At 44.5% G+C, this 144,179-nt stretch overlaps 2 protein-coding genes across 8 annotated transcripts in view; both read left to right on the forward strand.

The window, feature by feature from the left end:
- Positions 1 to 598: 598 nt before the first annotated feature.
- On the forward strand, positions 599 to 67,110 carry CDC27 (cell division cycle 27). Of its 3 annotated transcripts, XR_013263589.1 has the most exons (20): positions 600 to 835; positions 23,772 to 23,847; positions 26,237 to 26,384; positions 27,673 to 27,798; positions 29,289 to 29,386; positions 33,692 to 33,849; positions 36,493 to 36,704; positions 37,910 to 38,021; positions 38,115 to 38,227; positions 40,011 to 40,110; positions 40,744 to 40,951; positions 50,015 to 50,187; positions 50,581 to 50,733; positions 51,071 to 51,279; positions 51,896 to 52,013; positions 56,247 to 56,375; positions 56,467 to 56,541; positions 59,005 to 59,185; positions 60,215 to 66,142; positions 66,196 to 67,110. XR_013263589.1 is itself a non-coding variant. In XM_077460172.1 (19 exons), the coding sequence occupies exons 1-19, from the start codon at positions 809 to 811 to the stop codon at positions 60,298 to 60,300; spliced, it is 2,499 nt and encodes an 832-aa protein (XP_077316298.1). In that variant the 5' UTR covers positions 599 to 808; the 3' UTR covers positions 60,301 to 67,110. The 3 variants fall into 3 exon arrangements, 2 of the variants coding, with proteins under 2 accessions (XP_077316298.1, XP_077316297.1); XM_077460172.1 differs by having other exon boundaries at positions 599 to 835; positions 50,018 to 50,187; positions 60,215 to 67,110; XM_077460171.1 differs by having other exon boundaries at positions 60,215 to 67,110.
- Positions 67,111 to 112,688: 45,578 nt separating this feature from the next.
- KANSL1 (KAT8 regulatory NSL complex subunit 1) overlaps positions 112,689 to 144,179 on the forward strand; it is a 179,831-nt gene continuing 148,340 nt past the window's right edge. Inside the window, exons 1-3 of one of the 5 annotated variants that reach the window (XM_077460173.1) lie at positions 112,689 to 112,744; positions 118,633 to 118,704; positions 125,842 to 125,958. The gene's annotated coding sequence lies outside the window, so the exon portion shown is untranslated. The other 4 variants (XM_077460174.1, XM_077460175.1, XM_077460178.1 and 1 more) reach the window with 4 other exon arrangements.

Here is a 144,179-nt window from a genome sequence, read left to right on the forward strand (position 1 = left end):
ATGGGGTTGATTTACTAAAACTGGAGAGTGCAAAATCTGGTGCAACTTCTGCATATAAACCAATCAGGTTCAATGTTTTTTTTTTCGTCACTCTCAAGTTTTAGTAAAACGACCCCATAGGCATTGTGTGAGGAAGCAGTAAAGCACAACAATATATTTATATTTATTTATATATATATATATATATATATATATATATATATATGTGTATGTATGTATGTATGTATGTATGTATGTATGTATATATATATATATATATATATATATATATATATATATATATACATACATACATACATATATACATAAATATATATATATATATATAAAATCACATACCATACATAAAATTTTTTTTTTTTTTTTTTTGCAATAATGATTTTTTTTTCATAAAGGTTATTGCTATTTTTTGCCTGTGGAGTGTATGTATGTTCTTCCCTGCAGTTCTATTTCAATGCTTTGCTCAGTGTGGCCGCTAGGTGGAGCTGCACCTGCCTCCTCTTGCACCTGGGTATGGAACCTGTTTTACTTCCGGACGCAGCGCGGCGCACTTCGGCTCTTTCCGCCCCCCGCTCGGCTCTTTCCGGACACTGCACACATCTTCGGCCACCTCCGGCCCGCGCTCGTCTTCCCCCACCCCCCTCCTCTCCGACAGCTCTTCGGCTTCGTCCGGCAAAACTCGGCTATCTCCGGCGGCCTCCCCGGTAACGGTCGTTGTGAGTTTAAATGAGCCGGAGCCGCCCGTGTGACGTCCTGAGAGCAGCCGATAGGCAGAGAGGTCCCCGGAGCGGACGAGGGAGGCCGGAGGATGACGGTACTGCAGGAACCCGTCCAGGTAACCGACTGGCCCTGCACAGCCGCATAATACAGAGCCAGGCTTCAGGCCTAGTCCTAGGGGGCAGGTGACAGGGGGGAAGGGGCATACAAGACAAGCAGGGGGCCCAGGGGATGAAGAAGCTCATGGGAGAAAAAGGGGCCCTATAAAGAAGAGGTTGTATGGAATGAAGGGGGTCCCTATAGGAAGAAAGGGGCCTTATGGAATCAAGGGGTTGTAGGGGGCCCTATAAGACGAAAGACACTATGGGATGAAGGGACCCTAGAGAAAGAAGGGGTTGTATGGGATGTAGGGGCCCCATAGGATGAAGGACCCTATGGAATGAAGGGGGCTCTATGGGAAGAAAGGGGCCCTATGGGAGGAAGGGGTTGTAGGGACCCTATAAAGAAGGGCTATAGGATGAAGGACCCTATGGAATGAAGGGTCTATAGGAAGAAAAGGGGCCCCTATAGGGAGAAAACCCCTATGGAATGAAGGGGGCCCTGGGGGGGCTTTAAGGAAGACCCTATGGAACGAAGGGGTTGTAGGGACCCTATAAAGAAGCACACTATGGAATAAAGGGGTTGTATGACATGTAGGGGGCCCTATAGGATGAAGGACCCTATGGAATGAAGGGTCTATAGGGAGAAAAGGGGCCATATGGGTTGAAGGGGCCCTATAAGGACCATATGGAATGTAGGGGGGCCTATTGGATGAAGAGGTTGTAGGGAGGGCCCTATGGAATGAAGGAGGCTCTATAGGAAGAAAGGGGCCCAATGGGATGAAGGGGTTGTAGGGGACCCTATAAAGAAGGACCCTATGGAATGAAGGGGTTGTATGGGATGAAGGGTCCTAAGTAAGAAAGGGTCCCTTGAGGATGAAGGGAGCCCTAAAAGAAGAACAGGGCTCTGTGGGGTGTAGGGGGTCCTTTAAGGAAGCCCTTATGAAATGAAGGGGATTCTATAAGAAAGGGGCCCTATGAGATTAAGGGGGCCCTATAATAAGGACCCTGTGGGACGAAGGGTTTGTAGGGGGCCCTATAGGAAGAATGGAATGAAAGGGGGCCCTCATGGGATGCAGGGGTTCCTATAGGAAGAAGGAGCCCCTGTGGGATGAAGAGGTTTATGGAAGGAAGAAGTTGTATGGAATGAAGGGGCCCTATGGGAGGAGGAGGAGGCGGCCCATAGTACATGCGCTATATTATTGGGGGAAGCCATTAATCGGCCCTTCCCTGGCATATTAATACTCTGCACAGGTCGTTGTTCTTCATCCTCCGCTCCACCATTGGGGTGACATTCCTGGGGAGTATCCCCCCCCCCCTGCTCCCCAATAGCCTGCTGCACACACACCACGTTCCTTTCCTGGTTGGTGGTCACCCCTGATCTCCTTTCTATAGGTGATCTGGCCTACAGCTCACCAACCCAATGGCCAGCATGCAGGCTGGAAGTTTTGCAGTGTGGGGGGGGGGGAATTACAGGATACCCCGAAATGATGGAGAGGGTTTCCTCCGTGCAAAACAAACTCGGCCCGACTGATCACAACTGTGACACGCCGCTGGTTCACGTCTGTAAGTCTTCCCCTACAATACATGAGATGTTTTCTTCCCCATTCTTCAGCGGTCCAAGGTCCTCTGATGGCATCTGCTGGGGGATCAGGTAAGTAAAGGGTGCTTTTACTCTCTCCTTGACCTAAATGAGTGGTTAACCCTTGTGGTGCTGGAACAACCCCACTGCCAGGAGGAATTTTCAGATTTCCTGGAGTTGGGCTTTAAAGTGTAAGTTCACTTTTTCGGGAAAATAAAAAAAGTGAACACTGTACACCCTCAACCCCTGGACTGCTGCACGGCTACACAGGGAACTGACAGCCCATCACCCACAAAGGTAGGTACAACAGGGACTGGGGGGGGGGGGGGGGGTGTACAGTATTCACTTTTTTATTTATTTTTTTTATTTTTTTCAGAAAAGGTGAACTTGCACTTTAAAGCCCAACTGCAGAAAATCTGAAAATTCCTCCTGGCAATGGGGCCGTTTCCAGAACTGCAACAGTTAACTGCTCATTTAGGTGTAGGGGAGAGTAAAAGTTGTTTTACTTACCTCTGCTCCCCAGCACACCAGCAGTGGACTGTCCCCTGGTGTCATCGCTTCCAGTGTAGAGCTATGGTTTCTGCATTGGTCTTGATGATGTCAGAAGACCTTAGACTGCTGGAGCATGGGGGAGAAGGACCAGTCTAGCAGGATGGAGGAGCAAGTAAGCAAATCTTTCTTTTTTAGGCCTCATTCACACCATGGTGCAGAGAAGTCCGTCTCTGATTCTCTGTGTCCTGTTCACACCGCACTTCAGATTTTTTTTTCTGTGCCGGAATCTGCAACATGAATGCAGTTTTCTGCACAGAAAAAAAGAACTCGGATGGAATAAACATTGGTGTGAATAAGGCATGTAACTGACACGCATGAAACATCAACGTGCATGTAAACTGATGTCTCTGCAAGTGATATGTGCGTGTCTTTCCTGTCAGTTTTCATGCACATATGGTGTGAACGAGCCTTTAGTGCTTCCTAGACATAAACAAGCAGTTAACCGTCGCAGTGCAGGCACAATTTTATTGTCGCATTATGACAGACTTACCCTTTGAAACGGAGCCCCTCTGCTGTCATTGGTGCCGGGCTTCCACCTTCACCCGGGCTTCCAGGTTCTTTGTGTGAATGGTCGGGCCATGATGACATCATTCCCGCGCTGGAGCCATGGTCACGGCACTCTGCATGCTACAGAATTCAGTGTGGTCCTGAATGCAGAGTGTCACTGAGCATGCGCAGTTGATGTCATTGGCTATTGCTGATGCAAAAATCCCCTAAACTATGCATGTTTAGGAGATATTCATTGGCAAGCTACAGGAAATCTTGATTGCCCACACAAAGGGAGTTATTTACTAAAGGCAAATCCACTTTGCACTGCAAGTGCACTTGGAAGTAACGTCGCTGTAAATCTGAGGGGGACATGCAAGGAAAATTTTAACAAAAAAACAGCATTTTAGCTTGCACATGATTGGATGATAAAATCAGAGATTCCACTCATTTCAGATCTGCCCCTTAGATTTAGAGCGACTGCACTTCCAAGTGCACTTGTAGTGCAAAGTGTATTTGCCTTTCGAAAATAACCCCCACAATTAACTACTACTTTAAAGTGGGGTTCCCCCTAAAAGAAAAATGCTGCAGCTGTTGACTTTTAATAATCGGACACTTGCCTGTCCCAGGGTCCAGCAATGCAGTGGAACGAAGCCCCCCCCCCCTCGTTCCCTGCTCTGCTCATGGCGCTGTCATTCTTACTGTGGGCACCCGGCTGTGGTCTCACAGCCGGGCACCCACTGCGCGAACGGCGCAGGACGCCGTGATACGCCACACAGTCATCTGGGACATGTGACAGGTCCCAGATGACTGTGCGGCGCGAGGGGAAGTGATGTCACCAGCCCGAACAATGAAGAAGGCAGACTACGAGGGACCCCCTAGCAACAGGCATTTAGAGGTGAGTAAAATTTTTATTTATTTTTTCCAATTTTTTTATTTTTTTAAGAATTTTAAAATATTTTTTGGTGGCAACACCGCTTTAACCACTACAATACAGGGCACTTTCGCCCCCTTCCTTCCCAGCCCAATTTTCAGCTTTCATCGCTCTAGCGCTTTCAGTGACAATTGCGCGGTCGTGCTACACTGTACCCAAATGAAATTGTTATCATTTTGTTCGCACAAATAGAGCTTTATTTTGGTGTTATTTATTCACGACTCAGTTTTTCATTTTTTGCGATATAAGCGGAAATTTGGAAAAAAAGCAATATTATTATAACAATATATTATTATTATTATTATATTCTTTTTTCTATTTTAAAAGAAATCCAATAAAATCTAATTTTGTCATATTAAAAATTAATAATTTAAGCCAAAATGTATTCTGCTACATGTTTTTGGTAAAAAAAAAATTCCGTTAAGTGTATAATAATTGGTTTGTGTGATCACGTAAATATGTGTGCAGATAATCATTGGGACATGTGATTTTAGTGGGACATATGTGGGGGACATGTTTTTATTATTAGGGACATGTGTTTTTATTATTTGGGGACATGTATGTTTTGGGGACATGTGTGTTGTGGGGACTGTGTTTACACTGTGTTGTGTGTTGACACTAGACTGATGATCAGTGAGTAAAAAGCTGTAAAAAACAGCTCATACTCACTGATCATCAGCCGGCTGCAGCGTTCTGCTCTCCTCTCCTCAGCGATGACTTCCGTGTGAGGAGAGCCGATTGCCTAGCAACCGGCTGTTTGTTTACATCACATGACGGCCGTGATTGGACACGGCCGTCATGTGATCAGGAGGGCCAATCACAGAGCCCTCCTGCCGATCTGAGATGTGCCGTGTCCGGGTGACACGAGCACATCGGGATCGCGCCGCTGCGTGGGCGATCCCGCTACTTCTGAAGGACGTTCCTGAACGTCCTATCAGAAGTAGACGGCTCCCACCCGGCCGTATATATGCATTGGCTGGGTGGGAAGTGGTTAAGAGGAGAGGTCTGTTTTAAAGGGGTTGTGAACCCTCAGGGTTTTTCACCTAATTCATTCTATGCATTAAGGTGAAAATTCTCTTGTGATGCAGCTTGCCCCCCTTTTTACTTACCTGAACCATTCTTTCCAGCTACAAGGACGAGCACTCCAGCTGGTGTCTTGGGTCCTGATTGGGTAGATAGCAGCGCAGCCATTGGCTCTCACTGCTGTCAATCAAATCCAATTATCCGGGGGGGGGGGGGCGAGTCCTGCTGTCTGTGTCAATGAACGCAGCAGTAGGACACGAGAGCATGCCCCGAGGGAGAATTTCTCTCCAATGGCATACTCAAGGAGGCTGAGGGACCCCAGAAGAGGAGGATTGGACCACTCTGTGCAAAACCAACCTCATAGAGGAGGCAAGTATGACCTGTTTGTTAAAAGATATCTAAAAGTTTTTTGTTTTGTTTTTCTAAGTGGAGACTAGCAATTGGGCTGAACAAGCTTTCCTGAAGGTGTTCCACTTTAAACAACCACATTCCTGTCTTTCAGTCCCACGTCTAGGTCCATTCTCAAACCTTGGAGCTGTTCCTTCTCCAGGTTGCAGGCCTAAGAGGTAAAGAACATCTGGACTCTTCACCCCTTCCTTAGGCAGCAGGCCTGGGAGGCCACAGCAGAGGAAGGGAACTTCTACAAGGGCTGCCCGAATATTCATCTCCTTCCTCAGCCCACATTAGTGGCAATAATCTTTCTTTGTGATTGGCCAGGTTTAAATTAATATTCATGACCTATAAGATGGTATCGTCTTGCTTTGTGTACCAGAGGACACTTAAAAATCAGGCAGACATAAACAATGTCCTAGACTTATTACAGAAATGTGGTGATTTTTGTCCATTCTGGAAGGTTTGGTGGAAGATGATCATGGTGGTCATTCATGGCTCAGCTGGCAGATCACTGGTTGATCTTATTGACTTCCGTCTTATTGTATTATTCGTTTTTATTTTTATGAAATGGGACTGCAGCAGAGTTACCTTCGCTTGATATAGAGATGTATAAATGTGAATGCTGGAGCAATGTGAGTATATGGGTATTAGGAACGGATTTATGCCTTTTGGTAGACATAGATGTGAGATGGTTATTGGCCAGTCTGGATGGGCTTGGTGAAACCTGGAGATGATTGATATGTCTTGTGGCCATGTTCGAGGCATGACTCAGATTACGAATTGGTCTTGTTGGATAATTTTGGCCCATTCCTCTCCTTCCCTTCCTTTTTCTTTCTTTGGTTATTTATTGAGGTAATCTGGTTGCTCTGCTCACCCCTCATACAATGTAAAGGCTTAAATATGAATACATAAGCAATACCAGTCTATGCTTTTATGATTTTCTGTGCTTTAAGGTGGATATAGATACAAAAGAATCTTTGGCCACTCTGGAAGATTTTGGCTGGAGATGGCATTGTGTGGCTCGAAGGGCTTGTCTGACAGATCACTGAAAATAATGATTGGCCTTGTTGGATAATTCTGCCCGATTCCTATTGTTTTTTTTCTCTGGGGTTTTCAGTTGATCCTCTCACCTACAAAGGCATAAAGACTCATGCTTGGGCATTGCCAGCCTATGCGTTTGACAGAAGCAAATCTTCAGGCAATGAGGTTGTCTTCATTTGTGCACACAGTCCCGGGTCTGTAGAGCGATTGTTAGTATTTTACATAGGGTTTTTTGTTTTTTCTTGAAAATCCACTGTTTTGATACCAGTGAAGCTGTATCTGTAATGTCTGCTGGGTTAGATGGCTGTAGCCCGTCTTCAGGGCACAGATAAGTACAGTACACTTAGGATGTAACTGGACATATTTTTGATCAACTTGGTTAGATTTATTTATAAAATGTTTTTCTCTCAACATAATTCTATGTGGGGCTCCAGTGCTTGCCCTGAACACATTTGTAAGGATAACTGTAAACCTAAGTAAAGGATTGCGTTCTGGAAAATGATCACCATTAGGTAAACAATCGCATAAGAGATTGCATTCTCATGGGAGCGGAGTGTGACTGGTCAATAAATTTGTATAGAGAGATCGGATAGTTTGGAATCCTTCGAGGTCCAACAACGTTTGCCACTTGAGCCCTATGAGAACTGTTTAATAAAACTTAAAAAAAAAAAGTATATGGATGAGTTAGCGTATATGTAGGGGCAATAAGGAAATTGGATGGATGATTAGTAAAAAGCAAAGGGGTACGATTGGTTTGTAACCAGAGAAGTGGGCATATCTGGCAGTTTGACAACTGTGGCAGGTTAGATGTAAGGTTTGGTAATGGACGAGAATCACTGAGATGGCAATAAAGGCCGGTGTTGGAGGCCGGTCAGCAGGCTGGTGTTAGAGGCCGGCCGGAGGGCCGGTGTTGGAGGAGGAGAAGGAGGCCGGCAGTAGAAGCTTAGCAACAGTAGTTTGGACAGAAGGGTGAGGTTCTACATTTGAATTATGTTGGCTAGTATATGTAGGGGCAATACGGAAATTGGATAGATTAGTAAAAAGCAAAGGGGTACGATTGGTTTGTAACCATAGAAGTGGGCATATCTGGCAGTTTGACAACTGTGGCAGGGTAGATGTAAGGTTTGTTAATGGACGAGAATCACTGAGATACAAATAAAGGCCGGAGTTGGAGGCTGGCCGCCAGGCTGGTGTTGGAGGCGGAACCCGGCAGTAGAAGCTTAGCAGCAATAGTAGAGGGTGGACAGAAGGGTGCGGTTCTACAATTTAAATATGCTGGTTAGTATATGTAGGGGCAATATGGAATTTTGGATAGATTAGTAAAAAGCAAAGGGGTACGATTGGTTTGCAGCCAGATAAGTGGGCATATCTGTTGGAGGCGGAGGCCAGCCGGAGGGCCGGTGTTTGAGGTAGAGGCTGGCGGTAGAAGCTTAGCAACAGTAGAGGTTGGACAGATGGGTGAGGTTCTACAATTGAAATATGCTGGTTAGTGTAGTTAGCAGCACAGGTTGAGATGGCTGGTTAATAGTTGGAGAACTGGGTGTCCGTTTAGTATATTTTGATATTTTACATCTCTGGAGTTCTCTGCTCTTCTCAGAGATATTTGTTCTCACCCATGTGGCAGTTTAGTATATCATGTAGATCACTTCTCTCACTGAGAATAGAAGTGATCTACAAACGCTCTGAGAACCCTGAACGGCTTCTGTTTCTGTAATCTCACAAATAGCTCAGGAGATTTCAGTATCAGAATCCCAAAGTGAAATACGAAGCACTCCACATACACTGCACATATTAAGTTAATAATAAAGATATAATCCCCCTACCCAATAAACAGACACCCCATAACTGTAAAACATTCTAATTAATACATAACATATGTGCATACTTATGCGAATGGTGTATTCTGAAATGATAGTACCCTATTTGTCATGCAGATATGCACCATTCATATAAAAACAATAAATATATATATTAAATAGTTCAAAGTAATTTTAAAAAAGCATAACAATAAAAATATTAATTAATTAATATTATATAATTAATTTATATTAATATTAATTAATATTAAAAATATTAAATTAACAATTAAAATAATAATAAATAAATACATAATAATAATAAATATAAAAAATAAATAATACCGGCGTATTAACATATACACTTATGCAAACGCAGTGCGTACTGGACTCATCTGATGCTCTGAATTTTACAGCCACCTTGCGTTATCAGCGATGCATCATCTGCGCAGCTGTCAAAATTACAGCATCAGTTGTACTTCTGTAGCCCCAACACTGCCTTTATATATATGCCTATATATATGTGTATATCTGTGTGAGTGTATATCTGTGTGAGTGTATGTGTGTGTGTGTGTATGTGTGTATATATATATATATATATATATATATATATATATATATATATATATATATATATATATATATATATATATATATATATATATATTAGGGGTGCAACAGATCGTCACTGATCCGTGATTCGAATGGGTCACCCTGTTCGGATCGGCACACGCAGCGATCCGCGGTCTCGGCCTTAGGAAAGGTCGTGGCTTCGGCCTAGCTCTGGAGCGGCAGCTATCTTAGTGCACCCATCAGCCGTTTACGATTCGATCACTCTGTCAAATGATGGAGCGATCACTTGTAAACAAACGTGGGTTCCTCTCTCCCTTCTGTAAAGTGGAGGGGAGAGATCGGATAGAAGCAGCACTGTGGGTAGGGTTGCCACCTGTCCAGGATTCACCCGGACAGTTCGGGTTTGGAATCATGCGTTCGGGTTTCAGACTGCCTGAAACCCGGACACATTATTTAAACTGGACTATGGCCTCCCAGCCGGGTTGCTGCATGCAGTTGTCTAAGCTGAGAGTACCTGTTACACTCTTTAACACTGCCCAAAGCCAGCACTAACAATCCCCCCCAAACATACACAGGAGTGTCTGCCCACACTCCAATCCCTGGTGCTGAGCCCCAGAATAGGAAAGTAAGTCGGGGCCAGAAATTTGAAGTCCAGCAGCCTCAGATACATCTGGATGAGAGGTGGTGAGTGAGCTCACCATCTATCCCTGTCTGTGACTGAAGTCTCCCCCCTTCTCTCTCCTGCCTCTGAGTAAGTACACTAAGGCAAATCAGGGTTCTCAGAGCACCCCTTACATCAGATTTCCCCTTTACACCAGAGGCCACAGTGTTTCCCCTTTACATCAGAGTCTTCTCCGTACATCAGAGTTCTCAGGGTCCCTCCTTAAATCAGGGTTCCTAGAGCATCCCTTATGTTAGAGTTCTCCCTTACATCAGAGTCTGCAGAGTCCCCTATTACAGTGAAAGGGAACTCTGCGAGTTCAGATGTAAAAGGGGAACTATGTGGACTCTGATGTAAAGGGGGGGCTCTTGTTCTTAACTTCATATGATTAGAAATGTTATTTAATAGCAATATATATATATATAGTTTATACTATAAAAAAAATTGCTGTGCGCCGCAAAAGTGTTCGGGTTTGACTTGAAGAAAAGATGGCAACCCTAACTGTGGGCTGGATCTGTAGTGTCCACAGCGCTGCTCTGTAACAATTGCAGTCACAGTCATCCCTCCATACTCTGCCAATACTCTGCAATTCCCTGCCAATACCGTGCCAATAGTCTGCCATACCCTGTCAATACTCTGTCATACCCTGCCAATAGTGCTATACCGTGCCAATACCCTGCCAATACTCTACAATGCCCTGCCATGCCCTGCCAATAACGTGCCAATACTCTGCCAATACTCTGCCAATACTGTGCCAATACTCTGCCAATACCGTGACAATACTCTGCCAATACCGTGCCAATACTACGCCAATACAGTGCCAATACTCTGCCATACCCTGCCAATACTGCCATACCCTGCCAATACCCTGCCAATAACGTGCCAATACTCTGCCATACCATGCCAATAGTCTGCCATACCCTGTCAATACTCTGCCATACCCTGCCAATACTGCCATACCCTGCCAATACCCTGCCAATACTGCCATACCCTGCCAATACCCTGCCAATAACGTGCCAATAACGTGCCAATACTCTGCCAATACTCTGCCATACCGTGCCAATACTCTGCCATACCCTGTCAATACTCTGCCATACCCTGCCAATACTGCCATACCGTGCCAATACCCTGCCAATACTCTGCAATACCCTGCCAATAACATGCCAATACTCTGCCAATACCGTGTCAATACTCTGCCAATACCGTGTCAATACTCTGCCAATACCGTGTCAATACTCTGCCAATACCGTGCCAATACTCTGCCAATACCGTGCCAATACTCTGCCAATACCGTGCCAATACTCTGCCAATCCTCTGCCATACCCTGCCAATACTGCCATACCGTGCCAATACCCTGCCATACTCTGCCAATACTCTGCAATACTCTGCCATACCCAGCCAATACTTGCCAATACCCAGCCATACTCGGTAATACCCAGCCATACTCAGCGATACCCGGTCATGCTCAGCCAATTATTATTTGCTGATCCGAAAAATGATCCAATCCGTGACTCTGATCCCAGGAACGATCCGTTTCGTGAGTTTTTTGAAAATATATATACACACACAAATATAAATATATACACACACAGATATATATATATATCTGTATGTATATATACACATATAAATATATGTATATATGTGTGTGTGTGTGTGTGTGTATATATATATATATATATATATATATATATATATATATATATATATATATATATATATATATATATATATATATATATATATATATATATATATATATATATAATCTCTGTGTGTAATTGTATAGTTAATGTATTTGTAACCTGCTGTTGGTGTATTTTTCACTGCAGTTAAGAAAGTTTTTACTTTCATTTTTGGCCACGGGAGAAGGAAAAAGCTATTCTCTGGCAGAGATCTCCTGATATCTCCACCTCTGGGCTGGAGAAGCCAGAAAGGAGAACTTGAAAGAGAAGCACAGAGATAAATTGGCATCTCTGTATACTAAACATGCCGTTTCTGTTGCAGTCAATGCAGCCGTTCTGTGTTCTGAGATGAGAAGAGAAAAAATAGTTCTCCAGCACTGATCTCGGTATATTAAACCTGCAATGCTCTGAGATAAGCAGAGATCATCCTGATCTCAGCTTATCAAATTTTACTAAACGGACACCCTAATGAGGAGTTTTGGAGGATGACCGAGAAGGAAAGTTATTTTGAGCACTGCTGGGAGAGGGGTTTGACAGTGGAAATGGGAGAACCATGGTTGTGAGCAGAGGAAGACACAACAGGGATGATTGGAGATAATGCATTATTAGTGTGCTGCAAATGGCATGACTGATAACAGATGAAACTATGGACTCTATCGATCAAAACTGAAATTAGTTGGACAAAACATTAAAGTGGTTGAATACTCCGATTGGACATTTTTACCTACAGGTAAGCCTATAATAAGGCTTACCTGTAGGCAAAATCTATATCTCCTAAACCTACACAGTTTGGGAGATATTCACCCTGCATGCAGCAGCTGATGTCAGCGGCGCATTTGCGCAGTGCAGGTCCGCTGTGACAGAATGGTGGACTCCCACGTGCATGCGTGGGAGTGACATCATCGATCAATGGCACCATCTAAATCTGTACAGTGCCGCACCAATTTCCAATATTAGTTCCTGTACTGCTTTTGGCGACTTCGGGTTGCGATTTGTAGACCTCTGTGCAGGAACCCACGTGGATGTCTCTGAAATTGCCCCCGAAGTCGGACTGACATGCAGGTATGGAATTTCGATCCTGCTGTCAGTGTGAACCTGGGCTAAAGCAACCATTTTGTTCACGAGAGGTAAATAGATGGATTAATATAAAATGACATAAAAATAATTGGTTTGATCAGTGCCAGGTGTTCGGGGGTGGGGTTGTTGGGTTAGCTACGAGTGTAGGGACAAAAGCTTTTACAGATGCCTTAATTAATGGAAGGAGAATGGAATAAAAAGTACTTTTGAACCTAGACTAGAGAAGGACACGAGCAGCTGGGAAAATTGACATTTTGAACCCCTCTGATGTATTCCAAAGGTTTTATCTCCTGAACATCACTCATTGAAAACTCACTTTCGCCACCATGTACCGTACAGTATCATCTTTCTGGATATAGGTGACTATTACCAACGATGGCAAAGTGCCAATTTACCATGATGGGTCTATAAGGGTGCTGGATTTAAAGGAATCTTTTAAAATGAATGTGGAGATATCCATTTGTGTAGTTAACATGCATGAATGGTATACTGTTCTTTTCAAAGAAAACAAAAAAATAAAACATAAGAGTCCTTGCATGGATATGTTGAGAAGAAGCGGAGAGATCCAGGTGGCAAGTATGGTGCTGGCGTTACTCCAGTTAATCATTTACTGAAATGGTCAGGTTACAATACTAATACTACAATGAGATCATCGACCAATTGAAATATCCATGTTACTATATAGAGGAGCCTCCAAGAGAGCTGGGCCATACACCAGTAGAATTTTGTTTAGAAAATTTTTGTTTGATTTCTAATCATTAGTGGGGTCAGATTGATGTTGGCTTTTTGATTGCAGTGAAGAGAGCAGGACTGCCAAGTGTTTTAGGATGCATTAAGGTGAAAGAACACGAGGGTTTACAACCCCTTTAAAGTGCATCTTCACTGCATCTGAGCATCACAAACCAAAAATGTTGTTTAACCACTTGCTTACTGGCACTTATTCCCCCTTCTTGCTTAGGCCAGTTTTCAGCACTGTTGTATTTTGAATGACAATTGCCCAGGCATGCAATACTTTACCCATATAAAATTTTTATTATTTTCTTCACACAAATAGAGCTTTCTTTTACTGGTATTTAATCACTACTGGGTTTTTTTTTTTTTTTTTTGATAAGCTGTCACGGCCGGGTGTCCACAGTTTCTATGACGGCGCCACAGAGAGGAGGGGAAGAGGAGCGAGGCTCCGGGCGCCCGCATCGCTGGACCGTGGAACAGGTAAGTGTCTGTTTGTTAAAAGTCAGCAGCTACACTTTTTGTAGCTCCTGACTTTTTTAATAAACTAAAAAAATGGATGAAACTCCGCTTTAGGCCCCTTTCACACGGGACTGTCCGTATTTAGCATCCGCTTGCTCAGCAGGGATCTCTGTTGATCCCAGCTGAGCCGGCGGATGACAAGTCCGTCTCTGCACTCTGTGCAGGGATGGACCTGTCAAGAGTTCGCTCTCCCCTATTGGGGGGATCGGATGATTATGGAACGCCTGTCCGTTTTCATCCGATCCGCCAGACGGATGGAAAATGGGGTTTCCATCTGTCTGGTTTTATCGGGGCAGGGAAGAACCCTGAGGGTCCGCTGACATCCTTTACTCCATAGAGCTGTATGGAGTGACCGTTCAGATCCACCTAAAAAACTGTCAGGCGGATCTGAACGGTCTGCATGTGTGAAAGGGGCCTTCAAGCATCAATGTTTCTATGCTTTTTGTTGAAAAATTGCTTTGAAAAAACACCCCCCCTAGCTTTTTTGGCTATGCCCATCTTGAGTTAGAGTAAATGATTCATGTAGCATTTACATCTTGGGATCCATCTGCCCTTAGCTCAAGCATACAGGCAGGAGAGTGCGCTTAGCGGAGAAAACCCCTTCCTCTCCTCCACTCCCAAAGACTCCCGGGATGTATGACATCATTTGTCTAGGCAAGAAACTGAAGAACTGTGAAAAGTTTAAAACAAGTACAATATACCCTCCAATCTCTCTACTAATGGTAACAGTATAAGGATTCATAATAATCAATGTTGATTGAAGTTCCACTTTAGGAAAAAAAGGTATTATAGGGTTAAAAAAAATTACCAGGGGTGGACTTTGGGGGGTGGCAGGTCAGAGGTGTTATGCCTGGAAGGCTCCTTAAGTGTCGCTAATGGTTAGCCCAAAGAAAAGACAGAATGCACTGATGTAGTGACATTCCTGTGTGAATACATGTTCTAAAAATTCCAGTGTTTGTTATAAAAAAAAAAAACCCCACCTCCAACCCCCACAGAGCACAGCTTTTATTGTATCACCATGAACATAAGGGCTTGCTCTGAACTGGGTGAAGAATAAAGGTCAGTTTAGGTTGCAGTGCTTATCAAAGGTCTTCCTACCAAGAAAACTGCCAACAAGCTGGAATGAGACGTTCTATCAGGAAAGCAGACTATGTACTAGGGTTGTGCCAATACCGAGCACTTGCAGGAATACTTGTACTCCTGCAAATGCTCCGATGCTTGACCCAATACCAGTACACCCGGCATCCTTAGTGTAGTGGAGGGGGGGCAGGGGGCCCTCACAGATGATCGGTGCTGAGGTTACAAGCACCGATCTCCCTGTATAGCTTTTTTGACAGCCGCTTCTCCTCCTCTCCCTCCCGCGGCTGCCAGGGAGATCGGTGCTTGTAACTGCCCCCACCGATCATCTCTGAATGTCAGAGTCATGGGTCCTCCTTCGGCCCCCAAATCCCCCCTCCCCCTCTTTGTCTCGGATCTGTCAGGATGGAGAGAGGAGGAAGGAGCCAGTAAATCTGTCATTTACCGGCTTCTTCCTTTTTCCGATTGCATACTCAGTGATCACTGACTGTTCATGCGTAACTGAGCATCGTAAGCTATGTTTACGATGCTTCAATTTATGAATGGGGAGGAGCCCTGTGTCTCCTATCCATTCATCTTCTGTGCAGCTGAGGCTGCTGAGAAAGGGACTGGGGAATCTGTGTCCTCAGTCCCCTTCCCAATCTCAGAGGGGAGATGTTGGGTCTGTTTAGAAATTTTTTTATAAATATTTATTTAAAAGTAAAATTGTAAAAGAAAAGAACACCAACTCCCCCCAAAAAGGGAAAACATGGTAAAAACAAAAAAATAACAAAAAAAAATAAATGTGATATTGTAAAAAAAAAAAATTTACTTGTAATTGTAAAATAAAAAACTGACAGTCCACGCCTCATCAGTGCTACACATTAGTGCCACTGTCATGTGACATTAAAATAAGTATCGGCATTCGTACTTGTACTCTTAAGCCCCGGTGTAATGCACAGCGCACTGCTGTTCACATTACATGCGATGTCTGTGCGGGTGTGATGTAGTATGGCTGACATCGCACCGCATTTGGTGCAAACACGCACAGGACCCTTTTTTCAGTTCGGACCAGAATCGGATTGCATTTGTGTTCACACATATGTCATCCGATTCATGTCCGATCTGTCAGTTCGCAGTGCGATATGAGAGCTGAAATGGGGGTGTCGTTAACATATAATGACACTCCCCAGCAGTTCGCATATGGCAGTTGTGAACTGCCGTGCATGCCGGGTGCAATGCGGGAACCCGCAGTTGATTCGTGGGATTCTCGCATCGCAATAGTATGAACCGGCCCTAAAGTAGTATCAGTGCAACCCTACTATGCACACACCTGCTGTACAGTGTCATTGGATGACCTGTATAATAATATGGCTGCTCTCACTTCCCATATAAAGGTGTATGGTGGTATCAGGCGGGTACCACATTCCCTTCAGCCGGTGTACTGGCTCAGGAACTGAACCTAGCAAAGATGATGAACCTCTAATTATTCTTAAGTGAGCCATTTTATAACGTGCATCAATATAAGGTAGATTATATAACTAGGATTTGGTGACGTACAGCGATTTCTGAGACTTGTCACACTGCAATCCTCATCAATGCAATAATTGTAGACAATCATCTGCAGACAGCTGCACAGTGCCTTCCATGGAGGGCCAATAATGACAGCAGCTGAATGTATTCAGGCAATAATGGCCTCCCCCAATATTCCCGGCACATCTAGAAATCTGCAATCATTTCTCCCAAGCAACTTCTGCAATGTTTTTATATAGCTGAACTTCCCTTCAGTCTTGCACTGTTGTACAGTCTCCTCTCTTGTACTGAAATAGTTTTCTCTGATTTCACTGTATACTGTGAGCTTCTTACAGCAGGGGTTGACAAATTTGCTTTGATTTTAGGAGCCAGTTAAAAAAGTTAGGAGCCAGTTTATTTTTTATTTTTTTTTAGAGTGGTATGGATTGTCAGCTCCCTGGGTAAGGCCACTCATTTTCACCCCCTATCCCTAACTCACAATTGAGCACCCAGTCAATAACTCCAATGAAACGCTGTTACATCAGGGTTATTGGCTGACCAGAAAGAGTAAGGCTGGCAACAGATGGCACTGGTTGCCACTGGCAGGCACGTGGAACTGCCAGATGGCACTGGCAGGTGACACTGGTTTGGAACTGGCAGGTGGCACTGATTGGCAGGTGGCCCTGGTTTGGTAAATGGCAGGTGGCCCTGGTTTGCAGTGGTACTAGTGGTCACTGGCAGATGACACTGATTGGCGGTGGCACTGGTTGGTGTTGGCAGGTGGCACTGGTTGGTGTGGCACTAGTGCCAACTATTGGTGGTGGCACTGGCAGGTTGCACTGATTGGTAGTGGCAGGTGGCACTGATTGGCAGTGGCACTGGTTGGCAGTGGCAGGTGGCACTGAGTGGCACTGGTTGCCACTGGCAGGCACGTGGAACTGCCAGATGGCATTGGCAGGTGACACTGGTTTGGAATTGGCAGGTGACACTGGTTTGGAATTGGCAGGTGGCACTGGTTTGGAAGTGGCAGGTGGCCCTGGTTGGCGGTGGCACTAGTTGTCACTGGCAGATGGCACTGATTGGCGGTGGCACTGGTTGGTATTGGCAGGTGGCACTGGTTGGCGGTGGCACTAGTTGGCACTGATTGGTGGCACTGGTAGGCGGTGGCAGGTGGCACTGGCAGATGGCACTGGTTGGTGGCAGATGGCACTGACAGGTGGCACTGATTGACGGTGACATTCGGCACTGGCAGGTGGCACTGACTGACGGTGGCACTGGTAGGTGTCACTGGTAATGGTAGGTGGCACTGATTGGCGGTGGCACTGATTGGCGGTGGCACTGGTTGGTGGTGGCAGGTGGTATTTGGCGGTGGCACTGGTTGGCACTAGCAGGTGGCACTGATTGATGGTGGCGCTGGCAGGTAGCACTGATTGGCGGTGGCAGGTGGCACTGGTTGGCGCTGGCAGGTTTCACACGGAGCACTCTGTTACTGAAATGTAACAGAGGAGCTGTCAGAATTGAGCTTAATGTCGGAATGGGCGGAACCCGGCCGGGTGGGCAGGACTCATCAGCTATCAAACACCAGCCAACGATTGGGTTGCTTAAGAAAAGGGGCGCGGCCACATACACGTAGCGGCCCGCCCAGATCCCATTGGCTGTTGTTTGATAGCTGCTGGGTCCCGCCCACCCCGACATCAAGCTGAAATCTGACAGATCCTCCTCTCTCCATTGCTTGTCAGTTTCACACACGTAGCGAGGCGCCGCTGAGCGTGGAGGAGGACGACAGTCAGTGTTAATGCGCTGCATGTCTGGGGCATCAATAGTGAGTGGGCTGGTGGCAGCTTAGGCGCCAGGTTGTGATTTCTGGTCGCATTGGTGACCTGGCGCCTGGGGTTTGTCGAGCCCTGGCTTACAGTGTGCTTTAGAAGCTGCAGCAAGTCGGAGACTGGTTCATTTCCGGGCTGCCAGACATCCAGCATTATCTAGTTCAGTGTTTTTCAATCTTTATTTAGTCAAGGCACCCTCCAAAATTATGGACAGTCTCGAGGGACCCCATTCTAAAATGTGAAAACCGTTCTAATAGTTTTACATAATGCAGTAATAGGACGGCCAACGTTGGAGGTGACTTTTTTTTTTTTTTTTTTCTAACAAAGCAAATACGCTTTTGCAAACTGGTACTGACAGGTATTATTGTTTCTTTCTCGCTTAAATAGTCTCCCATCACTCAGACACTAATGTGACTCCAATGCCGATGGAGAGAGGTAATGGAGGGTCAAACAAATGCTCTACAGGTGACTGACATCCTTCTGATGATATCATTGGTTGTTAGGAGGTCGGCACCTAAAAGGTGGTTACGTTGCACAATGAAAACCCGTGGCTTTGTGTAACTAAAAGGCAGCCTTTATCTGCCCACCAGATTGTATACTGATTTTGGGCAATTTCTAGGCATTTGGCCAAGGCACCCCTGAAGAAACCTCACGGCGCCCTGGTTGGAAAAAGGCTCATCTAGTTCTTTCCTCCCCACCCTGGCTGTCCCTGGGTTTTTTTTTTTCTTTTAATTTCTGTTTTCAGTTGTGGTGGTTTAGAATCATGGGTGGAACTTGCCTAGTACAGTCAGTGTACAAATGCAGCCTGCCTAGGATTGCCCACTCCTCCAAACTGACACCCGCCAATTAGGGCTTTTTGATATTTGCAGAACTCTTCCCAAGAACCAGCCCACTGTTTGCATTAGTGCTGAGGACACTTGAAAGGTGTACTGAGGCAGGGTGCCCCCTGCTGACTCCTCTCACAAGTCATGATCTGCCTGCATTGCATACAGAAGTGTACAGACCCAGTGGTGATATAATTGGGTCTAAAATGAGGTAAAATGGAAAGGTTATCGCTAGATCTAAAGTTAGAGGGAGTCCACTTTAAAAAAAAAATTATATTAAAAGCCAGCAGCTATAAATACTACAGCTGCTGACTTTTAATAAATGGACACTCACCTGTCCCAGGGTCCAGCGATGTCAGCAGCCGAGGCCGATCGATCTCTCGGCTGCTGCCGCCGCTATTCTCGGTGAGGGAATCAGGAAGTGAAGCGTTGCGGCTTCACTTCCCAGTTCCCTACTGCACATGCGCGAGTGGCGCAGCGCAATGGGAATGGTCCGCGCTGTCTCTGGGACCCGTATGCGTCCCAGCAGACAGTGCACCGGGACAGGAAGAAGCATAGACTCTCGTGGGAGTCTATGCCCGGAAGTGGGTGCAAATACCTGTCTGAGACAGGTTTCTGCACCCCCTGAAAGGTGCCAACTGTGACACCGGAGGGGGGGAGGGTTCCGATGAGCGGAAGTTCCACTTTAGGGTGGAACCCCGCTTTAAATAACAAAATCCAGTTGGTATGTTGAGAGGAAAAAGAGGAACGAAGGAAGGCAGAATATAAGCAGACTTAAAGTGATTGTAAAGGCAGAAGATTTTTTTATCTTAATGCATTCTAATACTTACCTGAGGTCTATCTAAATCCAGTAATGGCCAACCTTGGCACCCCAGCTGTTTTGGAACTACATTTCCCATGATGCTCATGCACTCTGCAGTGTAGTTGAGCATCATGGGAAATGTAGTTCCAAAACATCTGGGGTGCCAAGGTTCGCCATCACTGCTCTAGATCCAGCGATGTTGGAGTATCTCGGTTGCCCGGGACTCCCCTCCTCATTGGCTAAGACAGCAGTGCGCCATTGGCTCCCTTTATTGATAGTCAGCCAATCGGGAGAGAAAGGGGGTGGGCAGTGGCTCCGTGTCTGAACACAGGGAGCTGTGGCTCCACTCGGGTCCCCCCATAGCAAGCTGCTTGATGGGGGGGCTTGACAGGATGAAGGGGCCAGGAGCGCCGAAGAGGAGGATCCCAGGCTGCTCTGTGCAAATCCACTGCACAGAGGAGATAAGTTTTGAACACAAAAGAAAAGAGACTTTACAATATCTTTAAGGCCTCATGCACGTGGAAGTTTAAAGTGAATGTAAATCCTCACATATATCCAGTGAAATGAACAGCCTCACAAACAGAGATTAAACCAATCCTACATAAGTTTTACATGTATATCTGCTGTCTTTACCTTTTTATATACGGTTTAGAAAGTGCACATCCGGTTAGATTTTCTCTTCCTGGTTGGCACTGCAGTGAAGCCTGGCTATACAGCCAAGACAACTGATTGGAGGAAAGGCGCACACACCCCCTCTCATAGGTTTGTTGAATCGTTCAGCTCTGTGCTAATCTATAGCATCCTCCCCAAAACAAAACGCAGGCTGCTTTTATCGTATGTGACGGAGAACTTGTCAGGAGTTATCAGGCTGATAAAGGAACAAAGCAGAAGACAGCTACTGGACATAGTACTTTGACGAGAGATAATAAAACACTGCAGATATGTACCCAGCTCAAATTTCATGAATCGGGTTTTACATCCACTTTAAGGCTGCTTTCACACAGGTGGGCGTTGACTGTAAAACGGCGCTTTATGGTGTTGAAACCCTCTGCGTTTTTGCAGAGGTTTTCACCCGCTAGCGGGGAGCTTTTAATCCCTGCTAGTGGCCGAAAAAGGGTTAAAACAACCCACAAAGCACCGCTGCCCATTCATTTCAATGGGCAGGGACGGTTTAGGAGCTATGTATACACCGCTCCAAAGATGCCACTTGCAGGATTTTTTATTTTTTTTTAAACGTCTTGCCAGCGCATCACTTCAGTGTGAAAGCACTCTGGCTTTCACACTGAGACTGCAGGGGAGCCGTCTTTCAGTATTTTTAGCCCAAAAGCACCTGAAAAAACGCCTCAGTGTGAAAGGGGTCTAAATGTTGAAAAGTCTGAGGCTAAACGTATTGCCATACGTCTGTCTTGATGGGATGGCAGGCGGGTGTCAGCGGACACATCTCCACTGACACCTGCCTGGCCTGCTCGGATCTGCCTGAAAAATAGACAGGCGGATCCGAGTGGGCTTATCGTGTGAAAGGGGCCTAAAGGTGACATAAGAGGATCTGGACATTTATATTAATGCAGGTTTATTGTGTCGGGAGCGATTAGAATGTTGCCTTTACTGTTTTATGACTGTAGTAATGTTAAATATGATTGGTCAATGGGGCACTGCATTGTGCATGCTCTCATTGTACGTCGCCTGGCTTGGTTGATATGGAGAAATGAGACCTTGTAGATTAGATGCTTGTATAAGAAAGAAGAAGAAAAAAAGGAATACGTAAAAGAAAAAAATTATTATTTTTTTTCTCCCTTCTGTGCACACTGATGCCAGTCGTTCCAGTAAATCTATTCTGTCTCAAAAGAAAAGGCCCCCTTTCACACAAGTTTTTCTGGTGGATCGATCAGCTGGTCCATTCACGTCCTATGGACAGGCGGATGCAAATAGAATTGTGTTCATTTCGTTTACACCTGCCAACCTCCCAGGTCCGATTCAGTTTTCTCAGGAAAAAAAAAAAGGAAGGGGATCTGTTCTCTTCCGTTTAGGCAGATTGGAACAGAGGGTAGTCTGGTGTAATTGGACAATGGAGTCCGTTTACACCCGGCCACCGATAGAGCAGAGCGGGGTCTGTCTGCATAAAACTGAGAGGACACAGAGCGATCACCCATCGGCTCTGCTTTGTCAGCTTGGGATCTGTGAGCAGATCCTCTGCTGATCAGAACAGAGTCCGTCCTGTCTGAAAGGGGCCTAATAGTACTGCCACTAGTGACCGTGATATTCATTGTCTTGTCTTGCATAGCTACACTAGCCAAAGAAACCTCAGCATCCAGCGCTTATGGGTGTGTCCAAAGCCTGTACCTTTGGTGTCTCTGGGACACACTAGTGACATAGTGCTCAGTGGTGGAACCATGGTGTACACGTTTACCAGACCAATTGCAGTAATAAATACTAATACTTGGGTTACCTTACCTGTGTGTTTGGCTGTGAGAGAGGGTGTAGGCCTCGTTCACTTGGCCTTGTGTAAGTGTGCAGATGCACAGACACCCGTACACTGGCAGTCCCATTCATGTCTATTGGGATGCAGTGGCTGTGGGCCCTTATTGGTCAGATTATGTCTTTGCATCTGACCAAAATCTGAAGTCTGTGGTTAGCTTCAATCCTGAAGTCAGCAGTCATTCCTATTCTTCAAGGGATGCCTCTGATCAATTGCTAAGTGCACTTTTGAAAAGAGAGGAAAACACCTTTCATTTCCAGGTCATCTCAAAGCCTTTCACTTTTGCTGCACAGCTTGGCTGGCATGTAGGTGTGACGAAAAATAAAGGCAACTATTGTGGGAAAGAGAGTATTCTGTATACGGAATACTATCATTAAGCGTGCCAACCATGTATAGTGTCAAAGACTAATCTAAAACTTTGATTACTACCTCCTTTCTTCAGTGTGATTGTCCTCGGTGCACTTTACCCCCAAATAACCCAAATAAATGTAATACTCGGTTGTATTTCAGAAATGGAAATCCTTTAAATTCAGGGTTCTAAATGTAATCACACTTATTGAGCGGGTGCAGAGTCAGTTCTCTCAGAGATCTTCATTTGACACCTTACCTGAGCTTCACTAATTAGACGGCTCTAGCTCGGATGTGGTGGGGGCCACGTTGGACCGCAGCAATGAGTCTTTACACACAGTTCAGTGCTTCGGCATCAGGAATTCATAAAGCAGCTGGACATTTTCAGCAACTATAAAAATGTATTTGTGATTCATTTTAGAACCCTGAATTATACCATTTTCTGGAATATGCAGTTGGGCTTTAAAGCTAAACTCAAGGTATGATCTTTCTTGCATATATTTACATTGGTCCAGCTTGGACCAATGTAGATGCGCATATTCTTTACCTGAGGAACCATTGTGGAAGCTGACAACCACTGCAGGAGTCGGCATTACTATGGTAATCGCTGCAATCTTCCAGGTCCTGTACTCAGCAATTTCCCTTCTGCATAGTGAACATTGGGGCACTCACTTGGATCTCTGCTATTCAGAAAATGCCTTGTATTTTTTTTAATGGGCATAAGCTATTCTCTGGATGAGGTGGAGATTGTGATGTTATGATCGCCCTTTTACCTGATCCAATCAGAGAAAGCCTTATTCATTATAGTAATTTTGTGGCTGGCAGCAGAGCTTGTGGTCGCTATACAGAAGGAAAGCAATTCGGGACAGGACCTAGAAGATGGCAATCACTGTAATAGCACCGACTACTACAGTGATTGTCCCTTTCCACAGCAGTCCCTCTGTTATGAGATATGCATTCTTACATGGAATGGAGCTATGCAATAAAGGAAATGGTTGTGACCGCCTGGCTTTCCTCAGAGTAACTAAACTGACTTTCTATTTCTTTTGTTTCTCCAGGCTGCTATATGGCAAGCGCTGAATCACTACGCATACCGAGATGCCGTGTTCTTGGCAGAAAGACTTTATGCAGAAGGTATGTGATTTCATCCTTTGACTTTTATACATGGAATCAAGTGAAAGAGTTATAAAGGTATTTTTTTTTTTATCTTGATGCATTCTATAAAAAGCCTTCTGTGTGCAGCAGCCCCCCTAATACTTACTTGAGGTCCCTCTCTGTCCAGCGATGTCCACGAGTGTCTCAGCCATCCGATATTCCCTCCCTGATTGGCTGAGACACAGCATCAGCATTGGCTGCCGCTGCTGTCAATCAAACTCGGCTAGCTAATTAGGAGAGAGGGGGTGGGGCTCCGTGTCTGAATGGACACAGGGAGCTGTAACACTGCTCGGGTGCCCCCATAGCAAGCTGCTTGCTGTAGGGGCTCTGAACAGTAGAGAGGGGCCAGCATCACAGAAGAGGGACCCGAGAAAAGGATTCCTGCTGCTCTGTGCAAATCCACTGAAACTGAGCAGGTAAGTATAACACGTTTGTAAGGTGTCCGTGTCTCCCCCCCAATAAAAACAACAATCACTTTAATGAATGTGTTTGTTCCTGATATGACAAGCTGAAAGTTTGCAATTCTTTATTGGGCTCTCCCATTACTGCTATCCTAAATCATTTAACCTATTTGATATCCATGCTAAGCTATGCCAAGACTATCGCGCTGCATAACTACAGTTCGCCCAGGAAGTTATGAATACATACTATAGCTTTTCGGTTTTCTATTGTTTTCACTTTGCAACAATGTTGTGTTACATAGTCCTACTGTTGACTGTTAGGCAGACCATAGATTATGTGATCTCTCAGTTGCAGAGAATAAATTTGCTCGATTCCCTCACCGAGACACTGGGAGCCATCCTGGCCAGGAGAATACAGTGTATTATTGCTAGTGGCTATTGCTGTTGATTGATAGATAACTTGGGTACAGTCAGCCTGCCTATAGATGTTTACTATCTCGGCCGGTCCCTGCTGAACCAGCCAAGATTTGAGCCATCTACGTATGGCAGACTTAAAATGGTAGGTTTCACAAACTTTGATTCTTTTAGTTATTGGTAAAGTGACCCTGACCTTAGCTAAAAAGACAGCACATTGCTGAAGTTTAGGAATCTCATGGTTCTGCTTATCACCTATGCTAGTCCTCAGATTGATCCCTTTAAATGCCCTCTAGGGCCCAGGTCCAGGATGTACATGGGGCCTCAACTTCTCGCTCTGCTTGGATTAAGCCCCACATACTTTCATTCAACTTTCAAATGACAGAGCCTCTGCTTCCCACTAAGGTTTTGGCACTGTTAGACCATGATAGATTCACTTTGAAGTGGTTCTAAAATTAAAATAGTTTTTAAACTTAGAGTATAGCCAAAGCTCGTTGTGAGGCTGAGCCGGATGCGGTTCCAAGCATGTGTGTGGATCTCAACCTAATTGTTGCGATCTTGCCCAAGCCTGGACTGGCACCCGGCTCACCTCCTCAGCGAGCCGCTGAGAGTCTGAGCCGGCCACTCCTGTCCTCTTCACAGCCCAACGTTCAAGTTAACGGGGGGGGGGGGGGCAGAGCAGACAGCAGTGACTGACAATTACTAGCTCTCTGCTCAGGGAGCCCCGAGAACCAAGCGATCAGCGGTGTTAGAGCCGGCAGGGGACAGATGCTGCATCCACCTAGGTAAGTATGATTCTGAAAAAACAAACCTATATTTCTTAATGCAGAGAATGCTTTAAAAGGTAACAAACTCCCACCTACCTATCCTCCTCCTGCTTTCTGTCCTTAAACACTTACATGACTCCTCTCACCACTCCAACGCAGTCCCGGCTGCAGCACCTCTCCTGTCTCTTCCTGGTTTGACAAGAGATACCGAGGCAGCAGGAGCCAAAGGCCTCCAGTCAAATGCCTGTGAGGGGGCGGGTTACCGGGATTATGTGTCAGACGCACATTGCCTGCATCAGGAGCATGCACGGGTGCCTCCTTATCACCGAGCTTGCTAAAGGAGCACTTGGAAGAGAAGAGCTGCCCGCGCCAGCCAGGGACCTGACTTGGATTATTTTCTCAACCCCTGAGCTTGCTTGAAAAATAAGTCAGAATTTACCACTTCCTATTGTTTTCCTGACTAATCCTTACTGGTATGTTTGGCTGAGCTGAACAAGCAAGCCTCTAATGCTTTCTTTTTCCTCCTTTTGCTAAGAGTTGTTGGGACATGGCTGCACATTTGACTGTTTTTAATGACTGTGGGAGGATTATAAGGGACTAAAAATGTTGAGTGTTACTTTATTAAAGAAAAAGGTGACTTCATGATCAGGCTTCCACTGGTCATATGACTAATGGCATTTGATGCGTGGTCTCTGCTGATGATGGAGGGTAAAGCCTTTGGATGTGGAAATTGATTATTCAGTGATTGAATAATTATTATTTATTTATTTTATTTATTTTTTGCAGTACATTCAGAAGAGGCACTGTTTCTCCTAGCTACATGTTACTACCGCTCAGGAAAAGCTTACAAGGCTTACCGGCTCCTGAAAACCCACAGCTGTGCCACCCCACAATGTAAATATCTTCTTGCGAAATGCTGCGTGGACCTTAGCAAGTAAGTAGGATTTTCTGCCAAACTGAATGCCTTGGTTCTTTTCATTTTGTTGGCCATACGCAAAGCAATGTTTTAGCCAGCTTTCATAGAACAAAAAATGGAATGGGCCCACGATAACCACTACCTGCCTTGCAATGTAGGCGTCTCTATAAAAAATAAACTGTTGGTGGTAAGTTGCCCAAAATCACACTTGGGCTTTTTCCATGCAGAAAAGTAGTAGGCTTACTATGATTCCTCTCTCCAGCACATGTTTGCCTTTCTGTCGCTCCCTGCCAGTTCGTTCAGCCATTAAGAGTAAAGAAAATGGTGATTCAGTACTTCTGCATATTGTAAACATGTGACTCGCTTTACGTGCTGGTGATTGGCCCAGTGAAGTCACATGGAAGAGTCTGCTCAACCTTCTGCAACTTGGTGTTTACATTGTGAAAAGGAGGAAGGGTGACGATGTGGTGTTGGGGGACAGGGGACCATTAAAGTGCATGGCCAAAGCAAAGGTTCACGTTAATGCATTTGACGAGCATGATTACAGTTGTTCGGAAACTCCTATGTGTGTGGTTAGAATTTGGACCTCGTGATCTGAAATGTCTAAAATATATGCTTTGCTTTAGTGTCTTGTCGCCATCTGTGATGCGCACAGGAGTCACCAACATGGAACGCTGCTCTTTGCATTCAGGGCACACTGTTTAAAAAAGTTAAATCTAAAGAATTGTTCACACTATATCTGATGAACTGAATTTTTCTGTACACATGTATAGGGTAAACGGGGCACAATGGAAAATATTTTTGTATGTGTCCTGTTCACAGAATACATGGTGCAGTGATCCGCACAAAAACACAGTACAGCATAAATTGAGTGAACAAGCCCTAAAGCTTTTACCGAAAAAAGTTGTCCCTGACTTCCGGTCCTTCCGGGAGGAGCAGTTGATGTCAGCGCACCTCCCAGGAAAGCCGATTGCTTCAAATTTTAAGCTTTTGAGCCCCCAGCTTTCCCTGGAGGCAGTCGTGACATCACACGCACCTCTGGGGAAGCATCAGACGCCAAGTACGAAGTAAGCTAATTTTTTTTTTTTTTTTGTGGACTTCATCTTTTTTTATTTCTGTCTGTTTTTGCTTAGTATATAGCGTGTTTTTATTTTTATTTTTTTTCCCCTCCTCTGTACCTGCTTAATTACTGTCACTACTTGGTATTTTTCTGTCCATCCTTATATCCTCTCCAATTCACTGGAATGTTCCTTTGAGTCTGCTTGTCTTGTTAGCCTGTTCATCTTTGTCTCCTCTCCCCTTGCAGGCTAGCAGAGGGTGAACAGATCCTGTCAGGCGGTGTGCTAAATAAACAAAAGAGCCAGGAGGAGATAGTTACAGAGTTTGGAGACTCAGCCTGCTTTACACTGTCGTTGCTCGGCCATGTATATTGGTAAGCTAAGACCATTGTATATTGTGGCTTTCTTATTCCGCTGTGATAGGAGAAACATTCCAATACCCATTTGTTGAAATTGTGAACTGGGCTCTTCCCTCTTGTCCACATTAACTTGAGGTAGTACACCATTACTGTCAATTTATAAAGCTTTTACCTTTCACTGAGGTGTTCCATGACTGTATAAAACAATGAGCTTGCATGGTGAGTGAAGTTATAGAGGTCACAAAACTTGGTGGTAAATCTGCATACCTTTTAAAGAGTGTCATGCTGGCCATTCAGGGGCCAAATGAGTTGCAGGTGCCTTAAAGCAGAGGAGCTCCACACCCCCACACCCCCCCCCCCCCCCCCACCGAAAAATTAAGTCAACAGCTTAAAATGCTGTAACTGCTGACTTTTAATATTAAGACACTTACCTGTCCAGGGATTCCGCAATGTTGGCACCCCAGACGATTTTTCAATCGGCTCTCTGTGCTGCTGCCGCCATTCCTTGTAAGGGAAACTGTCAGCCTTACGGCTTCACAGCTGGTTCCCTACTGCACATGCATGCTGTGCTTTGTAAATGGCCCACTGGGGGGGGGGGGGGGGGTGGAGAGAGAGAGAGAGAGGGCGGTCGAACTTCGCCGTGGCAAGGTCTCCCAGAAGTGGGGACGGGTACCTGACCTGTCAAAAACTGGTATTCACCCCCCCCCCCGAAAGGTGCCAAATGTGGCAGTGGAGGGGGGGGGGGGGAGCAAACAAGCAGAGCTTCCCCTTTTGGGTGGAGCTTTAAAATGATTTCTAAAAGCTTCACATTGAATGGTTAGGAGCTTACTTTTGACTTGATGTCATCCCCTCTCTCGGGTGACATCTCCCCCATACCTAGAAACGGTATTTCAGTGGCTGCAACAAAAGTTGCAACTTCAGGATAATAAGTCTTCTCTTTCTTTTTAAAAGTTATTGTAAATGATTATTTAAAAAAAAAAAGTGATGCTTACCTGCCTTGTACAATGGTTTTGCAAAGAGCTGCCCTGATCCTCCTCTTCTCGGCTCTGCCCTCTCTCAATGGTGTCACCATAGGAATCCGCTTCCTGTTGTGGCACAGCTGCAGGCTCGATCCCAAGCTGCCCTTGGCCTGGCTTGTCACAGGATTTTATTGATAGCAGCAGGAGCCAATGGCTGCCACTAGTATCGGTCTGTCCTGTGAGGAGGGAGAAAGGAGGGAGATGCTGCTCTCAGCCACAGCACTGGATTGAGAGCTGTACACAGGTTTTTTTTCCTTAATGCAGAGAATTCATTAAGGTAAAAAACTTTGACTTTAGAACCGCTTTAATTATTATAGGAGAGTTTTTTTATTCCTTGTAATGAACCCACACATTACATCTAGATCTTCCTGAATACCACAGACAGGGGAGATATCTGTCCATCCTTGGATGATTTACACAAGAATAAAGCTTGCACACATACTGAATACGTGAATACACTTTGTTTTTACTGTTCTTCCTCTCCAGCAAAACAGATCGTTTGGCCAAAGCATCAGAATGTTACCAAAAGAGCCTTAGTTTAAATCCCTTTCTGTGGTCCCCTTTTGAATCGTTATGTGAAATAGGTAAGTCTTACTTGCACATATCAACAATTAGAAGGATTGTATTGTATGTTTAAACACTTGCTTATAGGGCACTTATGCCTCATTCCTGACCAGGCCAATTTTCAGCTTTCAGCGCTCTGTTGCATTTTGAATGACCTTTCTTTTTGGTATTCGTTGATCACCTCCTGGGTTTTTTATTTTTTGCTAAACAAACAAAAAAAGACTGATTATTTTTTATAAATTTTTTTTCAAAATGTTTTCTTTTTCATATTTTGTTATAAAATTTTGCAAACCGTAAAATTTTCTCCTTTACTGATGGGCACTGATGGGTGCTGATGAGGTGGCCCTGATAGGCAGCACTGATGAGAGGCACTGATTAGCAGCACCACAGGGCATGGATTAGATTGGACAGCGGACGAGCACTAAGGGGACTGATGTCCCTCTAACAGAAGCCGGTTAACGGCTTTCTTGTTTTCTTCAGGCTGACAGCGTGAGGAAAAAAAGCTGATGACCGCCTTCTGTTTACTTCCGTGATTAGCTGTCATTAGCTAACAGCTGATCATGTGGTAAAGGGCCTGCTTTGATTGGCTCTTTACCTGATCTTTGATCAGCCGTGTCCCAAGGACTTGGCGATCACAGAGCGTGCCTTGCACGAGAACCTCAGTCCATGTACGCCCTCCCGGTATTTTAAGCCTGGTATTTTCGGTTAAACATTGACATTCTAATCTGATAGAAAATATAATTGAAATATTTTATAATGCGCATTTGCAGTTGTACATTGGGCAGGCTGCAAACAAAAGTAGCTGCCTTCTCCAGCTAAATCTACAGCTGTGTATTGAAACTGTCCTGAAAGAAGATGACATTGTCTGTCTGCAGTGGGAGGAGCCATGTAGCTCCTACTGTCTTATAGCAGAGCTATGTGACTTAAGCTCTGTACATACAAGCCAATTTGGGAGATATCGGCTGGTTCAAAAAAACTGTCGGACAAGCATGCTGAAATACCAGCAGCTTACGACTCGTGATCGGCGCGCTCAGTGGCAGAGAGCGCTGATCAGAGTGTTCTGGCAGGGGAGGGGGGTCACCCCCCCCTGGCAGGGGAGGGGGGGGTCACCCCCCCTGTCAGAACACAACAGCTCAGCAGGAGAGATTGCTGTACTAACTTCACATAGTTAGTACAGCTGCTCTGACTGGCACTGACCTTTTTTTGGGGGTTTAACCCGTGGACCAGGTTTTAGGCAGGCCATAGAAGGTTCCAATTTCTTTCCTGCTACCATGGGTTGTTGTCCCTGCCAGTAGAATTCTGATAATCGCATGTAAAATTTGGCAAGCTGGTTGTACCCATGTTAATCGATCAGCCTGCACACACATGGTTCGAATAGACTATGGCTGGCCATAGACTGAAATTTGCTCGGTCTCTGGGGAACCAGCCAAATTTCGATCAAACATGGGCTTGGTTTACTAAAACTAGAGTGCAAAATCTGATGCAGCTCTGCATAGAAAACCGATCTGCTTCCAGTTTTGTTTAGTCTTTTTTTTTTTTCAAAACTTAATTGAACAAGCTGAAGTTAGAAGCTGATTGGCTACCATGCACAGCTGCACCAGATTTTGTGCACTCTCATTTTAGTAAATCATCCCCAGTGTGTGACGGTTTTCACTCAACAGAAATCAATTGTTTGACTGCTGTATGCAAAAGAAAATTGTGCTTAATGTAAATAACTAATAAAGTTGACTTAAATAGTGACAAAAAACAGCAGCACTCACAAATATGAACACACCATATCCAAAAAATTATAAATATCAACATGTGCTGTCATGTGTATGTGATAAAATGCCTTGTCTATGATTAGGCAAACAAAAGTCCATCTTTAGAATAGATGTATAAACTTAGATAAAATGTAAAGTCCAAAACCCATTGTAGAGCCACAAAGTGAAAGTGAAAAAAATGTCCTTCCAATTTCAGTCGGTGCAAACACCCAGTGCTCCCCACAGCATGGATAGGGCAAATATATCTGCTACCAGATCGAATGACCTTCCAAGGTCTATATGCGATCAATCTCCCCTCACTTTTGGGTATTTACCGCCTCAGCTGTTAAGCCTACTTAGAGGACTCCAATGATAGAACTCCCCACAGCAATTATCCTTTAGACCCCTTTCACACCAGGGCGTTTTGCAGGCGCTATAGCGTTAGAAATAGCGCCTGCAAAACGCCCTAAAGAAGCTGCACCATTGTGTGTAGTGTGAAAGCCCCGAGGGCTTTCACACTACAGCGGTGCGCTGGCAGGATGTCAGAAAAAAGTCCTGCCAGCAGCTTCTTTGGAGCGGTGAAGGAGCGGTGTGTTTACCGCTCCTCCACCGCTGCTGCCCGTTGAAGTCAATGGGGCAGCGCTGCAATGCCGCCGGCAAAACCCTGCTATTGCGGCGTATTGCCGTCGGTTTTAACCCTTTCGCGGCTGCTAGCGGGGGGTAAAAGCGCTGCAAATCCGGCGGTAAAACGCCGCTAAAAATAGCGGCGTTTTACCGCCGCCGCTATCAGCGGTGTGGTGTGAAAGGGGTCTTGGGGAACTCCAAAACCTGATCACACGTTATACCATATGGAAGAAGAAATCAAACTCATTGCGCAACATTCATTAAAAGCACACAAGAGTTTATTTCATGGTTCTACTTGTAGCAAAGCTGTTAATATAGGCTTATTCCTAACAAACTTTCGTCCAACACCCACCGTGGGTACCACAACGTCACCGCTGCTCCATGCCTAGCCTGACGTTACGTTTCATCCAATTGATTGCTGTTGAAGGGAAAAAGCTGCAAAACTTGTGTTAAGTGGCTGTAGCCGCTGATCAGTGAATTCTAACAGTGCTGGGCCCTGCTGTGAGAAGACAATGTCCTGGCGGATCCCCCTTGATTGTATGGATAGAGGAATCTGTTAATAGAAATGGCTGCTGACAGGTAGGCAGAGCTCGGATTTCTTATCCAATGGATTATGCCACCCAAGCTGTGCAGACTAGCACCGATTTATATCTTCTCTCAAATAGTGTGTGTTTTATTAAAAAAAAAAAAAAAAAAAAAAACCTGTTATGCATATTATCTATATATTTTATACATGTAAATGTTCAAAAAAGTACAACTTTACAAATGGAATTATGTTGGGAAGTAAGGGAGGAGAAATTTCTTGGACCCCATTTACACTTCTACATCATGGTAACGCACAACATGCATTAATGTGTTGTGGTGTCATTCATTTTGAATGCACCTGTGTTAGAAAAAAAAAAGTGACAGTTTTTAGCAAATTAGGGTACGTTGGCAGCCCATTAATTTCAGCTGGCTGCCTTAAGGCAACGCACATTATTGTGCAACATAACGCATATCAAAGCACATGCATTCATTAATGCACCGCAAATAAGTAAATCGCCCCCCAGATAAATGTTACTGAAATATGTCCCTGCTGAACAATTTTCCACTATTTCTGTTTCAGTGACAACTGTAAATCAGAGATTTCATCACCTTTTGTCCTGTGGGAGGGATAAATAAAGTAACTCTTCCCATTGGGATAAAGCAGAGAAGGATTTAAAGGATAAGTTCACCTTTTGTAACATGTTGCACCCAGCTACCCAAACCCCCACCCTGCTGAATGCATATTTATTTATTTTTTTCTTTACCTTCAAAAAAAGGTAAAAGGTAAATACTCCACACTGTAACCAAGACATAAATAAAATATGTTTGGGCTTTGGAGAGCACACAGTGGTTAGCACTTTCACCAGCAGCAAAAAGGGTCGCTGGTTCAAATCCCGACCACTACACCATCTGGCTGTGATTTGCATGCTCTCACCTTGCCTGCGTGGGTTTCCTCCCATGCTCTAAAGCAGGGGTCTCAAACTGGTTGCCCTCCAGCTGTTGCAAAACTACAAGTCCCATGAGGCATTGCAAGGCTGACAGTTACAAGCATGACTCCCACAGGCAGAGGCATGATGGGACTTGTAGTTTTGCAACAGCTGGAGGGCCACCAGTTTGAGACCCCTGCTCTAAAGACATGCTGGTAGGTTAATCGGATCCTGTCTAAATTGGCCCTAGTATATGTATACTCCTTGAGGGTAGGGACTGATGTGAATGTACAATGTTATATGTAAAGTGCTGTGTAAATTGACGGCTCTATAGAAGAATGTGTGTGTGTGTGTATAATATATATATATATATAAGAGAGAGAGGTATATCTATATCTTCTCCTTTTATATTTTCAGGTGTAACTTGTAAAAGTGAAAAAAAAAAAAAAATCATTAAAAGATTGCTCTTCGACGGGTTCACTTTATCTCCTTTTATTGTGTTATGCAGGTGAAAAGCCAGACCCCGAGCAGACCTTCAAACTGACCTCCCTCCAGAACTTCAGTAGCTGCCTGAATAACTCTTGCACAGTAATGGTGAACAATCACAATGTCATATCTCACAGGCAATCTGACACAGTATTAATGGAGACTCCCCAGGACACTATAGTAAGTAGGCTAGTGGTGTGTAGTTTCTTTGCGGTTGGGAATACTGTGATCACTGACATAATGCAGTTATTAACACTGGGAATTTGCTGTTTAAGAGTTTCTCACGGTAAAATTACTACTAAATCAGTTTCAGGCAATTGGAGCCTGTCTGAATAGTGCCACCATCTTCCAGATTTAGACCTTAAAAGTGTGACTGTATCCAAAACTTTGAAAAGATTTGGCTAGAGTGGGGAGAAAATCTTCAGGGACACAACAGACAGCTATAAAAAGGCAAATTTTTATAACTGAGTAATATGTGGAGTTTTTTTTTTTGTTTTTTTTGTTTTTTTGTGCCTGTTGGAGAAACCTGCTGTTCCAGAGACAATTCCTGAAATGCATAAAAGACTGGTTCAGGCAGATTTTGTGAAAGTGTCTCGTGTTTAAAAAGTGGTACAGTGTGCTCCTAGTTCTCGTGCCTGTCTAGAACTTCTGCACACCAGACACTTTGGCCAAATCTGTCTGAGCCAGTTTTCTCTCTGTATACCAAAAGAAAGTTGGTCTTAAAGGAGAAGTACAGACAAAGCTCGTTTGGCTGTACTTCTCCTGTTGATCACAGGAGTGCAGTGCGTTCTGCACTCCTGTGACCCATTTTCAGCCGACCACCAGCTGAAGCCCACTGTTGGCTAACGTCACAGAGCTGGTCCAGGCTTGGGAAGGATCACGACCATATGGGCAGGATCCGCCCACATAACTGGACCGGCACCCAACTCAGCCTCTCAGAGGGCTGTTGAGTGCCTGAGCCAGCCACTCCTGCCCTTCCACAGCCCAGCACTCCAATAAGCAGCTCTCACAGAGCTGAACTGAGAGATTGGTGGTGTTTGACCACTCAGATTTCAGTGTTCGAGCCAGTGAGGAACAGATGCAGCATCGGACCGATGTTGCATCCATCTAGGTAAGTATGATTCCAAAAAAAAAAAGCAAATCCCATATTTCTTTTTTTTTTTTAAATTAGCTCCACTTTCATAAGATACGAACTGTAAGGATTTTATTTTGAATTTGTCGCATTTCATGCGACACAATTGATTTTGGCACATTTAGTGCAGCACAATGTAAAAGGTGGCGCATTTAGGAATTTGGTGCACGTTCTGCTGTACAAGCCAAAAGTGACGCATATGTTTCATGAATATGGCACAATACCTTAACAAGGTATTAAGGTCTGAAAAGAGGCGCAGCAGCTTTATTAAATCCACCCCCTCCCCCAATACTATCAATGGGATGGGAAATTGAGGCGATATCTACTCAAATAAATACAAAGTTTTTTACTTGGAGTCCCACTTTAACTTATTCCTAGGGGTTTCCCTCTGCTTGTTGAAGTCAAACGAATGACTAAGGACCCTTCTACCAGCTTTACAACTATAAGCAAACTCTCTATGTAAAAGTAGCATCAAAAGTAAATAAAATTGCCAACCATTATTTTTTCAAAGCCAGTTCCTTAAAGCGGGAGTCCGCCGGGACTCCGCGTTTTTTTTTTTTTTTTTTTTTTAAAGTCAGCAGCTACAAATACTGCAGCTGCTGACTTTTAAAATAGTGACACTTACCTGTCCAGCGCGCCCGCGATGTCGGCACCCGAAGCCGATCTCTAGATCGACGCTCGGGTGCTGCCGCCGCCATCTTGGGTATGTGAATCAGGAAATGGAGCCTTTCGGCTTCATTTCCCGGTTCCCTACTGCGCATGCGCAATCAGGACGGTCCCCGCTGCCTCTGGGATCTGTGTGTTTTCCAGCAGGCAGCGGGGCACTTGCGGAAAGGGGCGTAATCTACGCCCCTTTCCGCAGACAGCTATCCCGGAAGTGGGTGCAGTTACCTGGATTATCCAGGTAACTGCACCCCCCCTCCCCCCTGAAAGGTGCCAATCGTGGCGCCGGAGGGGGGGGGGGGATTCCGATGAGCGGAGGTCCATTTTAGGGTGGACCTCCGCTTTAAACCCATTTCACACCGAGGGCGTTTTGCAGGCACTATAGCGTTAGAAATACCGCCTGTAATCCACCCTCAAACTGCTGCACCATTGCCTGAGGGCTTTCACACTGGAGCGGTGCACTGGCAGGACGTCAGGAAAAGTCCTGTCAGCAGCTTCTTTGGAGTGGTGTGTTTACTGCTCCTCCACCGCTGTTCCCCATTGAAATCAGTGGGGCAGCGCTGTAATATCACTGGCAATGCGCCACTATTGCGGTGTATTGCGGGCAGTTTTAACCCTTTCTCAGCCGATAACGAGGGGTAAAAGCACCACGCTAGCGACCGAAATGTGCTGCAAATCCGACGGTAAAACCCCGCCAAAAAATAGAGGCATTTTACCGCCGACACTATGGCAGTGTGAAAGCCCTCTTGGTGAATTGAATACATTGATCCTGTGAGTTAACCAACTATTTCCCACAGACTAGAAATGCGGTTTCATCTACAGTTAATTTTCTGTAGTGTTGTCACCCTGTGCAGTGGTACACCACCTTGCCAGTCAGAGCAGGACACAGATGCTTTCGGAGCTGGGAGAAGGTATCCATGTATTTCTTCCTCCTAATGCACGTCATTTCCAGGATTTCGCCTTTGGCAAAATGGCGACCGCTGAGTGACCTTAAACACAACCTCCCTTATTTTTATATATTTTGGCAGGAATTAAATAGATTGAACCTGGAATCCTCCAACCTAAAGTACTCCTTCAACACGGACTCCTCCATGTCTTACATAGACCCAGCAGTGATCTCTCCTGATGCTTTGCCCTTGGGAACCGGCCCCTCTATATTGTCCAAACAGATTCAGAACAAACCAAAAAGCGGGCGCAGTCTATTGGGAGGTCCGGCAGCACTGAGCCCGCTCACACCCAGGTAAGATGATCTTAATTTTGTACCGCTTAGCCTAGAGCAGTAGTAGTTGTCTTTTTACTTTCCTGAATAATTAATGGAGTCTGGTGGACAGTCGTTTGACTATTTCGATTTGTTGGCCACTGCACCGAGTAGATTTTTTTTCAATAGTTCCTGATCTGCTCCTGTCTGTTTTGAGTTCTTTCACACATGGATGTTTCCATCGTTCAATATATATATATATGTATATGTGTGAAAAATCTATCAAGGAGGATGAGGGCTTTGAAGACATGTATATTTGGCAACCTGGAGAGCTTGCTGCCAGAGACCTTTATCTTCAGGATCACCCAAAACCTGGAACATCGGTTTTAGGTAGAGTAACCTTTTAAAGTGAACCTGGTGGAGCATGGGGGTGCAAATGCAGTGGGAAGGATGGATCAGGTAAGTAAATCCTTTTTTTATTTTTCCCTAGGCATGAACAAGCAATTTAAAGTGGGGTACCCCCTTAAAAAAAAAAATGAAAAGTCAGCAGCTACAAATACTGCAGCTGCTGACTTTTAATAATCAGAAACTTACCTCTCCCAGGGTCCAGCGATGCGGGGGACCGAAGCCCCCCCCCCCTTCGTTCCCCGCAGGGCGCCGTGATACGCCGTACAGTCACCTGGACACGTGACGGGTCCCAGGTGAATGTGCGGCGCGAGGGGAAGTGATATCACCAGCCCAGGCAAGGAAGAAGGCAGACTACGAGGGACCCCCTAGCAACAGGTATTTAGAGGTGAGTAAAAAAAAAATTTTTGCCTTTTTTTTTTTTTTTTTTTTTTTACGAATTTTAAGCAGCTTTTTATTTTTTTTGAGGCAACACCACTTTAACCTTTGCAGTGTGGGCACAGCCCCTATGCAAGGGATAATTTATTTGCATGGAGTTGGGCTTTAAGGAATACAGTGGTGTTGCCTTCAGCATGATGACTGGACAGTGAAGGCACAACGGCAACCTGATGAGGTCATTTTTATACTCTGCCCTACTATATACAGGTTCACAGCAGTGGAGCTTGATTGTCTGATACTGTTAGTCTTCCTTTCTGTCTGAGTTCTTCTCTTCAGGGGATTAAAGAAGGCTGATTATAAAGGCAAATTTGGGAATCTATGCCAGCTGTAAAAAAAAAAAAATATATATATACATTTGTTGGCTGACTAGTTCTTCTCTATTCCTTTTTTATATTTTCTGCTAGTTTTGGAATTTTGCCACTAGAAACACCCAGCCCAGGAGATGGGTCATATTTGCAGACATACAACTCCTCCTGTGTCCTCGATGTGCCATCCTCTGGTACCCCTGCTAAGAAGGTTTGCAATTCCTTCAAACATTTTTCTGCATTACATGTCATGTTAATTGGGTGATTCAATACTCACTGTGACCCTTTGATGTTCTCTGTCTAGTCTGTGGCCAGAATCAGCCAAGCAGGAACAAAGTCAGTGTTCTCACAGAGTGGCAACAGCCGAGACATGACCCCAGTGCTGCTACAGACTCAGGGTTCTGGACCTCAAACCAGGTATTTAGAAATTGCTCTAACTTGGCTGTTTTATTAAGAGAGAGCCTATCAATAAATAGTATAATCATGGCCTGGCATTTTTTTTTCTTCATCTCCGAATTCTAAATTCTTTTCTGATCCTTGAATATAAAGAGACATGGTCTAGCACAGTAAAGTTGTACAATTATCAGCATTTGTTTAATTGGCTTCCTGCTTTCTCTCTTTGCATTATCAAAATGGTTGTAACTAATTTAAGCTGCAATAGGTTATTTGCTTATGGTTGCTGAAAGTTGGCCATAGCAAAGCGGGTGGGGCTGCTGTGCTCGTTCTCGTCGCTGGAAAGATCGGGTTCAGGTAAGTAAAAGGGGGGCTGCTGCACTACAGATGGTTTTTGCATTAAGGTGAAAAATCTTGAGGATTTACAATCCCCTTAATGCCAAAATGAGTGAAAACACCCAGCAGGTTTTTATTACCATCGGTGTTCTTGCTAGAGAGATTCCCCCTCTGTTTGTACTGGTGTCTGTTTTTGGAATTTAAACTGATGGGAGACTACTACATTACAGTTGTCGCCGAACAGAAGGTGAGGGGAAATCTTCCAATGGGGACATCTATTTAGTGACGACTGTCTAAGAGGGGATTTACCCTTATTTTGAATGGGTTTCCTCACTTCCTTTAGGGCCCTTGCATACGGGCTGTACGATCAGGTCTGCCTGTCGGTTTTTTTTTTTTTGTTTTGTTTTTTTTAAGCAGACCTGATTGGACCCTTCAGTGTCCCCTATGGAGCTGCGGACATGTCTGCTGACACCCACCGCCATCCGATTCTGCCTGCAAAAAAACTGATTGATGGTGGTCCTATTTTCCATCAGATCGGATGGAAATGGACAGTTGGTCCATTTCCATCTGATTTCCCCATAGAGGAGAGCGGGATTGTGTCCGTGTCCACTCTTGAACAGCGACGCGGACATGGACCGGTTACCCGCCTGCGGAGCGATTTTCCCCCACTGAGCAAGCAAAACCTGCTACATGGCAGCACCTGTGTGAAAGGGGCCTATGTCTTCAGAACAGGTGTAAGGGGAAACGTGTATTTTACCTGAAATATTCAAAAGGGAGCATGCATTTTTGCAACCAGGAAAGGCAAAATATAAGCAGATCAAACTTCAGTTTTAAAGTTTCTCCAAAGCCGTGTTTTTTTAGATGGTGGTGAAGAATGAGAAGCACTGATGGATTTAATTTCTGGAAAGATTCACTTTATTTGACCTGGTGACCATTATCACAAAGACTAAAAGTGAAGAAAAATCCAAAACAGAGTTATCCCCGGAACAAAAAAAAGGAGAAATCTTTCAATGATGGTGCTTTTGGTGGCAGCTGTCTAAGGGAACATTTCCTTCTCTTTGGAGAGAATCCCTCTCACTTCTTGTTGGCTCTACGGGACTGGAAGTGAAGAGTAATCTTCCCCAGTGGAAATATGGGAAAAAGGGGCTTTAACCATTCCCTTCACTATTCATAACTGCACAAAATGTTTTGGCTTTAGCTATAATTTAAAAGTTTCCATAATGGGAATTAAAGGTGTTTAGTGTCTAATTTTGTCTTGTGTAATCTGAGTGGATTTTATTAACTCCATGTATATTACAAGGCTGTACTCAAAAGTAGTCGAGCAGTTTGCAACAATTAAAAACATAAATTTGTCATAACTACCCTTTTTTAAAAATTTTTAAAATATGACTGAAAAATTATATATAATGCAGCTTTAGTGTATATATCTGCAAGTTTACCTTATGTTTAGCTTTTTGTTTTTTTCTTTAAGTACTACGCCACAGGTACTGAGCCCGACAATAGCTGCCCCTCCTAATGCTTTACCTCGGCGTAGTTCCCGCCTCTTCACCAGCGACAGCTCTACCACCAAGGTAAGACACAAACTACACTGCTTGGCATTTAATTGATGGCCAAATATTAAAAGGGCATTTATTAGGGTATTCAAGTCTATGTTCAAACAACCTTTTTAGATATGGATGGACCCCGGTGGTGTGAATCATCCAATTCCATCTTGTGTTTCTTGTGTATAATAAAAAAAAAAAAAGTTCTTGGTTTTTTTCCTTTGGACTTCTTGAGTGACACCTTTTTATAACAGCTGAATTGAACAGAGCTGAGGATTGTGGTGCAGGGATGTCCCAGGGATATAAAAAGCATTGATTCCAACCGCTAGTGTCTGCCCAGCACTAAATTGTCAAGTTTGTTAATAACGAATGTACTTCAAATAACGAACGAATGTACTTCATGTCTCCAGAATTGCGCTTCTTGATAATAGAATATGCTAAGATGCTGTACTAAGAATACTGGATTGATATGTTTGTGCAAGCTATGATGTTATATTGCGTTTGATGTTACTGCCTACTTTTACTAATAAAAATGATATTGGAAAAAAAAAAAAAAAATTGTCAAGTTTGTTGAATGACCCTTGCAGATCAGTGATTTACAAAGATGAATTATTGTGATTCATTACATAAACTGTACTCTTGTGTATTTTGCTACTCTTTCAGGAGAACAGTAAAAAGCTGAAAATGAAATTTCCTCCCAAAATCCCAAATCGGAAAACCAAAAGCAAAACCAATAAAAGTGGTGTCACACAATCCAATCTAAATGAGAGTTTGGAAAACAGCAAGTTAGATTCATCCATTATCTCAGAGGGAAAGATGTCCAACGTGGGGCCTCAAATGCAGGCCCTGAATATACAAAAAGCAGCAGCAGGTAATGGGTCTTTCTTTCCAGTAGGTCCTGGTTTTTTTTTTTTTTTTTTTTTTTTTTTTTTTTTTTTTTCTTGGGGATGATACTTGTAAAACAGAAATCTAGAGAGCGGTTGGACAATGGACACATGCACTCAGATGGAACAGAGGTGTTCTACAGTTAAGCTGTGTGTGTACTGGACAGGATGATGAGCATATGGTGAGGTGTATAGGATGTTTTGAAATTGAGAGTACTGTAAAGTATAGAGGGACCTGATGTATCGAGAGAGGAATGGGAGGAGAGACCTTGTAGGGGTGTATCTAGATTTGGAACAGACCTGGGAAGTAGAGATGGACTTACTGTTTTAAGAATAGAAGAGAAACTTGTGAAGTTGCAGGAGTGGGAGTACAGTATATAGAATGGAAGAGAAAATATTAGCCAACAGAATCTCACCATTGTTGACTTCATTATTACAGAGAGACCTGGTAGGTTTTGTTCCGACAAGACATGCAGGGGGCAACACAAGACTAATGATATACCTGATAGACCTCCTGACTAAGACTAAACATCCTGTCATTGTTTTAAGTTTAGACGCACAAAACAAAAAGCCTTTGACTGCCTAATGCCACGTACACACGAGCGTATTGTATGGCATACTTAGTCCATCATACAATCCGACGGACAGTCCGTTATACTTTCCACTGAACGGACTTGACCACACACGGATACACAAACAGTCCGTCGAAAGCTTGCGCGGTGACGTGTACAGCACCTACGACGGGACTAGAAATAGGAAGTCCAATACACAGCAAAGCACCCTTCCGCCGTGTAAATCCTTTCTGGGCATGCGCCATTCTTAGTCCGTCGAACTAGCATACTGACGAGCGGATTGTCCGCTGAAACCAAAGTATGACGGACAGAATTTCGAAAAATCCGAAATTCTTAGTACGCCGGACTGCACGCTGAAAAAGTCCGCTGAAGCCCACACACGAGCGGACTGTCCGCTGAAATGTGTTTCGACGGACTAAGTACGCCATACAGTCCGCCCGTGTGTACGCGGCATAAGTTGGGCATTTATGTTTGCAGTCCTTTCTAGATACGGATTCTTGGGACCATTCATTCGGGCCTTGCAGGCTCTATACTCAAATCCTTCATCCCAAGTACAGCTGTCTTCTCCCCCCCCCCCCCAAGCAATGGCACCAGACAGGGCTGTCCTCTTTATTCTAAGTTTGGAGCCCCTTGTCTTGGCCATCAGGTTTGGGGGGTACCGCTGCGGCTATCACTTTTTGCCGATTGATATTTTGTTGACTCTAACCCATCCCCATATATCCTTTACCTTCCCTACATAGCACCTTGGCCTCCTTTTGGATCCTGGAAACAAAGTTTCAGCGGACAGTTTTTCAGAATTTCCGAAAAACTTTGTTCAGCAGACTGTCCGCTGAAACTGTCCGCTGAAACACACGAGCGGACTGTCCGCCGAAACACTGTTCAGCGGACAAAGTTGAGCGAACAGTCCCCGCGTGTGTACGCGGCCTTACAGAGATGGTTCATTCCACTTTCATATTGCCCCTAACTGAGTCTCCCGAAAGCTCAGTTTCTTCCTTGGGTTCCTTAAAACTTTCTCGGCCTTTTGAAATGCGTTTCTTGTCCATGCATTACTAGAACAGCTTGTTTTTGCTGAATGGCATCACCCGGATAAGCATTTTCTCCCTCCTAAGAGATTTTCAGCACTCTATCCCATGAAGGAGAAATTCACCAAGCTATGGAAAGTACCAGCAGTTGACACTGCAATTTCCAGTGTGAATAAAAGCCTAACTTGTCCTGTAGACAATGCACAAATGCTTAAGGATCCAACAGATAAGAAGTTGGAATCCCTGTTAAAATCTAATTTTACTTTCACCTTGGCAGGTGTCGTTTCTCAGCCTGCAGTCGCTGCAATAGGCATCTGTCAATCCCTAAAGGACCAATTTAGACAGGCCTTTAAAGAGGTTTCTGGGCAACAAGCCCGGGAATTGGCTGAACTACTGAAAGCATTATGCTTTGCCATAGATGCCATTAAATTGACCAGGCGCCTCGCCTTACGCTTATACTTGTACATATGCGTAGAATCCTGTGGAATCCTGTGGTTAAAAAATTGGCCAGCCAAAGCACCATGTAAAACCCTCCTAACTTGGTTCCCTTTTCATGGGAAGTGACTATTTGGAGAAAATTTGACAAATATATCCAAACAATTTCTAGTGGGAAAAGTAATTTTTTTACCAGTCAAAAGAAAGTATAAATGCCCTTCATTTAAACAAGCTCTTTCCCCTGTGCCATGGGCTTCTGCCTCTGCCGTCAGACTCTAAAGGAAAACTTCAGGGTCAGACCCAGGCTCAAAAGAAGTCCTGGGTTCAGAAACCTACAAAACAGAATCTTTAAAGCCTCATCATGAAGAGGCAACCCCCCTTACCAAGGTGGGGGGGGGGGGGAGACTTCTGCAGTTTTCTGGCAAGAGGAAACTTAGGACAGATGCGTCATCCTCCACGGTAATTCTGGGGTACAAGCTGGAATTTCGGGACTTTCCACCATCTTGTTTCCTGAGGTCAAGCGTTCCCAAAGATCCAGAGAAAAGACTATCTCTGTTTCAGGCACTAGACTGATTAATATCAAGGGGTGATCGTACAGATCCCCACAGAGCAAGGTCTACGGTTTTATTCAAATCTTTTTATGGTACCAAAAACAAATGTATGTCAAACCCATTCTAGATCTAAAAATCAAAATCTGTTCCTGAAGATCCGCTCCTTTCGCATAGACGATCAGGTCAGTAGTTTCTATCCTTCTAGGAGGAGAACTTCTGGCATCGATGGACATTCAGGGATGCATATCTGCATGTCCCTATATTTCCCACTCGCCAAAAGTTTTTGCGGTTCGAGTTGGAACAGCAGCATTTCCAGTTTGTAGCCCTGCCCTTCGGGCTAGCCACAGCACCACGGGTGTTCACAAAGGTGCTGGCCCCACCTCTAGCCATGTTAAGGGCACAGGACATAACAGTCGTAGTGCACCTAGACCAGGGATCTGCAATTAGCGTACCTCCAGCTGTTGCAAAACTACAAGTCCCATCATGCCTCTGCCTCTGAATCTCATGCTTATTGCTGTCAGAGTCTTGCTATGCCTCATGGGACTTGAAGTTCTGCAACAGCTGGAGGTCCGCTAATTGCATATCCCTGACCTAGACGATCTATTGCTAATAGACCAGTCGGTGGCTCGTTTGGAGCAAAGAGTACGCATTACAACCAGTAACCTGGAAAGTTTGGGTTGGATTCTCAACCTAGAGAAATCTTCCTTAATACCGCTAAAAAGGCTGGAGTACTTGGGTCTGATCATGGACACAGCCCAGGAAAAGGAGTTCTTGCCTCAGGCAAAGATCAAATCCTTAAGAGAGCTGGTGTGGATGGTCAGGTCAAAAGGCGATTCCTCCATACGCCTTTGCATGAGGTTACTAGGAACCATGGTGGCTTCATTCGAAGCAGTTCCCTATGCCCAGTTCCATTCCAGACTGTTGCAAAACAGTATCCTGTCAGCTTGCAACAAAACAATTCCAGCTTTAGACTTGCCAATGCAGCTGTCCCCAAGGGTGTCGCAAAGCTTCAATTGGTGGTTACTAACATGGACTATGCTGAAAGGGGGGGGGGGGGGGGATCCTTCAAACCAGTTATCTGGAAAGTGGTAATGACAGATGGCAGCCTTTCAGGCTGGGGAGCAGTACTAGAAAAGACTACTGTCCAGGGACAGTGGTCAAGAGCCGAAAGAACATTGCCCATCAATATCCTAGCAATTTGGGCAGTGCGTCTGGCTCTAAAGGCCTGGACTTTCAGGTTACGGGACTGTCCTGTCAGGATTCATTTCGACAATGCCACAGCTGTGGCCTATATCAATCACCAAGGGGGCACCAAGAGTCTCTCGGCGCAGAGAGGTGAACCATAGTCTAACTTGGGCAGAAAGGAATGTTCCGTGCCTATCGGCAGTCTTCATTCCGGGAGTAGAGAATTGGCAGGCGGACTACTCAAGTCGTCAGCAGTTATTCCCAGGGGAATGGTCTCTTCACTCCAAAATATTTTGGGCTGTTTGCCAAAGATGGAGGGCTCTGGATGTAGGTCTCCTAGCATCCAGGTTCAACAGGAAGTTGGTGAACTTTGGGGCCAGAACAAGGGATCCACTCACATGTGGAACGGATGTGTTGGTGACCCCGTGGGATCAGTCTCACTGATTTATTCATTCCCCCCCCCCCCCCCCCCATTCAGTTGCTGCCTTGACTTCTTTGCAGGATCAAGCTGGAAAGAAAAGCTGGTAATTCTGGTGGCTCCAACGTGGCCCAGGAGGTCATGGTATGCAGAAATCGTAAAGATGGCAGTGGAGAGCCCATGGTCCCTCCCACTATTGCCAGATCTGCTCTCATAGGGACCGATATTCCATCCTACCTTACGGTCTCTAAATTTTAATGGCTTGGCTATTAAAACCCACATTCTGAAGAAACTTGGGCTCTCCGGGTCAGTTATCTCTACCCTGATTAATGCAAGGAAGCAAGCTTCCAGAACTATATATTAGAGTCTGGAGGGCTCATGTTTCCTGGTGTGAATCCTAGGGTTGGCACCCTTGGAGATATATCATAGGAAGAATTCTTGCATTTCTACAATTAGGGGTAGAAATTAAATTGGCCTTAAGTACTATTAAAGGCCAGGTCTCAGCTTTATTGGTCTTATTTCAAAGACCGCTTGCTACACATTCTATAGTCTGAGGTTTTATGCAAGGGGTGATGTAGCTTAACCCGCCTGTCAAGCTTCCCTTGAACCCTTGGGACTTGAACTTAGTTTGGTCTGTGTTACAAAAACAGCCATTTGAACCGATACAACATATTCCTTTAGTCCTTTTGACAAAGAAGTTTGCATTTTTTGGTTGCTATATCATCAGCAAGGAGGGTTTCGGAATTGGCTGATCTTTCTTGTAAAGAGACATATTTGATTTGTTCATGAGGACAGAGTGGTGTTACTCCCTCGTCCAGACTTTTTGCCAAAAGTCTTTTCAGATTTTCACCTGAACCAAGATATTGTCCTGCCATCGTTTTATTCCAAAACCATGTTCCAGAGAAGAAAAGTCGCTACATGTCTTGATGTGGTGAGAGCATGAAAATCTATTTAAAGGCAACTGCTCAGATTCGTAAGACTGATGTCTTATTTATTCTGCCAGAGGGTCCTAAGAAAGGACAGGCAGCGTAGAAATCCACTGTTGCTAAGTGGATTCGACAAGTTATAATTCAAACTCGTGATTTAAGGGGTAACCAGGGCGGTTAGTGCTTCTTGGCCAGTGCATCATCAGGCCTCCATGGCTCAGATCTGTAAGGCCGCAACTTGGTCTTCAGTGCATACATTCATAAAATTGTATTAGCTGGATGTACGGAAGTATAAGGATATTGCCTTTGGGCGCAGTGTGTTGCAGACAGCAGTATAGGCCCTCAAGTCTGGGGGTACCCTCTGTGTTGTCTCCCTCTCCTCAAGTAGCATTGCTATGGGACTTTCCGTTAAGTAATTAAGGCTGTGTGTCCCATGATGTACGATAAAGAAAATAGGATTTTTATAACAGCTTACCTATAAAATCCTTTTCTTGGAGTACATTGTGGAACACGGAGGTCCCTCCCCTCTTCCTTTTTTTTTTTTTTTTTTTTTTTGGGGGGGGGGGGTCAGGGGGGGATTTAAGTATATTGCTTTGCTACAAAAACTGATGTGCTCCTGGAAGGAGGAGGGGTTATATAGGGAGTGAACTTCCTGGATTGAGTATTCCAGTGTCCATCACCTAAAGGTGGTCTCTAACCTATAATTAAAGGTAAAAAATTTTTTACCTTAATGCATTCTATGCATTAAGGTGAAAAAACATCTCACAGTGCTGGCGCTCCAAAGGAAATGTCTCCACTTTCTATGGAACAACGCCTCCCATAGGATTGTAAGCTCAGTAGTCCTAGCCTTAAAACATGGGGGGGTTTGGCCACTCTGGACATCATTAAATATTACTATGCATCCCATCTCTGAGTATGGTCCTCCTGGACATCTAGGGGGCCCCAAATAGATGGGCTGAGATTGAAATGGGGGTTACCGTCCCGGTACACCCATGTTGCATGCTATGGCCCTCCCTGCCTCAAACACATGCCTCAACTAAGATCCCTATGCTTGGCTCCAATGTTCTTTACCCTATCTATTTGGAAGAGATGCTCGGAGTGGTTCTCACTCCTCCTCCTGCCCTCCATTCTTGAATGTACTTTTTAACCTGGACATCCCTGATGGTCTTTCCTATGTACGGATGCTCCTATTCACTCAAGCGAAAATCTTTCAATTGAGACAACTTGTACATCCAGTGACACGTAGACTCCTGTCTTTTGCAGACCTTCAAGCAAAACATCAGCTTCCTACATCCCTTAGATACTCGTATACAAATTTAAACATTTTTTTTCCTCTCTAAATCCTCTTCATTATCTCTAGAGAAACCCACCAACTTTGAACTTTTATGTGCAAATGAACCACATGAACCCAAACTAATCTCATCCATATATAAAATCTTCCATGAAGCCCCCCGCTTTAACGGAGTCCACTCATAACTGTATGAAGAAATGGCCCCATATATTACAGACCTATATCTTTTAGTAGGTTGGGGGAAAAATTTGGGAGTCCTCGTCCAAAATTTCACGCTGTGTAGTGCAGAGAGAAACTGCATTTAAGATTTTGATCTTCTGGTATAGAACACCAGACATACTACAAGCCCGCAACCCTACGGCCCCTAGACAATGCTGCAGCTGTAATGAAACTATTGGCACGCGCTTCCACATCTTCTGGGAGTGTTCTTCTATTGGCCCTTTCTGGATTCACATTCAAGAGCTCTTGCAGAAGTTATTAAACACCTCCAACCCTCTAAACCCCATACGCTTTTTATTAGGCCTCCCTTTTTCAGGTATCTTTAAAGCCTCAGGAAGACTAGCATCTTTCATTCTACTGGCTGAAAAACGAGTTATACCTAGAAACTGGTTGTCCACTCCCCCCCAATGCATCTTGAATACCTTACTCCGTTCACACCACCTGTTATGTTTCTGGTGACATTTGCGTTCCCTGATCTTCTTGATGCTATTAGCTATGTTGTCCTTAAGACTTTTTGATGTTTTACTTTCCTTTATTATTTTGTATGGTATAGTAAATATGCGTTGTTGATCCAAGATGGAAAACGTTATTATCTGACTATACCATCCTCTTGTTAGGTCTCACTCACTTGCACATGTAATGCCCTTTTATTTTTATATGTTGAAATGCCTTACTCCATGTACCGCGTTGTAAGATTTCGAAAAATGTTACAAATAAACAATTAAAAAAAAAAATGGAAGAGGTTTCTGTGAGAGGTGATTAACCTAGACCAGTGATGGTGAACCTTGGCACCCCAGATGTTTTGGAACTACCCATGATGCTCATGCACTCTGCAGTGTAGTTAAGCATCACGGGTAAACGTAGTTCCAAAACATCTGGGGTATCAAGGTTCGCCATAATTGACCTAGAGTATATGAGAAATAAAAGGGAGGCCTGCAAGTAAATATAATTTAAAAAAAAAATATGACCTGGGGTACCTCTATAAGTGACCGAAGTAGAAGAACCTGAAATGGCGAGACTGGCAGGAGAGGCTTGTGAAGTATTGAGGCACCTAGGGTAAATCTAAAATGCAAGAGAAGTCTGTAATGTAGAGCAGCACCCGCGGCATATCTGGAATGGAAGAGTGGCCTATCTAAAGTAGAGAGGCTCGTGGAGTGTCCATGGGGTATATTTAAAATGGAAGAGATGCCTGTAATGTAGAGGGGGACTTAAAGTGTTTTGTAAACTATCACCTTATAAAACAACCTGTCTAGTTTAAAACAGAAATGAATGGAAAAAGGTTAACATAAAAAAAAAAAAAAAAAAAAAAATAAGATTTTAAAAGTGATCACATTCCTCCTGTTGGCTGCATAAGAGCTGGAGGGGGAGGAGAAGCAGCAGCACACTGAGTTTCCCAGTAAATGGCTGTGCAGCGGGGGCATGTCAGGACAAGTCTGATCATTGAAGGAAAGTACACTGAGCTCAAAGCATAGCTAGGGAACTGACCACAGTGTGTTCTCCTGCTTGGTGTGGTCAGTTTTTAATAGGAAAGCCGAGTGACTGGCAGGAACACCAAGGATTTCACATAAAAGAAGCAATGCAAAGAGAACAGCATACTTTCTCATACGAGTACATGGTACAGAAGCCACATATCAGGAATATGAAGTGTTGGGGTAACAAACTCTTTAAGGTATATCTAGAAGAGAGGCCTGCGAAGAGGAGCTGGACCTGGGGTATATCTAGAATGGAAGAGTGGTCCGTGAAGTAGAGAGGTACCTAGGGTCTATCTAAAATGGAAGAGTGGCTTCTAATGTAGAGAAGGACCTGAAGTATATCTAGCTTGGAAGAGAAAAGAAGCAGCCTGTGAAGTAGGGAGGGACCTGGGGTATATTTGGAATGGGGGGAAAGGCCTGTGAAGTAGAGTGGTAGCTGGGGTATTCATAATGGAGGGAGAGGCCTGTGAAGAACGAAGGGGGTGGGGGCTGGGGTATTCATAATGGAGGGAGAGGCCTGAGAAGAACGGAGGGGGTGGGGGCTGGGGTATTTCTACAAGGGAGAGAGGAGAAACCTTTGAAGTGGAAGAGTCTACAGAAGCAAAAGGAAATGGTGGGGTGGTTATGGAGGCTGCAACCAAAGGTCATATTGAAGTGTAACCTTGAAGTTCTTGAATAATTTTAGGAGCACGACTGCTGATGTAATCCAGCATATGTTATCAGCACTAGAAAGCTGAACTTGCACCTGGAACTTAGCTGCTGAAATGATTTTATTTTATTCCAGCAGGTAGGTGTACCATACAGCACACAATCTGAGCAATGGATTAGGTGTTGTGAAACTTTTAGTTGTTTGGTACACTTGGTTCATAGAAGATAATTGTAAATAATTCTGCTGAAATTAGAGTAACATGTTTTAGTTGGTGCCAAATACAGTACTTATGATGTTTGTTTTTTTCCAGAAGGTTTGATGAGCCTATTGCGGGACATGGGAAAAGGTTATTTGGCTTTGTGTTCATATAATTGTAAAGAGGCCATCAATATCCTGAGCCACCTCCCCTCTCATCACTATAACACTGGTTGGGTTCTGTGTCAGATCGGCAGAGCTTATTTTGAGATGGCAGAGTATTTACAGGTAAGGATCGACGCCTTTTTGTAACATGTATTAGGAGTGTCACATAAGATCTACATACAGCAGGCAACTTTGGATGTGAGATATATATGGAAATTATGCTAATTGCACTGTATACAATGTGTTCATTTTTGCAGCTTGATACTAGCAGTCCACTATATGTAAAATTAAAACTGCAGTTTTTATAAACTGCTTCATGGAAGAATAAGTTCACTATATTTGCACTTATAATTTTCTGCCCCCTCTCCCATCACTTTCAGCATAGGTTATACTTTTTACAACCATTCTCCTCCTAAGATCTTCACTGTACGCCTGTCTCAGACTGTGTTTGATATGATGGATCTCTTGTGTCATCCTAAATGAGTTTGCCCCTTTTTTTATTTTTTATTTTTACAGGCAGAACGCGTGTTCTCAGAGGTGCGTAGGATTGAAAGCTATCGAGTAGAAGGCATGGAGATCTACTCAACCACACTCTGGCATTTGCAGAAGGATGTAGCCCTGTCGGTGCTCTCGAAGGACCTCACCGACATGGACAAAAATTCCCCAGAGGTACAGACTTTGTAAGGGCGTGAGGGGTTGCAGTCAATCAGCAGGCAGGTTCTGTAATGGGCCAATCTTAGAGGACCCCATGGATAATTCTACTTGCTCTCTTCTGGACTTCAATGGTATATTTATTAGGACAAAAAGAAGCATATATGAGAAGTTTATGGTTGTGTTTCTCTCATCTCTCTTTGTGTTTGACTTCTGTCTAGTAGCTGTTACAAGAGTTTTTATGTAAACCTACCCTGGGGTAGGGGTTGAAGAGAATGTATTTCTATATTGAGGGGTGCTATAAGATGGGAGGATTGCAGCATAGACAGTAATTTTAGAGTTTGTGTAATTTCAGGCTTGGTGTGCTGCTGGGAACTGCTTCAGTCTGCAGAGAGAACATGACATTGCCATTAAGTTTTTCCAGCGGGCTATCCAGGTAGATCCCGGTTATGCATATGCCTTCACTCTCCTCGGCCACGAATTCGTACTAACAGAGGAGCTAGATAAAGCTCTTGCTTGTTTTCGTAATGCCATCCGCGTCAACCCTAGACACTACAATGCATGGTGAGTGACAACTTTAGAAGTCCACTTCCATTTGACTTTCTGGACCCTTTCAGTTGGCTTATGTATATGTATTTTGTGCGTTCTGTATTGTCTTCTATGAATGGTAAAATGCTAATGACAATATTTAAAATCGTGGAGAACAGTAGTGTGTGTGTGTGTGTGTGTGTGTTTGCAGGTAGAAATTTGCATTTAAATCCTTTTTGTTTTGTTTTTTTCCCAATGAGCCTGCAGAGGATTGCATCTGCGATCAGCAGATCATGGGTGCAATGTCTAGCTCCTGCAGACTCGGCATAGCTGTCTGCTCCTACCTCATGCAGGCAGACAGATATCCGAGTGCCAGAAGATTGATGGACTGTGAGATTGCTCACTAGTACCCTCGCCGCTCATTAAAAACTACAAGCCCTCAGCCCCACACGGTCATGCAAGGGGGGAGGCTGCAGATGCTGGAACATGTTGCAAGTTTCACCCTAAAAATCAGTGGAATTTTTAACATATTCCAAAGGTGAACTTATCCTATATAACTACATATATCACTGGATATTTTCACGATAGGTTAGGTTGCATTGTAACATTTGTCTATTTTGAGATTGTAATCTTTATCCCTATTCTGTCGCAGGTATGGTCTTGGAATGATATATTATAAGCAAGAGAAGTTCAGCCTGGCAGAGATGCATTTCCAGAAAGCACTAGATATCAACCCTCAAAGTTCAGTATTGTTATGTCACATAGGAGTGGTAAGTATTGTCTGCTTCCATTGTTGAAGCGCTTCTCTAAGTATACATGCCTGTTTTTGAGGGCGCTCTGGTTCAGTCACATGATCTCCTCCCAGCGTCTGCTTCAGGGGAGAGGAGCATCTAGCAACAAATGCCCCATAGTAAGCCTATGGGGGGGACATCACCTCAGACATGGCAACCATGGTCTGACCTCGTCTTTCCCCTGAAGCTGGCCACTGGGGAGATCATGTGACTGGAATGGAGTGCCCTCAGAATAGGTAATATATTCATTTTCCGTTTACAGGGTAGTTAGGCTTCGACTTCTACTTTAAACTTCTCACCTGTCCATGGGGGGAAAACCCCTAGTTTTCAGCTTGGTGCCAAAGGAGGCTGGATGCTGAATAAGTATTCATAGATTTCCTAGATTTGGCTTTAAAATACATAATGATTTAAAATCTGCAACCCTATTGTCCTTAAAAGATATGTAAAGCTTTGTGCTGTGTGTGTTGTGTGTTATATATTTTATTTATATATATATATATATATATATATATAATATATTTTATACACACACACACACCACTTCAGTACCGGGCTATAGTCATGACATCCGCAGATGGGATCTCCCATCCTGGGCGGGCGTCATATGATGTCCTTGGTTTCTTGCCGCTCCTGTGGTGATCGGGGATGAGACATGTCCATCTGAAACAGCCCATCCCAGATCCATGTAAAAAGCCAATAAGTCTCTTTACCACGTGACCTGCTGTGTCCCATCACAGCCGGTCACGTACTGCCCACGGCGCTCTTGCACACCCCTAGGGTGCACACAGAGCGGGGATGACGCTTGTCACCCTGACACAGCCCAACCCCGATCGTAGTAAAGAGCCAATAAAATTGGCTCTTTACCACGTGACCAGCTGTGTCCAATCACAGCCAGTTACAGAATGTCAACAAACTGTGGTAATGAGATGTTACTGGGTTCTCCTCACACACCGATCGTTACCGCTCACAGTGCACACCAACCACACTGATTGCTCCCCCCCCCCCCCCCCCAAATAAAGAGGACCTGTCACCAGCCATCAAAGTACCTGTCACTAGCCCATCTTGGTACCCGAGTACCTGTCACTGCCCTTCTAAGTAGCTGTCACCAGGCCATCAGAGTACCCTTCAAAAGTGTAATAGGTTGTTAGGAAATGACAGGTGTAATTTGTGCTCCCTGCATGTTGGGCCTCTGTATGTGGCTAGGCTGTGTAAAAGTCCCACACATGTGGTATCGTCATACTCAGGAGTAGCAGAATGTATTTTGGGGTGTCATTTTTTGCTATATACATGCTTTGCGTTAGAAACATCTTATGAACTGACCACTTTGTGTAAAAAAAAAAAAAAAAAAAAAAAAAATTTTTTCTGAAGACTTGTGGGGGAAAAAAATGAACCGTTCAAAAGATTCATTATGCCTCATAGAATAGACGTTGGGGTGTTTTCGTTAGGAAATTGTTAGGATATTAGGTGTAATTTATGATCTTAGAACCCCTGATGGTCCTCCCTGCATGTTGGACCTCTGTGGTCAGGCTGTATAAAAGTCTCACATGTGGTATCGCCATACTCTGGAGGAGTAGCAGAATGTATTTTGGGGTGTACTTGGAAGTATGCATATGCTGTGTGTGAGAAATAACTCTGAAAATCTTTTTCCCAAGAATTGTGGGAAAAAATTACATAAAAAAAACTCGCCATGCCTCTAAATACCTTTCAAAAGTGGCCATTATGAGGTATTTATACTTTCCTAACATTTCAGGGCCTCAAGAAATAGGCAGTCAGTGCATCAAGTGTGATCAGTTATCAATGATTTGCACCATAGCTTGTAGACTCACTAGCTTTCACAGAGACTAAATAATATCCACTAGTTTGGGTTAGGCCTCATGCACACGGACGTTTTTACAGCTGCTTTTTTGAGCGTTTTTTGCAGCTTAAAAACGCCTGTCCATATTAGTCTATGGCTTCATGCCCACCTAGGCGTTTTTGAGCTGCAAATGGCATAGGCGTTTTTAGGCTGTAAAGAAAAAAAAACCCAGGACCAGTGCGTTCCGTGGCGCGGAGCTAGAGCTGTAAAAACGCGAATCGCGGTAAAACGCGCATAAACGCGTAACATATTTTCTTTGTTTTCTGAGTGCTATAGCCAAGAGATGTTTCTTTAAAAACACGCAAAAACGGCAATGCAAAACACGGTAAAAATCGCGTTAACGCCGATTTTTCCAGGCGTCGGAGCTAGCTTTGCAGCCAGTTTTTTAAAACGTCCGTGTGCATGAGCACTTATTTTTACCAAAGAGATGTAGCAGTATATATTTTGGGCCAAATATATGAACAAAAATGACCTACTTGCAAAATTTTATCATAGAAACTAAAGTCTTTTTTTCACTTATGTCGCAAAAAATAAAAAACCCAGTGGTGATTAAATACCACCAAAAGAAAGCTCTATTTGTATGGAAAAGATAAAAAAAAAAAAATTGTTTGGGTACAGTGTTGCATGACTGCGTAATTGGCGTTCAAAGTATGAGAGCGCTGAAAGCTAAAAATTGGTCTGGGAAGGAAATGTACTGTATTGAAGTGGTTAATGGCAAACATGTCATACTTGCCTCCTCTCTGCCGTTGGTTTTGCACAGAGTGGTCCCGATCCTCCCCTTCTGGGGTCCCTCAGTGGCGCTCCTGGCTCCTCTTGAGTGCCTCATTGGAGAGCCAAGGGGCACTCGTGCGGGTGCGCTGCTGTGTCCATTGACAGACAGCAGGACTCTGCTCGCCTCCCAGCTCCCGCGTCATTGTATTTCACAGTGGAAGCCAATGGCTGCGCTGCTATCAATCTATCCATCAGGACCCGAGACAACGACTGGGGATGGTGTGCTTGTCCCCATTGCTGGAAAGAACGGGTTCAGGTAAGTAAAGAGGGGGGCTGCTGCATCACAAGAGGTTTTAGAATGCATTAAGGTGAAAAACCTTGAGGGTTTACAACCCCTTTTAATTCACAAAGTGTGTGTGTGTGTGTGTGTGTGTGTGTGTGTGTGTGTGTGTGTGTGTGTGTGTGTGTGGGTGGATATCTAGAGACCTAGCCCGAAACGTTAGTCTGTACCTGGTTTTTGATGTAATTTTTTTTCTTCGCAAATACATTTTTCTTGTGCCGCAATCCTCTCTTTTTTCACTATTGTGGTCCCTTGGAAGGACTCGATTTTACTAGCACAGCTTAAGAGCCGATTCACACAGGGGCAGCACGACTTGCAGCGTGACTGCCTCAGGCGACCTGCGCACGACTTCAGCGATGGCTTGCAAAATGACTTCTGTATAGAAGTCAATGCAAGTTGCCACAAAAGTAGTACAGGAACCTTTTTCTAAGTCAGAGCAACTTGAGTCACTCCTATTAGAACGGTTCCATTGTACACAACGGGACGTGACTTGTCAGGTGGCCAAGTCGATACAGTCAAGTGTATACAGGCACCATTTCCTAGGAAATTGGTTTGATTACTGATTAGATCTAGAGATCTCTATATATCTATTTATATCTTCTCTCTAGATCGAGAATATATATATATATATATATATATATATATATATATATATATATATATATATTTTCTCTATTATAGACACACACATATTCTAGTTGGTGCTTTTTGTTAAATTTTTTGTTCCATAAATGAAGATAAAAATAAACCACATAGCTGTAAAAATGGACCCCCTGTCCTGTGAAATGTGTATCAGCTCATCGATGGTATTAAAGTGTTTTCAAAGGCTTTGTCTTAATGCATTAAGCTAAACAACCTTCTGTGTGCATCAGCCCCCAATAATATTTACCTGGGCACCATCTCGATCCAGCGATGTTGCACGAGAGCCTTGGCTGTATGGGACTTTCCCTCCTCTGGCATTGCCTCCTGTTGCTGTCAAAGTCAGTGAGCCAAAATGGGGGGGGGGGGGGGGGCAAGTGCCTAGCTGCTTGCTGTGGGGGCACTGGGCAGGAGGAGGAAAGCTGGCGAGGGACCCGAGAAGAGGATCTGGGCTGCTCTGTGCAAAACCATTGCACAGAGCAAGTAAGTAATAACATGTTTGTTATGTTTAAGCAAAAAAAAAAACAAGACTTTAATGTCACTTTAGGCCTCCAAAACCACTCCTTCACCGTAGGAATATATATATATATACACATATACATTTTTCTATAACCTCACCAAAATGATTACAAGACAATTTCTTAACTGTGTGTTTTTAATTTAATAGGTGCAGCATGCGCTTAAAAAATCAGATAAGGCTTTGGATACTCTTAACAAAGCCATTTCCATTGACCCCAAAAACCCCCTATGCAAGTTCCATCGCGCCTCCATCTTATTTGCCAATGAGAAATATAAGGTACAGATTTGTGATCTTATTACGATCGGTAATGTCTGGTGCTTTATATTGTTGCAAATGTTTTTTTATTTTTATTTATTTTTTATTCTAGTCTGCACTGCAGGAATTGGAGGAGTTGAAACAAATTGTCCCTAAAGAATCCCTAGTGTATTTTTTGATAGGAAAGGTAAGTGAACTATGTGTACTGTAACTTTCACTTTCAGAAGTGGCGTAGGCAATTGGGAACCTTTCCGTGGCCGGGTATGGAGACGAGTGAGGGGAAGATGGCCCCCACCCATCTCCATACCATAGCAGGGCAGAAGCGACGTCATACCGTCACTTCCGCCCATACGTCTTAAAAGGCAGTTTTTTCAAATGACTCTTTTTTTTTTTTTTTTTTTTTTGTCCAAATATGAGTTCTGAGGACTTTTTGACCCCAGATCTCATATTTAAGAGGACCTGTCATGCTTTTTTTTCTATTACAAGGGATGTTTACATTCCTTGTAATAGGAATAAAAGTGACCCAAATTTTTTTGAGGGGAAATTATTATTTTTTTTAATAGTCAAGTAAAACATTTTTTAAAGCGCTTGCATATGATCAGACCATGCATGTGAGGTATCACCGCAATTGTTGGAGCAAGAGCAATAATTCTAGCCCTAGACCTCCTCTGTAACTCAAAACATGCAACCTGTAGAATTTTTTTTTTTTTTTAAGGGTAAAAGTTTGACGCCATTCCACGAGCAGGCGCAATTTTGAAGTGTGACATGTTGGGTATAAATTTACTTGGCGTAACATCTTTCACAATATAAAAAAAATTGGACTAACTTTACTGTTTTCTTATTTTGTTATTCAAAAAAGTGATCTTATAAGACCGCTGCGCAAATACAGTGTGAAAAAAAGTATTGCAGTGACCACCATTTTATTCTCTAGGGAGTTAGAAAAAAATAATCCAGAAAGTGGATTAGTCGAATCCATATAGGCCTTAGGCAGCAGTGTAAACTGCATCTCCATCCAGCTTTCATTAACTGCTAGCTTATGGATTGTACAGTAGCCCTCAAGACGCACATCAGGTATGTCGGCATGAGGGAAGTCTTTGGCCCAAGACTTGAAAGTTGGTTTGGTGAGAGGACGTTGTCTGCAGAAGAAATTGCGAGTACAAGTGAGGTATAGTTACATGGTCGCACCACCTCATCTATTGGGCATTGTTGCAGGGGGTCCTGTGCACATCTTGACATGTCCTACCAGTTGGTAATAAACGATCTGGTGACGAGGATATTTGTATTCAAGTGAGAGCTTGTCAAGTCTTCAGCTGACAAGAGCTTGGGTGAAACAAGGACTCCATATTGCAAACTGATAGACTTCCAAGTAGCAAAAACTTTGTAATCAACACTTTGAGGGAACATGGGGGTTACCATGTATGGGTGCCCCTGACTCTATTACTTGGGCCTGAAGCATAAGCTTCAGGCACTTGGAAATACAGTGGTAACTATCTCCCAGGAGTGCAATAATTCGGATAAGCTCAGGAGATGTCATGCTGCTCCTTGGACTTAACTCGTAGTGTGTGTAAACATTTTACAAAGGAGATGAATTCCTGGAATTCAGCTTTAATATACACTTCAAGAGCTTGTCATAACACTTTATGAAATGTGGACCTTGCACTTTCATTGTCAACATTAGTTGGTGTTGAGCCATCTTTTTTCAGTGCATCATGTATGATATAAAGCTGCAAACATTTTTCTGACCACTTCATTACCAATTGATATTTTTAAGTATTCTTAACTCTAAAAAGTGCCTTCTGTCAGCCTTCTCCAAATCTTAATATTCCCTATTTATTTATTTTTTTCCTGCTGTCATCTGACTTACTGTTATGCCCCCCTTCTTCTTCTTTTTTTTTTTTTTTTTTTTTTTTTTTTTTTAATACGATGAGCCCGCTCGGATCCGCCTGTCCGTTTTTTCAGGCGGATCCGAGCAGGCCATCCATTAACTCCTATGGGCAGACGGATGTCAGCAGAGATGTGCCGACTGACACCCATCTACGATCCGATCCGCTCAAGACAGACGTATGCTGTCTGTTTTCATCCAATTTCCCCATAGAGATCAACTGGGCTCAGACAGGTCCCTCCCTGCTCAGTGAGCAGAGAGGGACCTGTATTCTGCTGGCACAGCGTAGATCAAAGGAGCGATCTTCCGCTCAGTGGATCCACCCCGTGTGAAAGGGGCCTTAGACGGCGACTATGTTCTCTTTGGTCCTGCAGTCTTTTGCTTGTTCCCAAGATGGGCTAGGGACTATGGTATATGCAGTATTCCAAACAAACACGAGGGTGCCTCCTTCTAGGTGTAGCAATTTTATTAGGAATAAGAATAAGTTCAAAGTGGATCAAGGCCTGTCATAAACCTATAAAGACCTCCATAGATCACTGTGTGGCTGCAGAGCTTGGCAGGCAAGCGGCTGGGTGAAGCAGAGTTTTTGGTGGACATAGAGCTGTCGGGCTTCAAGCTAGGGTCGCCTGTCCGTATGATCAAAAGGCACTCCCTTCTTCAAAGTTCTCCATGTTTTGGTCACTTGGGTTCTACTAAGTATATGTAAGCCTACTTTGATACACAGGCATCTTCAGTTAATATCATTCCTCTTATCACTGTTCTCATCAGGTATACAAGAAACTGGGTCAGACACATCTGGCCCTAATGAACTTTTCCTGGGCCATGGATCTGGATCCCAAAGGAGCCAATAACCAGATTAAGGAGGCCATAGACAAGCGCTACTTGCCAGATGACGAGGAAGCTGTGACTCAAGAAGAACAAATCAGCGAGGGCTACCCTTATGAAACAGGTGAGAAACCTATGTGATGACCACCAAGAGCTGCAGTCTGCTGGAGATGGGCTCAGCATTTGTGTAGAGAGTGCACTGCCTCCATGTTTGTGGACACAGTGAGAGCTGTGTTTGGCTCATGCTTCTCCACCCACTACTGCTTTGTCTATTACTACATTCACAGCTGTGAGCGAGCCCAACACCGGTTTTACGTGTGGGAGCCCCAGCGAAGGTTCCTGGCGATTAGCTGTGAAAGGCAGCGCCTTTTGAAAGCATTTGGAGGCTGCTGGCTCCCACAGCTAATCACAGCTAATCACAGCCACTCACATCCAATCCATGTGCAAGTGATTGGCCCTAGACTGTGTGAGCAATTGTATGTGAGTGGCCACAATTGGCTGAAGGAGCCGGCAGCCTAACCTTGCTTTCAAAGGGACTGCCTTCTGCAGCTAATCGCTGGGAACCCCTGCTGGGGTTCTCGCCATTAATTGGTATCGGACCTGTTCGCAGGTGTAAATGTGGCCTTTAGTACAAATGATTATTTCATTGGTGTGTTTAGCTGCTTGCCTGGGATTCGGCTTTCATGAATATTTGAACTGCAAATCTCATAAACTATGAATCACTGCAACCAAGATTCACGATTTGCATGGTTTACCCTTCTATTGTTCAGTGCTCAGATATACAAAGAAAATAGTGAATCACAATTTGTCTATCAAATACCTAATTTCCTGGGAATGATTGATCAGTTATTATCCAGCTCTTATAAGCTGCCGTATAAATGTAGAATGTCGCAAGCTAAAGGATAAATATGACACAGAGCAGTCCATTATTGTATTATTTGCAACAGTTGTTATCAGTGGCCTGCAGAGGGAGCCAAGCTGAAAGCTAATTGACATTTGTGTTTTTTTATCTTGATGGCCAGGCTATTTGAAGAAAGGCATGTAGGGCTCTGATATCCTTTCTGTAAGAGCGCGCTGACAGTTTTCTCACACATCTGATGCGGTTAGCTTGAACTGAATGATTAACACACGTTTCTGTTTTGTTTCTGTCAAGTGGGGACGGATGAATCGCAAGAAAGCAGCATGACAGATGCAGATGACACACAATTGCACGCGGCTGAGAGTAGTGACGAATTTTAACTCTGTCCTTGATCCCCATCGGACATGTGGCGCTGGGGTGTCTGACTGTTATTTTACTCCACACTCCCAGCCTCTCACCCTTGCCTTCTCAGATGCCTGTCGCAGGCCGGCACTTTGTATCATCATCCTCATCATCATCATCATTGCCTCTGACATCGCTATCAGCCATTCCTCTCCCTTCCTTCTGATTTTAAAGTCCTGCAGAAAATTAAAGACTGTGCAATATGTGGGTCGCACTCGGTTGGCTTTTTTTTTTTCTTATCTTGGCCTTTTGAGGTGCCTGGGGTTGCCAAGGGGTGTGCAGTGCAAGAGTTCAACCCTGAGTGTGGCCTGGTCAGGCTGAAGAAGAAGCTGAACCAAGAGCGGATACAAGACTTTTTACTTGACCAAACTCCCACTATCTATGGATGGATACATAATTGCCACATCTTCAAATTCATTGGATCCACCCTCTGTTTTTAGATGAATTATTTTTTGCCTGGATAATATTTATTCAGTCAATTGTTCCAAAATATGAGCAAATTATAGGCAGTTTGAGCTTATCAAAGAGTCTCTTATCAGCTTCAACCCCATACAGCAAAGTCCTTCTCACATGGAACCTTAAAGAGGATCTGTCATAAAGTCCTGCAAGTAACATCATTGCCCAGGAAGTGGTTTGCTGATCAGGAGTGATAGGATTAGACTTTCTATCTAAAGCCTCCCTGCTTTGTGACAGATACCCTTTAATGTTAATTGTTTTGAATATATATATAATTACACACATCCCCCTTCCCCTGAGACCAGACCTCCTGATCTGTATGCTTTGTGCAAGGTCCATTCTTAACTAGTCAAATTCCACCTGTCCTTTGCACTATTGGAGATATTTGTATTCTGCATCAGAGACTATTCCTATTGGCCATCAACACCAGTCCTGATTGAGAAAAACTTAATGTGAATTTGCTTGGTGTGGAAAATAGGAACAGTCTCTAATTTTGGGATGCGTTGGGTATTTTGTGAGTTCTATTAAGCCAGTCCACTAAGCATCAGAAATGTATGGATATCGGGTTTTCTTTATGAATGTATCATGGCTTTGGTGCATTTAGGCCAAGCAGTTAATCTTTCCCTGTCAGGGTAAATACATTTCCTGAAGGAAGATACGTGCAATAGAAGAGCCGGTTATACTCCCTGTGTTGCTGCTTAACTTCCCTCTGTTCTTGTGCTGCATCTTCCACCAGCATCTTTAGCATTTGAAGCTTTTGAGAGTATTGCATGGCTTTGTCCCCCCATGGTGCCCTGTGGGATGGAACGCCAAAAAGAATAGAAGATGATGCAGCACTGGAACAAGGCAAGAGACACTGGAGAGGTGTGTATAATTTCATCTTCTACTGCAGATACCTTCCTTTTTGCAACTTTATTATTATTATTTTTTTGTCCTGATGTGGTTACTTTAAGTCACTGCATCTGAGCACATATTAGGCCACATTGTTTTAGCTGCAAGAAAAATGGTTTACTTTTTTGTATATGTAGATGACTGTTGACTTCATGTGTGAACAGGTCATCCATTTTAAGCTTTTAAAAGTAAGGAGCATGCATACATACGCCTACAAAGCCCCTTTAGTGCACCGCTCTGAAATTGGTTTTACTGTGCTATGGTAGACATGGCTTCCCTGACTTTGGAACAAAGTTCCACCTTCCTGCCAGCTCCTTGGCAGGTAAGCACTTCAATGGCATGTAACGGTGTCCTCCTTTTGACAGGTCAAGTTTGGGGTCACTAAAATAAAACTGGAATTCTGGTCAAATTCTAACTAAGGCTAAAACTATTTTATCTAATCCTATAAAAGAAAAGATGTCAATACTTGCCTATTCTGAAGCTGCTCTTGTCCCAGCTTCAGTGTAGAGAAGAGGCAGTGACCAAGGCTGCAGAGCCTGGGAGATGACATTGCCCATAGGCCGACTATGGGGCATCTGTCGGTTGTCCCTCCTCTACACTGCAGCTGGTCATATGACTGGACTGGGACGGCTTCAGAATAGGTAAGTATACACATCTTTTCTTTTACAGGGGTAGATACAATAGTCTTAGAATGGAGATGGGAGTAGATTAGCCTTAGCATTAGACTGGAATTGCACTTTATGGTTTTGATAAGAAAGTGAAACCTTTTTCAGAGGCTCACAGAGAAAGCCATAGCAGATGGGGTTTGGTGCCTATTCTGCAATGCATTTCCATTTAAAAAATTAAAATAACAAAGTGGCTGCTAAGTAAAACTACGTTGTTGCATGTGTGGACAGCCTCCATCTACGTTTTCCATAGAAGTACACAGCGGTGAATTTCTCACAAGGGTGAAGAATATTCAGGATGCTGAATGATGCACTTATTATCAGTTTGTTTGACACAGGGCAGGAGGATCACATTGTTACAGATGCAGCTACAGTTGTCCAGGAAAAGAGTGCACTTCTGTAAAGTCATGGAGCTTTGAAAAGTGCCATCTTCATCGTCAGCCTAGAGTTGGTATATTCGGCACCGGATGGATGTGAATCTCTTGCCAGAGAGATATCCTGGAAGCTGTTGCTAAGCTGAAAATGCTTGCACCCTGGCTTTTAGCTTTTCAGCCACTGATCTAGGTAAGCTTATTGGTAGTTCTAAGATCGGTGCATTACATTCTTGTTTTGGGTCAGGGGCTCAAAGTTTTGAAGCCAAAGGATTACAATGACAACCAGGCAGTTAGCATTTTCAGAGATCTGCTTTGGCCACCTCTATTTCTGTCATAACAGGTTCTTTTTTAAGGGAGATTTAGATGGATATGATGTACTTAGTTTTCTCACAATGCTCCACTGTAGATCAGGACAGTTCATACTCTACTAATGGACCCCCTATCTGTCATTCTGCTTCCGTTTTCTGAATGTTGAGAGCGTTTTTGATTAAATTTTTGGTTTAGTATAATATTCCTTTCCTAACAGGAGCCTTGGTAAGGGATGAGGTCTTATCATATTACAGCTCTATTTATTAGTTGGAATATCATATTCACTTACATAATAATGTTGGATTCACGTTGGCAAACGCATTCAATCCTTTGCTGGAAATTAAAGTTTGAATGTGGTTGCTATAAAACGATACAAACTGTTATTTCACACACTTTGATAAAGAACCCCCTTATCTTTGCTACTCATACATCTGCCATACGGAGACAGTTATTTTTCTATTTACTGGAAATGTGAAAGAGAAGGTGGTTTGTATAGGGCACAGTTTAATTTGTGTAGATCATTGTGGGAAGAATATTTTATAATAACCCACAGCAACCAGTCTGGCTAGAAAAAAGTGATTACTGATGTTGAGTCTATTATTACAAACAGGCCTTTGATCATACAAAGGCCTCAGTGTGCATTCTAAAACCAAAACCTCCTTTTAGTTTTGGAAAAATTAAGTTTAATAGATAAAACCTTTGAATTTTTGTATCTTTTTAAGGAGGGGTTTATCTTTACTTTCTGATCATTACTAGAGGGGAACCTGTTCAATAGGTAGGTGACACTTGAGCAGGTGTCCCCATTGGAAGAATGTACCTCTATTCCTGTTATAGTGACAGTGTAACATTTTGGAATTTCCATCCCATTGGCAGTGGGCACCAGGGACACAGACAGCAATACGAAAAAAAACACATAACTGACAGCTGCTCTTTAATCCTTACCCACTTAACATGCCTAAAGCCAAAACATTTTTTTTTTAACTAATCATCTGTCATGCTAGAAGCAGCGATGTATATAAGAGTTAGGCGCCTTCATTTAATATTGCTACTAAAGAACTATAAGGCCTCCGCCTTATATCTGGTGGTTTATTAAATTTGCTGCTTCTTCTGGACCTCTACGAAAAGGTCCCTGAGAATCCTACAGAAGGAACTAGCAGGGCCAAGGTATTGCTCCATAGGCTGCCAGTTAAGGCAACACATCTAAAGACACCAAGTCCTGCATTTCTTGCTAAGCCACACCACTTTAACCGTACAGTTGCAGCAGGAACAGAAGAATGACTTGACTCATTTGCAGTATATTTTGGCCAAGTGTAGGATCTGACAGATGGTAGTGCCAGGTCATGTATGTAGCCCAGGTGGAGGAGACAGGTAATGAAAGCCCCCAAAGTTGCTTATGAAAATGATTTCTTTCCACATGGTGGGTCAGCTTTACCAGGCTCTTTATACTCCAGAACTATATAAATCTTTTCTGCCTCTTCTTTTAAATCAAGCTTAGTGCTTAGTGCCTTCTGAATATGTTTTCATACACCTGGCAGTCAGAGAATGGAGGCTTCCTTTTGTAAGGCCTTCCCCACAGCTGTGTTTTATGAACCAATCCTTTGAAAGCAAACCTGGTGGCCATTTTAAATGTGTGCACATCTGATGTGTCACTTTGTTACTGAGGGCTTGACCTGACTTTGCGCCTAAGCGCTGCCTAGCTCCCACCCTCCTGTCTGAGTGTACCCTCTAAGGATGTCAAGGTGGTGTCATTACCCTGCCATGGGTTTAGAATCCAAGCCCTTAGGAGCTACATTTTGAAGGGGTGTATGCAGGAGCATTCTCTGAATATTGCTTCTGCTTTTAGGCAGAACATTTAGAGGAAGCCTGTCTTATAAGAAAAACAGAGACTGCCAGTGCTAAACTCTCCTTAAGCCCTGTGTTGGTGTGATTTGACAGGTCAAATCGGACCCTATTGCCGGCAATAGGAGTGCCCCAATTGGTGCAATGCCCACTTTGCGGGGCCGCACTGATTTCCAAAAGTAGTTCCTGCACTACTATGGTGACTTCGGAGGCAATTTCAATAGACATCTGGGCATGAACCCACCCAGATGTCTTTCAAGTCTCCCCCGAAGTTGGACTGAAATGTGGCTTTGAAATCGTGCTAGTTCAAATCTGTATGAAAGGGGGCTTAAATGCTGTTTGTCTTAAGTCAGTCGTAAATGGGCTGAAATTCAGCTGGTTCAGCAAAGACTGGCTGAATTTTCGATCCATGTGTGGGTAGGGATGTTGTACAGAAGTTCATCTACTGCTCGACTTCTGTAGCACCGCCTTGTTGGAAAAAAAAATTGTGTATTTTGATGGCAGGGAAGTCTCCCTGCTGTCAGAATACAATAGCTCAGTGGGGAGGATTCCCCCATTCACATTAAGTGGGTGTTCAGAAGCATCAAATCATTTTTTGAAAAAATTGATCCAGCTACGGGCTGCCTGACCACCTATCTTCAATATTTTGAGTCCCTGATTGGGGACAAAGAGTCATATAAGGACTGATTTTCTAAGCTGAATACTGCTTCTGGGTCAGTAATTCAATAAGTCAGAGTCCGCACAAGTCAGGTCTTTTCAGACTTGGGCACGCTGCAGCAGCCCCCATTTCCTTCTTATACATTGAGGGACACTGGAATCTGGAAACCATTGGGTTATACGGAAGGATTTGAACTCTGGCATTCAAAAAATAATTGTTGGCCAGTATGATCCCTCCCAGCATGCCCCAGATTTGTTAGTTTCCTAGGAAGAGCAATGTCTCTGAGATGGTGCCCTTATCCTGTAAAGAACCCTTTCTGGCCTTCTTAGAGGACAAGATGTTTTTTAGGTCTAGAACTTTCTTCCTGCCTTAGGTAGTTTCAGCTTCCACATCAATCGGGACATTTTTCTTTTTCCAGCTCCAGTTAATCAAAAATAGATTTCCCTGGTTCAGACAAGCCATCATACAAAATGATGTTATTTATGGATTAGATTCCATCTTTTTCTACAAAGGTGCACGCCACTAGATCTGTAAATGCGTTTCTTGGGCTTTTTAGCATCGGGCAACTGTTTCCCAAATTGCAGGCGGTCATCTGTTCACATGTGCTCCAGGTTTTACCATTTGGATGGTTAGGCCTCATCCAATGGTGTAAGATCCTTCAGATGGTTCTTTGAGCTGCAGGCAGTCATTGGGCCTGTTCATGTTTTGTTGCTGTTGCCCATCCCACTGTTAAACTGCTTATGGACATTCAGTCTCTGAATTACTGTGTCCCTCAATGAACACGAAGGAAAATGGTACTTGGGCACTTACTGTAAGCCCTTTCTTGGTTATAGTTATACTTCTCCACAAAACTCAGTAGTGCTGAGAGCAGGAAGGGTCATACTGTACCCAAACTTTTTTGTTTGCCAGTGTCCAGATCTTCCTGTAGGTGACAGTATAACCCAGTACTTTGTGAATTCTTATGTTCCTTTAATGAACCCCAAGAACTGATTTTCTGACAAGTACAAAGATCCCATTTATTTCTCGCATGATAATATTGCATCAAACATAAATTGTTATGACATTCAAATATTGCCAAACCCTGTCTGAAAATACTGCCTGGTTGTCATTCTGATCCAGCCAAACAATTAGCCTTCCAGTGGGATTCACCGTTTTAGCTTCCTTATCTTTCTCATAGTAGGTGTACTTTTAGGTTTAAAAAGTTTCAGACTTGCTTTAGGTCTCTGAGGTCTGATCTCGGTCCTCTAAGTTACATTACCTGTTATTAATTTCTAATCATGTTTAGGTAGCACCTAACCCTTGTGACCTTTTAAATCAGAAGGACAAACTGCCTTCATTTCTGGCATGATACATAATGGATTACAGGCCCTTGGTACCAGCTGGGCCAGCTCCGCTGTGATGGACATGTGCTAGATTGGTGCTGGTCTTTCTGCTGGGGGTGAGACTCGCTCTTATTGTGTGGTTGTGTTTTATTTTTTTATTATTTTGGGAAATGTACAGTGTTCCATTATGTGGGTCGGGAAGTTCCTGTTTAATATATTTTGTGAAAACATTTAAGGATGTAAAAAATCCAAATAAAAACTTCTTTTAAAAATGTCCTTTGGGAACTTCCTGGCTTCACACATTCAACAGATAGCAGTTCATGCTGGTAAGTGCATTGATTATATGAAACTGCTTGGAGAGGAAGGACAGGGCGTCCAATTATGCTTTTGCTGAAGACTTCTCCATCACAGAAATATCTATCACTAATAAAGCACATTTGCTGTTGGCTGAATTGAACCACTATTAACGCAACATTTCCCATCCTTTAATGGGAAACTATGATTGCGCTAACCTTTTTCTGCACCCCATCACATTTGTGGAGCTTTCATTGGTCCCCTGCACTAAAATCTCCAATGAATTTTGGAGGCCAATGCCAAAAGATGATTTGCAAATTGACTGACGGATCCCCATTGCATTGATATGGTTTAACAAATCTGCCACCCTAAAGTCATTTCAGATCCTAAAACGCTAGTGGCCTGGTTGTCTCTGATCCACTGCCTTTGATGCAACTTATGGCTAAACGTTTGTGAACATCTGGTCATCACACCTAATATTATCTTGGTGGACATCCTATTCCAAAACCATTGACGTTAAAGGAGAAGTTGGCTGTATTTCACCCGTGGATCACAGGAGTGCACTTCGTTTTGCAGTTCTGTCACCCGGTTTCAGCTGACAGGGGGCTAAAGCCCACTGTTGGCTAACGTCAGAGTTGGTCCAGGCTGGGGTAAGAACGTGACCATATGATTGGGATCCACCCAGAAGCCTGGATCAGCACCTGGCTTAGCTGCTCTGAGAGCCTGAGCAAGCCACTCGCTCCACAGCCCAGTGCTCAAGTGAGCACGGGAGGGAAGGGACAGAGCAGACAGTCACCGACACTCTGAGATCTGAGCAATCAGCAGTGTTTGATCCCTCAGTCTTAGAAGCAGTGGGGGACAGATGCAGCATCCACCTAGGTAAGGTATGATTTAAAAAAACAACAAAACTTTTAATACGAGGTTGCCCCCTCCCATTTTGCAATTCTAACATTCCTCTGCTGGGAAAACTTTGCCCGAAAAGTTGGAAAGGGACTATGGGAATTTGTGCTCATTCCACCAAAAGGGCATGGTCAGGTACCGATGTTGGATAATATCTTGGCTCACAATAGACATTCCAGTCCATCCCAAAAGTGTTAAGTAGGGTTGAGCGGACCACTCCGGTTCCTGAACATCAAACTCCTCCAAACCTTGTCTTTTCACACCCAACTTTGTCCACAGGGGCATGGTCATTCCTTTTGAGTCTAAACCATTATGGCAGCAAAGAAGAGAAGGGGTCAGCTCTATACTATATATTGGCCATGGATTTGGAATGGGATGTCCAACAAGCTCATAGTTTGTAACTGTAAAGAGTATCTTGTGATTGTAACAATTGCACTTTATATGGCTAGCTGATCCTCTAACAAAATCTTAACTTTTTTTTTTTTTTTTTTCTAATATAGGTTAGGCTATTTTCATTTAATTCCAGCAACTTGGAAAGAGTTTATTTATATTGAAAGCAAACATTAATCACAAAATGCCTGCATTGTTCTGATATTGTTTGTACAGGGACAGTCCCCAGCCGCCTCCTCCTGCTGCTCACACTAATTATATTGTTTATCTCCTTTAAATTATATTTTTCTTGGGTGCTACTGTATGTCTCCTCACCTGAGCAAAGAAAAGGGAATATAAAGCTACAGCTAGATGGAAACATTGCTGTCACAACAGAGACATGCAAAGATTGTTAGTAGCCAGGCTTTTGTCCGCCGCCCAGCACAGTCCACTATCATTGGCTCCTCATTACTTGGCTTTACACTGTGCTATAAGTTTATATAGTAAGTCAGCTCAGAGTTTGATGAGAAATCTGGAACTGACCATTGCCTGACTGATTTCATATTTGGAGTGCATAGGCAATTAAAGTAGAATTAAACCCAGTAATAATGTATTATATTGCAGCTTACCAGTCCTTCGATGTGGTGGCGTCGCATACCTGATGGAGGCTGAGCTGATGAGGACTTTCCCTACACCTCCTGTCCCGCTCCCCCTGGATTTGGTGAAAGGGCAGAGTGACATGGGTGCCTGTGGTAGGTCCTGGCCAGATGACAGCCTGGGTACTGCTGAGATGTAGGACTGGAACTTGGATGGAGCACAGGAATGTGCAGGAGTCAGAACTGTAGTCAAATGGACCAAAGTTGGCAACAACTGTGCAGAGGGGAGAGGGGGGGGGGGGGTGCAAACTCAGAAGCCAGGACAAGGTCGGTATCAGATGGCCAGAAGAGGTACAGAATCAGCATGCTGGGAACTGAGTCAGATCATAAGCCAAGGTTGCTAAGCGGAGACCAGGATGAGACAGAAGAAACAGATCTGGTCGCGGATGATTGAAGCTGATGGCCACACAGCAACTCCCCTAAATTCTGAAATGCCTTTTTTTAAGCTGCTGTTTGCTCTGGAAAACATTTTTATTTTATTTTTTTTAAAAGGGGTTGTAAAGTCAGTTTTTTTTTTTTTTTTCCTTAATGCATTAAAATAAAAAAAATCTGTGTGCAGCTCCCACTCAGCCCCTCAATACTTACCTGAGCGCCATCTCAATCCAGCCATGTTGCAGGATTGAGTCTCGGCTGCCCAGGACTCACTCCTTGGCTGAGACGGAGACGGCATTGTGGTACTATTGGCTGTCAAAGTCAGTGAGCCAGTGAGGGGGCTAGGGCCGAACTGGAACTCTGTGTCTGAATGGAGAGACAGAGCCTCGGCTTGGGTGCCCCTGTTCTGACTAGAAAGGTCCCCCCATTGGATAGTGTCTGCCCCATACTTGCGCAGTGCAATTGAAATTACATTCTGTCACACGCTCACGATGGTCGAGGGGGTGCATTTCAGAAATGGGCGGATGTTTGTGGGGCGTGTTTAGCAATGTTGATGGGCTGGTTTGGTGGACCTATTATATTGTAATATTGATGTAGCTGCCCTTAACACTGCCCCAGCTGTGTGCATTGTGTAGGCACGTCGCCCCTTAAAAAGTAGTACGAGCATCGGGAGCGTGTGACAGATTTGAGTCTTAAGTGCGCATGTGCCGTGTAGCATTCTTGATCAGCTGTTGAAGTTCGGAGACTTTTTTGGCGTCTTCTATGTGCTCCGTACTGCGCAAGCGCTGCATCTGCGTATTACAGTGTGGACACTATCCGATGGGGGACAGTATTTGACAAGACACCCCCATAGCAAGTTGCTTGCTGTGGGGGCACTTGGTGGGAGGGACCAGAAGCACCGGCGAGGGACTTGAGAACAGGAGGATTGGGGCTGCTAAGTGCAAAACCATTACACAGAGTAGGTAAATATAACTTTTTTTTTTTTTTTTCTTTAAAAATAACAGACTTTTGTATCCTCTTAAAGAGGAAGTAAATCCTGATGGGTTTTACTTCCTCTTTATTTCCCTGCAAAGGGTAAAGCATAATGGGCTACTATGCATCGCATTGTAGTCCATTATGTGTCACTTACCTGAAACTGAAGCCCGCAAAGTCATCGTTGTCCCCACTAGCAGGGAACATCCATCTTCCTTCCGGGGGGCCGCAAACTCCGGCTCTCACTCCTGCGCATGCATGCGGGAGCGGCCACTCATGGCATGACCCCTATTAGAAAGGGCACAATATTTCCATTACCTACAGGTAGTAGGTAAAAGTGGTTGTACAGGGTTTACAACCACTTTAAAGAGGACCTGCACCTTTTAAAATATATTAAGTCAGCAGCTACAAATACTGCAGCTGCTGACTTTTAATCAATGGACGCTTACCTGTTCCAGGGTCCAGCGATGTTGGCAGCAGATGACGAGCAATCGATTGTTTCTCAGCTGCCCCCGCCGCCATCCTCTGTCAGGGAATCTGGAAGTGAAGCGTTGCGGCTTCACTGCCCGGTTCCCTACTGCGCATGGGCGAGTCGCGCTGCTCATCTTCACTGGTCCCAGTTGTGTCCTGGGAACTGTGTGTTTCCCAGAACACAGGGGGGGGGGGGGGGGGGGCATCTGCGGCTAGCTATTCCCCGTAGTGGGTGCAGACACCTGGCTTATACAGGTATCTGCACCCCCCACCCCCCTGAAAAGGTGCCAAATTGTGGCACCAGAGGGGGGGAGGGTCCTGATGAGCGGAATTTCCACTTTAGGGTGGAGGTCCATTTTAAGTCGGCAGCTGCGAATCCTGTAGCTGCTGACTTTTATTAAAAGTATGCTTGTCTGTCCATGGATCAAGCCCTATCCTCACCTGTTCTAATTCTTTGCTAGCCTTCGGGTTCTGGGCCCTGGCTTCCTAACTGAGCAGCTGGCTATGCTGCTTTTGACTTCACATCTGGCTGCCAACTGTGCATGCATGAGCCGTGCACCTCTTTGTGAATTTTCCTGCAGTCTTCTGACAAATCGGGGGGGGGGGGGGCGGTAGGGGCCTGCGCGATATGAGCAGAAGTGGAAGTAGCTACCTGCCAAAACTAGGTACCTGTGCGCGTCCCCCCCCCCATGAAAATTATAGGCCAAACATAGAGGAGGGGGGTAGGAGGACATAAAGTGGAACTTTTTTTGTGCAGATTCATTCATGCTGATGCACATTAACGAACACATATGCACATACAGCCCTTATTTTGTGCTGTACTATGTGTATTCACCAATTATTGGACATGGCCACATACAGTACACAATCTTCCTGAGATGCACTGTGTGCACAAGCATATCTTTGGACACGACCACACATACGATCTTCCTGACAGGTGGCTGCATTTGTTTTCTTTTTTTATGATTTTTTTTTCCTGCGCTGCAGCACCTGAGGATAACACTCTAGGTTGATGACCTAGGGCAATTTATTTTTTTTGCAGAGATTAATCGCTGATGATGGAGATCATGACAATTAACAGTGATTTGTAGCTAGCGTTAAATGCTAGTGTCGATGGTGATTTGCTCCAGCATTGGGTTGTGCTTTGTCACAGGTGGCGCTGCTGCCGAGATTGTAGCGAAGCATATTGACTACTGGAATATTTAATAGACATTAGGATCGATTGTCGCTAGTGATTTTACTGCCAACCCAAAGTGCTGCTGAATCTCAATAGCTGAGTGACACATTGCTTTAAAAATCTCACTTGTTGAGGACCCCATATAAAATCATTATGATTTTCTTAGTCACAAATCACTGTAACAAAATGGGGATCAGGATGGGGGGGTATCTACCGCAAGATGATCAACCTGGCTCAATGCAGGTGGATGTGTCCTGTGCACACCTTAGCTACGAGGTGTGATTTGCTGCTAAATTGCATGTTTGCATTTTTTACTCGGCACCACGTTACATGGCACCGCAGCACATGTCATGTGTCTCTTTCGTTCATTGATGGACACAGCACCTTTAATCTTGACCTTAGGGTTATATCGCCTCCTTTAGGAGAGGACTAGGCAGAACAAATAACTGTAAAGCTGTACAGTACTGCCCAGGGTGCGGTCCTACTGGCTATAACCCCTCGCTCTGCTACCAGCAGCTCAGTTTTTTTTCTGCTGTCTAGAAAGACCTGGCTCCCTGTGGGGACCAATGGTCCTTGGAATTTTTTTTTTTTCTGCTGTTTTTTGATTCCTGTGATCTACAATCAATAGCCGGGCTGGGTGACAGGCTGGATAATATAGATCCTGGTAGTCTCCCCAGCCTGGCCATCGAGCATGTGCAGGCCTTGGCTACGTGCTGGGTCAGCCACAACATGCCCTGTCTGGTCCAGGGGCGGCTGGTGAGCTGTATGCTCTTGGGCACACATGACCGGGCTACTGCTGTCTGTGTCAGTGTGCCGTGGCCGTCAGCCACCCCGTACTGCTCGGGTGATGGATCTGTCTGTGGAATGCGTCCAGCAGTCCCGACAGGAGGGGTAAGTACGGTTAAACCTGTTTCGGCAGGATGGAGCAGCTTGGCATTCCTGGGGAGTTTGCCTAGGGGATCTCTCCCTCTCCCTTTCTTCTTTCCCTGTCCTTTTCCCTCCTCCCCATGCTAAGGAGCTGCTGTGTGACTGGGCATAGGGGGTGTGGTGCACATACCTAGCTGGGGGGTCTCTGGGTCCTGGCAGGGGGCTGCGCTGAGTGGTTGGTGGTCCACTCGCTTTTTAACTATTTTAGTGCGGTCTTTGGGGTGTCTGTGTGCTGCATGTGGGGACTGGCCGCCGAGGGAGCCGCGGCCATTTTGTTGTAGCTGCAGCCATGTGCTTAACTGCGGCCATTTTCTTGGTGGTTTTGGATGCTTTTGCTTAGGAGGCCGGCGGCCATTTTTTAGTAGCCTCATACCTGTTATACTCTAGCGCTGGACACTGGTTAAGCCTGGAACAGTGCAACACTGACACAGGACAACTTGTGGCAGGCAGAGGGGAGAGCGGACGGTGGCAGCACAGCGTGGTAACTGGGTCAGGGTGGCGAGTCCTGCAGGGGGCCCCTCAGTCTGTGGCAGCTAGGAGGGTGGACATTTTTTGTTACTTGCCTTAGGTCCCTAAGGGTAACGGGCTAGAGTGGGCCAGCATGGCGTCAGAAGCTTCTTCCCCAGACATCCCTTTTATAGCAACTAGTTCCCCTGCACCTGCGGTGTCTATGGACGCTCTGTTGGCAGTCCTGGAATCTTTTGCTGATAGGGTAGAGGCAGCATGTGGGTGCAATGGGGGTAATAAATTCCCCTCCCCCTGTCATCTGGGGAGAGCTCTGATTCACACTCGGGTCCCCCTGCGGCAGGCGGCCCCTGTTCTGACGTTTCAGAGGATGCGGACCAGGACGGTGAGGATGACTCCGGGTCAGTGCAGGAAAAAGCGGTAGTAGGAATACTTATCACAGCGGTGCGGGATACCTTAAAGATGGAGGATACGGCGGGGGCATCTGCAGAGGTGTCAGTCCCTTTTGGGTCCCACAAGCCGGCCCACACTGCTAAGGTGTTTCCGTATTTAACTTATTTTGATAAGGAGTGGGGAAGCTCACAGCGGCCTTTTCAGTCCCGAGATGAATGGCGGTGCGTTACCCCTTTGAGGAGTGTTTCCTGAAAAAATTGACATCTCCGGTTGTTGACCCCCCAGGTATTCAGGTTAAATAAGGTACCCACGATTCCCATGGAAGGGTCCCTGTCTTTCAAGCCCCTGCTGACAGAAGGGCCGAGGCGGTTGCCTTTTCCATGTTTACGTGGTGGGGTCAGCATTGTGGCCAGTGTTGGCCATGGCCCTGGTGTCAGACGCTTACTGAATGGGCTAAGTTGTTGCACCACGAGTTGGGGAAGGAACGGGTTTCTCCGGTCTGCATGGAACTGGCAGACCAGTTGGTGCAGGGCCTTAAGTAGGTCTGTGATGTGGCCCTGGATACGGCCCCTCTGCTTTCTAGAGCCTCAGTATCAGCAGTAGTAGTGCGTCGCCTGATTTGGCTTAAATGCTGGTCTGCGGACCAGGCATCTAAGAAAGCGCTGGCAGATTTTCCTTTCCAAGGTGAGAGGCTATTTGGAGCCTCGCTGGATGACATTATTAAGAATGTTACTGGGGGGAAATGAGTACTTTGCTCCCATAGTCCAGAAAGGGTAAGGAGCCACGCCGTAGGCAGGGGCCCTCCTTTTCCGCTCAAAAGCAGATTTTTCGCCAGCCAGAATCGGCAGGTAAGCATTCCCAATCATAGTACGAATGGTGGCGGATGTTCCTTGGTGGCTGCCGATGCAGGATTACCTTCTGTCGCAAGGTCCAATACTTCATCCTGCTTTACCGTCGCTGGTTTTCACGGCATGGCTATTGAAAGCCAGGTGCTAAGGGACCGAGGACTGTTGACTTCGGTAATTTTAACTTTGCTTTGGTTGCGGAAATCTTCTTCGCGGAAGATTTATCATCGCACGTGGAAGGCCTACATCTCCATATGTGAGGAGATGGGGTGGTGTCCGCGTACATATTCAATTTCCAGGATCCTGCTGTTTTTGCAGTGAGGAGTTGATCAGAAACTTGCATTAAAGCGGGAGTCCACCGGGACTCCGCGTTTTTTTTTTTTTTTTTTTTTTTTTTTAAAGCCAGCAGCTACAAATACTGCAGCTGCTGACTTTTAAAATAGTGACACTTACCTGTCCAGCGCGCCCGCGATGTCGGCACCCGAAGCCGATCTCTAGATCGTCTGTAAGGAGCTGCCGCCGCCATCTTGGGTATGGGAATCAGGAAATGGAGCCTTTCGGCTTCATTTCCCGGTTCCCTACTGCGCATGCGCGAATTGCGCTGCGCAATAAGGACGGTCCCCGCTGCCTCTGGGATCTGTGTGTTTCCCAGCAGGCAGCGGGGCACTTGCGGAAAGGGGCGGGCACTTGCGGGAAGGGGCGTAATCTACGCCCCTTTCTGCAGAGAGCTATCCCGGAAGTGGGTGCAGAATACCTGTACTGTACAGGTATCTGCACCCCCCTCCCCCCTGAAAGGTGCCAATTGTGGCGCCGGAGGGGGGGAGGGTTCCGAGGAGCGGAGATCCACTTTAGGGTGGACCTCCGCTTTAAGCACCATTAAGGGGCAGATATCAGCTTTGGCTGTCCTTCTCTTCTTCTTTTTTTTTTTTTTTTTTTTTTTCCCCCCCGTGACCTTTGGCGACTCATTCATCGGTGAGTATGTTTGTTCAGGGGGTTCGACATGTGGCCCCTCCGGTACGACCACTGCTGCCTCCGTGGGATTTGAATCTGGTGCTCTCTGTGCTTCAGAAACCGCCGTTTGAAAACATTAGGGAGATCCCCTTATTGACACTCTCAGAAAGTAGTCTTTCTAGTGGCTATTGCATCTGCAAGGCGGGTTTCTGAGTTGGAGGCCTTGTATTGCAAGTCTCCCGACTTGATTCTCCACAAGGATAAGGCAGTGCTGCATCCACAGCCTTCGTTTCTTCCAAAGGTTGTTTTGGCCTTTCATCTAAATGAGGACATCATGCTTCTGTCCTTATGTCCTCGGCAGTCACATCCCAAAGAGGTTGCTTTGCATTCTTTGGACGTGGTCCAGGCTCTGCGGGTATATCTGTCTGCTACAGCTCCCTTTTTGGAGGTCAGACTCCCTGTTTGTATCAGTGGCTTGTCCGAAGAAGGGCCTGGTGATTTCGTCGGAAACCATTTCTAGGTGGTTCAGACAGATCGTGGTTCAGGCTTATGCCATAAGGGGGCGGCGCCCCCCTTTGCTGTCATGGCACATTCTACCGGGGCAACTGGTGCCTCCTGGGCTTTCCCACATCAAGCGCCCGTTTTCCAGGCGTCTAAGGCGGCGACCTGGTCGTCCGTTCACACTTTCACTAAATTTTCCAAGGTTGATGTGAGCGCATCTTCGGATGCGTGCCTCGGCCACAAGGTTTTGCAGGCGGCTGTTTAAGGTTGCAACTCCTCTGAGGAGTTTTTTGTTATGGGTGGAGTTTATTTTCTTTCTGTTCCCACACCTAGTTTTTGACACTGCATGGGGACATCCCTAAGGTCAAGATTAAAAGGTGCTGTGTCAGTCAATGAACGAAAAATAGAAAATAGGATTTTTGTACTCGCAGTAAAATCCTTTTCTCTGAAGTTCATTGACACAGCACCCACCCCTCCTATTCCTGTTTGTACTGCTTTTTCAACGAACTGAGCTGCTGGTAGCAGAGTGAGGGGTTTATAGCCAGTAGGAACGCCCCCTGGCAGTACTGTACAGCTTTGTTGTTTTTAGGTGTTCTGCCTAGTCCTCTCCTAAAGGTGGCGATATAACCCTCAGGTCAAGATTAAAGGTGCTGTGTCCATCAATGAACTTCAGAGCAAAGGATTTTACGGAGAGTACAAAAATCCTATTATGCCTATGGGGTGTGAAGGACTGCCCAGTCACATGACCACAGAGTGGCAGTCATATGGTTGAGTGTGCAGGCACCTCAGCCACCCATGGATGCATTAAAGCCCACCCATTTTACCGCTGCACATATGCTTTATGCTGGCTGCAAAAGTTTAAAAAGAAACAATGGCCATGCACATGGGACACCATTATAGCAAGTGAGTTGGTGTGAGCGAGCCCTCAATCAGTGTGCCAGTTTGTACATGGGAGCGGCAGCATGCCACCTAAATTGTTATCCACCAGTACTGCATGGAGTTTGTATGTTCTTCCTGTGTTTTATATTGACTTTCTCACAATATTCCCCCTTCCTGCTCACAAAACAAAAACACAAGTACATTTTTTTTTCTTTTCTTGTAGTAATTATCAATAGGCTGCCAGTTTAGCCCAATGAAAAGACAAGCTTGACCCTTTTTCAAACCAATGCTCTCCATAAAGCATGTATATACAGTACATAGGGGCTCTACTGTACAAGGTGGTGGAGTGTCATTCACAATGTGTATTAATGCAGGGCTTGACAATTTTTTGTTTTGAATCTGGGGGACGGCTAAAAAAGTTAAGAGCCAGTTTGTGCGCATGCGTGGCAATATCCAACGTGTATCCCAATTGATGTTTTCCTGCATAGGCGCCCCAACTCATGCGTTTTGTACAGGCCTATATGTGGGGGTGGGGGGATTTTATGTGCTTGGGTGTAACTTTACTTTTTTTTTTTATCACAAAGGGGAGCCACTAGGCAGATATTCGAGCCAATAAGATGGCTGGGACTCTGCCTGCCCTCCTAGCTCCACTCACTGCTAGGGGTGATATGTGTAGCGTTATCCCCTATAGCGATTGGGATGTTCTGCACTGTGAAGCTTAGGAAGCACCTAGGAACATAGTACAGAGTATGGCATCATCCTATGGGGGACAAAACGGTAAAAAAAAAAAAGATGGTTCTTCTTTAAGAGGCTTAGAGAGTTTTATAAACGCCATGCACATTTCGCTGTAGGATTTAGATGCTGGAGTGCAATTTATTTTCGGCATCATCATACCAATCTAACAGTACTGTATATTAGCAGATCATGGAAACTGAATTAAAAAAATGCTAACTCACTCTGACTACTGACTTTTCAAGTCTGCATTGGCACAGCTCAATGCCTTCCCAAAACACACAAAGCTGAAAAACTGGCGAGAGGGAAAAAGTTTTGAATTAATCACGTTTGCCTTGAACCAGAAAACACAGCGTCAGCTATGTTTTAGTATTTACCTTTATTTTATGTGTTACTATTAGATGTGTATTTTTGTTTTCCTTGTTTTTGTTGCACACAATGAGAACCACTGTGCCCCCTTGTGGTAGACAGAGGTTGTTACATGCTCGTGTAATCTTTTATAGACTAGGGGCTAAAAATGGACCTGTCACTGTTAGTAACTTTACAAGTATGCACAAATCGATTTCTGATATGCTGCAATATGCAACTTTATAATTTTTTTTAAGCCTCTACTTTTTTTATGAAGAAAAAGCAGTGATCACTAGTTCTAGTGGCTTTGCCCAGAATTGGTGATCAGACTGCAACACTCTAGCTGTGTGGTCACAAAGTGAGAGGCTGCATCAGGGGCTGAGATGTGTAAGATATTTGTGAATAAAGACCGGAACTAGACAGGCACCATAATTTACATGAATGTGTCAACTTATATGAGCCAGCATCTTGTACAAGGATAAGGCTTGAACAAAGATGGGTCTGCCCTTCTCATTCATAAAAGGAGAAAAAAAAAAAAAAAAAAAGCTAAGCTGGCCATACTTGGATCGAAATTCAGCCCAGTCTGGTTGTTTTGATCCATGTGTAGCCATTGTGGTTTAACGCAAGCCAAGCTACCGATTTGACTTCTGTTCAACCACCCCTGTTGAAATAAAATGTGCTTGATCAGCGCTGCAGGCAATAGGCTGCAGAGCTGATCTGTGTATCCGGATGGTGGGGGAGCCCCCCTGTGGTCAGAATACAATGCAGGAAGGATTCTCACATCCACCATTGAGTGTGTTGGATGGGGGAATCGGGTCTTTTTTTTTTTTTTTTGTTTAATCACTTCCCGTCCGGCCTATAGCAAAATGATGGCCAAGCGGTGGTTCAGTGATCCTGAGTGGGCGTCCTATGATGTCCAGCAGGATAACTGCTGGCGCGCATCGCGGTGGTGCGGTATGTCAGTCTGACACACTGATACACCGAGCTTGCTAAAGAGCCTCTGATGGAGGCTCTTTACCACGTGATCAGCCCTGTCCAATCACAGCTGATCACGATGTAAATAGGAAGAGCTGTTGATCGGCTTTTCCTCACTCACTCTGACAGATGTAAGTAGAGGAGAGCTAATTGGTGGCTCTCCTGACAAGGGGTGGTGGTCTGTGCTGATTGTTTATCAGCTCAGCCCCGCATGGATGTCCGTCCAGGACCACCAGGGATGCCCACAAAGGTACCCTAAAAGGTATGCCACCCTGGACCACCAGGGAGATGGCAATCACTGATGCCTATCAGTACCACCCGTAAGTACCCATTAGTGCAGCCTCTCATTGCCCATCAGTGTCACCTATCAGTGCCCATTGTCAGTGCAGGAGAAAACGTACTTATTTCCAAAATTTTATAACCGAAACAAACTTTTTTTTTTTCAAAATTTTCTGTCTTTTTTTTTTTTTTTTAGGAAAAAATAAAAACGGCAGAGGTGATCAAATACCACCACAAGATTGCTCTATTTGTGTGAACAAAATTCTAAAAATATTGTTTTGGGTACAATGTAGCATGACCTCGCAATTGTCATTTAACCACTTAAGCCCCGGACTAATTTTCTGGCCAAAGACCAGAGCACTTTTTGCAATTCGGCACTGTGTGGTTTTAACTGACCATTGCGCAGTCGTGTGACGTGGCTCCCAAACAAAATTGACGTCCCCCCCCCCCCCCCCCCCCCACACACACACACACACACACACACACACACACACACACACACACACCTTTCTTTTAGTGCTATTTGATCACCTCTGCATTTTTTTTTTGCTCTATAATCAAAAAAAAATAGTGAAGGTTTTGAAAAAAAACGCATTATTTTTTAATTTTTGTTATAATATCCCCAAAACTATATAAAAAGGTTTTTTTTTTTTCTCCTCCGTTTAGGGCTAGGCCGATATGTATTCCTCTACATATTTTTGGTAAAAAGAAAAATCGCAATAAGCATTTATTCAAATAGATATGTGTGAGTCACCGGTGCAAAGTAATTATTAATTGTGTCAAAAAAACATAAAATACATAAAGGAGTTGCTGTGGTCAAAAGTAAATTCCTCCAGTGGGTGAAAGAAAAAAAAATATATATAGTGAAAAAATGTTGACTGCGCTGCTCCAATACCATAACATTAAATAAACCACTCTTGTTCAATTGTGAAATAAATTATATAAATAACAAAAATATTTGTGTAAAAAAGAAATATAATTTGTGCAATGGTATATAATCGTTGTCACATACTCAGTCTTCATACAAAATAGGGAATAGTTTTATGGCATTTTTATAAATTTTTTTTTTTTTTTCATTAGTAATGACGGTGATCAGCGTTTGTGACTGCAACATTATGGCGGATAAATTGGACACTTTTGGCACGATTTCAGGACCATTCACGTTTATACAGCGATCAGTACAATTAAAAATGCATAGATTACTGTGTAAATGTGACTAGCAGTGAAGCAGTTAACTAGGTGGCGCTGTAGGGGTTGTGTGTCCTAGGGAGTGATTCTAACTGTGTGTGGGGGGAGGGGGGGAGAGAGATCACTACTACTGATTACAGGCAGCCGTGATCAGTGAGTGTCACTAGGTAGAACGGGGAAATGCTTGTTTACATTAGCATTTACCTGTTCTTCCTCTCTGTGTAATGATCGCGGGTATCCCCCACGGACATCGAGTCCGCGATCACACTAAGCTCCCGGTGGGAGTGTGCCACCCGCGACCCACCTCTTAAAGGGCAACGTACAGGTATGTGATTCTGCCTGTACATGCCCTTTTGCCACAGTATATCTACGTGAGGTGGTCAGGAAGTGGTTAAACAGCGACCGCACTAAAAGCTGAAAATTGGCTTGGGCTAACACGTGCGAAGCTGTACTTTCTTCATTCACTGTGTGCTCTGCTAGTACTACGGACTCATGTCGGAGCTTATGGGGTTTCAAAAAGGGCAAATTGTTGATGCCCACTTAGTTGGTGCCTCTCTGACTGAAGTTTTCAATTTATTTGCCGTGTTGTGAGGTACAGTATCGAAGGTTGTGATAACATATACAGTTTCCTGGGAAAACATTGGCTGATAAGCAAAAGCGGTTGAAATGGTCAACTGACCGAAAGAGACAAAAAAACATTGTGCAGGATTGTGACATGGATTTTTGTATGAAGAGTGGTATCGGATTCCAAAGGTGGTTCAACACCATATTGGGTAACTTTTTTTTTTTTCTTTTTTTTTTTACCATACTTGTTTACATAATTTTATCCAACCCCCTGTATATCTGATGCTTGATCCACTTAGAATCTAAATATTAATGACTTGCTGACCGGGCCATAGCCGAATGACGGCTACAGTGCGGTCAGATAACTCTGGGAGGGCATACTATGATATCCTCCCAGAATCACGCCTCTGGGAATGTCCATGACCATCGGGTCTCCCGAATTGGGATAAAGTGCCAATGACAGTGGCCTTTTATCATGTGGTCATGCCATCCAAACAAACAGGAGCATGTATGGTTCGGCTCTTTGCCTTTCCTCACGCCGATTGGTACAGTGTGTGAGGAGAGGGGGAGAGCCAGGTGCAGCAGCGCTGTGAGCTGGATCTGAAGTTCCCCCAGTGCTGATCTGTGTACCAGCCATGGCTCATCCGTTCTCTATCCATCCCCATCCATGGCTAATTCATGCTCACCTATCCCCAGCCATGGCTCATCTGTGCCACATTAGTTCTCATCTGTGTCACAACCCTGCCACATTAGTGCTCATTAGTTCTCAGCTGTGCCACAACCATGCCACATTAGTGCTCATCTATGTCATGCCGCATCAGTACTCATCCGCGATACATCAGTGATTATCCATGCCGCATCAGTTCTCAGCTGTGCCACATCCCTGCCACAGCAGTGCTCAGCTGTGCCACAACCATGCCACATCATTGCTCATCCGTGCCACATCTGTACCACATCAGTACTCATCTGTGCCACATCTGTACCACATCAGTACTCATCTGTGCCACATCTATACCACATCAGTGCTCGTCCATGCCACTACAGTGCCTCACAAAAGTGTAATAGGTAGCCAAATTATATTTGAAATGTGTGTTCCTAGAGCGCCTGAAGGTGCTCCCTGCATGTGGCTAGGCTGTGTAAAAGTCTCACATGTGGTATCGCCATACTCGGGATGAGTAGCCGAATATATTTTGGGGGAGTAACTTTTGCTATGTACATGCTATACTCCAGGCAGGTAGTGTCATGGTTGGGATTCAAACCAGCGACCCTTTTTACTTCTAGGCTAAAGTGCTAATCAATACACCACTGTGCCACCCACATTTGGCACCATAGCTTGGAGACTAATCTAGAACTTTCACAAAGACCAAATAACTTACATTTGATTTAGGGTTTTTTTTTTTTTTTTTTTACCAAAGATATGTAGCAGTATACATTTTGGTCAAAATGTATGAAGAAAAATGACTAATTTGTAAAATGTTATAGCAAACATAAAAATGCTTTTTTTTTTTTTTTTTTTCCATTATAGCGCAAAAAATAAAAAACCCAGAGGTGATCAAATACCACCAAAAGAAAGCTCTATTTGTGTGAAACAAAGGACAAAATATTCATATGGGTACAATGTTGCACGACTGAGTAATTGTCATTCAAAATATGAGAGCACGGAAAGCTAAACATTGGTCTGGCTAGGAAGGGGGTTTAAGTGCCCAGTGGGCAAGTGGTTAAAGTGTTACTAAACTCACAACCGTAAAATCAGTCTGTATATGCAGTAAAGCATTTTTGTTATACTCACTGTGGAACCTAAGGGGTTAATCCTCTGCTATATAATGCTGATCAGAAAAGGTATTTAGCAGTTTATATTTACTAAAATAATTGCATTTCCATGTTCTGTGTACTGTGGGAGACCAGATATAGTGAATGCAGGCTCTTGGTTTAGTAACACTTGAAAATGTTACTAAACCCAGGACCCTGCATCACATTCACTATATCCAACTGGTCTCCCACAGTACACAGAACATGGAAATGCAATTATTTTAGTAAATATAATTTGCTAAATACCTTTATCATAGCAGCAGTTGTATAGCAGTCTTGTGGCTTCTATCTGTGTCTAGATAAAGCTTGTAGGAGGAGTTTTTATTCTCTTTTGACTGTCCTATGAGGCTGCATGACCCCTGCCTCTCTGTCTGGAGAGTTCTGACTGGCCCTGTGCTGCACCCTTCCAAGAAAAAAAAACCTAGCAATGCACACCAAACTGAGCATGTGCAGAGTGACTCCAAAGGCTCAGTCTTATCAGGAGATAGATAGGGGGCTCTGAAAGAAGGGGAGGATCAGAGAAGATGGGATCAAATAGCCTTTTTACACAATGAGGAGGATTAAACCACAGTGAGTTTAACGAGCATGCTTTATTGCATATACAAACTGATTTTCCTGTTGTGGGTTTAGTAACACTTTAAGTTGGGTTTACACTGAGTTATTTTTTTTTTATTATTCAATCAGTGGGCTGAATGAAAAAAAAAACGTAGATTCCTGCATCCACAAAAGCGATGCAAACACAGATATATCCCCCGCTGCGCTATTTTATTCTGACAAAAGGAAAACTCCCCTCCCTATCAGAATACACTGATCGCTGACTGATGGCTGCAGCAGCTGATCGAATGCTGTATTTCCCAGTAGGACCAAGTGGTTCTCCAGCAGGATCATTTGACTGAAGCTGGTCTAACGATCAGCTTCTGCTGAACAGAGAAGACCACACAGATTGAAATTTGGCCAGTTCCTACTAAAACTCCACCCATTTCAATCCATGTGAACCCAGCTAAAGACTCCCAACATTTTTACAGCGTTAAGAACAGTAGATCCTCCTTATATTAGAAGGTATCTAATGGTGTCTCACATCACAAATCCTAAAAATAAGGCATGTATTCCTAATTTAAGGCTATTTGAAGCCATGAAACTAATTTGGTTTTGAATTTGGATTAGAGCACAGGATGAGCCTTTAGAGTCATTTAGTCCAACCTGCATACAAATATTTTAGGTGTGTTGACCATCAGCAGTGTAGTGCAAAGGAAACCATAGCTACTGTGGGGAGGGGACCAGGAGAGAATATGACTAGGTATGTCATGGTTGGGAGGGCTAACGGTATCAACAAAATCCCTCCACTAAACTAGTGTGAAGCACAGTAGAGTTGTCCTAGAACTACTTGCATGCATCTTTCTCCAAATATATTCCATCCCTTCCCTACTACCATGAACGTCTTGCGATCTTTGGTGCAATTCTTAACCTTGGAATCCTATTCTGTGGCTCCAGGCCCGAAATGCATACCAAGGCTTCATCAGTCACCCACAAACTAGGGGCCAATTTAGACAACAGCCGATTAACTTACCAGCATACTTTTGGAATGTATACGTTTGTGGAAAAACCCAAGCAAGCACAGGGAGAACAAACAGAACTCTATGAGAATTATACCAAGTACCCCATTGCTTCTAGGTAGGACGAACCACAAGGCCTCTTTCAAAAAATCTATTGCCAACATAGCGTATAGTGCTTTAACCGCTTACCGACCAGCCGCCGTCATTATACTGTGGCAGGTTGGCTCAGTTGCGCAAATCGCTGTAGGGGGACAGCGGAAACTTTAAGAGTAATAGCAGGTGCGTGCCCGCATCACATCACCGGTGCCCACGATCGCTCCACATAGAGCGAAAACAGGATTTGTCAGTGTAGTGTCTTGAAAAAGTATTCATACCGCTTGAAATTTTCCACATTTTGTCATGTGACAACTAAAAACGTAAACCTATTTTATGTGATAGACCAACACAAAGTGGCACATAATTGTGCAGTGGAAGGAAAATTATTATTATTATTATTATTATTTTTATTTTTATTTTTTTCTTACAAATATCTGAAAACTGTGGCATGCATTTGTATTCAGCCCCTTTACTCTGATCCCCCTAACTAAAATCTAGTGGGACCAATTGCCTTCAGACGTCACCTAATTAGTAAATCGAGTCCACCTGCGTGTAATTTTTATTTATTTTTTTTAACAATCAGGAGTGCTTTATTGGAGGAATATATATAGTACAATAATGTAAGACTGACTTCAGCATGGAAATTATAATCAGAACATGTTGTCCGTATCGGCATGTCACAGTTAACACAGTGGCACAAGTTAACATCCATTATTCAGTGTGCTAGTTAGGTCGGTACAGAAGAGGGTACACTACTCAACATCAAAGCTATTAACCAGTTGTTAGATTTCATGTGTGAGGGGAGGAGAGGGGCAGGAGGGAGGGGAGGGGTTGGGGACAAAAGGGAATGGGGAGCATAAGGTGTGGAAAAAGGGGGGGGGGAGCTCAGAGCCCAGACCAGTCACTGTTCATAGCGATGTCCATAGTGACAACACCTTATGAAATTTCCAGGGGCATCCACGACTAATATATGTAAATTTGTAGAGGGGGAGAGCAGTATTAACTTTGGCCTCCCAGGTGGCTACAGCCGGGGGTTAGATGAGGTCCATTGGCATAATATTTCTTTTTTGGCGTAGAAGAGAAGAAATTAAATCAATTAAAATTTACTATGATGTGGCCTTTGATCGTCTTCATGAACACCCAGTAAAGCTAGTTTAGGTGTCATAGGGACCGACCGTTCAAGACGGACATTCAGTTGTTCAAAAATACCTGCCCAATATATGAAGAGCATGGGACACTCCCAGAACATATGGAGATGGGTGCCCAAGTGCGTCTGACAGCGAGGGCAATAAGGGTTTATATTCTAGACATACGCACTGGGGTGAAGTATACTCTATGGAGGAACTTGGTTTGTACGATTTTATCACCTGCAGAAATGACCAACTTGGGTCCCTGTTCCAGGCAGTCCTCCTTCTCCAGTGCCGGTATGTCCGCTTTCCATTGTTCCCATAGCCTGTCCATTTTTTGGGAGTCTTTGGGTAGCAGAGTGCCATATAGTGCAGAGAGAGGCTTCCTTAGGTCATCAGAGGACAAGAGGTACTCTACTGGATCCAATTGTAAAGTTGGTGGGGTAGGGAATTGGGCCCTGGCTGCATGTCGAAGTTGGATATACCGAAAGTACATCCAACCCGGGAAGGCATAGTTTCTAGTTAATTTGGGGCATGTCAGCAAAACACCCACAGGCATAATGTCTTAGTGTCTTGATACCGAATATCGCCCACAATTGAGGGTCCGGTATTGACCTAAAGTGGGGCAAATTAGAGTTACCCCAGAGAGGCTGGACCGGGGACCAGCGCTCCGTCTGGGAGAATCTACGCCTGGCCCTAATCCACACTCTAATCGTCACCTTAGTTGGAGCAGGAAGATCCTCATATGCCCCCATTCCCCTATACGCTAAGTTTTGTAAATCCTGCAGGGAGTCCAGTCTAGTTGCTTCTACGCAAACCGCCGCATTTGTGCGTTTTACCCTGAACCACCAGTACATTGTGAAAAACATCGCTGCCCAATAATAGATCTGGAAATTTGGGAGGGCCAGCCCCCCAAATTGAGTTGGCAAGTGTAGTGTGGACTTCGCCAGTCTTGGAACTGTTCCATTCCATAGAAAGGAGGTGATGCATTTGTCTATCTCCCTGAAGAAGGCTGTTGGTATCCAGATCGGACAGTTCTGGAAGAGATAGTTAAGTTTGGGCAATATAATCATTTTAAGGATACTTATTCGGCCTAGTAAATTTAACGGGAGTCCAGACCAGGACCGGCATTTCACTTTGAGGAGTCGGAGCTGTGGGATTATATTCAAGGTTTAATATTGACCAGTGTCCCTAGCCACCCTGATCCCAAGGTACTTAAATTCTGTCACCCACAACAGTGGTGTGTGGCCCGATCATCTAGCAAGAAGAGCACCGATTTCCTCCAATTGATACGGATACCTGATAGTGTTCCGAACCTATCAAACAGCTCTAAGGCAGCTGTCAGGGACGGGCCAGCATCATTCAAGTAAAACAGGGTATTATCCGCGTATAGGGATATCTTTTCCTCCAAGTTGCCAAGTTTCATCCCCTGGACCTCCTGAGACACCCTAACCAAAATCGCCAGTGGTTCCAGTGCCAATGCAAAGAGACTGGGGGATAGAGGACATCCCTGACGAGTGCCTCTGTGTAGTGAAAAGAGGTCAGATATCCAGTCGTTGGTGCGTACCCTAGCCCTTGGTGCTTTGTATAGCAATTGTATCCAACGTAGAAAATTAGGGACAAACCCAAAACACCTTAGGACTCCCCATAGATACTCCCATTCTACGGAATCAAATGCCTTTTCGGCTTCGAAGGAGGCAATTACCCGGGAACCAGTAGTATTATGATTTAGGGACAAATTTAGAAAGGGGTGCACCTGCGTGTAATTTAAACTTGTATAAATATATTAAAGGCTACAGGTAAGCCTATAAGGCTTAACTGTAGGTAAAATTAATATCTCCTAAACCTGTATTGTTTAGCAGATATTCCCTTTGCACGGGGCCATTTTTAAGGCAGGGCAAAAGGGGCAACTGCCCTGGGCCCTGTCATTGTTGAGAGGCCCAAAGCAGCTGCCTCATACTTGCCAACTATACTGGTTTATATTCCCTCATCCCTTGAGGTTTTAGTCCTGTGCTGTGTCCCAATATCTCAGTGTGAAGTGCTGCTACTAATGCTGCCCAGCTCTGCCCTATTGTTGTGTACAGATGACTCACCTGCAGACCCTGTGTTTACATCCAAATTACTGGCATTCATATGTAAAGAGTCCCCCTGAAGTCATATCCACAGTAATCTCTAGCAACCAATCAACAAACAGAAATCATTTGCTGTAACCTCTAGCAACTAATCAGTGAGCTGTAATGTGTGCTGTAACCTCTAGCAACCAGTCAGTGAGTGGTAATGATACGCTGTAACCTCTGGCAACCAATCGCAATAGCTGCCTGATCTGATCCATTAACCTGATTTTGTTTCTAGCTGCCATTTATTGTATGTCTCAGAGCAGGTGGAGAGCAAAACTTCATGGGGGGAGGGGGCCCAAGAAAATTTTTGCCCGGAGTTCAATTAATGTTAAAGATGGCCCTGCCTTTGCATGCACTCTGAATGCCCGGCTGAAAGTCCAGCAGATGCATACTAGTTCATTATGCCTTTGCCTTGCAGGTTTTTTTTTTTTGTCGTGATGGTATACAACCGCTTTAAGCAGGAACAGGGAAGCTGGTTGGAGTTGATGGACAGATGGATGGAGCCCAATATAGGACAATCTTAGACGAGAACCTGTTAGCCTGCAAAAGATTTGAGACTTGGTGCGGAGGTTCACCTTCCAGCAGGACAATGACTCTAAACATACAGCCAGAGCTACAATGGAACAGTTTAGATCAAAGCATATTCATGTGTTGGATGGCCCAGTCAAAGTCTAGACCTAAATCCAATTGATAATCTGTGGAAGACTTGAAAATTGCTGTTCACAGACGCTCTCCATCCAATCTGACAGAGCTTGAGATATTTTGCAAATAAGAATGGGCAAAAAAGTCACTCTCTAAATGTGCAAAGCTGGTAGACATCCCCAAAAAGACTTGCAGCTGTAATTGCAGTGAAAGATGGTTCTACAAAATGTTGACTCCGGGGGGCTGAATACAAATACACGCCACACTTTTCACATATTTATTTGTAAAAAAAAAAAATGTTAAATCATTTATCATTTTTCTTCCACTTCATAATTATGTGCCACTTTGTGTTGTTTTATCACACAAAATCCCAATAAAATACATTTCCTGACAGACTCCATGGCAGCCTACGTATGGGTTAACCCCGCCTCTCCTACCTCATAGGACTCCACTCCCATAAATCTTTGCTTCTGGTCAGAGACCACGTTCCTTTTTTGTCCTCCTCCTAGGACTAAGGTTTTGTGAAGTTGGATCCAGGCCGGCTGGTTTGTGCACGAATTTCAGGATGGCGGTTCTTTCTGGAGCCCAATTACCCAGCTATTAGCAGGGTGGGCACGGGCAATTTTGATGCGATGCCATGAAGAGCTTACTAACCAGCCATTGGCTGGCAAGCGGCAATTTGGCCAAACGTCCTTGCTATTAGCAGGAGGCCCCCCCATTTATGATGCCCCGAATGCACTATGAGCCCTTCAAGCTCCCAGTACCAGGTCGGATCAGGTGATGTGCGGGACTGGTAATGTATTCATATTTTATCTATGGCAGCAGTTTTTGTTTGTTTGTACCGTTTTGTCTGTGGTCTTCCTGGTTATGGCGCTGGGACGCTCCTGCGTTCCATCTCGCCGCTTCCTGCTTCGTTCTGCGCAGCTGCCGAGTCTCATTTGAAACCGAGGCTTGGTTTGCACAGGTGCGGTCGGGGCAGGATGGCGGCGGCCGCTCATGCGCGCGGGCGCTGTACGACGGCGCGGTGGGCGTGATGACGTCATCACTCGGCGGCAGATTCAAATAGCTGTCAGAGACAGCTATCTGATTGGGATGTTTTTGAGCTCTGCTGTGATCCCAGTGTCTGCTCTCTGTCTTCTCAAGGTATGTCTCCCTCATTCTCGTGATCAGCTGGGGCTACTCTACTTATCATACTCTGTAAGCACTGTATTTATTTTTTCTTCCTAGCTGTTTGAGTCTGCTGCTATGGACGTATCGCCGCCCCCCAGTGGCCAACCCTTTTGCCGCAGGTAGGAATGAATATTTTCCTTTCATTCTGCCTGTATTGCTTGGGTTAGGATTAGGATGACTTTGTTTTGCATGTTTTTTCTTTCCAGCCCTTCCAGGTCTGAACCTCAGTTATCAGCACACAAGGATTCACAACATCACCATTCCATGTCAAGTTCTAGACTTACTAGGTCACCATCCAGACACCATAAAGAAAGGTCTGAGTCTGGTCGTCATTCTCACCGCCATACCAGCCGCTCAGAGAAAAGAGCCTGCTGGGGATGTAATGCTCAGGTCCCAGAGGGTAAATCTCTCTGTGAGCTAATCACTGAATAAAACAGATTCTGATCAACCGTTTATCCCTCCTTCCGGTACGGCTCTAGCCACTGATGTTTCGGATTCAGAGGTTCCCGGTCCGTCTCGTCATAATCCCTCTTTTTCCAGTTCTTCTGACAGTGAAACTGAAAGTTTGGAACCTGGTGCCGGTTTTGACTTTTCCTTAGTTCCGCAGTTGGTCAGGGCGGTCAAGGAGACGTTGAGATGGGAAGATCCTGTAGAAGCTCCCTCTAAACAGAGGAAATATTTTAAGCATCTCAAAAAGGAGCGCCCAAACTTCCCCTTCTTGGTGAACTTGGTGAAATTATCATGGACGAGTGGAGTAAAGTTCAGAGAAAAAACTCCCTGATTTCGAAAATTTCAAAAATGTACCCATTTAAGAGCGATGAGGTGAAACATTTAGAGTCGGCCCCTCTTATTGATGCAGCCTTGATGAGGCTAGTGAGACATGTTACACTTCCTCTGGAAGATACTGTGTCCTTCAGGGATGGCCTGGAAAGAAAGATTGATACGGACTTGAAACGTATTTATATAACAGCAGGTATGGCTTGTAAACCAGCCTTAGCTCTGGCAGCGTTATCAAAAGCTATGGAGGCCTGAACGGATGAAGTTGGTGCAACCCTGGGCAGTATGTCCGAAGAATTGGTCAGGAGATCACCATTACATGAGCTGAGACTCGCTTCGGTCTTTCTGGGGGAGGCGTCCCTTGATATTATTCGCCTTGTAGCACGTGTTATGCTTTCCTCTGTTACGGCTAAACGTGCCCTATGGCTTCGTCCCTGGGTTGCTGATCCTGCCTCCAAACAGGCATGGTGCAGAATTCCCTTTGAGGGATCTTCCCTTTTTGGGAATAAATTGGATTCTGCCATTACACGCGCTACAGGTGGTAAGTCGGGGTTCTTACCCCAGGATCGCCGTCTCCTGGGTCAGAGGAGATCTCAATATAGATCAGATCCAGAACGCGCTAGAGATGCCCGTCGCTACAGGCCTGGTCGTGAATTTAGAAAAAATTGGAGGAGAAATCAGCCCTCTGGCCAGAAGACCTCAAAGTCAGCCACATCTGGGGGACGGGAGCCTTCCAAGTCTTTTTGATATAGAGCCTGTCCAGGCGGAGCGGTTTGGGGCCCGGTTACTCCTTTTCCAGCACGTCTGGGCAGCCTCAGTCAAAGACTATTGGACAATCAAAACAGTGTCAACGGGCCATTCCTGGGTGTTCAGCAGCCCACCCATACACCGATTTGTTCCGACGGTTCTGCCACTCTCAGAAGAAAAGAGACAAATTCTCCTATCTTATACAGATTCCCTGTTGGCCCAAGGAGCCGCCGTTCGGGTTCCAACCGAGGAAAGGTTCAAAGGCATTTACTCCCCCCTTTTCATGGTCCTCAAGAAGAGTGGTTCCTGGAGGCCGGTCATCGATCTAACACACCTGAACACATTTATAAAGAAAGAAAGGTTCAAGATGGAGACATTGCTAACAATACGCCAGACGATCCAACCAGGCGATTGGCTTATTTCCATAGACCTGAAAGACGCTTACTTTCATGTTCCGATCGCAAGGGAGTTTCAGAAGTATCTCCGCTTTGCAGTGGGTCAAACGCACCTTCAGTTTACATGTCTCCCATTCGGGCTTACAACATCGCCTCGAGTATTTTCCAAGCTCTTACTGGCCATTGTAGCTCTAATCCGGGTCAAAGGGATTCGTTTACACCATTACTTGGACGATCTGCTCTTACTCTCTCAAAACAGAGACCATCTTTTGGCACATCGGGACCAGGTCATTTCTACCCTCACGGAGTTCGGGTGGCTACTGAACAAGGAGAAAAATCATCTAATTCCAACCCAGTCCTTAACGTTTCTTGGAGCCCGATTCAACACAGTAAAGAGTACAATCTCCTTACCTCTAGAGAAGATTCCGGTGATTCACAACAGAATCTATCTTGCAATGTCATCTCCCCTTCTCAGGGCCTCACAGTGTATGATGATAATAGGTACCATGGTGGCCACAGCTCCAATGGTGAAGTGGGCGCAATGGAGAATGCGTCCCTTTCAGAGGGGCTTTCTCCAGCAGTGGGATCCGAACTCCGGAGATCATCTGGTTCGGATAACCCCTTCAATGAGGGAGAGTCTTCCTTGGTGGTTACAGCAGAAGAATCTTCTGAATTGCCATTCAATAGCCCCGGTCTCCTGGATAACGGTGACAACGGATGCCAGCAACAGAGGTTGGGGTGCTCTATGCTTGTCGGAAGTAGCCCAGGGCATGTGGGACTTCCCGTCCCAGAAGGTAGTCTCAAATGTGCTGGAACTTCGGGCCGCCTTCCGTGCCTTACAGGCCTTTCTCCATCTGACATCAGGATCCTCAGTCCTTCTAAGGATGGACAATACGACGGCTGTTTCCTACATCAAAAGACAAGGGGGCACCCGCAGTCTTTCCTTACTGAGGGAAGTAAAGCCAATCATGACTTGGGCCCATTCAAATCTGTTGAATCTAACGGCAGTCTATCTTCCGGTAATTCAAAATGTCCAGGCGGACTTTCTATTAAGATTTTCTCTGGACAACGAGTGGTCTCTCCACATCGAGGTGTTCAACTGGGTTCTGTCTCTGGGAGTTCTACCAGAGGTGGACCTGTTTGCCTCCCCGTGCAACTTCAAGCTGGAGAAGTATTACACGAGATGTCGTTGTCCTCAGGCATTCGGAGTGGATGCATTGACGGACCAGTGGAGGTTCCACAAGGCTTATGCCTTTCCCCCGGTTCCAGTCATTCTCCGTTTTCTGTCCAGGCTCAGGTGGGAAGAAGTCGAAGTAGTAGCAGTTGTTCCATACTGGCCCAACAGACCATGGTTCCCTCTCTTATTACAACTCAGCTACCGGGATCCAGTTCCGCTCCCTCTCAGGCCGGACCTCTTGTCACAGGGAACAATCTATCACCCTTGCCCATCTCAGCTTCATCTGATGGCTTGGTTTTTGAAAGGGAAAGGCTGGAGGCATTAGGCTGTCCTGATACAGCCATTTCTACTCTACTAAATGCCAGAAGACCAGGTACCAACAAAGTTTATCAGAGGATTTGGGCAAAATTTGCGGACTATGTGTCTACATTCAACGGCTCATGTAGAGATCCGAAGATACGAGATGTTATCAGTTTTCTTCAGAAGGGTCTAGACTTGTCACTATCTGTAAGTTCCTTGCGGGTCCAGGTCTCTGCGATCTCTGCATTTTCAGGTGTTTCCTGGGCCAAGCATCCTCTCACTAGGCAGTTTTTCAGAGGAGCAAGAAGACTCAGACCTCAGAGAAAGCCGAGGTTTCCAAAATGGGATCTTCCTTTCGTCTTGGATTTTTTCTCAGAAATGCATATGGGTCAAGCATCTATTAAAGATCTCTCTCTTAAGACTGCCTTCCTTGTGGCCATAACATCGGCCAAAAGGGTCTCTGAGATTAGTTCCCTAGGCTGCAAGGAGCCATTTCTCACCTTTTTCCCAGATCGGGCAGTCCTGATTCCTATGTTAGGTTCAAATCCGAAAGTAACAACTGTTTTTCACGAAAATCAGGAAATTGTCCTTCCAATTTTCCAGGCAGATGAAGACTCCAATATTCATCCTCTGGACGTCGGAGAAGTCTTAAAGCAATACCTAGAAGCCACAGCTCCTTTCCGGAATTCCGACCACTTATTCATCTACTTTTATGGGAAGAACAGAGGTCTACGTGCTTCTTCAAGAACTATAGCATCTTGGATTGTCCAAGCTATCCAAAGGGCATATAAGGCTAAGGGTCTGGCTCCCCCGGAAGCGGTTACTGCTCATTCTACCAGGAGCGTTTCTACATCATGGGCAGCTTCCCGTCACGTTTCCCCCGGAAGTGATCTGTAAAGCGGCCTCATGGTCGTCAATTAATACTTTTATGACACACTATTGTGTAGAGCCGGCTTCCTTGTCCTCAGTTAATTTTGGTGTGAATGTCTTATCTGTTGACGGTGCCAATTAAACCTTCTTTTCTTTATCCAGCAATTGCCCACCCGGGTGTGTATGGCTAGTCATTTCCCATATGTAGGCTGCCATGGAGTCTGTCAGGAAAACGGAAAATTTATATCAAATACTTACCGTAATTTTCCTTTCCTGATGGACTCCATGGCAGCAGGAGTTCCCTCCCATTTGCTGGAGTAGGCTAAGTTACGGAACGTGGTCTCTGACCAGAAGCAAAGATTTATGGGAGTGGAGTCCTATGAGGTAGGAGAGGCAGGGTTAACCCATACGTAGGCTGCCATGGAGTCCATCAGGAAAGGAAAATTACGGTAAGTATTTGATATAAATTTTCCGTTTTACATTTTGGTTGTAACGTGACAAAATGTGGAAAATTTTGAGGGGTGTGAATACTTTTTCAAGGTACTGTAAACAAACAGATCCCCGTTCTGACGGGAGTAGCGAGAGATTGTCTGTTCCTAGTGATCAGGAACAGCGATCTCTCTCTACTCCCAGTCAGTACAATCCCCCCACAGTTAGAAACCCCTGCCTAGGGAACACTTAACCCCTAGATCATTAGATGTTAATTTCTTCCCTACCAGTGTAATTTATACAGTAATCAGGGGCTATTTTAGCGCTGGATAAATGTCAATGGTCCCAAAAAAGTGTCCGATCTGTCTGCAGCAATGTCGCAGTCCTGCTAAAAATTGCTGATCACCACCATTACTAGTAAAATAGAAAAAAATTCATAATAAAAATGCCATAAATATATCCCCTATTTAGTAGGCATTCTAACTTTTGCGCAAACCAATCAATATACACTTTTGCGTTTTATTTTATTTTATTTTTTACCAAAAATATGTAGAAGAATACATATTGGCCTAAATGGATGAAGAAATTTGTTTTGTTTTTTTGGATATTTATTTTTATTTTAGCAAAAAGTGAAAGATTTTTTATTTATTTTTTCAAAACTGTCGGTCTTTTTTTGTTCATAGCGCAAGAAATAAAAACCGCAGAGGTGATCAATTACCACCAAAACAAAGCTCTATTTGTGGGGGGAAAAGAACATACATTTTGTTTGTGTAGAATGTTGCATGACTGCAAAATTGTCAAAGCGACGGAGTGCCGCATCGCAAAAAATGGCCTGGTCCTTAAGGAGGTAAATCCTTCTGGGGCTAAAGTGGTTAAAACTAATGCCAAACCTAACATTTAGCTTGTAATGTGAAGTTCTTTCCACTATCTCACTATGCCTTTGCCAATGGCTTTTGTTCACACCCAGAGTGTTTTGCATTCCGATACAAGAATATAGGGATGCAAAATCTGCTTGCAGCAGGTCAGGAAGAGTGTAAACTACAGATCAAATGCACCTGACAATCGGTTTGAATGATCTCAGAAGTATCTCAATCTGATGCCATCAACACAAGCTTAGAGCTCCTTGGTTTTTATACTACATCCTAAGCACTTAATCAAAGCCTCCTATTTTTCCAGTGGAGCACACTGCAAAGCACAGTGGTCACTGCTGTACATTCTGGTGATATATAGCACAGGTACATTGCTTTGCTCTGTGTACAGTGCCTTGAAAAATTATTCATACCAGTTGAAAATTTCCACATGTTGTCATGTTACAACCAAAAACGAAAATGTATTTTATTGGGATTTTATGTGATAGACCAACACACAGTGGCACATAATTGTGAAGTGGAAGGAAAATTATAAATGATTTTCTTTTTTTTTTTTTTTTTTTTTTACTGATAAGTATCTAAAAAAAAGTTTGGCATGCATTTATATTTGGCCTCTCAGAGTCAATACTTTTGTAGAACTACCTTTCGCTGCAATTAAAGATGCAAGTTTTTTTTGGGGATGTCTCTATCAGATTTGCACATCTAGAGAGTGAAATTTTTGTCCATTCTTTGCAAAATAGCTCAAGCTCTGTCAGGTTGGATGGAGAACATCTGTGAATAGCAACCTTCAAGTCTTGCCACATATTCTCAATTGGATTTAGGTCTGGACTTTGACTGGGCCATTCTAAAGCCTCATACACACGGTCTGACTTTGTACAAACTTTTCCGTGGACTTTTGTACAAAGGGCGTGGTCCACAAGTTTGTATTGCATACACACGATCTGACTTTTTGACAACAAACACGAACGTAATGACGTCACAACGTACTGACGCCGCTTCAAAAGAGGACGTTCAATGACTCCAGCGCCACCTTTGGTGAACTTCTGTATTGTAGTCTGATCTTTTGCATTGGTTCTGAGCATGCGTGTTTGTACCTTGTACAAAAGTCCGATGCTTTTGCGTACACACGGTCGGACTTTGCTCCATCGGACTTTTGTTGCCAGAAAGTTTGTCCGTTCGCACAGCCAACAAAAGTCTGATGAAAACAGAAAAAGTTTGTCCGATGGAGCGTATACACAGTCGGATGTTGCTCCAAAACAGCTAATTTGCATGTTTGTTGTCAAAAAGTCTGACCGTGTGTACGGGCCTTTACACATGAATATGCTTTGATCTAAACCATTCCATTGTAGCTCTGGCTGTATGCTTAGGGTCATTGTCCTGCTAAAAGGTGAACCTCCGCCCCAGTCTCAAGTCTCTTGCAGACTCTAACAGGTTTTCTTCTAAAGCCCCATACACACTATCAGATTTTCTGCTGATTTTTTTCCTTCAGATTTACCAAAACCATATAATATGAGGTCAAACCTTAGGAGTTTCAATTTGTATGCAATCAGGAAGGCCCTTGCACTACATGGTTTTGGTAAATCTCAAGACAAAAATCAGAAGAAAATCTGATAGTGTGTATGGGGCTTTAGATTGCCCTGTATTTGTTCCCCTCCATCTTCCCATCAACTCTGACCAGCTTCCCTGTCCCTGCTGAAGAAAAGCATCCCCAAAACGTGGTGTGTTGAGGGTGAGGTGCAGTGTTCGTTTTCCGCCACATATAGCATTTTGCCTTTAGGCCAAAAAGTTAAATTTTAGTCTTATCTGACCAGAGCACCTTCTTCCCCATGTTTGCTGTGTCCCCACATGGCTTCTTGCAAACTGCAAATGGGACTTCTTATGGCTATCTTTCAACAATGGCTTTCTTCTTGCCACCCTTCCATAAAAGTCAGATTTGTGGAGTGCACGACTAATCGTTGCCCTGCGGACAAATTCTCCCACTTGAGCTCTGGAACTCTGCAGCTCCTCCAGAGTTACCATGGGCCTCTTGGCTGCTTCTCTGATTAATGCTCTCCTTGCCTGGGCTGTCGGTTTAGGTGAACGGCCATGTCTTGGTAGGTTTGCAGTTGTGCCATACTCTTTCCATTTTCTGATGATGGCTTAAACAGTGCTCCGTGACATGTTCAAAGCTTGGGATTTTTTTTATATCCTAACCCTGCTTTAAACTTCTCTACAACTTCAACCCTGACCTGTCTGGTGTGTTCCTTGGCCTTCACGATGCTGTTTGTTCACTAAGGTTCTCTAACAAACCTCTGAGGGCTTTACAGAACAGCTGTATTTATACTGAGATTAAATTACACACATGCTGGCCAGAAAGGAAGGTATAATATAGAATGCTGGACTATTATTTTGACATTTATCCCCCTTTAGTAGCGTAGCCCTCCTAGTCAACAGAAAAGTGAGGAAAGCCGTACTGGGGTACTATCCCAAAAGCGACAGGATGATTTCAGTCCGTATTCAAGGCAAACCACTCAACATCCAACCTCTGATGCTGAAGAAGCTGACGTTGACCTTGAAGCTGAAAAACCTGTATGCAAGTCAAGAAGCAACAGCAGTGGCGTAACTAGAACCTTCAGGGCCCCAATGCAAGAAACCATGAAGGGCCCCCCTGAACCCCAGCCAGGGCCCTTTCCTCCGAGTCCGGTATGACCTTTGTGAGCCCTGTAGTTCCACCACTGGCATCAGTCGTTTTTTTTTATATATATATATATATATATATATATATATTTTTTTTTTTTTTTTTTTTTTTTAGGTGCCCCATCTGGCTGGGGAGAACAGACATCGGACTGAGCGGCAATGCATGGAGCAGGAGAGGGGTACTCTGAGGAGCCAGCTGAGGACACAGGTCATGTGGGGAATGCACAACTAAAAAGCAGCCAGTGCGATAGTCGAGCATGGAGCTCTGCTAGTCACTCTCCACCTCCAGCCACCCGTGTGCATGGTGCACTGGTACCCCTAGCTGCCTATGCTGCTGCCGGCCATATGTAGAGGCGGCTGCATGGGCCCCCTGCAGCACAGGGCCCAGTTGCGGTCGCGACTGCTGCACCCCCTATAGTTACGCCCCTGAGCAACAGTTAGAACAGGACATGGAACAACTGACTGGTTCAAAATTGAAAAAAGGAGTGTGGCAAAGAAGTATATTGTCACTCTACTTATTTGACGTATGCAGAGTTCAACATGCAAAATGCCAGAATCGACGAATCACAAGCCAGAAGTAAGATCAAAGGGAGAAATGTCAACAACCTGAGATATGCTGGCGATACTACACTAATGGCAGAAAGTGAAGAACTAAAGAGTCTCTTAATGAAGGTGAAAGAGGAGAGCGCAAAAGCAGGCCTCAAATTGAACATTAAGAAAACTAAGATCGTGACAACTGGTCCCATCACTCCTAGGAGAAGAAATAGAAACAGTGGCAGATTTTATCTTCCTAGGCTCCAAGATCATGGCAGACTATGACTGTAGCCATGAAAGTAAGAGACGCTTGCTTCTTGGGAGGAAAGCAATGGCAAACCTAGACAACATTATAAAAAGCAGAGACCTCACCCTACCGACAAAGTGCTGTATAGCCAAAGCTATGGTATTCCTAGTAGTAACCTATGGCTGCGAAAATTGGACCATAAGGAAGGCTGAACACCGAAGAATTAATGCTTTAGAACTATGGTGTTGGAGAAGACTCTTGAAAGTCCCTTGGATGACAAGAAGATCAAATCAGTCAATCTTGAAGGAAATCAACCCTGAATATTCACCTAGAAGGACAGATCCTGAAGCTGAAACTCAAATGCTTTGGCCACCTAATTCGGTCTCATTGGAAAAGACCCTGATGCTGAGAAACATTGCAGGAAAAAGAAGAGGATGACAAGAGGGATAGCTAGCATCATCGAAACAATGAACTTGAAGTTAAGCAAGCCCCCAAGGAGGCAGTGGAGGACAGAAAATGCTATGGTCCGTGAGGTCACGAACACTCAGAAATGACTGAACAACAACAAGCAGGATTACCCTCCAGTATAAGGTTTAGAGATTGCTCTTTGTTCCTCTTATTATAAGATATCGAAACAGCAGTAATTGCTCAACAAACACTATAAGTGTTGGGGTACTGTATATCTTTCCATTAAATAGCCCCCTTTCAGCCCAGGTTTGTCAGAATATGTGGTGCTACTTGAAGAGTCAAGGGCACAGGAAACAGGGGACCCAGGAAGTGACGGCTCCTTCAGGGGTACTCATATGAGGGGTCTTCAAAAAGTTTACGCACGTTTTATATTTCTATTAGAAACGGTGAGGGTGGGAGTAGTAATTGGTCGTATATGAGTGTGTCATGTGACTAGTCTGTATGGCCAGCCGGCTGACCTTGCAGTTTAGTATAAGAGTTGTCACACTGTGGTCAAGATGGCTGCGAAACATAAATTGCACCAATGAGGAACAGCATTCTGACATACGATTTTTGTGGGCAGAAGGTGTGCCCGAAGCACAAATTCATCTCTGTATGTGTGCTCAGTATAGGGATAAAGTTCTCTCTCTTTTTTTTTTGAGTGGCAGATTATGGAATACCCAGTTTACAGTCCGGATTTAGCTTCATCCAATTCCTACCTTTTTGGATGCTCAAAGAAGCTTTAAGGGGAAGGAGATTTTTATGTGATGATGATGTAAAAGCAGCAGTGTATCAGTAGCTACAAGCCCAACCAAAAACATGTTTTGCTAATAGCAGTAAAAAGTTGGTACGACGGTGGGAAAAATGCATTGCAAAGGAAGATGACTACATAGAAAAGTGTTTTTGAAATTCTTAAGGCCCCTTTCACACTGAAGGCGTTTTAGCACTAAAAATAGCCCCCTGTCAGAACACAACAGCTCATCGGTGGGGAAATAGCTGTACTAACCCTGCATTGTTAGTACAGCGGCTTACTCTACTGCAAACTAAAATAGGCTTGGGGTAGGATGACCTTTCTCCCACTTTTAAACTTATCTACTTTTCTCCAAAGAAGTATAATCAGTAGTGATTATGAGGGCTTTATGAATAAGCACTGATGATGTGAAATGCATCGAAGCTACTCCCTGATGACCTGGCATCCAATTGCCTAATTTGCCATAATGAAGTTTAGAATTCTGTGTGCTTTGATTATTCTTGGTGATTAGTAGGAATATGGGAAATTGCTGAATGGATAAAAAAAAAAGCAAAAACACTCTGTGCGACAAGTTGGAAGGTATTGAAACTATTGCATCTCCTGTAAGTGTAACCGACCCTTTAGTCCCCCCTGGTTCCAACCCTCTTCCCAGTCTTCTACAAACCTGTCCTTGATCCAGCAAGGTATTGCTTGTGCAGATTACAAGAGCAGGGAGGAGAAAGAGGAGAGGGCAAGTCTGGTGGAGGCTCCCTATCAGTGTAACACTGCATGTGGGCAAGAAGCCCCCCAGTGCTCCTGGGAGGTAGAGATGACCTTGGGTGTCCTCTCAACTCATCTCTAACCCAAACTCCGAACTCCCTTTTTTTTTTTTTTTTACACTCCAATGAGCTGTGGAAGTTAGAGATGAGTTCAGAGGATGCCCAAGGTCATCTCTACCTCCCAGGAGCACTGGGGGGGCTTCTTGCCCACACCTCTACTGCTAAGAAACATAAATTTCTCTTTTCATTTTTATATGATGGGTATATCTGGTATAAGATCTCTTAGGAGATTGAGATAGGGTCATATGACAAATTAGAGTGAGAGTACGCGGAAACCAGTCACACGAAACCCGACATATGGGCACCTGATGGCCTGGAGTTACCGGTAAGTTCGTCTGGGTGATGGGTGGCTCATCCTGGGGGGCTCTGTGGAGACAGAGTCTTGGGCTGGTACTGAATCCAGGGTGATTGAAGACAGGAGGTGCAGGCAGAGAGGCAGCTAGGGGAGGCAGAGTGTCACTCCTGGAGGCCCGATCTCGGTCTTGGGTGCTCATAAGCACGGGTAGCATACAGGGCTGGCAGCAGGAAAAATACTGGGGCTGTTTCCCCCAGCTCAGCTAGATGTACCTGTGTACAGTCTTGCAGGCTCCACTCTAATTCATCCCAAAGGTGTTCTATTGGATTAAGGTCAAGACTCTGTGCAGGACAGTCAAATTCCTCCACCCCAAATTCGCTCATCCATGTCTTTATGGACCTTGCTTTGTGGACTGGTCCAAATCATTTGGGGGAGGGGGGATTATGGTGTGGGGTTGTTTTTCAGTGGTTGGGCTTGGCCCCTTAGTTCCAGTAAAGGGAACTCTAAAGGGAGCAGCATCCCAAGACATTTTGGACAATTTCATGCTCCCAAATTTATGGGGACAGTTTGGGGATGGCCCCTTCATGTTTCAACATTACTGCAGATCAGTGCACAAAGCAAGGTCCATGGACATGGATGAGTGAGTTTGGGGTGGAGGAACTTGACTGGCCTGCACAGAGTTCTGACCTCAACCCGATAGAACAACTTTAAGATGAATTAGAGTGGAGACTTCGAGCCAGCATCCGTGCCTGACCTCACAAATGCACTTCTGGAACAATAGTAAAAAATTCCCATAGACACTCTCTTAAACCCTGTGTACAGCCTTCCCAGAAGGGTCGAAGGTTATAGCTGCAAAGGGTGGGCCGACTCAATATTGAACCCTACGGACTAAGACTGGGATGCCGTTAAAATTCATGTGCGTGTAAAGGCAGATGTCGCAAAATTTTTGACAATATAGTGTATATAGAGAATCAAAAGGTAGCCCACCAGCATAAGAAGAGCTATTTTAGAAAATATTTGGACCATGGATGGACTGTTGACAGTTTTCAGTTCAGAGAGATACACAATTTATGTGGTTATCTGGCCATCAAACCTATATGAGCTTATTGGAGATCCTGTTTTAAACACATAAGCCTTAAAATGCGCTACAATATAACAGCCTTCACTATTCTGGGTAAGCTTGCCCCAAGATTTTGGAGTGCTCCTGTAGGAGATTGTGTCTATGCACCCAAAAGAGCATTGGTGAGGGCAGGTACTGCTATTGGATGAGAAGAACTGGCTTCAAATCTCATTCCAATTCACCCCAAGCGTGTTCATGATGTCTAAGGTCAGGGCTTTTTGCAGTGTACATGACCTATTTTACACAACACAGCATGTAGAGTGCAGGTGTCTGGAATATGCGATACATAATACAGTGTATATAGTACAAGTGTCAAGACTATGTAATACATACCACAGCATGTGGAGTGTAGGTGTTCTGTCTACATAATACAAAACATGGTGTACAGAGGGCATATGTCAGAACTATGTAATAAATAACAGTGTATAGAATACAGGTGTCAGGAATATGTAATGCATAACGCATGTAGAGTGAAAGAACTTGTATTGAAATAATGCAGAGACAGTTCACAAATAAGCTGGTAGGAAGGCAGCCAGGAACACGCACAAGTCAAACAGCGTCTAGAGATCAGGCTTCAGCCAAACTGACAACGACTGTAGAGAGAGGCAGAATGTGGCCTGGCCATCTTGTGCCCAAGTAGGCAGATGTCCAAAGAAATGCAAACCCTACTCTTTCTCTCCTCATCAGGAACCTTTCACTGACGTTCGTTCTAGTGCTACCAGGCAGGGTACCTGTCCTAACTCTACCGACTTACAAAATGCGTGCCAAACCTGGTAGCCAAGGCCTTAACCTCTTTAAGCCCGGGCCTCTTTTTTAGATGTGGTGTTTACAGTAAAAAAAATGTTTTTTTTTGGCTAGAAAATTACTTAGAACCCCCAACCATTATACATTTTTTTTCTAACATCCTAGAGAATAAAATGGTGGTCATTGCAATACTTTCTGTCACCATATTTGCGTATCAGTCTTACAAGCGCACTTTAAAAAAAAAAAAAAAAAAATACACTTTTTTGAATTAAAAAATAAGACAACTGTAACGTTAGCCCAATTTTTTTAATATTGTGAAAGATAATGTTACGCCGAGTAAATTGATACCCAACATGTCATGCTTCAAAACTGCGCCTGCTCGTGGAATGGCAACAAACTTTTATGCCCTGTACACACGACCGGTTTTCCCGTCGAAAATAAACTCTGAAGGTTTTTCCGACGGAATTCCGCTGAAACTGTCTTCAGTACACACGATCACACCAAAGTCTGACCGTCAAGAACGCGGTGATGTACAATGCATACGACAGGACTAGAAAAAGGAAGTTCAATAGCTAGTAGCCAATAGCGTCCGTCTCGTACTTGCTTCAGCGCATGCGTCATTTTTGGTCCGTCCGGAACAGCATACAGACGTCAGAAATTGGTTCCGTCGTAAATATTTAGAACATGTTCTATTTCTAGGTCCGTCATAATTTTCACCGTAAAAAGTCCGATGGGGCATACACACGATCGGAATATATGAGGAAAAGCTCCCGTCTGACTTTTTCTGTCGGACATTTCACTTGTGTGTACATGGCATCACCCTTAACAATCTCCATAGCCGACATTTAAAAAATGCTACCGGTTGCATGTTTTGTGTTAGGAGGAGGTTTAGGGCTAGAATTATTGCTCTCGCTCTACTGATCACGGCGATACCTCACATGTGTGGTTTAAACACCGTTTTCATATGCGGGCGCTGCTCACATATGCGTTCGCTTCTGCATGCGAGCTCTTCAGGACAGGGTGCGTTTAAAAAAAAAAATGTTTTTCTTATTTATTGGGTGGAAGTGACGTTTTGACGTTGCTTCCTCCCTGCAGGTCATAGGGAGGGGGTGGCCATCTTCTCTTCACTCTTCTCCATGTCAACCCAGGGGACAGACTCGATCGCCTCCATCGGCGGCTCTGGTAAGGAGAGCACCAGATTGTGGCGGGAGGGGGTGGGGGGGTCCTCTCCTGCCTCCGCTAAAAGTGATCTTGCAGCGAATCTGCGACAGAGACCACTTTTATCTTGTACCAGACTGCCGGCCCAACACGGGGGGTCCTGGGGTTATGGCAGCTAGCTGCTGCCATAAGAAGGATAACTGTCCTCAAAATAGGCATGTACATCGGCGTGCGGCAATCCAGAAGTGGTTAAAAAGGCTCTGCCTGACCCAAGATGGCTGCTAGAGTCACATGGGATGGCAGCATCTAATGGTATAGCCGTTTACTGGGTCAGGGACCCAGTAAACCATAGAGGAACTCTGTTCCTCTTGACCTCCTCTCCAACTGCAGTGCTGCTGCAGAAGAGTGCCACCTGCAGTGCAGAAAGTAGACTGTACCTGCCTACATTAGTACAAGTGTTTTGTCTACATAATACAAACCCAGTGTATAGAGTGTAGGTGTCAGAACTATGTAAAAGATAGCACAGTGCATAGAGTGCAGGTGTCAGAACTATTTAATAGATAGCACAGTGTATAACATACAGGTGTCAGAACTATGCAATAGATAGAACAGTATATAGTGTACAGGTATCAGAATTATGTAGTGCAGGACTATGAAATAATGAAATACATAACACAGTATATGGAGGACAAGGCAATGTCAGGAGAGCGCAATTAGGACAATGCAGTGTAGAACAATTTAGAGGTCAGTAGTGAGGAGTTTGTAGGGCCTCTTACATTGCTGGGCAGTGGAAGAAAAAATATCCCGGTGTTGGGGAAAAATTGGCCGAGGTTTGTGACAGGTGATACCCTGGAGGTAGCGGTCCCTGAGAAAACCATGCTGTTCTCTCAGCAGGGTGAGTTTGGGTGCATTCTGCAGGAGGCAGCTAGGACCTAGGAAACATCCTGCAGGCGTCAGCCCGACACTGGGCAGTGACTGCAGAAATTCTGCAGGAGTTGTTCGGGGACTGTGGACATTTTACAGGAGTTGGCCAGAGACCGGACATTCTACAGGCGTTGGTCAGGGAATGGGGACATTCTACAGGAGTCAATCAGTGAATACAGAAATTCTAGAGGATTTGATCAGGGACTGGGGACATTCTACAGAAGTCGGTTAGGGACTGCAGACATTCCATAGGAGTTGATCAGGGACTGGGGACATTCTGCAGGAGTTGGCCAGGCACTGTAGATATTTTGCAGGAGTCGGTCAGTGGCTGCAGAAATTCTACAAGAGTTGGTCAGGGACTGCGGACATTTTACAGAAGTCGTTCAGGGACTGCGGACATTCTACAGAAGTCGTTCAGGGACTGCGGACATTCTACAGAAGTTGTTCAGGGACTGCGGACATTCTACAGAAGTCGTTCAGGGATGGCGGACATTCTACAGAAGTCGTTCAGGGATGGCGGACATTCTACAGAAGTCGGTCTGGGACGGCGGACATTCTACAGAAGTCGGTCTGGGACGGCGGACATTCTACAGAAGTCGGTCTGGGACGGCGGACATTCTACAGAAGTCGGTCTGGGACGGCGGACATTCTACAGAAGTCGGTCTGGGACGGCGGACATTCTACAGAAGTCGGTCTGGGACGGCGGACATTCTACAGAAGTTGGTCGGACATTCTACAGAAGTCGGTCTGGGACGGCGGACATTCTACAGAAGTCGGTCTGGGACTGCGGACATTCTACAGAAGTTGTTCAGGGACTGCGGACATTCTACAGAAGTTGTTCAGGGACTGCGGACATTCTACAGAAGTCGTTCAGGGATGGCGGACATTCTACAGAAGTCGGTCTGGGACGGCGGACATTCTACAGAAGTCGGTCTGGGACGGCGGACATTCTACAGAAGTCGGTCTGGGACGGCGGACATTCTACAGAAGTCCGTCTGGGACGGCGGACATTCTACAGAAGTCGGTCTGGGACGGCGGACATTCTACAGAAGTCGGTCTGGGACGGCGGACATTCTACAGAAGTCGGTCTGGGACGGCGGACATTCTACAGAAGTTGGTCGGACATTCTACAGAAGTCGGTCTGGGACGGCGGACATTCTACAGAAGTTGGTCGGACATTCTACAGAAGTCGGTCTGGGACGGCGGACATTCTACAGAAGTCGGTCTGGGACGACGGACATTCTACAGAAGTCGGTCTGGGACGGCGGACATTCTACAGAAGTCGGTCTGGGACGGCGGACATTCTACAGAAGTCGGTCTGGGACGGCGGACATTCTACAGAAGTCGGTCTGGGACGGCGGACATTCTACAGAAGTCGGTCAGGGACGGCGGACATTCTACAGGAGTCAGTAAATTCAGGGACTGAGGACATTGCACAGGAAGTGGTCAGGGGCTGTGGAGATTCTACAAGAGATGGTCGAGGACTGCACATATGTTACAAGAAATGGTTGAGGACTGCTGACATTCTACAGGAGATGGTCGGGGACTTAGGATATTCTACAAGAAATGGTCAGGGAGTGCACATATGCGACAAGAAATGGTCAGAAAGGGCTATTAAAACGACAAATTGACCATTTTCATCAGTTTCAATCCCTGTGACAGCGGCCACAAGGACAGATAGAGAGAATCTCTCCAGCGGAGACACCAACGGCAATAAAAACATGACAGGGTTCTAACCCTTCCTTACTTTATCCAAACTAAAAATAAATGTTTTGGCATTATATACAGCATATCTAAGCAAAAGAAAAAAAGTAAAAAAGTTGTAATATCCTACATCTTCCCAGTCCCTAGATGTGGTGCCTGCATTCGTTTTCTTTTCTTTTTTTTTTTGCAGGCTCCTTTCCTTTATTTTCAACGGATGATCCTGCCAGTAACATACTTCCTTCCTATGACACCAACCACGGGGCCCAATGATACCAACGATGGGGCACAATTTCTCCTAATTACACCAACCACGGGGCCCAATGATACCAACGATGGGGCAGAATTTCTCCTAATTACACCAACCACGGGGCCCAATGATACCAACGATGGGGCAGAATTTCTCCTAATTACACCAACCACGTGGCACCAATGATACCAACAATGAGGCACAATTTCTCCAAATGACACCAACCATGGGGCCCAATGATACCAACAATGGGGCACAATTTCTCCCAATGATACCAACCCAATTATGAGGCACAATTCCTCCCAATAAAACAAACCATGGGGCCCAATGATACCAACGATGAGGCACAATTCCTTCCAATAAAACAAACCATGCAATGATACCAACGATGAGGCACAATTCCTCCCAATAAAACAAACCACAGCGCCCAATGATACCAATGATGAGGCACAATTCCTCTCAACGACACTAACCACGGCGCCCAATGATACCAATGATGAGGCACAATTCCTCCTAACGACACTAACCATGGAGCCCAATGATACCAATGATGAGGCACAATTCCTCCAAAGACACCAACCACGGGACCCAATGATACCAACGATGAGGCACAATTCCCCCCAAGGACACCAACCACGGGGCCCAATGATACCAACGATGAGGCACAATTCCTCCAAAGACACCAACCACGGGACCCAATGATACCAACGATGAGGCACAATTCCCCCCAAGGACACCAACCACGGGGCCCAATGATACCAAAGATGAGGCACAATTCCCCCCCAAGGACACCAACCACAGGGCCCAATGATACCAATGATGGGGCACAATTTCTCCTAATTACACCAACCACGTGGCACCAATGATACCAACGATGAGACACAATTTCTCCAAATGACACCAACCATGGGGCCCAATGATACCAACAATGGGGCACAATTTCTCCCAATGATACCAACCCAACTATGAGGCACAATTCCTCCCAATAAAACAAACCATGGGGCCCAATGATACCAACGATGAGGCACAATTCCTTCCAATAAAACAAACCATGGGGCCCAATGATACCAACGATGAGGCACAATTCCTCCCAATAAAACAAACCACAGCGCCCAATGATACCAATGATGAGGCACAATTCCTCTCAACGACACCAACCACAGCGCCCAATGATACCAATGATGAGGCACAATTCCTCCTAACGACACTAACCATGGGGCCCATTGATACCAATGATGAGGCACAATTCCCCCCAAGGACACCAACCACGGGGCCCAATGATACCAACGATGAGGCACAATTTCTCCAAAGACACCAACCACGGGACCCAATGATACCAACGATGAGGCACAATTCCCCCCAAGGACACCAACAATGGGACACAATTCCTCCTACTGACACCAACAATGGGGCACAATATATCCCAATGACACCAACCACAGGGCCCAATGATACCAACGATGAGGCACAATTTCTCCAAAGACACCAACCACGGGACCCAATGATACCAACGATGAGGCACAATTCCCCCCAAGGACACCAACCACGGGGCCCAATGATACCAACGATGAGGCACAATTCCTCCCAACCTCACCGGCCACGGGGCCAAATGATACCAACAATGAGGCACAATTCCTCCCAATGACACCAGCCACAGGGCCCAATCATACAAATGATAAGGCACAATTTCTCTCAATGACACCAACGATGGGGCACAATTCCACCCAATGACACCAACAATGGGTCACAATTCCTCACACTGACACCAAAGATGGTGCCAGTATTTTTTCGCACTGACATTGGGACGTTTTCTACTCCCAGTCGTCACACTCCAGCCCCCCTAAAGTGTGAAGGACAGTGAACTGACCCTTTGTTTAGAAAGTTTAGAGACCTCTGCTATGAGTGATTATCTTAAAGGCATAGTTCATCTTTACCATAAAACTTCCTGTGCAGATAAGGGGCATCTGTAACTGTGCAGCTTTGACTAAAGTTGAATAATGCCCTTGCCATAGGTGTTGGCCATTTACACACCTCCAGAAGATGCTAAGGACGTTACTAGGAGACATCTAATGCCGTGTACACATGGTCAGATTTTCCGGCAGAAAAAGTCAGACAGAATCATTTCATCGGATATTCCGATCATGCGTGGGCTTCATCTGACTTTTTTTTTTTTTTTGGAAAATTCTGACGGACCTAGAAATAGAACATGTTTTAAATCTTTCCGACGGAATCAATTCCTATCGGGAAAACCGTTCATCTGTATGCTGTTCAGACGGACCAAAAACAACGCAAGGGCAACTATTGGCTACTGGCTATTGAACTTCCTTTTTCTAGTCCTGTCATACGTGTTGTACATCACCGCCTTCTAGACGGTCGGACTTTGGTGTATCGGTGGGAGAAAACACACGTGAAGGAGTTTGAATCGGAGAAAGAGCTTAGTCCTTTTGATGGGGAAGGTGTACGGTAACAGCTGGGCCTCTCTTAGCAACATCCTTAGCAACTTCAGGCCAGGAGGGGCCTCTGTAACTGTGCAGCTTTGACCAAAGTTGAAAAATGCCCTTGCTATTGGTGTAGGCCATGGGTACTCAACATGTGGCCCTCCAGCTGTTGCGGAACTATAAGTCCCATGGGGAATTGCAAGGCTAATAGTTACAAGCCTGACTCTCAAAGGCTGAGGCATGATGGGACTTGTAGTTACACAACAGCTGGAGGGCCACAAGTTGAGCACCCATGGTGTAGGCCATGTACACACCTCCTGAAGCCTGACTGGAAAACTCCTGGAAAGTTGCTAAGGATGTTGCTAAGAGAGGCCCAGCTGCTACTGTGCACCTTCCCCATCAAAGGAGCAAGCTCTTTCTCTGATTCAAACTCACTCACATACTCTTTCTCTTCTCTGATGCAGTAGCTCTGAGCTCAGCATTTGAGAACTCACTCCAGTGATGGTGATCAGTAACAGACGTCTCTTAGCAACATCCTGGAAGTTTTCCAATCAGGCTTCGTGAATTACATAAATGGCCTACACCAATAGCAAGGGCATTATTCAACTTTGGTTAGAGCTGCAGTGATATTTTTTTTTCTACAGATTCCCCTTACCTGAATGACAACTTTTTTGGGGTACATGTAAGAAATAGGTACTTCCTCCCTCAAAGAAAAAAAGAACAATCTACAACAGAGGTCTCCAAACTTTCTAAACAAAAGGCCAGTTTACAGTCCTTCAGACTTTGGGGGGGCCGGACTATGGCCAGTGGGAGTAGAAAAGGTCCTGATGTCAGTGGGGAAAAAAAAATAATACCCCATTGTTTGTTTTAGTGGGAGTAATTGTGCCCCATCATTGGTGTCAGTGGGAGGAATAGTGTGCCATCACTGGTGTCAGTGGGAGGAATTGTGCCCCATCATTGATGTCAGTGGGAGGAATAGTGTGCCATCACTGGTGTCATTGGGAGGAATAGTGTGCCATCACTGGTGTCAGTAGTGGGAGGAATTGTGCCCCATCATTGGTGTCAGTGGGAGAAATAGTTTGCCATCATTGGGAGGAAGTGTGCCCTATCATTTGTGTCAGTGGCAGGAATAGTGTGCCATCATTGGTGTCAGTGGGAGAAATAATGCCCCATCATTGGCGTCAGTGGGAGGAATTGTGCCCCATCATTGGTGTCAGGTGGGAGGAATAGTCTGCCATCATTGGTGTCAGTGGGAGGAATTGTGCCCCATCATTGGTGTCAGCCCCATCATTGGCGTCAGTGGGAGAAATAGTTCCCCATCATTGCTATCAGTGGGAGGAATAGTGTCTCATCATTGATGTCAGTGGGAGGAATTGTGCCTCATCATTGCTGTCTGTGGGGAAGAGTTGCACCTCATAATTTTTGCCAGTGGGAGGAATTGTGCCCCATCATTACTATCATTGGGAGGATTTGTACCTGGTGTCATTGGGAGGAATTGTACCCCATCGTTGGTTTTATTGGGAGAAATTGTGCCCCATCGTTGGTGTCATTGGGAGGAATAGTGTGCCATCACTGGTGTCAGTGGGAGGAATTGTGCCCCATCATTGGTGTCATTGGGAGGAATTGTGCCCCATTGTTGGTGTCATTGGGAGGAATTGTGTCCCAACGTTGGTGTCATTGGGGGGAATTGTACCCCATCATTGGTGTCATGGGGGGAATCATGCCCCATTGTTAGTATCAGTGGATGAAATAGTGCCCCAAGGGCTGGATATAAGCAAGCAAAGTGCCAACATCTGGCTCCTGGACCACAGTTTGGAGACCACTGATCTACAATAAGCTGGGGGGGGGCTTCCCTTTTCAGGTGAAGTACTGCTTCCATTCTGGATAGACTGGGGAATAATTAGGCCCTCCCTCAAGTTGTTATTACCATCTGTGTCCCCATTGGGGGGATTCACCCGCTGTTTATACCGGTAACCAATATCACCAAGGAAGTGAGTGGAAATCCAAACTTCTAGAAGAAGTGAGAGGAAATCTTCTAATGCTTCCTGACAAAGGAATTCCCCTCACTTTCCCTCTGACTTCCTGTTGGGTCTCAGGGACAGGAAGTGAGGTGAAATTTAAACAAAAACGTTAGCATTAGGGGGGTTTTACCTCTTCCCTTCTACGTATACTTTAAGTAATAGGGAACGGCACTTGTGGGTTAAGCATGGCGCTCTCTATTCCACCATTCTGATTGGTCGGGGGAGAGTTTCAGGTGCAGAATGTGAGGGACACACACAATGTAAACACAGGCTGACTTGGTGTGATTGGCCTATCCTGCTGTGTCCCCCACTCCACCTCCCTTTGGTTGGCTGAGGAAGAGAGAAACCTCAAAACGCGTTAGCCTATGTTTCAGCAAGATAGTCCTTTGTGCTGTGTGTGTTCCTACATGGACCTAAGCTGATGGTTATATGACAAGCTATGATTCAAGCTTTCGTTTGTGAGTATGATACTTACCTCCGTTCATTCATTAAAGACATTTATTGTGGATAATGCGCTAGACCTATGCGACCTGTGTTTTGTGTTTCTAATGGGGACATCTGTCTAACATGGGAGTTCCCCTCACTTTCCCTCTGACTTGTTATTACCATCTGTGTCCCCATTGGGAGGATTCACCCACTTTTCATACCGGTAACCAATGTCACCAAGAAAGTGAGTGGAAATCCAAACTTTTAGAAGAAGTGAGAGGAAATCTTCTAATGGGGACACTTGCCTGACAAGAGAGTTCCCCTCACTTTCGCTCTGACTTCCTGTTGGGACTCAGGGACAGGAAGTGAAGAGAAATTTCCACAAAAACATTAGCAGACAGAGGTTTTACCTCTTCCGTTCTTTGTATACTTTAAGTAATAATGGACGGCACTTGCGAGCCTGGCATGGCGCTCTCTATTCCACCATTCTGATTGGTCGGGGGAGTGTTTCAGGTGCAGACTGTGAGGGACACTTACAATGTAAACACAGGCCTGACTTGGTGTGCTTGGCCTGTCCTGCTGTGTGCCCCCCACCACCCCCTCTCAGGGAAGCACAGCAATGCAGGTCATGGCTGCTCCTCACACTGGTGACCCCTAAACACATAACACACTGCACCCTAGGCAAGGGGGGGTCCCCAAAAATGTCTGTGAGGTGGCACAGGTACAGAGGGAGAAGGAAGGAGTGTTAGAATGTTTATTATTATTAAACAAGTTGCACTGACATGGTGTGTGAGTGGGGCACAGTCAGCAGGGGCTCCCCTCATACCATGACATGACTAACACCCTTCCCCCTTTTTGCAACCAGGGGACACCGTAACTGGCGCTAAGCCACGCCCGCGGCGCCTTGACTGACGTCTCCTCGGCCAATCAGCGGGCGGGCTGCGCGGCGTGAGCCAATCGCGCGCCTCCCGGGGAGGGTGATGGGTGAGGCTGTCGCCAGCAGCCCTGGTTGAGCTGTGCAGGTAGGTGCAGGCTGAGGGGTGCTGAGGTTGGGTGAGGGGGGGTGCTCATGCACCAGGTGGCAGAGAGACACAGGGGAGGGGGGCACCCTGGAGCATGCAGAGGGAGGGGGAAAGCAGGGCACGGGCTGGTCCCAGGCCATGGCTGGAGGTGGAGAATGGCTGCACTCCATTCCTCCCTAGACAGAGGCAGGCCAGATACTGGAACTTTGTATCATCAGCTGGGCTGAGGGTGGGGGCACTTAGGATGCCAGGAGGGGAGGAAGGGGTTAACTTAGCAGACACCGGCTGGCTGTACTGACACCTAATGGAGGCTTTTCCTGATGGGACGGGTAGGTGGTCGCGAAGGGGCCAGGGGGGCGGGCTGATGGGAATCGTAGTTCTGGATAGAACTGTAGGGCGAAAAAGAATATAATATAAAAATAAATTCCTAGATTTAGCGATTGCGCCATCTTCTAAATCAAAATGGAGGCTCCTTCGGAGGGGGGTTAATTTTAAAAAGAGCGACCGATTCAGAATTTGGGTTTCCAGACTAAAGTTTATATATAAAGAAAAAAAAAGGTAAGTACGCTTTCTTGGAATTTAAAATGGAGGTTGGGGGTCTGGGCTAAATTTATAAAGGGGGTAAAAAAAAAAAAATGTAAAATAAAAATAAATTTCATAGATTTAGGGATTGTTCCAGCTTCTAAATCAAAATGGAGGCTCCTTGGGGGGGGGGGGGGGGTATTTTAAGAGACGACACATTCGGATGACGGGGTTCCTATGAATTTGCAGACTAAAGTTTATTTTTTAAAAAACGGTAAGTACACTGTCTTAGAATTTTAAATGGAGGGTGGGGGTTGGGGGTCAGGGCTAAAAAAAAAAATTGAAAAAATTTAATCTAAAAATAAATTCAGATTTAGCGATTGCTCCATCCTGTAAATCAAAATGGAGGCTCCTTTTAAGGGTGGGGGGGTGGGCATTTAAATTTTAAGTAGAGGCGAAAAGAGCGACACATTCAGATAACGAATTTGCAGACTAAAGTTTATATATATATATATATATTGAAAAAAGGTAAGTACGCTATCTTGGAATTCAATATAGATGGAGGGTGGGGGGTCAGGGCTAAATTTGTAAAGGGGTATATAAAAAAAAAATGGTTTGGGGATGGGATATCAGCCCAAAAATAAAAGGAAATTGGAAGCTGTTGCCCATAGCAACTAAGCAAATTTAACAAAAAGGTGCAGTATTTATTTATGGCAGGCACGCAATTCAGCCGCTTTACATCTTATGGCAATACAAACCCAATAGTACAAGGATATGTAATTAGCGGACCTTCCGCTGTTCCAGAACTACAAGTCCCATGAGGCATAGCAAGACTCTGACAGCACAAGCATGACACCCAGAGGCATGATGGGACTTGTAGTTTTGCCACAACTGGAGGTCACTAGTATATTAATATTCTCAGCAATAATATAAACTTTTTTTTAAATGGCTTGCAAAAAACAATATGTATATATAAATTTGTAGCTTTAGCGATTTGCTCCATCTTCTAAATAAAAATGGAGGCTCTTTTGTTGGGGGGTTAATTTTAAGAAGAGGCAAAAAGGGCGACAGATTAGAGATAAAGGTTTTCTACGAACTTGCAGGCTAAAGTGTGTGTGTGTGTGTGTGTGTGTGTATATATATATATATGCGCGCACGTGTGTGTGTATGTATGTGTGTGTGTGTGTGTGTATATATATATATATACACACACACACACACACACACACACACACACACACACAAACAAAAAAGGTAAGTATGCTATTTTGGAATTCAAAATAGAGGGTGGGGGTGGAAGTGAGGGCTAAATTTATAAGGGGGTATAAAAAATATTAAAAATGTTTTGGGATGGGATGTGAGCCCAAAAATAAAAGGACAAAAGGAAATTGGGAGCTGTTGCCTATAGCCACTATGTATATATGTATATATATATATATATATATATATATATATATATATATATATATATATATATATATATATATATATATATATATATATATATATATATATACATACATACATACATACATTTTTTTATTTGTAGCTTTAGCTGTAGCTCCATCTTATAAATCAAAATGGAATGTCATTCTAGGGGAGAGTTACATTTTTAGGAAAGGGCAAAAAGAGTAACAGATGTGGATGACGGGTTTTCTACAAATTCGGAAACCTAAAGTTCATAAAAAATGGTAAGTATGCCATCTTGGAATTCAAAATGGAGGGCAGGGGTTGGGGGTCAGAGCCAAATTTATAAAAAGGTTATAGAAATGGCACCCACACAAATTTTTGATCAGTCCAAATTTTGGTTGGCAAATAGAAATGTTTAAAAAAAAAAAATCAAGAAAGGAACTGAGGAACTGTTGCCCCTAGCAACTAAGCAAATAGAAAAAAAAGGAGAGATGTGCAGATTTTTAAGTATTTGTTTATATAGCACATGCAATTTATGTGCTCTACATCTTATGGTAGTAAGGTCTAAATAATATATTTATATTCTCACCAATGATTTATATATATATATATATATATATATATATATATATATATATATATATATATATATATATATATATATATATATATATATATATAGTTTGTGTCTTGCACTTGTATATATGGGGGTGGTTGCATTTGGTTTTTACAGGTGCAGACTTTGCTTCCTGCTTTAAAGAACTGCCCAGTGACGCAATTGGTCTCATAAAGCTCGCCAAGATTTTGGCCGAATCAACCAATCTTTGCCAACAGGGCAACCCACAGCTCAAATTTCAGCCAAAATGCGAGCCATCTATGGCTAGTTTTAGGAGACTAATGTCGATTTAAAAATTGCAGAGGTTGGGTGGAAAATGATTGGCTGAACAGTGATTGCAGTCAGTCATATTCAGCCACTGATCAGGGATTCAGACAGCCGTGGTGGATACAACAGTCAGCAATGGGGACTCCTCAGTACATTCTGGTTAGCATGGATTGAGGAACAGATGACAGGAATGAATGAGGGAGTCTAGATGAGAGATGATCTTGTGCATGTTCAGATCCTAGTCTGAGCCTACGTGAGTTTGCCCGCCAGGATGCTGTCACTGTACTAGACCGATCCTCTGCAATCATATGTATACACCTCTTGGAGGCGGGTAATAACCTGGCCACAGCTGATTGGTCCAGTACAGATGACAGATTCCTGGTGGGCGCACTCAATTTTTTTTACCCCAATAAGCTGCAGGCAGGGTCTTTCATGTAAACAAAGAGGCAGGCTTTACTTTGTGCTCATCAAAAAAAAATCCGATCCCCAGGTATCTTGGATTAGAGTAATACAGTGGCTGCGAGTGCATACCTCCTGCTCAAAGCGCTGGTCACCTGGAACTTTGACTTCAGGATTTTCAGGAGTCACTGACCTAGTGCAAGTGTGCAGATCAGAGAGTCCGAGCTCTTTGCTGGTGCCTTGGAAGTGTTAAAATCAATTAAAATGTAAGTTCTCCTAAAAAGGAAGTTCTGCTATGTCCTCCCCCCCCCCCCCCCACATTTTTGGTACTTTTTTTGTAGGGGGGGGGGAGCAGGTGCCTATTGTGGCAGGCGATTCCTCAGAAATCGCACCCTTTGTCTCACCCCCTCCCGCCACCTGAAACTTCCTGGGACTCCTTGCATGTCCCGGGAGGCTGTGGCACCATATACAGAGCACAGCTTGCGCATGCGCAGAGGGAAGCCCACTGTAAAGCCGCAAGGAGTCAGAGCTAGCTTCCCACAAGAAACATGTCATTGTTGGGGACCTGAGGACCCATGAAGAACTGGCCTGTGTGATGACAGTGATAGATCCTTGGACAGGTAAATGTGCTTTTATTAAAAGACCGCAGATACCGTATTTGTAGCTGCTGCCTTTTCTTAAATTTAGGTTGAACTCAGCATGACAGACAGGTATTGGCACTTGCATCCCCCATGTGTCTTTACAGGAGGCAGAGGAAGTGTAATGCCCCGTACACACGATCAGAAATTCGACCAGCAAAAGACAGATGAGAGATTTTTGTTGGAAAATGCGACCGTGTGTACGCTCCATCGGACTATTGCTGGCGGAATTCCAGCCAGCAAACGATTGAGAGCAAGTTCTCTATTTTTCGGTCGGAAAAAGTTCAGATGGAAAATTCCGATCGTCTGTAGCAATTCCGACACGCAAAATTCCTATGCATGCTCGGAAACAATTCGACGCATGCTCGGAAGCATTGAACTTAATTTTCTCAGCTCGTCGTAGTGTTGTACGTCACCGCGTTCTTGACAGTCAAACATTCAGAGAACTTTTGTGTGACCGTTTGTATGCAAGTCAAGCTTGAGCGGAATTCTGTCAGAAAAACAATCCAAGATTTTTCGGATGGAAATTCTGCTTGTGTGTACGGGGCATAAGGGGATGTTTCAGTATTAAAGGCCAGTTGTAGGTTTTCTTTAAAAAAAATAGCAACCTAGGTTACCTAGCAACCTAAATAAATAAAGGCCCCTCTTATCCGGTGCTATCCCACCAAAGATTCACCAGCTTCAAGCTGCAGCCTTTTCTGGGGTGAATGATGCACTTCAGAGTGTCGTGGAGCCGCCCCCTGGGCGGGCACCATAGGATGGTCATACTGAGAATGGTCCTGACATCACATGTCAGCAAAGCACTGTGCATCATTTAGGAACACCCAGAAGAGAATTTTGCATATCATGTGACCGTTCTGAAAATGGTAAATATATAAAAAAAATGTGGAGCGGGGGTCTGCCGGAGGCTTTTGAATATACTTTACCGCATAGGGCTAGGTAGAGTTTGCTGCAGGATTTATGCTTTTTTTCTCATTGACAAAAATAAGTGACTTTCTGTTGGAGCCAGGACCTGACGGGCACTGGTTTTACAGGACACGACGAAGGCAGAGCTGTAACACCTGTGCCATTTGTAGTAGCATGCATACGGGTGTACAAATTGCTGCATGCAGATCCCAAATTCATACTGATCTGAATACAGCAGTATTGTATGCTGTGGGCTCATGTGAACTGTTCCATTTTGGTTTGCACTAGAAAAATGATGGTCCTGCGTATGGGCCGCTGCTTAGAACTGACATGTAAATATCAACAATGTGTATCTAGGAGCTCTGCTGATTACACACTCTTGATGTTCACATCTCCCCCTGAATGCGTCATTCATGCACCAGCAGCACATGTGTGTAATGACATCAGCCTACAGTAGTACAGAATTGGCCAGGGGCCATTCTGCAAATGCGCCACAACTGCATAAATGGGTTATTCTGGGGGGGGGGGGAGATATAAACACCAGTAACATAATCAACAGTGGCAGCACCACTGGCTACATGATGTTGATACTTATTTCAACCCTGAGCAACCGTGGCAGCCAATAGGGTCCATGTATACAGTATGTAAGTAAATGTTAGAACAAATGTTACATGCGTAAAGGGCACAGCAAACTTTTTACTCAGGATACCGCTGCCAGTCCTCAGATCTTAGACAAAGTTATCTACCGATTTACCTTTACACGCACATTTAATGGCATCCCAGTCTTTGTCCGTAGGGTTCAATATTGAGTTGGCCCACCCTTTGCAGCTATAACAGCTTCAACTCTTCTGGCAAGGCTGTCCACAAGGTTTAGGTCTATGGGAAGGTTTGACCATTCTTCCAGAAGGCGCATTTGTGAGGTTGGGCACTGATGTTGAACGAGAAGGCCTGGCTCCTAAACCTCGTGCACAGCTTTTCCCAGAACAGTTGAAGATGTTATAGCTGCAAAGGGTGGGCCAAGCCTACGGACTAAGACTGGGATGCCAATGAAATTGTAATATCACAGGTCCAGTAGATGCTGCAGATTTACCTATTTTTTTATACACACAACTTTCTCCTCTTCCTTTTAGTATGATCTATCTGGATAAAGAGTCCTGGAGTCACAAGTGTAAAGATCACAATATGGAGCTGCGGAAAATCATGTAAGTACCACTTTGTAATTGTAAAATGGATGGAACCCAGCGCTCCGGTGTATGATTAAAACACATATAATGCTCCCCAGCTGCTGAAACCCTTAATCCCCCCCCTGTAGAAGAAATACATAAATGATTTAAACCCCTTATTAATACCCGACAAAATTATAAGGTCCATCCATATAGTGTAAAGTGTCCAATATCCTCAAAATAAATCTTCCCACAATCACACGTGTTTTGTGGTCCCCAAAAAACCCTGAAACTCTCATCAGGTGGCCTGTGTATGTAAATGGATTAAGATCGGCTTGATATGGTAATGACTGCAATCTACAGGTATCTCCCTCCTGTCTTCAAATCCAATCCTTCAAAAATGAAAAGTGTACGGTATTTATAAAAAGACAAAAAAAAAAAACGATATAGTGTAGTATTTAATAGAAATTAAATGTGAAATTGCAAGGAGGGAAAGACCTGAAGATTGCAATCATTAATATATCAAGCTGATCTTGATCCATTTACATACACAGGTAAAAACATCTTTTGAGGGTTGAGAATGTTTTGGGGATCTCAAAACACAGGAGGAGATTGTGGGAGGAAGATTTATTTTGAGGCTATTGGACATTTTGCACTATACGGACTTTATAATTCTGGTTAATAAGAGGTTTAAAGTAAAAAAAAAAAAGTTGGTATTTTTTTCTGCACTGCTTTCTAATGTCATAAAACTTTTTTTTTTTTTTTTTTATATATAACAGCAGGATACAATCACCTGACATTCCTATAGTGCATGTGCGGCTACTACAGCTATCTACTTTATTATTAAAGGAGAAGTATGGCAATACAAAAAAAACATACATACATACTCTCCATGCTGCAGCATTGATGTGATGCTGCAGTTGTCCCCCACCAGCTCTAAACTTGAGAACTGAGCAATTACATGACTGCTGATTGTTCAGTTTTCAGTCCTATCAGAGCAGAGAGCAGTGACTCGCTCTCTGCTCTCCCCCCTCCAGTGCTTACTGGAGAGCTGGGCTGGAGGGGGCAAAAGTGGCTGCTGAGAGGCTGAGCTAGCTGCAGATCAGGCATCTGGGTGGATCCTGGCATCATTGTCATCCACCAACAGTGGGATTTAGCTATTTCTGCAGTTTTGCAAATTTCAGGTAAGGCCTGGTTCACACGCATTTTAAAGGCTGGGTTCACATGTGAGCACGCAGCAACTCACAGCAAGATTATGGTGCGTCCTCGTTCACTGTTTCAGATCTGATTTCAGCCCGAATGTTTGGCTGAATTCTGACCTGAAATGGACCTAAAGACGCACAGGGCTTCTGTGCAAATTGCACCAGAGCCACTGCGGAGATATGTGAATCGGCTCCATAGAGAGCTAGTCACAATCTCCTGCTGTGAGAACTGGATGCGGAGAAACCCACATCCAATTTGCACTGGTGTGAACCCAGCCTTAAGTGTCTTCTCAGTTTTGCAGAAACACACTACAGTCCATTTTTAACATGGTTTCCAATGGATATAGTTCACACCTGTGCATTTTATGGAAAGGGCCAGAGACTTTTTTTTTTTCTTTTCTGGTTTTTGGTTCCATAGACTTCAATGAATCAAAAGCTTGTATTGAAAAATGCAAACTGTACCTGGAATATGCAAACTGCAACCTGTATAGGCCTAAATCAGTAAGGTTTCTGCTACCCAGAACAACGCAGCAGATCTATGTAGTTTTCTATAAAATCATTACTTACACACAGAGGTATTGATTTGGATCTACAAATCATACATACAGTATCTCACAAAAGTGAGTACACCCCTCACATTTTTGTAAATATTTTATTATATCGTTTCATGTGACAACACTGAAGAAATTACACTTTGCTACAATATAAAGTAGTGAGTGTACAGCTTGTATAACAGTGTAAATTTGATGTCCCCTCTAAATAACTCAACACACAACCATTAATGTCTAAACCACTGGAAACAAAGGTGAGTACATCTCTAAGTGAAAATGTACAAATTCGGACCAAAGTGTCAATATTTTGTGTGGCCACCATTATTTTCCAACACTGCCTTAACCCTCTTGGGCATGGAGTTCACCAGAGCTTCACAGATTGCCACTGGAGTCCTCTTCCACTCCTCCACGACGACATTACTGATCTGGTGGATGTTAGAGACCTTGCGCTCCTCTGCCTTCCGTTTGCGGATGCCCCACAGATGCTCAATAGGGTTTAGGTCTGGAGACATGCTTGGCCAGTTCATCACCTTTACCCTCAGCTTCTTTAGCAAGGCAGTGGTTGTCTTATGCCCCATACACATGGTCGGACATTCCAACTACAAAATCCGTCTGATTTTTTTTCTGCACACGGTCCCACCAAGTTGTTGGAAAATCCGATCTTTCAGAACGCGTTGACTCAGAACACGTACGACGGGACTATAAAGAGGGCAGTAGCCAATAGCTTTCGCCTCGCAATTTATTCTGAGCATGCGTGGCACTTTATCCGTCGGAATTGTATACACAGGATCTGAATTTAAACAATCGGATTTTGTTGTCGGAAAATTTTAGATCCAGCTCTCAAACTTTCTGTGTCAGAAATCCCGACAGAAAAAGTCAGATGGAGCCCACGCATGATTGGATTTTCTGACAACAAGATCCGATTGCACATTTTCTGTCGGAAAGTCCAACCGCATGTACAGGGCATTAGAGGTGTGTTTGGGGTTGTTATCATGTTGGAATACTGCCCTGCGGCCCAGTCTTCGAAGGGAAGGGGATCATGCTCTGCTTCAGTGTGTCACAGTACATGTTGGCATTCATGGTTCCCTCAATGAACTGTAACTCCCCAGTGCTGGCAGCACTCATGCAGCCCCAGACCATGACACCACCATGCTTGATTGTAGGCAAGACACACTTGTCTTTGTACTCCTCACTTGGTTGCCGCCACACACGCTTGACACCATCTGACCTGAATAAGTTTATCTTGGTCTCATCAGGCCACAGGACAAGGTTCCAGTAATCCATGTCCTTAGTTTGCTTGTCTTCAGCAAACTGTTTGCGGTCTTTCTTGTGCATCATCTTTAGAAGAGGCTTTCTTCTGGGATGACAGCCATGCAGACCAATTTGATGCATTGTGTGGCGTATGGTCTGAGCACTGACAGGCTGACCCCACCCCCACCCCTTCAACCTCTGCAGCAATGCTGGCAGCACTCGTACATCTATTTCTCAAAGACAACCTCTGGATATGACGCTAAGCACGCGCACTCAACAGAACCTGTCTTGTTAAACCGATGTATGGTCTTGGCCACCATGCTGCAGCTCAGTTTCGGGGTCTTGGCAATGTTCTTATAGCCTAGGCCAGGGATATGCAATTAGCGGACTTCCAGCTGTTGCAAAACTACAAGTCCCATCATGCTCTGCCTCTGGGTGTCATGCTTGTGGCTGTCAGAGTCTTGCTATGCCTCATGAGACTTGTAGTTCTGCAACAGCTGGAGGTCCGCTAATTGCATATCCCTGGCCTAGGCCATCTTTTATGTAGAGCAACAATTCTTTTTTTTTTTTTCAGATCCTCAGAGAGTTCTTTGCCATGAGGTGCCATGTTGAACTTCCAGTGACCAGTATGAGAGAGTGAGAGCGATAAAACCAAATTTAACATACCTGCTCCCCATTCGCACCTGAGACCTTGTAACACTAACGAGTCACTTGACACCAGGGAGGGAAAAGGGCTAATTGGGCCCAATTTGGACATTTTGACTTAGGGGTGTACTCACTTTTGTTGCCAATGGTTTAGACATTAATGGCTGTGTGTTGAGTTCTTTTGAGGGGACAGCAAATTTACACTGTTATATAAGCTGTACACTCACTACAGTACATTGTAGGAAAGTGTCATTAGTTCAGTGTTGTCACATGAAAAGATAGGATAAAATATTTACAAAAATGTCAGGGATGTATTCACTTTTGTGAGCTACTGTACATGCCATACATGGCTATTGTATTTCTTATTTCTGCTTTATTCCACAGACTAAACAAGATAAAGATCAGTCGAAGGAGGAATCACTGCAGTTGGCTATTGTATTCAGTAACCAGTACAGTGCTTGCATCTGATACAGTCACTGTTTAGCCAATAATTTGCCATTTGACTCCTTCCATTTTTAAAGACCCCGGGAGAAAACAGAATGTTCCCCATACATTTGTGCTGATCCCACACTGCATGGGTTAACAGCTTGTTTTGTCCAGGGGGGCACAGAAAGAATATGCTTACCTGATTCTCCAGAAAACAGTACTCCACCACGTCCAATGGTGCACTGTTCCTGCCGTCCTCACATCCAGAGCTGGCATGTCCATGCACGAGACCACTAGCATGCGGTTGGGCAGAGTGGCAATGACCGGTCTTGCTCTTGGAGGATGCTTTTAGAATTCATTAATTAAATGCAAAGCATTCTCTGAATGGCACCTGTGGCTAGGGGCTGACCTCCTGTGTTCACAATGCAGCAGGGCAGCCACTTAACGCATGACCCGGAAGCAAGTGGAGATCTCTGAAATAGCGGTGTCCACTTCATTGATTTCTAGCTTTCAGGAAAGCTTCGGCCAGGTCTGGAATATACATAGTTACATTAGTCCAAGCTGGATCAATGTAACTATGTATAAAATATTCATACCTGGAATTCTACTAGTTTTTAAGCAACGTTTATTGGGATCATGCCCATCTTTGCGCCTTTCAAGCTACCTGGTTTCCCATGGTGCTCCTTTGTATTTCCTAATGGGGACCCCCTCGCCTTTTTGGGCCATTGACCTGCAGCATATACAGGGTGTCTGTCTCTCTGGGTAGGCATGGGGGAAATTTACTAAAACTGGTGCACACAGAATTTGGTGAAACTCTGCATAGTAACTAATCAGCTTCCAGGTTTTATTGCCAAATTGTAAATCGCTGTAGCTGTACTTCGCTTCTTTATGACTTCACAGCAGGCACACGCCCGCCGCATGTCCCGGGGGCCGATGCGCGTGCCCGGCAGACCCGTAAACACACAGATCCTGGTTCTCTCAGGGGAGAGGAGACAGATCGTGTGTTCATACTAAGTATGAACACCAATCTCTCTCTATCTCCTCCCCTAGTCAGTCCCAGCCCCCCTACAGTTAGAACACACCTAGGGAACACAGTTAACCCCTTGATCACACCCTAGTGTTAACCCCTTCCCTGCCAGTGACATTTATACAGTAATCAATAGCTATTTTTAGCTCTGATCGCTGTATAAATGGCAGTGGGCCCAAAATAGTATCAAAGGTGTCCGATGTGTCTGCCGCAATGTCACAGTCCTGATAAAAATTGCAGATCGCCGCCATTACTAGTAAAAATAATAATAAAAATGACATAAATCTATCCCCATTTTGTAGACGCTATAACTTTTTTTGTGCAAACCAATCAATATACGCTTATTGGGATTTTTTTTCCCCAATAATATGTAGGATAGATATCGACCTAAACTGAGGGGGAAATATATATATATATATATATATATATATATATATATATTTTTTTATTTATTTATTTATATATATAATTCTTTTTTTAAATTGGGATATTTATAATAGCAAAAACTACAAAATATTGTTCTTTTTCATTTTTCAAAATTTATAGCGCAAAAAATAAAAACCGCAGAGGTGGTCAAATGCCACCAAAAGAAAGCTCTTTTTTTGGGGAAAAAAAGGACATAAATCTTGTTTCCGTACAATGTCGCATGACTGCACAATTGTCAGTTAAAACTACGCAGTGCCTTATCGCAAAAAAATGACTTGTTCAAGAAGGGGGCAACTCCTTCCGGGGCTGAAGTGGTTAATGGGATAATAATGAAGCTGCTTTGCTGGTGATACTGATTGTTATGCCAAACGTATTTTAAAAGGCGTTTGTTTTGTACGATCTGAAAATCGCAAATCAACGCTCACCAAACTTCTACGAACATGAAATTAGCAGAAGGGTCCCAAAGGGTGGCACTTGAGAAATGAACTTCCTCTTTATACTCTCGTAGCATGTCACTACGTTTGTGTTTGTCAGGTGACAATTTGCGGATAGTTAGTGTGCTAGACAAAATCCTGCACATGCACTTTTGACAAATATCAGCCAATCGGTCGTACAACACTCAAACCCCCCTGTACGAGGCCTTGGATTGTGGATGTCTGTAGATGTAGAGATTTTAGTTTTAGGGTGGACTTCCACTTTAATTGAACAAGCTGAACTAATGCCGCGTACACACGGGCGGACTGTATGGCGTACTTAGTCCGTCGAAACACATTTCAGCGGACAGTCCGCTCGTGTGTGGGCTTCAGCGGACTTTTTCAGCGTGCAGTCTGGCGTACTAAGTATTTCGGATTTTTCTAAATTCTGTCCGTCGTACTTTGGTTTCAGCTGGTGAGTAGGCTTGTTCGACGGACTAAGAATGGCGCATGCTCAGAAAGGATTTACACGGCGGAAGGTTGCATTGCTGTGTATTGGACTTCCTATTTCTAGTCCCGTCGTACGTGCTGTACACGTCATCGTGCAAGCTTTCGACGGACTGTTTGTGCATCCGTGTGTGGTCAAGTCCGTTCAGTCGAAAGTATGACGGACTGTCTGTCGGATTGTATGACAGACTAAGTACGCCATACAGTCCGCCCGTGTGTACGCGGCATAAGATTGGCTGCCTTGCAGAGCCGTACCAGATTCTGTGTGCACCAGTTTTAGTAAATCTCCCCCATTATGTCAAAAGCTTTTAAGTATGACTGCTGATCTTATTGTACCACTGGTCTTGATTGATTGTGGCTTCGTCCATAGTTCAAAAATGTAAAGCTCAATCAACTCAATTTAAAACTATTTTTTTTTTTTTTTAAGTTAAACCACATCCTGGATTGTTATATGCAATGCAATGGTCTTCCAAAACAGTTCATTCAATTTATATTCAAACAATCTTATGCTCAATACTATGAATGGTAATATGAAGGAGATTATTCAATGACATGGCCAGTTTTAGACAATCTGCATAAAAAACTCACTATATTTATGCAAAGTCTCTGTATTTTGGGTGGTAAAAGATGACAAGTAATGGAAATTTATATTCTTATTTATTAGATGTATAGAATGAAGAATTTTGTTTCTTACAGCAGAATAAAATGGGTTTCTGGTTTATTCACAGCTGGGGTTTGGCAAGAATGAATTCCTCCCTGTTTCTACATCTAATTTGTGTTATGGCTGCCATGTGTGCACTGGATTTGGCACATCATCTCATTGCCTCGGGGTCTTCTGGATCCAGGTACCCATCTTGGAAGGGGGTGGTTTGTATGTTATCTCCTGGAATGGACAGTTCTATAGTTTTTGCTTTTGTTAAAAGGTGTTATTTTTGTGCAATTTACTAAAAAAATGTTTTATTAGATAGACTAGGAATGGGATGTTTTATAAAGACAGATTGTTCTTAAAAATAAGTGCACGTCGAGCCAAAACTAGGCCTTCCTATTGGTCAGTGATGTAGCCTTTTACATTAAAGTAGAACTATAGGTAAAACTGTTGTTTTTTTTTTTTCCATTTTGGATAGAGCAACCAAGAGTTATAATCCCTGTCAGACTTTTTTCGCCATCTGTGTCCCATTGTGGAGATTTCCCTTCACTTCCTGTCCCAAAGCCACACAGGAAGTGAGAGGAAATCTTGGGGACCCCCAGGTCACCAGAACTAGTGTTGCCATTGGAAGATTTCCCTTCTATTACTTTTCTGCAGACAACCCAAAATTTGGGATTTTCTTTTACTTTCATTTTCAATAATAATGGTAAACGGGACACATTGAGAGGGGGAATCTCCCTAACGAGGGCGCACAGACAGCAATAAAAACCTGAAAGGGGTTCTAATCTCTCTTCACTCTATCTAAAACAAAATAAAAAGTTGTGCCTTTTAGTTATACTTTAAGGGCGAATACGTCATGCAATGGGTTAGATTTACTAAAACTGGAGCATACAAAATCTGGTGCAGATCTGCATAGAAACCAATCAGCTTCCAGGTTTTATTGTCAACGCTTAATTAAACTGAAGTTAGAAGCTGATTGGCTACCATGCATAGCTACACCAGATTCTGTGTGCTCCTGTTTTAGTCAATTCCCTCCATTCTTTATTTTCAAAATCTAATATTCTTTTAAAAAATCATTGCAAGGTAAATGATCAAGGAAGGCTTGGGAGATGGAAAGGGTGGACCTGCTGCTTTTTACAAGAATGTGAAGATTTGCATATAATATAACTCTGGGTCTGATGATCATTTTGACATGCAGTTTTCACGGAAAGTATTGGCGTGCCTCTGCATCTATTCATTATATGCTTAGTGTGAATGGCCCAGGCTTGTGACAGCTTTAATCAAAAAATGTTGTTTCCTTCTTCTGTCTAAAAGGAGAATGGATATATACAAGTGGTAAGGGATATTTGGAACAATTTTAGTTAAACTGTTGCATTACTGGTAGTGAGACAATCTAAGCAGATGTTGTGTTTCAAGTGAAAGTCCATGAAAAATCTAAAATCCCTGCATCTAGAGACACAATTAATCTAACACTAACCTCTCTATCCCTGTAAAGAAAAGATGAGTATACATACCTTTTTGGAAGTCGATCTGACCCACTCTGACCGGATCTCCAGCGCCGGAAGCTCTGCAGAGGACACGGACGACAACGGCTGTGAAATTAATGGGAAGTGACGTCACCCATAGAGTTACTATGGGGCTTACATTGTTGTCCGTCTCCTCTGCACCCACCTACACAGTGAAGCCGCAGCTGAAAGCTCAGCGCCGGATCCATTCGGATCGGGTGAGATCAGCTTCGAAAAAGGTATGTGTACTCATTTTTTTTCTTTCCAGGGATAGAGAGGTTAGTGTTAAATCCTTGCTGTCTATAGATGCAGCGATTTTAAATTTTGCATGCACTTTCAAATGAGTTTTCTGTGCTAAAGATTAGGGGGAATTAAGACAACGTGCACTTAGTCTTTTTGCCCCTTTGCCCTGACCTAATCAAAAACACCCCCATAAATGCATACTTACCTGGACACTTTTTCAACATGAAAGCTTTCACAATTCTGTAGTCCTATTGGTTTATCAGGGTGTGCGTCCCAGTGGTGGTTTTCTAGATGCCTTATGGAATTTTTTTTTTTTTTTCTTTGGGGTTGCACCTTTCTTAACGGTGTCACTGTAGATTGTAGATGGACCTCTGATCTTTATGTATTCTTTATTTAGTTAGAATTTGGATAGAGATGTATTCTTTTGGTTTTTGATATTTTAGTAAATTATACTTTTTTTTTTTTTTTTTAACTGATTAAAGCTGAAATCCGGTGCTATTGGTTGTTTTGGCCAGATCCTTTAACATGAAGATGGTCTTGAACTTTGATCTCAGCTTTTATTGAGCTCACTTCATTGTTTTATCTGTGTGGCTGAACTTCTTTAACTTATGTCTGAATATAGACTAGTCTGCTAAAAACATTTGAGTTTATGAAATTACTTTCTCTTTCCTCTTCTCTTTTTCTTTTTATATATATATATATATATATTTTTTTTTTTTTTTGAGCCTTGATGAAGGGGAATTTTCTGGCCCCCAAAACACTGGCTGTTTTATACTTTCCTACCATAAACTGAATTTTATCATAAAAAGATAGTGGACATTTGTTTGCCATTCTTATTGGACTGACTACACTTGTATTCGTAATCTTGGTGACCCCAATTCACAAGGGGTCCTTTGTTTTGTGTCCAAACCAAGGCATTGGGCCCAAGTGATGACTACACTTATCGAAAAATCGTTTCCAGCATCTTGTCTCACCCTTTACTTTCCTTTTATTGAAGGCAGCCAATAAGTCAATGAGTATAAATAAGGAAAGCAGTATAAAAGTACATATCGGGTGTGATAATATAGTGGCAGTGTACAGATACATTGGTGCCCACACTGCATAATTGTTACAGATGTGGGATCTGGATTGCTGTTGTACAGTTTGTAAGTGAGGTTTCGGGGCGTACCTCAACTTTTTTTTTTTTTTTTTTTTTTTTTGTTTGCCTAATTTATTAAACCAGACCTCTAAGACCAACTAAAGCCCCGTACACACTATCAGATTGTCTGCTGAGTTTTTCCTTCAGATTTACCAAAACCATATAATATGAGGTCAAGCCTTAGGAGTTTCAATGTGTATGCAATCAGGCAGGCCCTTCTACTACATGGTTTTGGTAAATCTGAAGGAAAAACTCAGCAGATAATCTGATAGTGTGTACAGGGCTTAACATTCCATCTCACTACACCTTGCTCCATCACTAATCTATAACTACTGCAGTTGTAACAATCTATTGAATTTAGAGGAGCTCCAGGCTCCTGCAGAAAAAAATGTAAAGTCAGCAGCTACAAATATTGTAGCTGCTGACTTGGACACTTACTTGTCCAGGGGGCCAGTGGTGTTCTCACCCAAGCCGATTTTTCGGGTGCTGCCATCTCCATTAAGAGGACCCAAAGCATTCTGCACTCTTATTGGCCCGACTGCGGGAGAAGGCAAAGGGAGGGCTGAACTTCAGCCAAAAGTGGGGGCGGGTACCTGTCAAAACCAGGTACCCACTCCCCCCCTGCCCCCAAAAGGTGCCAAATGTGGCACCAGAGGGGGGGGGGGGGGAGGCAGACAAGTGTAGCTTCCCCTTTTAGGTGGAGCTCTGCTTTTAATAAAGCAGTTCAGTAATAAGTTACAGAAAAAAGTTTGTAAACATTAAAGAGGGATTCCACCAAAAAAAAAATATTAAAAGCCAGCAGCTATAAATACTACAGCTGCTGACTCGCTCGGCTCTCGGCTGCTGCAGTCACCATTCTAGGTGAGGGAATCAGGAAGTGAAGCGAATCGGCTTCACTTCCCGGTTCCCTACTGCGCATGCGCGAGCCGCGCCGCGCAATAGGATATCTCCGCGCTGTCACTGGGACCCGTGTGTGTCCCAGCAGACAGCGCGGCAGGGCAGGAAATGGCGTAGACTCCCACGGGAGTCTATGCCCGGAAGTGGGTAAAAATACCTGTCTTTGACAGGTATCTCCACCCCCCCTCCCCCCTGAAAGGTGTCAATTGTGACACCGGAGGGGGGGAGGGATCCGATCAGCGGAGGTTCCACTTTAGGGTGGAATCCCGCTTTAAAGGTCCATTCACACTTGTGTGTTTCGGCAATGAACGCTTAGGGCTTGTTCACACCAGATGAAGTCATGTGCTTTTTTTTTTTTTCCTGCATCAAAAACGCATGGAAATGATTATATGGGTTGCTTTGACATAGTGCACACCAGTGCAGTAAAAAGAAAAAAAAAAAATAGAACGCGCTGCATTTTTTTTCTGCACTGAACTGTGTTGAAACGTGGCAAAACAAATCAAAAACGTATTACAGCAAAGAGAATAAAACAAAAAAAAAAAAACAGGAAATATTGGTAAACAATAGGGTTAAAAATACGTTGAAAACGCACCAGAACGCTGCAAAAATGTGCACGCCGAAATGCATCCAGACTATGTTTCTGTGATGTGAACTGCCCCCAAAACACACTTTTCCACAATGCTGGCCAACACACCTGTTCTATTGGTGGTGTGAATGGCACCCCAACACACTGTACTATAGAGTACAACGCTCCACAGCAGGCATACTGTGTTTTTGTTTTGTGGTGCGTTTTGAAACCGGTAAATGCACTTTTTGATATTCGTTGTGGTACTCTGGCAGCCAGTTCCTAATGAGTTTTTTTTTTTAATGTTCCTTTCTTTCGCCTTCTCCTCGCTCGTTATAACACAATTGGAAATTATTACAAATAAATAAAACAAAAGTAAATTATTTTTTTTCCCCCCTAAGGCTCATGTCCGTAATTCTGGTCTAAGGCTCATGTCCGTAATTCCCCCCCCCCAACCTTCCTTGCAAACTCTCACAAGAGTGAGAGAGAGCTGTGTGTGATGTCATTAAGCCAGTATAACCGATCAGCCCCTACCCTGTCCACCTATAGGAGATCCCGGAAAACTCATTTATTCAGGGAAGCCTATCCCACACCCACCTAACTGTTCCCGAGCCACCCCCATCAAATCATTCTCTGCAGCTATTACCTTTTGTACCACCACCCCCTCCCTTTAGAACAGGGGTAGGGAACCTTTTTGGCTGAGAGAGCCATGAACGCCACATATTTTAAAATGTAATTCCGTGAGAACCATACGATATGTTTAAAACTAATTATTATTATTTTTTTTAATCGATGAATTGACTGATTTCAATTATAACTGTAATATCCACGTCATCTCCCCCACTGTAATATCCACATCTCCCCTACGATTGTCTGCTTGCTTACCACTACACAGGCAGGCAGATCCACAAGCAGTTGAGGCGGGTGATGATGTCAGCGCGTTGCTCACCTAGGCCGCCGCTGGGTGTACCAAGATGGCCGCAGCTCCGGAGCTAGGCCGAAGCTGTTGCCTTTCCAATGGGCTCAATCTACGGATCGGCACACCACGCAATCCGCGGATTGAGAGGTGAGAGGCAGATGCAGCCATTAAAAGGGTCACATCTGGCTCGAGAGCCATAGGTTCTCTAGCCCTGCTTTAAAATGTAAGCTCTACGAGCCGGGCCCTCCTGTACCTTTTTTGTATTGAACTGTACTGTAATTGTGTTGTCTCCCCCCCCTATACATTGTAAACGCTGCGTAAACTGTTGGCTGTTAAATCGTGTATAATAATAATAATAATAAGCCTAGGCTAATGATCAGACAAGATACAGGAAGTGGGCTGTATAAAGTATTTACTGGCTGAAAAATGTTTTACTATCCAAAGTTAATACAACAAGGGCAGAAGATTTATTTGGGTTGTAAAGGTTAAGGTGAAAAAACACCTGTCAGTGACGGACCCCCACCCCTACCTTACCTGTAGGTCCAAGAAATATCTCCTAAACCTACACGGTTTAGGAGATATTTGCCGAAAGACAGGCACCGCTGTCTACGGCTCATGCGCACTGAGCGCGGCACCCGTCAACGGGCGATATGCCGCGTGTGGCGGCTCCCATGCGCATGCGCGGGAGTGACGTCATTGAGGATTTCCTGAATGACAGCGGCGGAGCAGCGAGACCCCACCGAGAAGATGGATGCAGCGGACTACAGGGGACAGAGGTGACATCGCTGGCTCCTGTGTCAGGTAAGTGACACATAATGGACTACTATGCGATGCACAGTAGTCCATTATGCTTTACCTCTGCAGGGAATGAAAGAGGAAGTAAACTCATCAGGGTTTACTTCCCATTTAATCAAATCCAATGACACAGGCGCTGGGGGGCAATGCTGGACTCGGGAGCATCCCGCAAGTTAACACCCCCCCCCTCCCGGGAGAGCGCTTCGCCTATAGCAGTGATGGCGAACCTTGGCGCCCCAGATGTTTTGGAACTACATTTCCCATGATGCTCTTCTACACTGCAGAGTGCGTGAGCATCATGGGAAATGTAGTTCCAAAACATCAGGGGTGCCAAGGTTCGCCATCACTGGCCTAGGGGGTTATCTGATGTGGGGAGGAGCCGCAGGAGCCACCGAGGGACCCCAGAAGAGCAGGTTCGGGGGCCACTCTGTGCAAAACGAGCTGCACAGTGGAGGTAAGTATGATCTATGTTTGTGTATTTTTTGTCTTTAAAAAAAAAAAAACCTTTAGTGCCACTTCAATAGATGGAAAGATCAAAAAATGACTGAAGGTCCGCTTTAATGTGTGTAAAAATACATATCAAATCGCTTTAGTATGAATGGGCTTTGATTTTACCTGTCAGCTGCACTGTGCAAAACGCTCAGGGGTGCGATTCAGTCAATCATTTGTGACACTTTTTTTCTGGTGGTATTATGGCCGTATTAGAAAATCCTACACCAAATTCATCAAAGTTGTGCGATAGTTTTCATTCTATGTCTGACTCGTGCGACAGTCGCTGATAAGGTAAGTGAAGGTAAATAAGACCTCTTCCATATTGGAGCAAAATTCTGTCTGAGGCAATTCTGCAGCATATTCATGTACACCTTACTGACATTGACATGAATGTGTCGCAAGTTGCGCCCTTTTTTTTTTTTTTTGCACGCGCGGCAAAAAAAAATAAAAACCCCGGGTCTTTGCCTGGAAACATAAGGCTGTACATAGCGCAGGCTGACGAGGCATCGATGTGCATGAAGTGGCTAGACGTTCAGAAAGGTTACTAAGGAGACAGCAGTTAGCCCCTCTGCCGCCGGTCAGGAGGATCTGCGCCTTGTATGCATGTTGCATAATAGGTCTGATGTTCCATGAAATCCGGCATATGACACGTTGTGTTCACTTTTTCGCCCTCTTGTGGCCACAAGACGCCACCGCAGCCCCAGTGTCTCTGTACCAGCAGCAGCTGGAAGAACCATTCACAAGCACACAGGGTGGAATGGCTGTGACACTGGGAGCTGGCTTTTTCCCTTCATTTCACCCTTTACTCTCCATTCTGCTGTCGTGTGTCGGCATGGTAGATATTGAAGCTCAGGGATTGCTCAGCATTGCAGATTGGCATGCTATGTGGGTGCCAGCTGCTGGACTACATAGCCATGCTCCCCTGCAGGCTGGCATGGACTGATCCCTGGGCTGTGGGGGAGGGAGGGGAGGGGGGGAGTGTTGCAGAAGCTCACATTAGTGCAGCTTGTGTGTGGTTAGTGCAAAGCTGGAATATGAGGCAGCAGCAGCAGCGATGAACACTGAGCTCCCTGTGCTGAGGTCTGCAGCTTTTCCCTTCTCTGCACTCTTCCCTCTGGCTGCCTGTGAGTACAATGCTTTGTCCTTTCAAGCCCTTCCTTCCTTCCATGCTCCTCTATGGGCATGCCTGCCTTCACCTCTATTGTTTTGGAATTTCCCTCCATGTCAGCTTGCCATGCAAAGGATCCTCCCCACCCACCCCCCCATGGCTTTGCTGCAAAGTGCAAGCTCTGCAGTCTAAACCCCCCTCCCTCCCTTCAAGCTGCCTTTTTTCTCCTAACCGCCCAGGATTAGGACTTTTACAGATTAAATATTAATTTATGTAACTTTACTCCTGGAGCATTGTGGGATTTGTAGTCTTTTGTGGTTTAGAGTAGTACAGCATGACATGCCTTGCCTCGGCCATGTCACTAGCCATGCCTTAAACAGATCAACCCATTGTGTGTTTTTGTGAATAGATTGCTTTGGTCTGCTCACCCCCAAAACAGTTTTTTTGTTTATTTTAGCTATGTGTTGACCGCATTGCTTGGTACTGTGAGAGCTCCATACTTGCTGCTTATGGTGTTCAGTCTCACTTCTCCTGCTGCAGTGTTCAGTCTCACTCCTCCTGCTGCAGTAAGGGAGAGAGTTTCACCTCTTTATTCTCTAAACTCTGGAGTGTAAAAAAAAAAAGAGGGAGGGGGGGTGGTGAGCAGCCCAGCGTAGAAATCTCCGATCGGGAACAGCGTGGAAAAATGAATTTTGAATTCTTGGGGATTGATCCTTTAAGTCAGACATGCATGGCTTTGTACACTGCAGTATACATGCAGTTACGGAGAGCAGCAAGCCAGTGAAAACTCTCTTATGTAACCCAATTGTAGAACAAGTGAATGCACAATTGAAGGCTTTCCTTTGGCTTGTCACATCCATGTGGACTTTTTATATGCTTTTATTAAACAGATTGTGTTTGCTGCTCTTCTTTCCCCCTTAATATATTAGATTTCGGTGTGTTTTGGTAGTGCGGATACCCCCATACCATTTTACTGTTGTCACATCCAGGCCCGGCCATGCCGTGTTCCTTGGTGGCATTGGTGATCACATGGAGGGGGGAATTGGTGGGGGGCAAGACTGGGGTTTTTGCCTGTTGTACTGTGACCTCGTGGCCGCCTGCTTTGGGTGGCAGGCTGACAGTGTGCATGCTTTTGTGTTTTCCCTCTGCAGAGGAGCCGCACACCTAGGGGGCCCGAGAATTCTTATTACCAGGACAGGCTGGGCTCATTAGCATAGAGATCAAAGCCTACTCTGCTTGTTGTTGTAGTAGTGGTAGGCTCTGTGATATTCTATTATGATCGCTGACGCTCTACTACTTGACCCTGAAATTCTTTTTATTAATGGATTTGTCTCATGGGTCCTATGGGGGCTACAAGGTGTCTTTTGGGGGGGTCACAATCACTACTTGAGAGCTGGCGTTAAAGGCATATGGGATAAATTATTAATTTTTTATTATTTTTCAGGATTTATATGGTGTCAAAAAGTTTGCTCAGCACTTTACAAAATAGATGCTGAGTTACAATGCAATGCAGTATAATAGAAGAGGGTATGGAGGGCCCTACTTGTAAATATATAAGGCATTATTATTCTGCTTCATAGAAGTATTTTTATAGCACCTTCATGTTAATGTAGCACTTTACATATTGAACATTCACATCAGTCCCTTCACTCTAGGAGCTTACAATCTACTGCCCTGCCTCACATACATACATACTTGGTCAAGTCCCCCTACACACGAGCCGAATGTCGGGAGACATCAGCCGGTCTGACAGAAGCCGGCCAAACTTCTGTCGGACCAGCATGCTGGAAAACCAGCAGCCAGTGGCTGAGAGCGCTGAACGGGCTGTTCTGGTCGCAGCTTGGCCTGGGGAGGTTGCAGTACTAACATTGGATCATTAGTACAACGGCTCTAACCGGAGCTGTCAGGTTGGGTGTTGTTTTTTTTTTTTTTTTTTTTCATTCAACCCAAAAAACTATTTGTGTGTACCAGGCTTTAGGCTGGCCATACATTATACAATTTTCCATCAGATTATGAGGTCAGACCTAAACACTTTCAATGTGTATGTAATCAGGCAGGCACTTGCATTACATATTTTGAAGGTAAATCTAAAGGAAATTAAAAAAGAAAATTGTATGATGTTTGGACAGCTTTACTAGACAGAAGTCTGGTAACCTACCATCATGTCTGCATTGTGGGAGGAAACCCACACAAGTACAGGGAGAACATACAAACTCCATGCAGATGGTGTACTGACTGGGATTCAAACTGAGGACCCCAGCGCTGCAAGGCAGACATGCTAACCACTAAGCCCCTGTGCAGGTGTCTACATGTTGATTCATAACTTGAGACAGAGGTAGTATTATAGTGTATGTACACCCAAAAAACCGATTTGTTGCTTTGTGTGAACATTGTAATCTTTATAAATGTGTAAGGTTTAGTATTTATATTGTCTAAAAAAAAAAATGCATACTGCCAGCCCTGGCATGTCTCTTTCCAGGGTGACCACGCACACATGGTCTTACAGAGCAGTGATGGTGTTGTCGTCCCGCTGTGTGGCAGATGATGTACGGGGTCATGAAGAGTCTTGCTGTCCACCACCTTGGCTAAGAAAGGGAGTGGATTTTTAATATTTGTAATCTTGGCTTCACTTCTGCTGGGAAGGCATACGGAGTTGTATAAGGTTTATTGAAATGGATACAAGGTTCATTTACACCAGTCACCCGCGCATGGCTACTGTCATGTACTGTGGACAGAGCGCCCATGCTCTGATCCTGGCACATCACACTGTTTACGTTTTTTTTTTTTTCCCTCAAAACTTTATTGAAATGTCATGAGTGATATTTCTACAGTTAAGTTTACTGCTGCAGCATTGCGATTACATGGTTTTCTTCGTAACCCTCTACACTATAAAAGTAATACCCCTTTTTTATTTTTATTTATTTACTTTTTTTTGCTCAGTAAACACCACATTGACTCTGACTCTATAGTCTGACCCCATTGGAACCCAGGCATTTTGCCTCGTCTATGCCTTGGGGCTGCACTGGAAATGACAACCAGCGAATCCCTAAGGCCTCTTTCACATAGGACGGATCAGTAATGATCCGCTCGCTCAGCGGGGATCGCTCCGTTGTCCCCGCGGTGGACAGGGCGGTCCCGGCACACTGTGCCGGGACCGCCCTGCCAGCTCTCTGCTCTCCTCTATGGTGATCGGATGAGCACGGACCGTCTGTCCGTGTTCATCCGATCCGCTCTGCAGACGGATAGAAAAATAGGATTTTCCTCCGTCTGCAGAATCGGACAATTGCGGAGGCGGACAATACCGCTATCCCATAGGAATGCATGTACGGATGGATGAAATACGGACATGCTGTCCGCATGTGTGAAAGGAGCCTAATGCATCTGATGTGAAGGAGCAGATTGATCTACTGGAGAGAGGTGGAGCTTGTTTAGGACTTGTGCACACTAAATGGAGTGGTCTAGTGTGCGGACAGCCATCAGGTTTGGCTGCAGTGACTTGCGTTGTGATGCATGTTGCAGTACATCACCCAGTTTTTTTTTTTTTTTTGTTTTTTGTCAACTTTAGTGCACAAAGTAAAACTTTATTTGTGTCCCTGCACAGCAGCATGGTGTGTTGTGCTGCTACGCAGGGACAGGTGGCGGCAGCATGTCTGCATTTTTTTTTTTTGATTATTACACAGGTTTTATATAGCGCCAACAGTTTGCGCAGCGCTTAACAAAATAAAAGCAGACATTATAATTTGATACAAGAAGAATTGGAGGGCCCTGCTCATTAGTTTACAATCTAAAAAGGAAGGGTCAATTGATACAAAATGTTATGGCTGTGGAGGATAAGCTAATGGAGTAAGAACAGTGTTAGAAGCAAGATAGGCTTCTTTAAAGAGAAGGGTTTTCAGGGATCGGCTAAAGATGGCTAGATTAGGGACAGATTGGGGTAGGGAGTTCCAAAGAATGGGAGAAGCTCTGGAGAAATCCTGGAGTTGTGCATGAGAGGAGGTGACAAGGGAGCTAGAGAGTAGGAAGCGGGAGGTCTTGGGATGACCGAAGAGTGGCTTGGTTGGTATTTTGGGACTAGGTTAGTGATGTAGCTGGGGGCAGAGTTATGGATGGCTTTGTAAATTATTGTTAGCACTTATGGATTTTATTGGTTGGGTGAGTGGAAGCCAGTGCAGGGATTGGCAGAGAGGGGTGGAGGACACTGAATGGTTGGTAAGGTGGATGAGTCTGGCAGCAGCATTCATTATGGACTGAAGAGGGGATAGTCTATGTAAAGGTAATCCAATGAGGAGGGAGTTGCAGTAGTCGAGGCATTTTATTTCAGCTTGCTGCTCTGTACCTCCGGGCTCAATTGCAGTGTGAATGGGGTCCAAAGAAAACAATTGTGCCCTAGTGTTTACTGCCAATCGCCACACGTGTAAACGTGCCCTTAGATTTTCAGATGGGGGGGGTGGGTTGTTAAAAATGCACTGTTGAGCTGTGTTTTTAGCACCCTCAACCACCCCCTTAATGCAGCTTTCACTCTGAGGTGCTTTCCAGGCGCTATAGCGCTAAAAATAGCCTCTCCTCTCACTCCAGTGTGAAAAGCCTTCAGTGTGCTTTCACACTGGAGCAGGATGGTAAAAAAAAGTCCTGCAAGCAGCATCTTTGCAGCGCTGTAGGAGCAGTGTATATAAATGGGCAGTGCCGACCAACTGAAGCGGTGCTTTGCGGGCGGCTTTAACCCCTTTTCGGCCGTAAGCGGGGGTTAAAAGCACGCTGCTAAAACGCTGTTAAAAATAAATTAAATTACCGCCAATGCCTCAGTGTGAAAACAGCCTTAAGAATAAGTTTTCAGGTAAACAAAAATTAGCATTTATCTATTTTTCTTGAGGAGCTTGCAGAGCATTGCACCCAGCAGATTGCAGGGGGAAATGTCCAATTCCTGCAGACTCTCCGTATAGGTTCCTGCCCATACCTCGCAGTTATCTGATAGCAGGACGATCAATGGACTACGAGGATGCTCGCCAGCGCCCTCACAGCTCATTGAGAACTACAACCCATCAGCCATAATGGAAGACAGTACTTGTAGTCTGTTCATTCACAAGAAACTGAATGAATGACATGGCCCTGTGGACAGAGCCCCGAGTGGCCGTGCATTTTTCAGATTGACAGAAGATTCCTCGTCCATGATCACAGCGAGGGAGTGGGACAGAGGCTTTTGGAGGGGACTGAATGCCAGCCTCTTGCTACCGATTATGGGCCCTGGCATTGGAGGGAGCTACAAACATTTAGGAAGAGATTCTATTATGTAATGCAAAAGGACATTATTAAGGAGGACATGATGGGCTCAGTGGACAGGTGTATGTGAGAGGAGTGCTGATTAATGAGATCTGGAAAGCCCGGGTCTTTCACCCAATAGTTTGCTAGGAGACAAAGGTGTGTTAGTGAGCACAATAAACTATTAGGTGAAGGACCCGGGCTTTCCAGATCTCATTAATCGGCATTCCATTCACTGACACCTGTCCACTGAGTTCCAAGCTAGCAGAGACCATCGTAGCCTCCTTAATGTCCTTTTGTATTACATAGCAGAATCTCTTCCTAAATGCTTGTAGCTCCCTCCAATGCCAGGACCCATAGTCCGTAGGCAAGAGTCTGGCATTCCGTCCTCTCCAAAAGCCTCTGTCCTGGGTGAGTGTGTCACAGGGAGTATTGGGGGAGTGAGGCTGCAGCCAATGGAAAATGTAACGTGTTCCAAAGGTGAACTTTTATTTTCTTTTAAGCTGAAAAGGCAAGGAACTGCAATGTACACATGCCACGGTTGTAATGCTTTGCTTTTTTTCCCCACAGCAAAATCTAGTGCTCCAGTCACATGCGGTGGGCAGCAAGTGAGTGGCATGAATGGGGAAGCTCCGCAAACACCCCAATAACCATGTGCAATGCATGTGGTTGCAGTGCATTGGTATAGCAATTACAGGGTTAAAGAGGGTTCCAAGGAGGTGTCATTGTTTCCACGCTGTCTAATACCTCTGAAATGTGATCTGAATGCAGATTACTTTTCAGAGGGGTGGTGGTTTAGATGCAAGTTCTAGCTTCCCCTTGGGGAGAGAGAGAAAGACAGAAGAAGATAAATAGAAATCTATAGATATAGAGCATATATATCCTTTTCTATAATAGTGATATATTATAGCTGTCAGACGTATGTGTCTATATCTGTATTGTGTATGTAAAGGGGTGTATATAGAGATGTTTATATTGATAATGTATATAGGTGTATGGCTGGGATTGTGTATATAGATGGATGTATATAGGAGGTGTATGAATGGGATTGCGTATATAGAGGATGTATATAGGTGTATGGATGGGATTGTGTGTGTATATAGGAGGTGTATGGATGGGATTGTGTATACAGAGGATGTATATAGGTGTATGGATGGGATTGTGTGTGTGTATATAGGAGGTGTATGGATGGGATTGCGTATACAGAGGATGTATATAGGTGTATGGATGGGATTGTGTGTGTGTGTATATAGGAGGTGTATGGATGGGATTGTGTGTGTGTATATAGGAGGTGTATGGATGGGATTGCGTATACAGAGGATGTATATAGGTGTATGGATGGGATTGTGTGTGTGTATATAGGAGGTGTATGGATGGGATTGCGTATACAGAGGATGTATGTCTGGGATTGTGTATATAGGTGTGTGGCTGGGATAGTGTATATAGAGGGATGTGATTGGGGACTCTCTCTGGGTATCAGGTGTGATAATGAAGATTATAATCCGCTCCAGGTGTGTGCACTTCCTGCGCTGTGATTGGTCAGTTCGGGGAATGAATACATTGTAGAAGGCGGTGTGACGCGGTGATTGGCCGGCTGTCACCAGCACGTGCGTGTCTTCTGCGGCATTGGCCATTATGGGAGGGGGGGATTTGGATGTGGAATGTCTTCTCCTTGTGATTGGTGGATTTCCTCCCTATGATTCCGGTAGATCATTCTGCAGACATGTAGCCGCCTGCTCGGTGTCCGGTGGGTTCTCCCCTCCGGTTGTTCGGCGCCTGTGCGGGGTCACCGGGGTGGTGCTGTGCGGGTGTGTGTCGGGACTACACCTCCCAGCATGCTCTGCTCTCATCCCTCCGTGACATCACGCCCCTCCCTGGGTTGTTTGTGTTGTGCGCGGGAGGCTGGTGGTGCAGTCACGGCGGGTGTGCGGGCGCCCCCTGCTGGTCACACAGCGGCACTGCCTGCCAGTTCATTTATCGTGTCAACATGTTCCGCAGCGTTGTACAGAACAAAGAGTGTGCGAGGCACAGGGGGCGGAGCCTGTGAGTGCACGTCACCGATCACCCCCTCCCCCCCTCCTCCTCCCTGGAGACCCCAACCCATGTGATTGTGTATGGATTGGAGTACAGAGGACTGCGGCCACACTGGGGAGAACACCGACTTTCTATAGTGTTACCTCTCCCCATCCACATGGTATACCTTACATTTATATCTGCCTCTTCCCAGTCACATGGTATAACTGAAAATAGTATTGAACCTTCAATAGTTTTTAGGTGAATACATTGAGCACAATTTAAAAAAAAGCATTTCCTAGTAATCTGGTAGAATTATATTGTGCCCCCAGGCACTTTACAACTTTTTCTGTGTTGTTTTGGCTTTTTGCTTTCTGTGCTGATTTCCTGAACTTCTGGTCTTCACAGGAAAGGGTTAAGTGGGCAGTCTGGGGAGGGGGGAGAACAGGAAGAAGCAGAGGAGTGTTTTGCCATCCTAAGCTATGAGGCTGTGTGTTTCTATTGATGCACCCAGTGCAGGGAGACACAATTCTAGTCCCTGCATGTAAGGGTGACTCCATAGGATGCTGAAAGGAGTCGCCCTAAAACGGGAACACCGATAAAGTGGTCATGGCACTAACTTGCAGCATTCCCTGCATGAAGTTAAAAATCTTTTAGTATTTATATTACTCACCTGAGCCCTCACTCAATCCAGTGCTGTGCCCGTCTGTAGCAGCTCTCCCCACTTTTAGAGGCTTTGCTGAGAGCCTTTGGCTCCCGCTGCTGTCAGTCAAATTCACGGGACAAAGGGGTGGGGCTGAGCGGCACGGTGTCCATAGATGCTCAGGATCGAGCCCACAGGTGTGCCACCATTGGAAGCGGATTCCTATGGTGGCATACCTAGAAGAGGAGCGCTGTCGGGGGATACTCAAGAGGGAGGATCTGGGTCACTCTGAGGAAGAAGGTACTACGAAACGCGCCAGCCAATAGCGGTCCTGATGTCCTCCCCTTTGCCATCTGGAGACTGTTGGTTTCCGGACTGATTGTCACAAATAGGTGGCTTTTACAAGCAATATTTCTCCACATGGTTGTGAGTAGTTTTTACCCTTTTTTTTGTCAATAAAAATATTCACTTGGGATAATGTACTAGGCTGGAGCAACACTCCTCCTACTTTTTTTTTTTTTTTTTTTTATATTCTTGGACTTGGGTTATAAAATCCTATGTGGCTAGACCCTTTTTGTGTAATGTTACTGGGGAGTTTTGTTATACTCATTGTGTACTTTATTTTTTATGTATTTGATTGTTTAGCGCACCTTATTTTTGAATATTAGATTGATTTGCTGTTCATATCTTGCAGGAAGTTGTGGCTTGTTCTAAATATTCTATTACTTAAAATTGGTCAATAATTTTTCAGACCGTGCAGTAATAGCCCCTTTTTTTTTTTTTTTTTTTTTTTCCCCTCTTTTTTTTTTTTTTTCTACTGCGCTGACAGATCTTGTTACCAGTTGTAAGCTAGATGTTTAAAAACTGTACTAACAAAGTGTTAAAAATAAACTTTACCTCATCCCCTGTGTAAAACATTCTTCTTTTTCTTTTTTTTTTTTTCTGGTTTAAACCCCTATGCCCTTTACCCTTTTTTTTTTTTTTTTTTTTTTGCATCCACAAAAATATACACTCCCAGCCAGTCTAGCACTGCTCTTTTGCTGTTGCTCACCAGAGCCAACCTACCATCTTCTATTCCAACATCAGGAGCCACTGACAGTGTGCCATGACGCATGTGCATGTTCAGTGGTTTGATTGCGCTAAAGCCTCCTTGGATGCAAAACGAGAGTATCCCAGGAGGCTGCAGATGGCTGTGGGTTAAGGCTTCTTGTGCAGTTTAAAGTGTAACTCCACTTTCATGGAGGGGGAAACAAAAGCAACTAAAAAAATATAATTATAGCGTATACAATTGCAACACAAGTTATATTGTAATTGACCGTTAGAAAAAAGGTAATTTTTAATATCTGCAGCTGCTGTAATTTTCTGTAAATGTGATATGGTCACCTGGAGGTGTTCTATACACAGGTGGTGTACAGAACATCCCCCCCCAGATATGTCATTTCCTGCTTTTTGTGATTGGCTCACTGATTTTCCCAGAAGTCTGCACTAAGATACAAGTGAGATTTCTGGCATCCCCTGCAATAAAAATATAATTTTTGGTGAGATACTCCCAATAGGAAATTGCGTCTAAAAGGATGCTTACCCTGCAATTTTCCTCATTGGAGCCCTGCAGGTGCAGTAGCTGGTTGATAATTTTGCAACCACTCCCATACAGATTCACTTAGAACATGGACACAGACAAACACACAGGGATTTCTTCAGAATAACAAAAGGTAGGACTCTGCAACAAAGTTTAAAATCCTTGTAATGTATATAGATCACCCAAAGGGGAATGTCCTTTTCTCAACGATGGTGGAATCACTCTTTAAATTCTGGTGTATTTCCCCTGCGTGGTGAGCCCAAAGTGCTGCATACAGCCGTCCATAGACATGAATGGCTGTGCCCAGCTGTATTGGGGTGTACAGCAGTGTTTGTGTGAAGTGCAGATGTATGCAAAAGAAATAGTCGAAGATTAAATTGGATTATTTGGATCTAATAATTCCTCCTTCTCCATCCCAGTTGGGGTGTCTAGAGGTGTTATATTTGGAGTTTTGGATTATTGGAAGCAATTGTAATTTTCTAATACTTTGGGGAAATTATTTTGAGCTGACAGGCATTTGCTTCTGTGTTGTATTGGGGGGGGGGGGGGGGGGTAGTAAAACTTTCCCAGGATATGGACTTTGCCCATCAGTTGGGCAGGGGATAGGATGGTGCAGGGTTATGGTGTCCGGCAGACTGGAGTGATATTTGTGTGCCCCAAATAGAGCGCAGTAATACTTACTTACAGTTGTTAGGCTTTACAATAGAACCGGAGACCTTCACTGAAGGCCTTTAGAAAGCCAGCGAAGCCTGACTGTGAAATGATTCTGCTCCATTGTGGTCATGCCGTTATGTGTAATGCAGTTTAATTCACCCATACTGCCTGCCGTCTACAAACTGTCCTGGTCAGGGACAAGCACTCAGCTGGGAGAAACTCTCATTGCAGGCTCTTCTTCAGTTTAAGATAACAAAAAAGAGAGAGAAATTCCAGCTACATGAGACTTGCTACATGAACTTACTGGGGATTTCTTTGTCCATTGTTTTCAGTGCTGGGATCTTGTGGTGGGTATTGTTTTAGTGCAGGGCGGATCTATTTGGGTAAAGGATCCCTGTCACAAAAATAACACTGTAGTCTGATAACTGCATGCAGCTAATACCTTGGTATTTACAGATTCCTTCTGAGCTGTAGCATGAGAAGGGTTGGTGCTTTTTTTTTTTTTTTTTTTATATAACCCTTTCCTGCCTCTTCCAGGTGCCCCTTATCTGGGTCTTAACTGCCAGAGGAGAGATGGACTTCCTGATGTGATCTCTGTGATTGGCTGTCACAA

Source organism: Lithobates pipiens, unplaced genomic scaffold, assembly GCF_037356315.1.
Source record: "Lithobates pipiens isolate NorthernLeopardFrog02 unplaced genomic scaffold, aLitPip1_a1.2 Scaffold_28, whole genome shotgun sequence".
In the NCBI taxonomy this organism is placed as follows: domain Eukaryota; kingdom Metazoa; phylum Chordata; class Amphibia; order Anura; family Ranidae; genus Lithobates; species Lithobates pipiens.

Coding starts and splice junctions, on each gene's coding strand:
- CDC27 (XM_077460171.1), top strand. CDS start 809: ATGACGGTACTGCAGGAACCCGTCCAG. Junction 38,228..40,010: donor GGTTCTGGACCTCAAACCAG/GTATTTAGAAAT, acceptor TTTTTCTTTAAG/TACTACGCCACAGGTACTGA. Junction 50,188..50,580: donor AGATGGCAGAGTATTTACAG/GTAAGGATCGAC, acceptor TTATTTTTACAG/GCAGAACGCGTGTTCTCAGA.